The following is a 144179-nucleotide window of genomic DNA, read 5'->3' as shown; positions in this document are numbered from 1 at the left end:
AAATATTAGCGATTATTTGTTTTTATTATTTAGCATTTCTCTTTGGGGATGTCACTAATATACATGCGGCTATGCTCTATCTGTGTCCCTGCTGTGCTCAGTTTTAGAATATGTGTGCTCCCATAAACAATCCGAAATAAAAAAAAAAAAAACATGGAAATAAATTGCTGCAGGTTCTTTTAAATGTAAAGTCTTTGGTTTATGCATTTCCTACTCACTGACATTTTGAAGGCGAGCAAATAGGGATGATTAATGTTTTTATTTCAAGCCCTTTGATCCTGCTGTCTCCTGTACTTTGTGTTCTGTTTCATTATGTTAAAGTCGAAGAGTCTGGATTTTCCCTTGATCTGTGCTCTCTTAGATCTTTGCCTTTAGTACTTATTATCTCCAATTTATGAGTTCAATTAACATAAATAACGAAACAACTGCTGGTTATCATTCCTTCCCCTTAAGCCTCCCCTCTGATTTATGTGCTGAGCCCGAAGGAATAGGATGCATTGCCCCTCTAAATATTCGGGGGGCCTTTTCACAAGGGCATTTTGGATTACGTAAAGTAGTACCTCAGTAGAACTCTTTGCCAAACTCTTACATCCCTTTGTGAATTGGACACAATACATCTAAAGTTGGACTAAAATGGGAATTGCATATAAATTAGAGCAAACATAAGGAACTCTGCCCTCTTTGCACTTTTACTAATTGGGATCTGGTCATTTCAGGTCCAGGTCATAAGGCATGCAAGAGTACATAAAAGAGAGCTCCAATGGAAACACTTTCAGAACGCATAAAAACTTTTTTGAATCAGCGCCACAATCTCTATTCACCACCTGAATTTAGATATTTTAAAAATGGCAGCTATTTTACAATGTGCTACGCAGTTGGAACTACGAGTTACAGATTTCTTTGATAATTGAAAAACATCTAATGAAAAACTAGATTGGGTGAGTAGTAACATATTTTACTGTATTGAATGGCACACTTTAGAAAATAACCATTGTTTCTCTCCTAACCAATAAGCCAACAAATGCAATGAAGATCTGCACAGAATAAATTCAGGGGTCATGTCGTGAACAATGTCTGTGCCTACCAGGTTGCCATACCAAACTGCTCTGGAAGTAAGACTGACACAAAATTAAGTACTTGTGAACATGTCCAGTTCGCATTCTATACAAACAAATGTGTTTATGATTTTGAACAAAACAAGAAAATATTTGAAAACCTCCTAACTTTGATATCTTTTTTACTCGGAGACGCTTTCGGAGCCTATAATAGGGCAAACCCTGTCTTGCAGCTCCCTTTGTGAGAACAAAACTTTTTTTCTGCGAGATTGCATAATTGATGCACACATATTACAAAGCACTTCAATTTTGTGATGTCAATAAAGATTCTATTTGCCTTTCCTAACAAGCTAGTTAACATCCCATGTGCCCCGCCAGGGTTGCTAATCTAAGAATCTTGTCAAAACTCAACCAAGATCCCGGCTCATTTCCTACAGTGTCAGGCCTCTTGCAAGCCCACGCAAACCAAGTCATGCATAACGCGGTAGAATAGTTCGATATTCTCATGCACTTTTAAAATCACGCATGCAAAAGAACATCACAATATGGCAATTAAGCTGTCAGTAATCTCTCCATTCTGCTTATTTGCTAGAACAAATACTGTGGTGACGTTTTTCATAATAGCATTGTTTTTAAGTCTTCGCCCTAATGTTGTGTAAAGGTGAGTTTACATGTTATTTTTCGAAACTATAATGCACGATTTCAGCAATGACTAAAGTGCCAATTATCTTTTTGAGAGCATGAAGTACTGGGTTTTTCAGAACCCAGCGGTGCCAGGGAACACACCCTAAGACTTCGAGTCCTTCCTGTTTCAGACTACAGAAACACAGAGTCTTCTTGGTGAAGTCAAAGATCTTGTTTATTGGCTGCAGCCAGCAACAGGTATCCTAGAAGTACAACACGGTGTATATTCTCAGGAGACTGCTTCCCTTGCAAAGCTAACCTTCTCTTTTATACAAAATATTATGCTTTAGGCAAACATTCCTTATTTTACAGTTGACCATTCACATATTTTCACTACAAAGAAATAGCAGGTTTATGATGACAAGCCCATATTTCAGTTTGTCCAGCCCTCAATCAATTACCCGGAAAGGCTTAGTACTTTCATCAGATATCGACGGACCCCCAATAAAAACGGGCACCTCCTCCTTGTAAAGCAAGTCATAAAGAAAGAAACAGAGACAGGTGTGTGTAAGATTAGGCATGGTTTGTGTGTGATGAAAGGTTTATGATGTGTTGTGCCTTGATACTAATCTCATTCGGCCACTGGGAAAGAAACTGGCCGAACAGGTTTGGCTTCAGGCAGTGGAGTCAGCTTGCCCAGGTCACAGAGGAGTCAGTAAAGGTGTACGTGTCCTTCAGACTCGTTTTCAGCATTAGACATTGGCCTATGTGAGGGCAATCACAAAATGGCTGTCGTTTAAATGGAACACGAGGGTTCAGGACGAAAACACTGATATTCGGGTGATTTCGTTACCCGAATATGAATACAATGCTTGTGCATACTATTCTAATCATTCTCGGTTTGCTGATACCAAAATCGTTGTGATACGACGATGTTTATAACACAGGTCCAGAATTTTCAGTACCACAGACCCTCCTTTTTCCCTTACATAGGCAATAACCTATACTCACGCTAATCTGAGTCCAGGTCTATATTCAGAAAGTCGTTGAGATGTTGCTGTAGCATCATCCTATTACTTAGCTCGTCCCTTGATACAGGTTTCCTTACACACGATGTAGCACAGAGGCCACATATTGCAGGAGCACACTGTACATACAGACAGGACAGGAAAAGAATGGCTAAGATCATCCCAATGACTACCAGAGTCTTCCATCCCCAGGCGGATATCAGCTCCCAGAACCACCCCATCAATGACCAATCTCCTTTATCCACGTGAATAGACTCGGAGATCTTATGCAGTTTGGAAATGGCCTGGTAGACTGTCAGAGCGTTATCTGGGATGAAAACACAGCAACTTGATTGGATCACTTTACATATCCCACCTCGGTCTGCAAGTATGACGTCTAATGCGACCCTGTTCTGAAGAGTCATAAGGCGATCCGACTGGAGCTCAGCAGTCAAATTACCAAGGGCACCGGCGGTTTCAACTACCGTGGATTCAACCACCCTTGTCAATTGCCCTATGTTCCTGCTGTTAACCATAGGGCCCCAAAACGGCAGAAAACCCTTTACGAAATCTCCAAATTCTTGTCCTGCAGTGTCTTCTTTACTTATGACACCTCTAACTATCCTTGTCTTATGGTAATCTGCCGCGGCCGTGTAGGTGGGAGGTAACAGGAACGAAACAAAACATGTGCCTGAGAAGTCAGGAGGCAACCATGTATAGGCTCTATTATGGCAGATGAAATAGGTACCCTTAGCTGCTAAGAACGAAGGAGAAGTCTGAGACGCAAAAACATATGTTTCAGTGCAGATACTTTTCCCTAACTGAGCTCTGGGATTCTTGCCATTACCTTGCAGACATAGGTGACCCTGATGGGGTACAATCCAAATCGGGGAGGATCTATTTGCTCGCTGGTTCCCACTCAGAGTAACTCCATATCCTGTTATGTTCCATCCAATATATGCTAGTGTCTCATCTCTCGGGATAGTCTCATAGGAAATATCTTCCCTAATCATATCTACTATACCCTTAGCTAGAGCACTATTCTTAGGATTATCTTTCACAGAACGTAGGGGGTTGGCTTCATACGCGTATATGAACACAGTTCTATATGCCCATACAGAACCATTATGGCTGAAAGGTAGGACCAGATAAGGGATACCTTTATCAGTAGTATGAGGCATAAGACCACACACCCAACAGTTAGTTGTGTTCACTACTAATTGGTGTTGGTGTAGAAGCTGAATGAATGAATTGTTGACAAATTCTAATCTTCTGGCAGACTCGTGTTCAGGCAGGGGGTGAAAAGAATGCGAGGAAACAGTAGAAGGAGGTATGGGCTGTGTAATGGGTGCAAATGTCACTTGAAAAGAGAATAAAACATATCCTATTAAAAACGTCATTACACTAAGCAACATGAAAATACATAATATCAAAAATAGTTTCTTTGTCATTATTATACACATTCTGGCTTTAAAGTCCATCTGTCTGGCAGGTCTCTCATTCTTGAAAAACTCCATCCTCTCTAATTGCTGCTCGTGGTGGTAGGGTGTTCTATGCTAGGGAATGCTTCTGTCAGTCCAGGGCAACTCCCTTAGACCGACCAGAACTGTCGACCTAACGTCTTCAGCTGCACTCCAAAGACTTGGGCAACCACGACCCTACAGCTGAACCCGGATGGCGGTTCGAAAAGTAAAAAACAAAAATAAGAAAGTTTCTCAGATGAGAGAGGCGCACTTTAAAAAAAAATAGCAAAGGAACGGGAAAAAATTATTTGTCCTTAGTTCTTGGTCTCAAATTATAACGGCTTTTTCCAGGTACTGTCTGGTTCTGGAACAAGAGTTCAGGCTCTGTAGTGTTCAATCGAATTGACGGTGGCACAGCTTCTTGCAAATTATTGTCACTTTCTCGTTCAGAAATTGTTCCTTTTACACGTGCATCGCTAAATGGCAAAAAACGAGGCACAGTCTCAGTCTCAGAGTCAGCGATCCCCTCCTGGACCCACCGGTTGTACGGTAGAGGAAAAGGGACCCTCTTGCAGTGTACGCCGTGGATCCAGTTCTTTTTCCCTTCCACTCGAACAGCTGATCTTGTTGAGAGAAGGACGAGGTGGGGGCGGGTCCAACGGGGCTGGTCATTCTTTGTCCGCTGGAAGTTCTTGACCAGCACCCATGATCCAGGATCGATAAGATGTCCTGGAGCTTCAGAGACCTGAGGCAGAGTATCGTGAACCTGTTGGTGTAGAACACGCAATTTAGCCGTCAATTCATACAAATAATCAAGCAGTACAGGGTGTTCGATCTCACTGAATTTTGTTGGTCTTGGCACTCCCCATATGTTGGCCGGGCGGCCAAGCACAATTTCATAGGGACTAAGTCCCACTCGCGAATGCACAGTCATTCTTGTTGATAGGAGTGCTAGAGGCAGAGCGTCAGGCCATTTAAGACCAGAGCTCGCTTGTATCTTTGCCAACTTCAGTTTTAGCGTGCCATTATAGCACTCTACTAGTCCAGCTGATTGGGGGTGATTTGCAGCGTGGAATTTTTGCTGGATACCTAGCCCTTCACATACTTTTTTCATCACTCGACCCACAAATTCACTCCCATTATCACTCCAGACCATTCTCGGCATTCCAAACCTAGGGAAGAATTCTTTGGCAAGGGCTTTAGCTGTGGAAAAGGCAGTGTTGTCTTTTAGGGGATATGCTTCTACCCATCTTGAAAAAGCACAAACAACAACGAGTACGTATTTCAGATTGTTGCACCTTTCCATGTGGATGAAATCTAGCTGCAAAACCTCGAACGGATACGTTGGAGGTGCAAAATGACCAGCTGGAGCTGGGGTTCCCCTACCAGGATTGTATTTCAGACACACCATGCAATTCTTGACCACATTCTCTGCACATTTAGGGATTCCAGCATTTTGCCATACTGGAGCCAACAACTTACAAATCCCTTTCACACTGATATGGGCCATTCCATGAGCCATTGTCACCACTGCAAGCACATACGCATCGGGTAACAACCATCGCTGATGTTCTGACAAGTCAACCCAACAACCATTTTCATCCAATTTACCCGTACTCTCTTTCCACACGCTCAATTCTTTCTCTGAAGCTTCAGCTTGAATAGACTTCACACCCTCTATTGTATTTTCACATATTCCAACGTCACCAACCCATCTTGCGGGGCCTGCAACATACATTCGATTCATCACATCTTTTGCTGTTTCTTTTGCGATTTCGTCAGCAAATGCATTGCCACGACCGACATCATCAGTAACTTTCTTGTGTGCACTGCATTTCACAATCGCAACTTGTAATGGCAAGGTCAGTGACTCAAGAAGCTCATTCACCAACTGACCATGCTGAATTTTAGCTCCATGCGAAGTCAGGAACCCACGTTCTTTCCACAATCGTCCAAAACTATGGGCCACACCAAACGCATACTGGCTGTCGGTATATATGGTCACTTTCATTCCTTTCGATAACACACACGCTCTCGTAAGTGCAATCAGCTCTGCTGCTTGAGCTGAATTATGTGGTATACGTGCAGCTTCAACAATCGTATGCAAAGTTGTGACAGCATATGCTGCAGTCGTATCACCATTCGGAAGCTTGAAGCATGAACCATCCACCCATAAGGTACCATCACACTTTACAAGAGGAGTATCTTTAAGATCTACTCTCCCTTTCGTTTCTTCTTCTGTCCTAAGAAAACAATCATGTTGTTCAACATCATTTGTTTCTACTGAAATTGGCAATAACATGGCTGGATTCAACGTATTGCACCTCTTTATGTGCACATGACAGGTACAGATGGAGCAGGTAGCGAAGTCGGCGGCCCTTGAAGGGGCTGCGCCATAGTAGTAGGAGCCAACTGAAAAGGAGCTGGTGGCTGTGGAAGAACCTGAGGCACAATAACCGGAGGTTGAACAGCTAAAGGTTGCGGAGGTGCTGTAGCATTCTGCGCATAAGGGGGTGGCGACCTCAACAAGTGCGACATTAAAGTACCTTTCTCAAGTTCTTTTGCTGCATCTTGCTGAAGAAGCGGAAGAACTGGATAACATTTATCGGTCACCAATTTACGTTGCCTGTGCAACTGCTCATTCATCTGTTCTTCTTCATCATCTTTAAACTGCATGACAGCTTGCATTATCGAGATACCCTCTTCCCTCTTATTTCTCTTTGCTAATTTAATTTCCTTCTGTTTGGCTTCCTTACGCCATAGGCGGAAAGAGTCAAACATCGCCGGCCGGGCTTTCTTCTTGAAAAGTTTAACCTCCAGATTATTCAGAATCTCTGTGTCAAAACTACCATATTGGGGCCATTTTAAAACACCATCTTTCCTGGTGTATCGGATCCATACTTCATTATATATGATGGGGCCTATACCATGTTTCACATATAGTTCATAGGTTGGAGTTCCAATCGGAGGAACCGGACACAAGTCCTCCAATCGGGAATCCCTATTATAACCAAGACAAAACAAATTTCCATATCTGCTAAGACCAGGCATCTTCGCTCTCTAGTCTAGCTTCAAACTTCAAAAGATTATCGAATACGATAGTCTCGTGAATACACGAATCCCTCGGCTTTGGTACTTGCAAGTTCCAAATCAAAGATCCCAAGGGGATACCAAACTAAGAACCAAACTAAGGACTGGGAGACGCTCCACTTATACTTAACTGAGGTATCGATGACGTCACCAGAAGACTCGTTTATCGTTTCGCTCTACCAAATCATCAAGGGTCCAAAACAGGGCGATAGTCAGGGCAGCAGTCCTTCGTAGCCGTCGGAAAGCGGGGAACCTCGCAGCAAAGACTTTCGGACCACGTCGACATACAGGGGTCGATGAAGTGGCGGCCTTCCACCAGAATTTTCACACGAAGCTCCTCACGAACCTCTGGCTTGGACTGGTACTGCTGAAATTGCCCCACGTTGGGCGCCAACTGAAGTACTGGGTTTTTCAGAACCCAGCGGTGCCAGGGAACACACCCTAAGACTTCGAGTCCTTCCTGTTTCAGACTACAGAAACACAGAGTCTTCTTGGTGAAGTCAAAGATCTTGTTCATTGGCTGCAGCCAGCAACAGGTATCCTAGAAGTACAACACGGTGTATATTCTCAGGAGACTGCTTCCCTTGCAAAGCTAACCTTCTCTTTTATACAAAATATTATGCTTTAGGCAAACATTCCTTATTTTACAGTTGACCATTCACATATTTTCACTACAAAGAAATAGCAGGTTTATGATGACAAGCCCATATTTCAGTTTGTCCAGCCCTCAATCAATTACCCGGAAAGGCTTAGTACTTTCATCAGATATCGACGGACCCCCAATAAAAACGGGCACCTCCTCCTTGTAAAGCAAGTCATAAAGAAAGAAACAGAGACAGGTGTGTGTAAGATTAGGCATGGTTTGTGTGTGATGAAAGGTTTATGATGTGTTGTGCCTTGATACTAATCTCATTCGGCCACTGGGAAAGAAACTGGCCGAACAGGTTTGGCTTCAGGCAGTGGAGTCAGCTTGCCCAGGTCACAGAGGAGTCAGCAAAGGTGTACGTGTCCTTCAGACTCGTTTTCAGCATTAGACATTGGCCTATGTGAGGGCAATCACAAAATGGCTGTCGTTTAAATGGAACACGAGGGTTCAGGACGAAAACACTGATATTCGGGTGATTTCGTTACCCGAATATGAATACAATGCTTTTGCATACTATTCTAATCATTCTCGGTCTGCTGATACCAAAATCGTTGTGATACGACGATGTTTATAACACAGGTCCAGAATTTTCAGTACCACAAGCAGATGACGATGGCAGCAATTAATTTGGATCTCAAGTGTTTATATAATAAACATCCCTAGAAAGGTACATGAATGTGCCACTGAATGAGGAAGGCAGATGAACTCAATGGCACAGCAGATGTGGGTTTTCATAGCAATGTTTGCTGCTGTTGATTTCCCCACTGGCAGTGCATGCTCTTAGCGTGTTTGCCGAATCAACAGAAAAAACAGATGTATGCAATTGAATGGACATATTATTGTAACATGCGTATTGCAAAACAAAAGTGAAAAGCATATTTTAAGAATCTTGTTCCTGATGTACGAAAAACAGATTTACTGATTCCTAAATTTACATTTAATCACAATTTAAGAAAGGGTGAAGTTTATTTCCATGCATTTACTCTATGCAAAAGTTATTCAGTGCCATTCAGAATTGCCAAAATACTGAATTGTAAATAGTATTTGGTATGAATCGCAATTTGCAACTCTCACACGGGGAGCTATTTAGGATCATGGTCCCATTTAGGAGGCCTGTGGCGCCGTGTGGTGCAGCAGGTGCTTTGCTGTGCCACTAAGCCCCACCCTGTGCACAAGGAAAGGGCTGAATTGTGCTGTATCTACCCAATACAGTGCATTTCTTGCCTCTCCCCTGCACTGGCACATACATTGCTGTTTGGTGCCAACACAGGGACCCTTGGCCCATGGTGCAAGGGTGCCTGTCTTGAGGGGATGATTGTTTTGAAGGGACACATTTCTGCACAAAAACAATCACAAGAGGTGTTTTTCCTCTTTCTATGTGTGGCGCAAAATGCAGCACACGTAGAAAGTGGAAATATTGGGGAGAAATAAAGATATTTGTCCCTGTTGCATCAATTTTACCCCACCCCTGTGGTGGCATAGGAATCTGACGCATTCCCAGACTTGCAAATATGGGAATGCATCAGATTCTTTCGGGTTCCATGGGTGTTCCATGGAAACACCCCAAGCAACACCCATAGATTGCCCCGTTCACTTAATGTTATGCGTGATAGGAGTGCATATTTACAAGGCCATGAAAAGCCATGCAAGGCAGCATTGCCTTGCCTTTTAATATGGTGGGCACACTGTGCCACCTTAGCGTCAAAACAAATGACACTCCAGTTGCGCAGTGTGCCACTATAGCCTCGTAAATCAGCCCTCCAGTTTTTGAAGTGTGTTTACCTAGAGCATCAGAGTAGAATAAGAGTTTGCCTCCCAGCCTAGCAGTTTTTCCTCTCAAGATGTCTGATAACTTAGTTGGAGTGTAGTTTTATAATCAAAATTAACATAAAATGTTTGTGAATTAATGCATAATGATGCCACATAAAAAATGTATTAATGTGCTTGTACTAAACGTGTGTTTAAAATGTGCCCACGGGGAGTGGCCACCAACGTATACGATGATAGATGAAATTGACTAACAATGAAATATTAATGTACTAATGTATGATTTTGTATTATTATTAAGAGTTATATGTTAAGGTTTTGCTAATTAATCATTAGGCCTTACTTAGCATGAGTCTGGGCCTAACTGCCCGGTTTCATATTAAATGCATTTTTCTAACATGCAAAGTGCTGACTTGCTGAAGGACATGTAGTCGTACTTTTCCAGAAGCTAGAGGGTGTGTGTAACCGTAGTAAATTCTTTCTCATGAGAACCCGACTTGCTCAAGGAGACATTCTTGTGGAGTGCAACAGTGTAATTCGCAACAGGTACAAGTACATTTAGACTAGGGAAGACAATGGGACTACTGACTTGAGTAACAAATGTCACTTATTCCTCCCCTGACATTCTACCCATTGGAGGCGTCAAACCCAGGAACCAATGAGCTGCGTGAGAACTGTCAAAAGTGGAAAGCTCTAATGGGGTGACCATTAGACTACTGGATGGAGATAATGATGCACCAAATATTGCCCAATTAGAAATTAGAGACTTGTTCGACAATTTTAATATAACTGCATGACTCGAGGAGAAATCAGCCATTCTTAGCCATCCTTCACCATTCCTTGCCATTCCACCGACCTATTATTAGTCATTACTCTGTCTTAAGCTATACTTTGCCGTTATTCTTTGAGTCTTTGCCGTCTATTCTTCTAATACTTTAACCATCCTCAGCTCGTTCCTTACCTGATACTTACTCTTTCCTCCTTATGAGGCAAGTGTCCCTTATTGCCTGTCTTGCTGAACTTTGCTGTGTTCCTGGCTGATGGCAAATCAACTGATGTCCTGAGGATGAAGACTGACTCTGTATGCTAACTCATTACGGAGGGTAACTACATGATGATGAAATTGTAATTGTCTGTTTGCCTTTTCTTTCTAGGTACCAACTGCTTCTTTTGATAGAGACCATAGTTAGATGTTTTCTATATTTGTGTTGCATGAAGCCCAACATGCTGATGCTAATTTGAGGTTTGTTAAGGAATCCACTAAATGGACGCAAATAGACAAATGACTGAATCTATGCTTTGTTGAATAATGCGCTAATGATACTCTGCTGAAAATAACTCATGTTGATGTCGTGCTTTGTTCTAATGTTTATAATTTTTGCTTTGATTAAATCTTATTCGAGTGGTCATGTTATAACAGTGTTGATGAGTTTTCTGGTTTTGAGACTAATGAACTTGCTATTAGAGTGTAACCAATAGGGAATAAATATCATAAATCTTACTAAATTCAGTATGGTTATTCATGGCTGAAAGGTCACGGTGTGTTCCGATTCTTATTAATGTCATTAACTAATTTGATTGATTTGTTATTGTGAATATTGATGAGGTTATTGATTTATTGATTGACATGTTGATTAGTTATCTCGTCTTAAGGAGACTTCAATCAGGGTCAAAAGATTCATCGGCCTAAAACGAGTCCCTGAGTGAATAAATTATCTAGATTGGGACGCGTTATCAGTTCCAAGTTGCCTACCAATGAAGAGAGATTTCTATATTAGGGACCAAGGGCCACGTGTACGAACAATTGAAACTGGGAGTTCCTAATTGCGATTCCAAGCAGATCGCAATTAGGAAATTACAATTTCAGATGTATGAAACTCTACCGAGTTTCATTTGTGATTCCCAGTGGATTGCATATAAACCTACCTCATTAATATTCATGAGGTAGGTCTTACTTTGTGACCCATAGGGAATCACAAAAATCACAGGGATGGTGGCCTGCAGGGGTCAGCAGACCACCATGTCTGTGATCATTTTAAAATAAAGCAATTTTTTTTAAATGCAACCTATTTTCCTTAAAGGAAAACGGGCTGCATTTAATAAAGAAAAATACAAAAATATATATTTTTTAATTTTTAAGAGTAGGCAGTAGTCTGTGAGGCCACTGCCTGCTCTTAAAAATGCTTTTTCAAACATTCACAAAGGGGAAGGGGTCAATTGGGGACCCATTCCCATGTGTCAGTTGGTTACCACCAAATTGAAATTGGTGGTAAGCTGCACGTTTTTGTCTGCATTTTGGTTGCAAATGATTCATACATACCTCAGCAATTCAGTATTAGGAAGGGATACCCTATACACGGCCCTTCCTAATAACAAATCGAAAAGCCGAATCTCGATTCGGAACCAAGATACCGAATCACAATTTGGCCTTGGTACATACCAAAATGCTTTTTATTGGTCACAAAGTGGCTAATTCTGTGAATCAGACCATTTGTGACATCTAAAAAGCTTTGTACATCTGGCCCCAAATAACCATTTTGCCAATAAATCTTTTTTTTAAAATAAATTACAGGTCCAAAACGTCTGGTATTTTTTATACTCTGTAGATTTAAGAATGACCACCATTATGCCAGGCCTGGGCTCTCTATTGCCAACAACATTTAGAGTATCCAAATAATAACTAGCATGGTACTACCAGTGGGCTTTGTCATGACAAGGTTGTGCACATGTTCAGAATTAACACCATTATTCCAGTGCCAACATTATGCCTTTATGCATAGGCTTAATAATGCTAAAAATGCTATGCCTAAAAACGGTGGCCTTTATACCAGCACCATCATTATGCCAGGCATGGTTATCATCATGCTTATAAAGATCATAATTTTCCAGTATTAGGCAGTAATATTGCATGGGGAAGCCACATCACGACACAACTACCTTCAATAAGTAACAAATACGTGTCATTATTTCAGAGCCTGAATTAAGTGAAGGACTGCCACCATTATTCAAAGGGTGCTCAGAATATGGTAAGGATATCCACCTTCATGCCAAGTCATTACTCTGCCCTGCAATAGATGGCAGAGGCATGTTATATGTGGCCAAAAGATGCATTGGTTGGTTTGATAAGCCAAAGGCCAGGTGACCATGAGCAAGGATCTCTGCAAGCCTGAAGAGTCACCACATCAGCTCCATATGCACGCACACGCACACGCACACGCACATACGTTCATAAACTGCACTCAAGCTCCCTATACCTGCCATAAAAACTTATGGAGGACACGATTCACAAGAAAAAGTTAAACCAAAAGTCTAACTTTACTGCTTTTCGGCATCCACCAAGGTAATGTTAGACCAAAAGTCTAACTTATATCAAAAGTCTAAATTTACTACTTTTCAGTATTCACAAAGGTAAAACTAGATCAAAAGTTCAACTTAGATAAAGAGTTTAACTTAGACCAAAAGTCTAACTTCATTGCTAGACTTTGGTAACTGTGGTAAAGTTAGACTTTTGGCCTAAGTTAGACTTTTGGTCTAATGTCACTGCTGTCCTAGCCTTTCTATTTACAGACTGCCTATGCACTTCAGAATTAGTCCCACATAACAGGCACTGCACTATACACATATTATAATAGGCAGAGCAAGGCCACTAACATGACTAATAATAATGCTGTGGTAGATACTCGATGTTAAGTAACGTTGCATACACTGCAGTGTCAATCAGCGTGAGGCAAGCACCTAGATCCTTTAAGGCAAGTGGAATCTTTGTCAGGTTTGAAGTTATAAAAGCAGTGGTCCTATGTGAGCTTTCTGTTGTATTTACATGTGGTTAGAGCCTTGGGGCGGGTGGAATGTGTGTAGGTAATAGATAGGAGAATGTTGCGGAGTTCAGAGAAGGAGTTGGGTAGAAAGGGGCATGAAGAGAAGATACTTGTGGCTGCTTTTATGTGAATAAAACTTACCTGTATATTATTCATCCTGCTGGAGAAGCGTCATTAAATATTAGCGATGAGCGGGAGTTGGAGCAGCCACAACATTATTCGTGCCAGCTACAACATATTTTGACTGTGAAATTGGGTGTCAGGCTACGCTGATCTGGGAAAGATGAATGGTGGACACATTCATTGTGGGATAATTATCATATTGTTGGTGAGCTGGCTGAATGTGAGATTGTTGGTGAAGCACCTATTCTGAGTGACATTTGAAGAAATGAGGGTTGGAGCAGGCTGGCCAAGGCTCGAGCGTTGGAGCAGGCCTTTGGTTAAGGGGGTGGCATTTCAAGGCTCGAGTGTAGCTGCAGGCCAGTAACAGCACGGCTCATGCATTGACACACGCAGTGTCATGTGTACAAACTGGACAAGTAAGGCTGATCAGATATACTTAGTACACAGAGGGCATCACTGAAGCGCCATCTTCAGTGAGGCACGTAGAGGCACGTACTGTAGGCACATATTGAGTGCGAGTTCCACACATTTAATTACGTGTACTGCCGGTGACGCACACACCAGTTATTCATCATATTGCCTAAATTGTGCAGATATTTATTTATATCTATATATATAGGTGATGCACACACCAGTTTAATCTAAACACAACATCTCAGACTAAACTATTTGTGCAACAAGCGGGATACACACACACCTATTAATTTGTCTACTAGATGTCACACTCTAATAAAATCAGACAATTTCATTATTAAGCTTTGAAGTGTGTCCACAGTGCAGTTGTCACTTAACTCTAATTAGCCGGTTTAGCTCCAGCATGGCCCCACCACTGTTATTTTTATAATATAAAGGTGATCCACTGTTAGAAAGGGATTTGTGGTTTCCCATGTTTCTAGCCTACATCGAAGTTTTGGGAGGGGAGAAATGTAATCCGCAAAGAAAATTAACTCTATTAAAGAATACATCAGGTGGAATGGGACTTAAAGAATTAAAAAAATTACCTCTTGTGAAAAATCGATGCGACATAGATGTATTTGAATATACGGTGAAACAATTCTCAGATAGGTACGGATTTTTTTTTAATACTGTTATGGAAAGGTTTAAATATTATTTTAGAGAACAAAAAGAAGAAAGAATATTGAAGAACATAGATCAGCACTTAGAGCTTTGTCATCCTCATGCGAATTTGAAACCAAAATGTATGATCAATTTTTGAGGGAGCAGGTTATGATGAAAACTAAAAGCAAGAAAGACTCTGGGTAGAAACAGAATGCTATTGAATGCCACTACTAGTATTGCTAAGAGCATTGAACAGTCTGAGAAATTTGTACAAGAAATCAGAGGGTGTAATGGGAATAGAAATGGAGAGATGGTAAAATGCACAAATCTGGCACAAGTGTCAATGCCATTAAAGGTGACAAAAAAAAATAAAAAAAAATTATACAAGTAAAAACAAAAACAAAAAGAACTCTCCACGTTGCTACAGGTGTCGTAGCAGTTTTCATTCAGGAAATTTCAAAGGATGCCCTGCAATTGGCAAGTCTTGTAATTGCTGTAGGAAAAAGGGGCATTGTGGGGAAGTATGCAAAGGCAAACCTAAAAATAATGTCAATTGTATGAGGAATGAGAACGATGACGAGGAATTAAATCCAAATTCCATATTGTGTGTAAGGGATGGAGGAGTAAAAGGTTTCCCTAAATGTGTAGTTAATATATATGGGAGAAATGTCCAAGTCATGTTACGTTCATGCGCTTGGTATAGCATTATTAGCAGAGCTTTATGGCAATCCAGTTGGAAGAATGAGAAGTTGGAGGTGCCGGATGTGCGTCCTGATGGTTATACTGCTCACAGAATAGATTTCCTTGGGTTTTTCAGGGCCAGTATATGTTTTAAAGAAAGGAAAACTTGAGGAAAGATGTATGTAGCAGCCAAAGGTGACTCCAATTTAGGATGGCCTCATCAGCAAGAGTTAAACATGAAACTGGATCCTAATGCTGTTCAATCCGTTCATACAGTAGGTAATCAAAAAGTCGATGTAATGGGTGAGCTGAGTATAAATGATGTAAGATCTGAATTTCCAGATGTTTTTTGTGATAAGTTGGGAAAGTTTGTTGGGTTCAAAGGCAACATAGTTGTGTTAGACAATGCTGTGCAAACCAGACATAAGGTTCAAAATGTTCCTATCATATACCTAGTAAAGTTAAAAGAGATGTTACAACCATTCAAATCCTCACCATACGAATCTCCATGAGTTATCGCATTGAAACACTCAGGGAATCTCAGGTTATGCGTGGATCTCAGAAGTCTCTACAATGAGATATGGATTGACAGACATCTGCCATTGAATTTACATGAGTTAGTTTCTACATTGGCAAGAGTAACGGTTTTCTCCACATTAAACCTGGCCAGTACATGAGGAATTATGCCATTTGACTGCGTTTGTTGTACCAGAGGGACTCTTCCAGTTTTCCTGGATGGCTTTCAGATTGGCCAGCACAGCATCCATATTTCAGCGACTTATGAAAGAAACCGTGGAGGTTAACCGTGGAGCCATAGCTTTTCAGGATGGCATTCTGGTGTATGGTAGGAATGAGGAAGAACATTTAGTGAACCTTAGGAATGCTTTTCAATGTTTAAGTCAAAAGGGTCTGACTTTGAAAGAATTCAAATGTAGGTTGAGATGCGAAAAAGTTAATTATCTAGGACATTGTATCTTGAGAAATTGTATTAAACTCAAAACAAAGGAGCAATTGCTATCATTTTTGGGCCTTACAGAATTTTACTCTAGATTTATTGACAACTATGCCGCCATAGTGGAATGTTTATGAAAATTGTTGAGAAAAAACTGTGATTTTTTGTGAGGAATCTTAAAAAAGAGATGTCAGTGCTCCGTTCCTGAGTTTGTTTTAGATAGGAAGAGAATGCATTGTTGCTGGAGATGCCAGCAGTTATGGTTTGGGAGCCACTTTGCTGCATAGAGTAAAATCTGAAGAGTATGTTGTATTGTATGCTTCTCATATACTGAAAGAGTCAGAAAGGAACTACTCAGTAATAGAGAAAGAGTTATTAGCATGTACTTGCGCAGCAGACCATATCAGACAGTTCTTGTGGGGAACAAGATTTATTTTAAAAACAGACCATAAACTATTAGTTTACGTTTTTTCCCCAGGAGAAGCAGAAATGTAACTGCTAGACTGCTACAATTAGCAGCTAAGATGCAATCCTATCAATATAACATTGAGCATGTACCTGGAAAGATTGAATGTTCATGTGGACTTCCTTTCACGATTGTCTTTAGAAGTAGAATCAGTTAATATTCATAGAGGAGATGATTGTGCAGTGGCATATACCATGAAGGACGTCAATGTGTGGGATCACTTGAATGAAGAAATGGAAGCGTTTTCAAAAAAGATCTGGGAAGAACAATTTAGTAAAGATAATTAAATTTATCTTGTATTGTGAATACATGAAAAAGGGTTTTGCCAGAAAAGTGGAAGTTGAGTGGGAAAGCAGCTACCTTTTTCAAAATACATAATGAATTGATGTATGATGGGATTTATTGGTGTTGTGGGGATAAAGTTGTTCCACCTCTGGGCTTGAGGAAGAAGATTTTCCAGATGGGACATGAAGGACACATAGGTATGTCCGCCACTAAAAGGGTCATTCAGGAACTTTCTCGGTGGCCTGGAATGGATGGCATGGTGGAAGAGTTGATAAGAGAAAATAGTCTTTGTGCTAACAGTGATAAGAGCGTGAAACAGTATGTCACTGAATTGTCCTCTGTTGAATGTGCCTCAGATTCATGGAGAAAGTTAGAGGTGGACATTTTAGGTCCGTTTCGTACTATTCCTTGAAACAAAGCATTTTCCATAGTTTTAATCCATTACTTTTCAAAATGGCTGGAAGTGTAAATGACTTAGGAAGTAACATATGAAGTTTTTATTGAGTTTTTGGAGGATGTGTTCTGCAGGGAGGGACTTCCAGTGGAGCTGGTCTTCGACAATAGACCACAATTTGTTATTAAGACTTGAAAGATGTCTGCATGATATAGATATTTTGGAAAGCAAAATCTTGCATTAATGCAGTGAATTAATCAGTTGCACATACTGGAGTGATACGGTGTAAATAAGTGCAATACATCAACTCTACAGCCCGTGGGTAGTACCCACTTGAGTGATAGCCTTTATTAAAACGGAGTGAGGGAAACCTGCGGAGGTGGAGTGGGCCTGAGATACACTGTGCCCACACTTGGTGGTCCAATAATATTACTACTATAATAATATCAAGATGTCCTCCTCTTTGGTATGTGAGGAGGCATTTTGTATTCAAGTATATAATCTTTTTGGACTTCAGTTTGTGTTTGAGCGTTCTTCGAAATATTTTTGGGAGAAAAGTGTTGGAATGTTTGTGAAGAGCCAGTTCCACGCTCGGACCACCACCGTTATAGTAGCCTTGGGTGTCTGGCACTCGGAAGCTATTGTTTATCTTTTCTGAGGCTCCTGCAAGTTTATATTCCCTTCGATTGAAATCACCATTGCGAAGATTCAGGGATTCGACTGTGGAGTTATGCAGGAGTTTTGCTTTCCATCTATGAATTTATACATGTGCAATTCGTGAGTGTGGTCGGCATTTTCGTTTTGCCGAAAGGAAGGATTGAACGAGTTTAGCACATTCTTCTGTCTCTACCCGCGCTGAGTGTGAATTATCAATAACACGCAGTCTTGCAGGTCGGACTGTGGAAGTTTGGATTAGTGCTACTTTCTGCTTTTGAAGCCACACAAAACTAAATAAATTGATTTACGATCACTGCTGGCACTTTTTCGGTACATGCAGAAAGGATCGAACGGGCTTACTGTATTCCTGTTATACATGTGTGCAATGTAAATCAGGATTAGAACGTTGGGATATGCTTGAAGGACAGCTTGTTTTCATCATATAAATCTCGATAACAGAGTAGGGCATTGGCCACTACAGGCAAATGAAAACACCAACGTGTAAGTACTGCATGTTAAGAATAAGTACATTTCTTTCAATTAATTGAACTGTATAAACTGCAAGTAACTGTACCACACGCTTATGGAAGGATAGTAATTATTGTACCACAACGTAATTTGATTTATCTTCCGGGACTGAGACCTGTTGAAGTTGGAGCATTGGTGACTATATCCATTTAGTGGAAGTATAATATTGTGAGGAATCAGTATTTAAATGTGTGGTAAAATATCACTATCGAAAGTTGTTTTGCAGTATGAAAGATGTCTGCATGACATAGATATTTTGGAGAGCAACACCTTGCATTAATGCAGTGAATGAATCAATTGCACATACTGGAGTGATACTGTGTAAATAAGTGCAATACATCAACTCTAGAGCCAGTGGGTAGTACTGCTTGAGTGATAGCCTTTATGAAAACGGAGTGAGGGAAACCTGCGGAGGTGGAGTGGGCCTGAGATATACTGTGCCCACACTTGGTGGTCCAATAATATTACTACTATAATAATATCTAGATGTCCTGCTCTTTGGTATGTGAGGAGACAAAGTATATAGGGGGTCATTACGACCTTGGTGGGAAAAGGCGCTAACCGCCGTGCAGAAGACCGCCAATACACCACCGCGACGGCGGGAGACCGCCACAGCTATTATGAGACACATTACGGAATACGCCGAAATTCAGACACCCACACAATACCGCCACACCAAAGGTCAGCGATAAACATGCGGAAACAAATCCTCCACGCCAACAGAAACACGCCCATGCTATTATAACACACGAATCCACGCGGCGGTCTTTCAACCGCGGTATTCCATTGGCGGTACACACCGCCGCGCTCAAAATACACACACATCTCCAAAACACAGCCACATTGGACAATTCCAAATACACACACCTGATACACATACAAACAACACTCCCACACACCCAACACAATATAAAACACACACCCACATCACCCACAAACCCCTATGACCAAAAATTAGAGACGAAGGCCAGAGAGAGACAGCACAGAATAGAGAACCCCATCACACAGAGGCACACTACACCATCACCCACACAACATCCACGCACAAAACACCACATACCACTACACTCACCACACTCATCAACACATACACCGCCCCACACATCACACACACCACCCCATGTCACGCCAAAGACACCCCTGCTTCTCAGAGGAGGAGCTCAGGGTCATGGTGGAGGAAATCGTACGGGTAGAGCCACAGCTATTTGGCTCACAGGTACAGTACACATCCATAGCCAGGAAGATGGAGCTATGGCAAAGAATAGTCGACAGGGTCAAAGCTGTGGGACAGCACCCAAGAAATAGGGAGGACATCAGGAAGAGTGGAACGACCTACGGGGGAAGGTGCGTTCCACGGTATCCAGGCACCACATCGTGGTACAGCGGACTGGCGGCGGACCCCCACCTCCTCCCCCACAACTAACAACATGGGAGGAGCAAGTCTTGTCCATCTTGCATCCTGAGGGCCTCGCAGGAGTCGTTGGAGGGACGGACACTGGTAAGTCAAATCTCAACTATCATATCCCCCCATACCTGCATGCTATCACACACCCCCACCCTCACACCCTCCACTAACACCCTAACTCTTCACTAATGTACCATAACACCAACCACCCATCCCAACCCCAAGACCTGTATGACACAACTAAGCATGGATACCCATCACTAAAGCATGCCCACTGCACAGACCCAGAACACCCCCCAACCATCACCACACAAGCTCCCACACAGAAATGCTAGCACTGGGGTACACGCACACCCAACCATTGCACACCATGAAACATACACATGCAATAATCCTGTACTCATACCCCCGCAGGAACCCGAAGGAACGTCACCACACCAGAGGGTCCAGACAACACCACTCCACCCCCAGAAGAGGCCCACAGTGACGACAGCAGCCCTGCCCTACTGGATCTTGATGACCAGCCCGGACCATCGTGAGCCTCAGGACAGTCGGTTCCCCTTGCCCAGCCACAGCCCAACACCGAGCTTACACCCTCTGGTAACACCAGAAAAGCACCCACCCAGCGGGCCCATACCTCCCTACCCAGGACAGGTCAATCAGCGGTGTGTACACCACTACAGGGCACCCAGGCTAACCCAACACCCCAACAACAACAGGGACCTGGGGGCAGTGGTAGTGGGCACACGGTCCAGGGGACGGAGGCACAGGAACATAGGGGAACTGGGAGGGCTGCTGTGCGACAGAGGGAGGACAGGCCAAGGGAACCTACTCTCAACGAGGCCCTCTCCTCCATCATCGGAGCATACCACCACTCCCAGGAGACGATGGCAACGGTCCAGGACAAGTTGCAGGAGACCCTGCGTCTGCAGGAGGAGCAGTATTTGGGGTTCAGGGAGGAGCTCAGGACCATAGGCTCCGCCCTGGGCACCATCGTAGGGTTGCTGACGGACATTCAAAAGACCTTGAGGGACACCGTGGCACTCCAAGGGGCCCCTGACAATAGCCAGGACGACGAACTGCCCACCACCTCCGCCGGCGCTAGTGGACAGAACGCCCCACCACAGGACCAACACACCAGCACCCCATCCCCTGCAGATGGAGAACCACCACAAAAGCGGTCCCTGAGATCCAGGAACAGGACAGAGCAAGATGGCAAGACCCCCGCCAGGAAATAAGACTACCCTGATTGTCCCCCCACTGTCCCACTTTGTTACCCTGTCCACATTGGAACTGCCCCAGCTCCACTTTCAATGGCCAAATGTGCAATGTACCTGTGAGACTAATAGACTGGACTCTGCCATGGATATTCTTCCACCATGACCTATCCCCATTTCACAACCCCCCTACATTTTTATGCACTTAAATAAACACCCTTGAAACCTTAATAATATTGGAGTCAGTCAATGATTGTGAGCTTTGTATTGTCAATTACAGTGTTAAAAAAGGTTACCCATTGGAAGGCCAACATACCAATGTCACACATCACAAGCCTTTCAAGGGTGCAAGCTGTTGACACGTAGGTTACCACATTACTGAAACTGAAATGGAAGGGGACAACTCAGTTAACAAATAGGGAGTGAAATGTAGCTACAGGATAGAGGTAGACGTGTGAAATTTAATATTATGTGAAACATGAAAATGTACTCACCTGTGTCTCACTGAAAATATTGCTGTATGACTGACTCCCTGTTGTCGTTTTTATCTTCATCAGCTTCATCCTCATCACTGTCCACAGGCTCCACAGACTCATCCACTGCAACAACACCGTCATCTGGATCATCCTCCTGCAGAAAAGGCACCTGGCGTCGCAATGCCAAGTTATTGAGCATGGAGCAGGCGATGATGATGTCGCACACCTTCTTTGGTGAGTAGAATAGGGACCCACCTGTCATATGGAGGCACCTGAACCTGGCCTTCAGGAGGCCGAAGGTCCGCTCGATCAATCTCCTAGTCCGCCCATGGGCCTCATTGTACCGTTCCTCTGCCCTGGTCCTGGGATTCCTCACTGGGGTCAGTAGCCATGACAGGTTGGGGTAACCAGAGTCCCCCAATAGCCATACACGGTGCCTCTGGAGTTCACCCATCATATCAGGGATGCTGCTATTCCGCAGAATGTAGGCGTCATGCACTGAGCCAGGGAACAATGCATTTACCTGCAAGATGTACTGGTCTGCCAAACAGACCATCTGGACATTCATCGAATGATAACTCTTCCTGTTCCTGTACACCTGTTCATTCCTGCGGGGGGGGACCAGAGCTACATGGGTTCCATCAATGGCACCTATGACGTTGGGGATATGTCCAAGGGCATAGAAGTCACCTTTCACTGTAGGCAAATCCGCCACCTCAGGGAAAATGATGTATCTCCTTACGTGTTTCAGCAGGGCAGACAACACTCTGGACAACACGTTGGAAACAAAGGCTGGGACATCCCTGATGCCATGGCCACTGTTGTCTGAAAAGACCCACTTGCAAGAAAATGGAGCACTGACAGCACCTGCACGTCAGGGGGGATTCCAGTCGGATGGCGGATTGGTGACTTCAGGTCTGGCTCCAACTGGGTACATAGTTCCTGGATTGTGGCACGGTCAAACCGGTAGGTCACGATGACATGCCGCTCTTCCATTGTCAACAGTTCCACCAGCGGTCGGCACACCGGCGGATTCCGCCATCTTCCAATATGTCCCAACTGACGGTGCCTAAGAAGGACAACAGCGAAGAAACTGTCAGCATTCCTCCAGGTATGTACCCACAGTCACACACAAGACTACACCAGACAATTAGCCCATCCGGGAAAGGTTTTGAGTGTAGGCCTCGGTATGTGTGACGCAGTAGTAATTGAAGCCATGTGGGCCCCTGAAATGGCAGCTGCCTGACCTCTAAACTGGGACAATGGAATTGTGGGGTAACTGCGCTGGCGTTGGACACCGTCGCGGTAGGCAGTCGTTGCACGCGGCGCAATGAGGCATTGGTTAACATTGGACACTATGGGTCCCAGGAGCCAATGAACAGGTGCGCTGGCGGTGATGATGCGCACCGCCACGGATGTCACAGCCGCGGACGTCACCACTATTTTCTATCTCTTCAATCACTAGATACCTGACCTTCGACAGGAGAGGACCTACACTGCTAGTGCTGCTGTGACCTCGGTCTGGAAGCGACGATGGCTGCTGCGTCTGGGGAAAGGGCCACTGCCTTCACTGCATAGGAGTTGGAGAAACTTGTGGATGGGTTCCTCCCCCAGTATACGCTACTCTACGGTCCTCCAGACCAACAGGTTAGTACACAGGGAGCACGTTGTATGGGCTAGGCCTGGGTGGAGAGGGCTGGGTGGATGAGGGAAGGGGGCAGAGTACAAAGAACAGTCATGCATGGGGATGAATGGGCAACAGGGATAGAGTTGGGAGGGGGCCAATTACAACGACGGTGCAGTAGGTAATGACTGTTCCTCTTTCCTTGTGCATGTCATGTAGGTCAGCGCCCACCAGAAGAGGGACATTTGGCGTGCCATTGCCAAGGAAGTCCGGACCCTGGGGGCCCACCAGAGACAGGGCACCCACTGCCGGAAGAGATGGGAGGACATTCGCCGCTGCAGCAAGAAGACGGCGGAGGCTCAGCTGGGGATGGCCTCCCAACGTGGGAGGGGTGCTCGTCGCACCATGACCCCCCTGATGTTCCGGATCCTGGCGGTGGCCTACCCGGAGTTGGATGGGCGCTTAAGGACATCACAGCAGACACAAGGGGGTGAGTACAACCTCATCCTATGGACTTTGCATGCAGTGGAGCTGTCTGGGTGGGGGTGGTGGGCTGTGGGTGTCCCTAGGCGAGGGCGAGTTAGGTAGGCAAGGCCCCTCCGTTATGTAGGCCATGTGGCACTCTACCCCAGCTAAAAAAAAAGGCAAATTGATGTATAGTTGCCCCTTTGCCATCCATGTGGGCAGATTTCTACCATTGCCATGTAGGCCATATCCCAGAAATAGCATATGCAGAGGGCAGGAGCACGGCGTAATGCATGGGGCTGCTGCGTCTGTCTTGTCCACCAACGGTAGCGGTATGCCATGCACTAAAACTCTCTTTCGTCTGTCTCCCCCCTTTTTCTGCTCTCCCTGTCCTTCTGTACATCAGCATCAACAGGCGGAGGTACAGTGGCACCGGAGCACGAGGGAGCTTCATCCCACATGGCCATGGAGGGCCACACCACAGACTCTGAATTCACCAGTGGGACGGAGGGCGAGGGGAGCTTCACGTCGGACACAGGATCACCAACCAGTGACACGGACTCGTCCGCCGATGGGAGCTCCCCTGTGGTGGCGGCACCATCTGTGCGCCCCACTTCTACAGGTACAACCGCCACTTCCCCTACCAGCACCGCCCTCCCAGCAGCCCCTCAGCGTTCGCCCCATGCCTGCTCACCCAGGAGGGTGGGCATCACCTTTGCCCCAGGCACCTCAGGCCCTGCCCCAGTCACCCCTGCTGCCCTCAGTGAGGAGGCCATTGACCTCCTCAGGTCACTCACTGTTGGGCAGTCTACCATTGTGAATGCCATCCAGGGTGTAGAACGAGAGTTGAAACACGGTAATGCATTCCTGGAAGGCATTCATTCTGGTCAGGCTGTCCTTCAGCGAACCCTGCAATCTCTGGCCTCAGCACTGATGGCAGCCATTGTCCCTGTGTCCAGCCTCCCCCCTCCAACTTCCTCCACCCAGACCCAATCCCCTGTACCCCAGCCCATCCCAAGCACACCTACAGACCAGCATGCACACAAGTCAACACACATAAGTAGCTCAAGCAAACATAGGCACCACACACACTACAGACACTCACACAAGCATCACACCCATACAGATACAGCAACATCCACTGTCTCCACTGTGTCCCCCTCCTCCTCTTCTCCCTCCTCCCTCCCAGTGTCGTCTACACACACACCTGCATGCACTACATCTACAGGCACTAGGACTCGCACCAGGACACCCAGCACCACAAGCCGCTCACCTGCACTCACCACCTCCACTGCCATATACACGTCCCCTGTGTCCTCTCCCAGTGTGTCTGTGATGCCCCCTCCCAAAGTACCCAAACGCCGGCAATCACTCACCCAACATCCATCCACCTCACGACAGCCTCCAGTACCTGCACCTGCACCCAAAACAGCTAAAGTGACACCTCCTACAACCACCTCCTCTTCCTCCACTCCCAGAGCCCCTCCAGCTACCCATCCCAGTGTACGTCAGAAACTGTCCCTATGTCAAATTGACCTTTTTGCCCCCACCCCCCTCCAATTCATCAGTCCCGTCGTAGCGCCTCAGCCAAAAAGCCTCCAGTGGTGCGTGTTCCAGGTTTTTGGAGTGCCCTGTCCACCAGGGCAGGCAGTAGGACCCGAGCCAAGGCACTGTCAGCCCACCCCTTGTAAAGGCTCTGAAATTGGAGAGTGGACGACGGGACCGTGTCAAGACTCCTGGTGGGACAAAAAGTGAAATGGGATCCAAGGCGATTGGTGAGTCAGCTGTAACTCCAAAGAAGGTGGGGAAGGTCCCGAGGAAGTCTCCCCAACCTGTTGTGAGTGTCACGGCGGAGAAGTGCGCCATCATTTCCGGCGGTCCTGACACAACTGCCAGCACTGTCGTTACTGGTCCAGAGACCACTGGCAGAGCCACAGCCCAGGAGGGCCCAAGTATCGTCACTGGTCAGGAGACCACCGCCGGAGTCATTGCCCAGGAGGGCCCAAGTATCGTCACTGGTCAGGAGACCACCGCCGGACTCATTGCCCAGGAGGGCTCAAGTATCATTACTGGTCCAGAGACCACCGCCAGAGTCATTGCCCAGGAGGGCCCAAGTATCATCACTGGTCCAGAGACCACTGCCAGAGTCACAGCCCAGGAGGGCCCAAGTATCGTCACTGGTCCAGAGACCACCGCCAGAGTCACAGCCCAGGCGGGCCCAAGTATCGTCACTGGTCCAGAGACCACCGCCAGAGTCACAGCCCATGAGGGCCCAAGTATCGTCACTGGTCCAGAGACCACCGCCAGAGTCACAGCCCAGGAGGGCTCAAGTATCGTCACTGGTCCAGAGACCACCGCCAGAGTTCAGCCCAGGAGGGCTCAAGTATCGTTACTGGTCCAGAGACCTCCGCCAGAGTCACAGCACAGGAGGATCCAGGATCCCACAGCCCCACTGAGCAATGATGGAACGTCAAGCCACACACCAACGTCCAGTGTGGAGTTCGTCATGCCACACACCAATGTCCAGTGTGGAGATCGTCATGCCACACACCAATGTCCAGTGTGGAGTTTGTCATGCCACACACCAATGTCCAGTGTGGAGTTCGTCATGCCACACACCAATGTCCAGTGTGGAGTTTGTCATGCCACACACCAATGTCCAGTGTGGAGTTTGTCATGCCACACACCAATGTCCAGTGTGGAGATCGTCATGCCACACACCAATGTCCAGTGTGGAGTTCGTCATGCCACACACCAATAACCGTACCAGAACCGCCATGGCAAAGCACCGCTGAACAGGCCAAAGACTGCCATGGTGAAGACCGCTGAACAGAGCAAAGACTGCCATGGTGAAGACCACTGAACAGAGCAAAGACCGCCATGGTGAAGACCGCTAAACAGGGCAAAGACCGCCATGGCAAAGCACCGCTAAACAGGCCAAAGACTGCCATGGTGAAGACCGCTGAACAGAGCAAAGACCGCCAGGGTGAAGACCGCTGAACAGAGCAAAGACCGCCATGGTGAAGACCGCTGAACAGAGCAAAGACCGCCATGGTGAAGACCGCTGAACAGGGCAATGACCGCCATGGCAAAGCACCGCTGAACAGGCCAAAGACTGCCATGGTGAAGACCGCTGAACAGAGCCAAGACTGCCATGGTGAAGACCGCTGAACAGAGCAAAAACCGCCATGGTGAAGACCGCTGAACAGGGCAAAGACCGCCATGGCAAAGCACCGCTGAGCAGACCAAAGACTGCCATGGTGAAGACCGCTGAACAGGCCAAAGACTGCCATGGTGAAGACCGCTGAACAGAGCAAAGATCGCCATGGTGAAGACCGCTGAACAGGGCAAAGACCGTGTGGGTATGAATAGTCCGGCACATCAGGCATTGTTCTCCCATGTGCAGCTGGGACAGTGACAGGACATGTACTTTCACGGGGAGACTCATCCAGTCTGGGAACCACTCCCACCCAGTACCAGTAGAGAACTGCATCTACTTGCGAAGATGTGTCTTTGCACTCCCCAGGATGGCTCAGTGGGCAAACCACCCACTGTAGAGACTTGAGAGACTGTGGCTTTGCACTCCCCAGGATTGAACAATGGGCAAGCCACCCACTGTAGAGACTTGAGAGACTGTGGCTTTGCACTCCCCAGGATTGAACAGTGGGCAACCCACCCACTGTATAGACTTGTGAGACTGTGGCTTTGCACTCCCCAGGATGGTACAGTGGGCAAGCCACCCACTGTAGAGACTTTAGAGACTGTGGCTTTGCACTCCCCAGGATGGCATACATGGGCATGTGGCCCCGTTGTGGATCTGGCTTCGCATTCATCTAGCTGTGGTGCCCCCCCTTCCCTTCCCCCTGAGGTGCCTGCATTGTTTCTATCTGATGGCCCGGCAGTGTTCTCTCAGATTTTGTTCAGGTATCTATTGTGGGCCTCGCCCATGCATTTTTGGACTGTTTGTGCACGGACATTGTTGTGTACATATCTGCACTACTTCTTGTATTGTATATTTAATTTTGACAGATTTTGTGATATATATCAGTATATTTTTGTATGAGTAGTATATTGGCACAATACAAAGTTTGACCGCAATTCGCTTTGTCTTTGCATTCTTCCGGGGGGACTGTGGGTTGTTACTGTGATTTTTGTGACTGCATTGGTGTGTATATTGTCTAATGCGAGGGTGGGGATGGGGGTGTTTGGTGGGTGTCCCCCTAACTTTTGCCTCCCCCCCTCCCCCGTGTCGTAGGTGCAGTACTCACCGGTATCTTCTGCGCCTACGTCGCTGTTGGTCGTAGATGAGCAGGAATACAAGGGCAGGGAGTATTTGTAGTTCCGACTCCATGGTGTCCTCGTTCCTCGTGGGATGTGTTGAGGTGAGCGTTTTCCCATAGCAAAAGCTGTTTCCGCCGTGTTTTTATCCACGGTGTATCCGCCCCGGAAAAGGTGGCGGATTGGTGTGTTGTGATAGTGTGGGCGGTACATTGTCTCCCGCCTGTCTGTTGGCGGTGTCCGCCGCGCTGTTTGTCTGTACCGCCGTGGCGGGGGGGTGTTAAAGTGGCTGTCTTAGTTGGCGGTTTCCGCCAGGGTCGTAATTCCCTTTTTTTGTCCGCCGGCCTATTTGAGGTATTACCGCACCTTTAACACCGTCCGCCAGGGTTGGAATGACCACCATAATCTTTTTGGACTTCAGTTTGTGTTTGAGTGTTCTTCAAAATATTTTTGGGAGAAAAGTGTTGGAATGTTTGTGGAGAGCCAGATCCAAGTCGGACCGCCACCGTTATAGTAACAACAAACAGCTGTCAGAGCACTCACAAGAGTAAAGTTTTAAGAGTATGGTGATGTAATAAATCCTCTGTGTGAAAGGCAATCACGCCAGGCTCTGGTTCAGGATAAATTTATTTCTTGAAGTAGTTCAATCATAATAGGGAAATGTCCTTGAAATCATGTACAATTAGCCTCCACAGCCAACACGTGTTTCGTCCAATGAGAGATCCCTCTCACGGACTTCATCAGGGCTTAAAGTCAGGTACGGCCTGTGTTCAACGGTACTATTATCGTGATCTAGGAAATCTCGTGTGATGAACGCAGTTAATTATCACATCCCAGTTTAATACTGCAGGAATCCTAATATGTAATCTTAATCAAATATGCTAGTACCTTTATGGGAACATCGTAGCCGTGGTCAGATCATTGCACGGCGTTCCCTGTGACCGAGATCTATCATCGTAAAAACGCCACCGTTATAGTAGCCTCGGGTGTCTGGCACTCGGAAGCTATATATATATATAAATATATATGTACGCAATGTTTTTATTAGTACATTGAATTTTTTGTTAAAGGGGAAAGATGCATTGTATTTACATTTGGTCAGTATTTTAGGGCAGGGCGTGGGTGGAATGTGTGTAGGTAATAGATAAGGGAATGTTGCGGAGTTCTTTGAAGAAGTTGGGAAGAAAGGGACCTGAATGGAAGACGCTTCTGGCTGCTTTTACATTAATAAAACTTGCCTGTATATTATTCATCTGGCTGGAGAAGTGCCATTACACTTTCCATTGACCTTATTATTTTAGTATTTCATACTGGAAGAGTATCCTTCCAGTACAAAATACTATACTTAGACACACTTTAAAACTTTTCCTACTTTCTTTGCATATTGCACAGTGCAGCACACGTGCAAAGTCAAAAAAAAAAGGAGAAATGAAAACGTTTCTTCTTTTATTGCCTGCTTTCAAATGGTGTTAACTTTTGGTGCAAAACCCTGTCTATTATTGTTTTTAGATAGGTTTTTGTATCAAAAGGCATGGGTGGTTGCATGGGATCACCCATGTACCACCGATGTAACAACATCTTGGTTCTAAGCATTGTAAAGCAGTGGTTTGTGCTGTTTTGCGTTACTTTTATGGTACTTTCCAGTGCAAAGCAAGTTCTGCACTGGAAAGCAAAATAGGAAAAAACATTTTTGTGCTGGTTGGCATCACTTTTGTGACGCTAACCCAACGCAAAATGTTTGCATATCTCCTCCTATAGGTTATTTGGCAGACATGACACATATGATTCAGGAAGCATGGCAATGCCACATCAAATGACTTTGCATCACTTTAGTTTATCAGACTTTGCATTATATGCTATGGTTGATTACTCCACCCTCTTCCTGTCATTTCCAACTTGAATAGATTACCAGCTACTCGACACAATGCTGTTTTAGCGACTTTGGGGTTGCATTACTGTCAGCTTTCGCCACAAAACTCATTTGTGCACAAAAGTAGATTAATGCTGTTGGTTCGTCCACATTTTGTCACATAATGCTATTTTCATCACACAATCACCCAAGCTAAAGTTTAGTACATATAGACCATAAGCTTCTAGGTGACATCTGCCTTGGCAAACCTTATTTTCAATACTGTTGATGCAGCATACATCAGAGAGTGTAGTAAGATACAGTGAGAACATATTTTAATTCTATGTCAGGACCGGAGGCTCCAATTATGCTTCTCTTTCTATGCTTCATTTTTTCCTGTAGCCAATAATAGTAAAGTGAACAGTAAACATATTAGTCACCTGATCAACCATAGAGGTGACCCCGCATACATACTCCTGCCTGACATAGCTTGTCCTCTTTCTTTGCTACTCCACAACGTTAAGTACTTCCTCATTACACACTTCATAGAATGATATTACGATATGCATATGTGGATTTAATAAAACTGTTAAGCTGTTCTCCAATACGTTTTAAACTGAGAGCGCAAGTGACGGCAAGTGTGATTCCACCATGTGCGGAACATTTTCTTTACAGACCGGTGGAGGCGGTTGTTCCCCTCTGAGTGGGGCTCTTGCCATCTACACTTTTTATTAAGTGGAGAGGGAATATTGGGAGCCAGGGCAATGTGATGTTTGATTGTGTTGTTCTCTTTCCATTGCCTACATTAAGATTGGATCACTCATGCACGACCCGGATCCCAGTCATCATGGCTCTTTTTTTAATGCGGAGATGATAGCTTTATTGTATCAAAAGGCATGGGTGGTTGCATGGGAACACCCATGTCCCACCCAGATAGCACCGCAGTCAACACGCTCCTGAAGGGGCCCTGCCTAGATGGAGTTCTGCAGAGTTGTAAAATAATTTGGAGGTCTTGCCCTGAGCTTTACTAAGGCCATTTTTACCTCCACTTCCTGCTCTTCACTTTGATCTGGCCTAAAATTGCGGTATTAAGAAAAGTTTACTTTTCTGTTTCCATGCCCCCCTGACTACCCCTCTTGGGGCCTGAATATTCTAATAAAAAAAAAAACAATTATACTGGTGATTCAATATATTTTCTCTTTTGATAATAACTAGACCTCTAAAAATGCTTGATGAATATCAAGAAGGGAATGGCAATTATTACTATGCGGATGACCCCTCAGGGTCTTTTGAGCAAAAATCTGGTCCACACTGGATGCAGGAGTATGGCAAACTGTGAATGATGCGTTAGGAAAGCCACTGCACCCTTAAAACACCATCTCTATGGTTTCACACAACAGCACGGATGGCTTCCCCCTCCTCCCTCTGATGCTCCAAAATAACCAGGTTAAAAGTAAAAAAAAAAAAAAAAAGAGACCACTTTCAGTGGCCTTTTTGGCAGCGTCTCTGGCAACTGACCACACCTATAGCCCTCCTTCTAGCTTCTGTGATGACAGGGACAAAGATGACTCCCACTCCACAGCATCTCAGAGCTCGGATCAAGAAGGCAACCTGGGATTGGGTAAGGAAAGAACAAGACAGGCCATCTAGATTACTGTAAGCAACCCAATGTTATTACTTTTGAGCCTGGGGATATCATACACGCCAGATCCACTACTTGGGTTCCCCCACAAGAGGTGGCAGATTACTTTTGAGCCCATATTCACCAAGACTTTGACAAAGGGATGCAAGCATGACTACGGTTAGAATGCCCCAGACCTGACCTACCGTACAGGGTGACAGAAAACCCACAGGTAGACCCCACAGTACCCTTAAGAAATTCACCAAGGATCCAAAGAAGGGGCTAGATTGGGCATGGAAATCATGTCCAGACAAGCTATTAGACATGTCAAGTCTGTTGACCAAGATCTTAGAAATGGCCTCCCCTTCCAAGGAACCAAAAATACGTATTGATGCAGTGATTTTGGTGGGATGGGCCAACAGGCCATATGTAGCTGGGAAACGCAAACTGCGCTATTTGTAGTGAACACCGCAGAACAATTCTGATGAAATTGGACCCTAAGCTGACTGATCTAGCCTCCTCGGGTGGGACCTTCAACACACAGTCTCGTCTTTTCTTAAAGAACTCTCAAGTTCATTGGGACCTACTCCAAACTGGCCAAAGCTCAGGGATCCATTAAGAAAGTCCTCTGCCCACTTTTTAACAGGGCCAGATGCTTTGAAAAGGTGATCGTTTGGCCAAGGATATCAACAAGGCCTGCAGAGAGATTACTATCAAAGAGGTAGAGGTGGTTACAAGATCAATCCACCACCTTGTATCCTTCCGGAACCCACAACTCCAGAGGCTGTTTCCAAAAAAGGGCTGTTCCGGGGCAGCCAAGGCTCCTTCCAAGACCCTGGTACCACAGGTAAGAATAATTTATTTATCAGAGGTATCTCTGGGGGGTAGAGCACAGCTGTTTATTCACAACTGGTGCAAAATATCTCATGACCCATGGGTTCTGGAGACTGTGCAGTGTTTCAAACTGGAGTTCTACGAGATATCAGTGCAGCTCATTCCACCTCACACAATGTATTTTTCCCATCATGAACAGAGCTTTATAAACTCAGACATTCAGGGGCATATTTATACTCTGTTTGCACCGAATTAGTGTCATTTTTTTTAACTCTAATTCGGTGCAAAACTAACTCCATATTCATACTTTGGTGCTAGACCCCTCTAGCGCCAAATTTATGGAGTTAAAGTCATTTTTTGAAAGTGGAGACCTACCTTGCCTTAATAAGATGCAAGGTAGGCGTTCCCGTGCGAAAAATGACTCTATGGCCTTAACGCCATATTTAGGGGCATATTTATACTCTGCGGCATATTTATACTCTGTTTGCACCGAATTAGCGTCTTTTTTTTTAACTCTAATACGGTGCAAATCTAACTCCATATTTATACTTTGGTGCTAGACCCGTCTAGCACCAAGGCCCTGATTTATACTTTTTTTGTGCTGCATTAATGGCATTTTGGGCGCAAAAGTGGAGCAAACTTACAAAATATTGGCCCTTATTTATACTTTTTGCTGCAAAACTGCACTAACTCAGTTTTGCACCAAAAAGCTTAGCACCGGCTTGCACCATTTCTTTGCACCAGCCGGGCACCATATTTACAGAATGGTGCAAGCCGGTGCAAAGGGTAGGCTAGAGTAAAAAAAAAATGACTTTAGTCAGGTGGGGCTGGCAGTATAGAAGAAGAGGGTTTAGCACCAAAAAATGACTTTAGGCAGGTTAGAGTAAAAAAAAATGACTCTAACCAGATTAGCGTCATTTTATGGTGCTAAACCTACCCTGCCACATGACTCCTGCCTTAGAAAAGGCAGGAGTCATGCCCACCACCCCAATGGCCAACACAGAGGACAGGGGTCACCTGGGAATGGCCATTGCACCCTGTGCCATGTATGGGGGCACATTTCAGGGCCCCCATGGCACTTTAAAAAAAATATTAAATGCAATCTTACCTGTACTTACCTGGGATAGGGTCCCCCATCCTCCGCAGTCCCTCTGATGTGGGAGGGGGTGTCCCTGGGGCCTGGGGAGGGCACCTGTGGGCTTATTCCATGGTGTTCCACCAGGGAAATAGGCCCACAGGTCCCCTAATGCCTGCCCTGACCCAGGCTTTAAAAAATGGGGCAAAGCAGGCTTAGCCCCATTTTTTGACCCCTCCTCCCTCCCTTGCACCATTTTTGCATGGGAGTATAAATATGGCGTTAAGGCCAAAGGGTCATTTGTTGCACGGGAACGTCTACCTTGCATCTCATTAAGGCAAGGTAGGTTTCCACTTCCAAAAAATTACTTTAACTCCATAAATTTGGCGCTAGACAGGTCTAGCACCAAAGTATAAATATGGAGTTAGTTTCGCACTGAGTTAGAGTAAAAAAAGAAAATGACTCTAATTCAGTGCAAACAGAGTATAAATATGCCCCTTAGCTTCAAAAAATGATGCTAATCTGGTCAGAATCATTTATTTTGATACAAACCTGCCTAATGTCATTTTTATTTAAGCTAGCCTACCCTTTGCACCGGCTTGCACCATTCCATAAATATGGTGCCCAGCTGGTGCTAAAAAATGGTGCAAGCTGGTGCAAAACTTTTTGGTGCAAAACTGCGTTAGTGCGGTTTTGCACCAAAAAGTATAAATAACGCCCTCAGACACTTAAACAAAAAAGATGCCATATATCATGTGGTTTTACCATCTGCATTTTCCTAGTTCAAAAGAAGGTATGAGGATCAAGATGGGTCCTCAACTTTTGAGATTTCAATCACTGGTAATTTACCATCATGTCAAGATGGAAGGTATCCACCTTTTAAGAGCCATCCTCCAAGAAGGAGATTGGATGATTTGTTTAGATCTAAAAGATGATTACCTGACCATACCTATTTTTCCTCCACATTGTCATTTCCTCCAGTTTTTGTGGAACAATGTGTGTTATGAATTCAAGGTCCTTCACTTTGGACTCTCCTCTGCATCATGGTGCTTTACAAAGGTTATGAAGCCGGTGATAGAGTCTCTGAGATGTCAAGGGGTTCGCCTTATCATTTACCTGAACAACATTCTCATCATGTCCCAGTGCCCTCAGAGGATCATAACTTGCCTGGAATGAATGATTATTGACCTCCAGAATTTAGGATTTATTATCAATGACCAGAAATTGGACATCATCCAATCCCAAAGCCTGGTCTTTCTGGGTTTCCAGATAGATTCTCGATCCACTCACATGATTCTCCCACCACACAAGGTGAAGAATATCAAGAAGGAGTTGAAATCAGTTTTGTCACATCCTTGAGGTCCATAGCCCGAATAGTGGGTCTTCTGGCATCGTCAATACAAGCAATATTTTCCCAGGGCCCCTACACTACGGGACCTTCAGCACCTGAAGATTCAACACCTGAACAACGAAGGGCCTTTCCTATTCCAAACAGGTCTCTCTTTTGGAGGATGCCAGGATAGAGATCTCTTGTGGCTAGACCCATGGATGATTGGAATGGCAGGGCCACTCCAGAGATGATTATAGAATCAGATGCCAGCCAACTGGGCTAGGAGCCTCCTGTAGACAAATCTCCAGGGGAGGTCTGTGGTCCTCAACAGAGTTGGACCATCAGATCAACTGCCTGGAGATGTTGGTAGGTTCATTTGCAATTTGGAGTTTGATGGCCGGGAAAGTAAATTGTTGCCTCTTGCTCCACATGGACAACTTTTCAGTGGTCCGCTATGTGACCAAACTGGGTGGGACCAAGTCCAAACGTCTCTCAGAGATAGCTAAAGAGTTTTGCCATTTTTGGCGCAGAATCGCATTTCTGTGACAGTAAAGTATCTGCAGGGTCAACGCAATGTAATAGCAGATTGGCAATCTCACCACCTTCTGGATTCAGTGACTGGAGTCTTCATCCGAGAGCCTTTTGTGCACTGATCTGCAAATGGGATCCCTGTGAGGTAGACCTATTTGCGTCTCGCCTGAACTGCCAACTGCCAATATTCTTCAGCTGGCGCCCAGACCAGAAGCTCAGGCCATGGACACCTTTCTCTAGGACTGGAATCCACCCCAGACCTATACCTTTCCACTATTATTGATGATTCCCAGAGTATTGGCTTAGCTGAAGCGTCAGGGAGAGGAGATGATTTTAGTGGCTCCACAATGGAGAGCTCAACCCTGGTTCCCAAATGTGCCAGAGCTAACGTGTGCCCCTCTGGCTCTTTTGTAATGGCATTGGAACCTTTTGTTGGATCCGGCAGGTCTTCCTCATCCATTGATCTAGACAGATCAACTGCCCTTGGTAGCCTGGCAGGATTCTGGAAATTGTGGAACATCTCAGGCCTTTTCAAGAGAGGCTCAAAAGTTAATTAGTCATGCGTACGCTTCTGCGTGGAGATGTTGTTTTCATTAGTGCAATTCATGCTAGAGCAGATTGCATTATGATTGTGAATTTTCTTTCTTTCTTAGCTTATGCCAGATAGTTTATCAGTCGGTGAACAACTTACCATTGGGCATTTCAGCTGGGCATTCCTTTATAGATGGGAATCCTGTTGGCCAACTACCCATTGCATGTAAGTTACTCAGGGGTATACGATTGTTCAACCCTCCTCAGCCAAAGTATTCAGTCTTATGGGATGTGAATATAGTCCTCAGGTTTTTGGATTCTTGGCCAATCAATAAATACCTATCTCAAAAACAATTGTTAGCCAAATTGACCATGTTACTGTGCCTCATCTATTGCAAGAGAGTGTCCAATGTGAGGGCCTTAGACCTAGCAGGTAGGCATTATTCCCTGGAAGGGGTCTCCTTTATAATCTCTAGGAGAACAAAGAGCAATTCCAGGTTGGTATCATATCCTGCGTTCCCAGATAACCCTACACTATGTGTAGTCTAATGTCTAAAGGCACATTAGATGAGTACAGCGGAATTCAGGACTGACATGAAGAGTCAATTGTTGATTGCGCTACAAAAGCCTTTTCGCCCAATGACAGCAGCTATGCTAGCAAGATGGATGAAATAGCTTCTTGCTGAGGTAGAGATTGATACTTTAAATTTGACTCTGATTCAACGAGGGGTGCTCTGGCTTCTAAATCCTTTTTTTAGGGTCACGTTTAGAGGACATTCTGAAAGCCGCTCATTGGTCTTCTGAATTTAATTTTAATAAATGTTACTACAAACAAATTCTAGATGTTCCATCAGTTGTAATGGGTCAGCTTTCAACAAACATAATCGGAGCCTCCGGTCCTGACACAGAATAACACATTTTGTAACATTCACAACAAAGAATTTTCAATTCTATTAGTGGCACTGAGGTGAGCATTATCCCACCCAGTTATGTTTTTTAAAAACAAGGATCTCTGTTTTTTACTGAAATGTATAATGTGTCATCATTTATATGTTACATATGTTATCCTCCCTAATTATTAGGATAAGGTTTAACAATGATTTTCTGCACGGAATGTAAAACAAGATTTATGGCTCCATGTGCACCTTCATTCTAGGACAGGATGACAAATGATCAGTCCATCTTCTACTTCCCGGATGTCTACAAGTCGTTGGAGAACTTGGTGAACAGAGTTTTTCTTTGAAGTAGGAACAATTCTGCTATCCTGTATCCGTTGTCCGCAATCTCCAAGTTGAAGTGAAGTTGTTTTTCCCTGCGTCAAGTTTTTAGACTTGTTGGGAAGTTCGATTGTTACTGTCTCTCGCATGGCGCAAAGAAAGATGGTTGATCATGTGACTGATATGTTTATGTTAACTTTACCCTTATTGGCTTCAGGAATAAATATAGCATAAAAATAGAAGCATAATCATTGCCTTTGTGTCCTTATAGAATTGAAAATTCTTTATCACGAATGCTAGATTTCTTTTTTTTATTATTCATGCTAACAGAAGCTGACTTCAATGATGTTATCTAAAACATACATCTAATTTAAGCTATTGATTACCATGGCACCGGAGGTGAATATGTCGAAAGGCAGGCAACAATAGTAGTACCTAGTAAAAGTCTATGTGCAGAAAAGAAAAACACTAAAACATCAGTTTTCATGAGTTGAAAACGTTATGAGGTGTGAGAAGTAGACAAGTGCAGGTGAATGGCGAAAATCTTGCAACGTGATAAACGGAATAAAAGAGAACATGTACCCATCCTGATAGATGCTCTTGCATGATTGGTCATTTACGCTGTAATCTGTTGTTAATGTACACAATATCTAATGGCAGGAATTATATTAAACATACTCGAACACAGTCTTGCTATTTATCATAGGCACATTTTTCACTTCAATCTTTTATTCCGTAGTTCCCCAAAACCGAGGACTTCACCAATGTGTGTGTCACAGGCCTTAGCTGGAAACGAGGAACGAGTAGATATATATTGAGAAGATGACCATCAATGTCAATTGATCTTAAATAGCAATTAGTATTGTAATCATGGGTGTAGTAGGCATAGAAATGCCTAAGAAATCTGTAATTTCACATATCGTTTCCCCTCTAGTCTATGTCACTTTCTGGTATTGTCATTACAACCTCCCCAGCCACGTCATCAGTTACAGCAGTTTCAGGATTGTTTGTTAAAAATACTACAAATGTATCTTTGTATGTAACTCTCACCAAGAGACAAGATGCCCAACATGCTATGTGATAATCCTTCTAACACCTAAAACACAACTTTAGTCATTTTCTGTATTTTTTATTTCTATGGATATTTACCTTCCTTGAAGCAATAAACAGTTTTAGTCCTACTACTTTCCTATGCCTTTCATACAACCCAGTGTGATAGCCTCCTCGGGAGATGGATTACCTTCAAAAATATGTCTTTTTAGTCTGAAAATAATACGCTTGGGAATTAATTGGTCTGTAATATGCTCTTCAAAAGCTAGTTCGAATCTGATAGTGGAGGAACGCGCGCTCAGAATCATTATGTGATTTGCAACAGTTTCCTCTGCTTTGGGCATACTCTGCCACAAGAATAACTTTCTATGACTACGCTCAGCTTGAAATTATAATGAAGTGCTAATTACTCAATACATCCCCCATTCTGATGGTTTCTCCTCCAAACCTCCAGACAATAAAACTGCAGAGCTGTATTTCTACGGACATTAAGGTTCAGCCCACACATAGCCGCTAGATAGTAGGTATAGCGAAGATTGAACGAGGTGCCCCGTTCATATTTATTTAGGCCCATATTTATACTTTTTGACGCAAAACTGCGCTAACGCAGTTTTGCGCCAAAAAAATTAGCGCCGGCTAACGCCATTCTGAAGCGCCATGCGGGCGCCGTATTTATTGAATGGCGTTAGCCGGCGTCTATAAATGGGGCAAGTCAGGCTGAGGCAAAAAAATCGTCTTAACCCGATTTGCGCCATTTTTTACGACGCCCATCCCCCATTGAAATGACTCCTGTCTTAGCAAAGACAGGAGTCATGCCCCCTTGCCCAATGGCCATGCCCAGGGGACTTCTGTCCCCTGGGCATGGTCATTGGGCATAGTGGCATGTAGGGGGGCACAAATCAGGCCCACCTATGCCACAAAAAAAATTACAAAAAATACTTACCTGGACTTACCTTAATGTCCCTGGGGTGGGTCCCTCCATCCTTGGGTGTCCTCCTGGGGTGGGCAAGGGTGGCAGGGGGTGTCCCTGGGGGCAGGGGAGGGCACCTCTGGGCTCATTCTGAGCCCACAGGTCCCTTAACGCCTGCCCTGACCCAGGCGCTAAAATCCGGCGCAAATGCGGGTTTTTTAGACCCGCCCACTCCTGGGCGTCATTTTTGCCCGGGAGTATAAATCCGACGCAATAGCATCGGAGTCATTTTTTAAGACGGGAACGCCTACCTTGCATATCATTAACGCAAGGAAGGTGTTCACGCAAAAAAATGACGCTAATTCCAGGAACTTTGGCGCTAGACGCGTCTAACGGCAAAGTATAAATATGGAGTTAGTTTTGCGTCGAATTTGCGTTGAAAAAAACGATGCAAATTCGGCGCAAACGGAGTATAAATATGCCCCTTAATCTTTCTAAGGTTAGCCTTCCTTCACTTAAGCTCAGTACTAAAGGGACTTGGATCCTTATTTCTGGAGACATAATTTTAGATTTCAACACAACTTGAAGGCCTCCGAAGCGGGTACTCCACCTGCCCTTTGACCCGCTGTGGCAATTTCGGCTAAGATGACATGTTTTAAATTATCTATGGTAGGTGATCGATCCTTCTTTGTAGTCATCACCACACAGTAGAACCGGCTACTCATTCAGTTAAGGGCCTTGAAAATGATCTGGATTTTAGGAAAACACATAAAATGTCTCTTTTCAACATACAATCAACATACACATTAATAGGGTGACTGGCTGCAGTATTCATGCTTAGCGACAGGATATCTTTGAGGTATTTGTCACGCTCTATCAAAATGTTTAGTATGACAAAACCTATATACAATTATAGCAACTACGAAGAGCTGTTTCCTTTATGCACCTCTGCTAATAGGGAGCTGGACATTTCACGGCCAAGTCACTAAGGGATGTAAAAGTACAAAAAAGAGGAATCCTATAGTGCTATTTCCTGTACTCATAAATGCTTTTGTGAGGTAGCCCTAGTCTATTCAATATTCAGTAGAAATGTCCTTTTCCCCACACCCCTCTAAGACAGCTATATGCTTGAGCATGTGAATATAGATAAGCTTGTCGTCGAGGGTTGTTTGCAGGTTGGATGGATTTACTACCTTGCCCCAGTCCAAGATTTTACCTTTTATCTTTTTTGGAAGTTAAAATCCTCAAATGGGCCATGCTGCAAGCCATAGCCAGACAGGACTCCTCCAAGGTTTTGTGCGAATTCCTGCTGAAACATTTTTCATCATGGCAAAAACGTTTAAATATGACAAACTTGGCTTCCTTGCCCAGCTTTGGGTGAAACCTTGACGTACAAGCCTCAACACCTTCTCAGGGTCCTCTGGAGGTGGAAATATGATTAAGGGCCTGATTACGACCTTGGCGGAGGGGATTACTTAATCACAATGTGACAGATATACCGCCAGCCATATTACAAGTTCCATCATAAAGTATGGCACTTGCAATACGGTGAACGGGATATACGCCATGTGTGTGACAAAGAAATCCCCTCTGTGAAGATTATAATCAGGCCCAAAGTCTCACTTCTTTTTCTATGGTGGAAAATTGCTTTATGCGCCAGTTAGTTGGTGTACCAGTTAGCACTTTGTTGTTACCACTTAAGATGGACCTTGGGCTGAGACCACTGTCTGAGAGGATAAGCCTTTGCCCTCTTCTCTACTGGAGGAGGATCTGGGTTACCCCAGAGCTCCACTGCTATAAGGAGGGCCTGGGGGTAGGTCGCACCCCCTGCCGCTGCAGCTCCACCAGCCCAGGCTCCTGAAACCTCCCAGCAAGTCCTGCTAAAAAACAGTAAGTACTCCCCCCGCCCAGCCCCTCGCCACTCACCTCTTCTCCTGTACCACTGTCTTCTGCCTTCCGCTCTCCCCTCCTACCTCTCTCTGCACCTCCGTTGTCCTTCTTCCCTTCGCTCTCTGCTCCTCTTCTGCAGCCCTCTTGCTGCGTGTTCTGCTCTTCCTCGGCCCCGCTCCTCTTCCTCACCGCGTTCTCTTCCTGCTTCTTTCTTCATCTGTGGTCTTCATCTGTGTCCTTCTTCTGTGTTCTTCATCTGTGTTCTTCATCTATGTTTCTTCTTTCTCCTCTGCACCGCGACCTGCGTGTGCTTTCTTCTTCTGTGTCCTTCTTCTGTGTTCTTCATCTGTGTTCTTCTTCTGTGTTCTTCTTCTGTGTTCTTCATCTGTGTTCTTCATCTGTGTACTTCATCTGTGTTTCTTCTTTCTCCTCTGCACCGCGACCTGCGTGTGCTTTCTTCTTTCTTCATCTGTGTTTCTTCTTTCTCCTCTGCACCCCGTCCTGCGTGTTCTCTCTTCTTCTGTCCTTCTTCTGTGTTCTTCATCTGTGTACTTCATCTGTGTTTCTTATTTCCCCTCTGCACCGCGACCTGCGTGTGCTTTCTTCTTTCTTCATCTGTGTTGTTCTTTCTTCCCTGCACCCCGTCCTGCGTGTTCTCTCTTCTTCTTTGTCCTTCTTCTGTGTTCTTCATCTGTGTTCTTCGTATCCTCTGCTTCTCAGGTCTCTCCTCTTCTGCCTGACTCCTCTTCCTTGACTCTTCTCTCCTCCTCTTCTTTACCCTTCTTCTTGGCTCTTCTCTCTTCTGTTCTTCTGTTCTTGACTCCTCTCTCCTCTTCTTCTTTACCCTTCTTCTTGGCTCTTCTGTTCTTCTGTTCTTCTGTTCTTGACTCTTCTCTCTTCTGTTCTTCTGTTCTTGACTCTTCTCTCCTCTGTTCTTCTGTTCCTGACTCTTCTCTCTGTCCTTCCTTACTCCCCTCCACCTTTAACCCCTCCTCCCCTATCTTTCTTCCTTACTCCCCTCCACCTTTAACCCCCCTCCCCTATCTTTTCTCCTCTCCCCTCTACCTGACCCCCCACCCTCCGCTTTCCCGCCGCAACCTCCTGCTCGCCAACCTCGCCAACCTCGGTCTCAAGCAACTGGTGAACACCCCCACCCACATCGCCGGACACACGCTCGACCCCATCTTCTCCGCCAGCAACCACGTATCCTTCAGCCACTCCTCCGCTATACATTGGACCGACCACAGATGTGTCCACTTCACCTTCCGACGCAAGACTCGCCACCTCCGCACACAACCCATCCCATGCCGACACTGGAACAAAATCCCAGCGGAACAGCTTCTCTCCACTCTCAGCGACAACCAACCCACCTTCTCCACCGACCCCAGCGACGCAGCCCTCAGCCTCACGCATTGGATCACCAACTACGCAGACAACCTCGCTCCCCTCAGACGCCTCCCAAGACAGACCAACACCAAAAAACCTCTCTGGTTCACAGACACCCTCAAGGAATCTAAAAAAAACTGCTGCACCCTCGAGAAAGCCTGGCGCAAGGACCACACCGCAGATAACATGGCTGCCCTCAAGAACGCTACCCGCGAACACCACCAACTGATCCGCGCCACCAAAAGAAATTCCTTCACAGACAGACTGGACAAGAACACTCACAACAGCAAAGAACTCTTCAACATTTTCAAAGAGCTCTCCAACCCTAACGCCAACGCCATCACGCCATCACGCCCTCACAAGACCTCTGCAACTCCCTCGCCACCTTCTTCCATCGTAAGATCACCGACCTACACAACAGCTTCGGACACCAGACCCAGCCAACCACCACAGAACCTACAACCCAAGCCATCACCCTCAACGCCTGGACTCACATCAACACGGAAGAGACCAAAGCCACCATGAACTCCATCCACTCCGGTGCCCCCTCAGAACCCTGCCCACACTTCATCTTCAACAAAGCCGACGACATCATCGCCCTGCATCTCCAGACCTTCATCAACAGCTCGTTTGCTTCTGCCACCTTCCCCGAGAGCTGGAAACACGCAGAAGTCAACGCCCTACTGAAGAAACCTACGGCGGACCCCAGCGACCGGAAGAACTTCCGCCCCATCTCGCTCCTCCCCTTCCCTGCCAAAGTCATAGAGAAGACCGTCAACAAGCAACTTACCAACTTCCTTGAAGACAACAACCTACTCGACCCCTCTCAGTCCGGATTACGAGCCAATGACAGCACAGAAATCGCCCTCATCTCAGTCACAGACGACATCAGAACTCTGATGGACAACGGAGAAACAGTCGCCCTCATCCTCCTCGACCTCTCGGCTGCCTTCGACACCGTCTGCCACCGAACCCTAATATCCCGCCTCCGCTCCACCGGGATCCAAGGACAGGCCCTGGATTGGATCACCTCCTTCCTCTCCAACCGCTCCCAAAGAGTCTACCTTCCACCTTTCCGCTCAGACCCCACCGAGATCATCTGCGGAGTCCCACAAGGCTCCTCGCTCAGCCCGACTCTCTTCAATGTCTACATGAGCCCCCTCGCCGACATCGTACGCAAACACAACATCAACATCACCTCCTACGCTGACGACACTCAGCTGATATTTTCCCTCACCAAAGACCCCACCAGCGCCAAGACCAACCTGCAAGATGGAATGAAAGATGTCGCAGAATGGATGAAACTCAGCCGTCTGAAACTGAACTCAGACAAAACGGAAGTCCTCATCCTCGGATACACCCCGACCACCTGGGATGATTCCTGGTGGCCCACGGCCCTTGGCACCGCACCAACCCCCTCAGACCACGCACGCAACCTCGGTTTCATCCTGGACCCACTTCTCACCATGACCAAACAAGTCAACGCCGTATCATCCTCCTGCTTCCTCACCCTCCGCATGCTCTGAAAGATCTTCTGTTGGATCCCCGCCGACACCAGAAAGACCGTGACCCACGCCTTCGTCACGAGCTGCCTGGACTACGGCAACACCCTATACGCAGGAACCACCGCTAAACTCCAGAAACATCTGCAACAAATTCAAAGTGCCTCCGCCCGCCTCATCCTCGACATACCCCGCAACAGCCACATCTCTGCCCACCTGAGACACCTGCACTGGCTTCCCATCAACAAAAGGATCACCTTACGACTCCTCACCCACGCGCACAAAGCCCTCCACAACAAGGGACCCGAATACCTCAACCGCCGCCTCAGTTTCTACACACCCACCCGTCAACTTCGCTCCACCAACCTCACTCTCGCCGCCGTCCCCCGCATCCGCCACACCACGGCAGGTGGGAAATCCTTCTCCTACCTGGCGGCCAAGACATGGAATTCCCTCCCCACCAACCTCAGGACCACCCAGGACCACCTCGCATTCCGGAGGCAACTCAAGACCTGGCTCTTCGAGCAGCAGTAACCCCATCCCCCTAGCGCCTTGAGACCCGCACGGGTGAGTAGCGCGCTTTATAAATGTTTATGATTGATTGATTGATTGAGGAAATCCTTTGTCTAAATGGCTCTGGCAACACAGCCTGGATCAAATATTTGAAAACCACCCTTACAGAGATAGGGCTGGCAAACTTGTGGAGCACTCCAGGTGAGGCAGGGGATTGTGCTTAAGATCAGCTCAAAGCTGCCTTTTGCATTTTAGAGACTCACATCTACATTCATTCTCAGATAGGCCGAGGGTCACTTACCAATGTTTTCCTTTTAGTAAAAGAGACTTACATTCAGGAGGATTCCTTGAAAGAGAATGAGCCACCCTTAGCTAGGCGTCTTTCCATGCAATTTTGTTACGGGACCCTACCTCTCCAAATCTTTATTGCTAAGTGGGAACGAGGGCAGTGTATTAGTGATCATTGATGTCTAGTGTAGGAAGCTGGTCTTGTGTGTGGTGGGTACGCAAGGTACTTACAACTTATATCAGCTCCTGGTGTCCCCTATTAGTGTAGTGTAGGCAGTGTCTAGAAGCCAGGCTCTCTAGAGGTAGCTGTGGATGAGAAGCCTAGGCTTATCTAGGAGACATGCAAAGTTCATGCAATACCATTGTAGTCACACAGCACTTACACACATTGTATTGTATTGTATTGTATTGTAATAGTATTTATATAGCGCTTACTGCCCCTGACAAGGCATCAAAGCGCTTTTCAGTGAGTAGCATGCTACTCTGGAACCCAAAAGGAATTAGTGGAGGATTAGTATAGAGAAATATGAGGACAGTTTTAGTATTATTATGAGTTAATTTGAGCTGTGGAAATGTGAGTGTTAGTTGGATTGATTGGGGTAAAAAAGGGGTGGAGGAGGGAAGGATCCAGAAGTGTTAACTGGGAGTTTATGGCAATAGGATTTGGGTGTGGGATGAGTAGAGGGGAGATGGAGGAGGGAAGAGTCTTTGGAAAGGGTTAGGGAGATGATAATAGCAGAAGGGGTTTTGGATGAGTTAAAGATTAGATAAATTAGGGAGAATTTAGTAAGGTTGTTTGAGAGACAATGGTAGTAAAGTGAGGTTTGGGTGAGATAGATGTGGAAGAGGAGGGAAGTGCTTAGGCAGGGTTATTTAGGAGTTGAAATTAGTAGAATGGATTTGGGATGAGTCAGAGTGAGAATGGACGATAGATTGATAGAGACATGACATATGGTGATGGGTAGACAAAGTGTGATTTAAAATGAGAGCAGGGGATCATAGGTATCTAATATAACAACTTATATAGGAGCTATGCAATGACCTATGAACATGTTAAGCACAGAATAACATATATATATATATGTGTGTGTATATATATATATATATATGTATGTATATATATATATGTATGTATATATACATATATATATATGTATATATATGTATGTATATATATATATATATATATATATATACACACACACACAAATATACATTCATAAACACATTAATACACACACATATGCACATATATATGTACATACGTACACTTATTTAACCCATGAGAAAATATACATTAGTTAAACAGGTTTAAAGAGTATGTGTGTAGTTTATTGTTATGACATAGTAGCGATACATATTTTCTAAATAACTGTATATAACTAGAATATACACATAATCCAATAAAAGTATGTATCAACATAGGCATATGCAGTCTATAGCTGTTTGAATATGGTGGTTATGAAGGAAAGAGCCAACTCTTGAGTAGTTTTCTGAAGACAAGATAGTTATCTGTGGCTCTTATAGTTGGGGGTAATGAATTCCATAGTTTAGCTGCTTAAACGGAGAAGGATGTACCACCTATAGTCTTTTTCTTGTCTGGTGGTGTTCTAAGGCAGGGTGCCAATCTTGAGCGGAGGTTTCTTTGTTGAATGTATTTGGTTATTTTGTTTCTGATAAAAAGCGGTCCTGTTCCACATATAGCTTTGTGGGTGATACAAAGCAGCTTGATGGTGCCTCTTCTGGCAATGAGTTACCAGTGTAGTGCTTTCAAGGCATGGGAGATGTGGGCTTTTGGCTTTACATATAATAGTAGCCTGGCTGCAGAGTTCTGAATATGTTGTAGTTTTTTCATAATAGATAGAGATGATCCATGGTAGAGGCCATTGGCATAATCCAGTTTGGATAGTACAAGCGAGATAGTAGCTTGCACCTTATGTGGAAATCCGAGGTGGGGGAACATGTGTCATAGAGTCTTCAAGGTGATGAAGCTTGTTAGTGCTAATTTGTCCACTTAGGCATTCATAGTTAACTTGGAGTCCATGGTGAATCTAAGGTTCTTAACTTCTTTGGATACTTGAGGAGATGGTCCGAGATCATCAGGCCAGGAGCACAGAAGGTCATAATTTTTCCAGTCACCACATATGAGTATTTCTGTTTTGGAGCCATTTAGTTTGAGACGGCTCCAAGTCATCCACTGATTAACAGCTCAGAGGCAACTGAAGATTAGTGAGTTTTCAATGTTTTTTGGGCGTTCTAATTTAAGTAGTATTTATGTGTCATCTGCATAGTTGTAGCATGTGAGATGAAAATCATTGATCAGTTCTGGTAATGATATCATAGATAGAAAAGCCAAGGTTAGATGACTGATTATTGGGGGACCCCTGCTTTTGTGAGGTAGGGTTTGGACGAGAAGGGGGGAGAATAGGTGATATTAGTTCTTTTTTGAAGTTAGGATGTAATCAGGTCGAGAGAAGTCCCTTCTATGCCGGCTTCGTGGAGTCTTTGAATTAGGGTGGCATGGTCAACTGTATCAAAGGCAGCTGAGAGGTCCAAGAGAAGTAGTGCAGCAACTCCATTGAGGTCGACTGTGTTTTTAAGGTCATCCCAGGTTGCTATGAGTGTTGATTCAGTGCCTCTTCCCGGGTGGAATCCATATTGGAAGTCTGAAAGTATAGAATTGTCTTCAATGAAGTGTGACATCTGAGTGAATGCTGCTCTTTCTATCAGTTGCCAAGGAAAGGTCCATTTGTGATTGGTCTGTAGTTGTTGGGGTCTTGCGGGTCTAGGTTTGTTTTCTTTAATAACGGTCGTATGTATGCTTTTTTCAAGTCTACAGGAAAAGTTCCTGTAGTTAAAGAGTTGTTGATGATTCTTCTTGCAGGTGTGGCAGCAGAAGCAGATAAAAGAATGTTCTTGAAGATGTGTGGTGGGCAAGGGTCAGAAGGGCACCCGGAAGGTCTGCTTGCTTTGACCAAATCCATAAATTCATAAATTGTTGATTTGTATATTTGTTAAGTTTGTGTAGCTGCAGTTTGTCTTGACTGTTGTTTGTTTTGAGCCGCTTCCGCTGCAACTTTCTGATGTATTGCTTTATCTTTTTAAGTTCTGTCTTTCTTCAAGGTGTAGGTTTTCTTTTGTCCTGTTTAGTTTTTCTGAGTGGTATTAGGATATCAAAAGCTTCCTGTAGCCACTCATAATTTTTGGAGCATAATTAATTGTATCTAGATCTGTGTTGGCTGTTAGTTGTGTTTCTAAGTCCTTAAATTGAGCGTGCTCCAAGGTCGATAGGTGCATGTATGTAAGTAGTTGTGGGGTGTGTTGATTTGTGGTGTTTTAAGTCGGAAAGTTATCAAATGGTAGTTTGACCATGTGATTGGCGTGATGCTATGAACTGTAACCAGTTCAGGCTTAGCAAAAATGACATCTAGGATGTGTCCAGCGATGTGTGTGGGATTGTGTACAATCTGATGTAGGTGTAATGTGATTAGGCCAGTGGTGATAGCTTTTGGATGGGGCATATTGGGTTTGTCAAACCAAATGTTTAGGTTCCCAAGAATGCATAGGCTTGAGTATAATGCAATAAGGTTTGACGCTGTATCTAGCAAAGTGTCTTGGAATGAAGAGTTGTTAGGTGGAGGTCTGTAAACAAGGAGAAGTTACAGGAAGAAGTTGGAGTAGGGTGGCATCTGGTGAGGAGGGCTTCACAACCTTGTATGGAAATGTTGTCTGTTTTATTGAGATTTATTGCCTGTTTGAATATAGTAGCTAGTCCACCTCCTCTCTTGCCTATACGGTTTTGTGTGATGGTTTGATAGTCCGGAGGAAGGGCTTCATGCAACACTGGGGCCATGTCATCTCCCAACCATGATTCTGTTATGAATAGTAAGACAGGCTGTGTGTCTGTGAGCAGGTCTTAGATGTGGTGCTTGTTTTTTGAGAGTTACCGAGCATTTATGAGCTGGCAGTTCAGAAAAAGTGTGTTAGTGGCAGTGTTGTTTTGTTTAGGAGAAGGGTGAGCAGTATATTTTGACCTTGTAGCAGATGTGTTGTTAGTTGTGATAACTGTGTGAGGGTCACAATAGTCCTATTTTTCAATATAGTGTTCCTCTTCCAGAAGTATGGATGCATTTTGTTGGGTCTGTGGTGGACTTGGTGGCGGAGAGAGACATGAAGACTGTACTGTTGGTTGAAGGGTAGCCTTAATATGTAATAAACAAGGGGATGCGAAGTTGTTAAGAGTGGCATGTTGTTTATTTTGTTTGAGTCTGTTTAGTGTGGATGGAGTATGGGTTAGGGGTGGTGGAGGAGCACGTGGATCATGATGTAAGGCTCTAAATTGTGCAATGGATGAGAGGTGGGTGAATGAATGCTGCGGTGTTGGGGTGCTTGATTGGACGGGATTTGCATTATTTGTGCAGTCTTGTATTATTTTTGTGGAATAGTGAGAGGGGATATTGATGTAGTGGTTTTCTGTGAGGGAATTATATGTGAGTTAGTGCTGGTGAGTGGAATTAGAGTATTACAGGGGGTGTTGATGTGTTTTTGAGGTGGGTGAAGGAATGTTGCAGTGTTGAGGTGTGTAAGAGGGGATGTATATGTGTCAGGGGAGCTTGTGTTAGTTGTGATGACTGGAAGAGGTAATATGTGTAGTGGAGTGAAGTATGAGGATTGTATGGTTGAGTGTAATTAGTGAAGAGAGGGGAAGGTTGTTTGTAGATGGTGTGTTGGAAGGCTGGGGCTAGGAATTGTCATGAAGAAAGGTGGTCTGTGTGGAGCAAATAGAGGATAGTGTTGTTGGTTTGTATGAACAGGGAGTGTATATCTAAAAGGAAGAAAGTCATCTATAGTGTGGTTTTGTGTTGTGTGGGTGATGGCAGGTTGTGTTAGTGGGAGTGGACAGAGTAGTGTTTGCTGTGAGAATGAAGGTGTTTTACTGTTGTAGTTGTGGTGGATATGTGTATAGGTGTTGTATATGGGGTATTGTGTTGGAAGATAGGGCATTGCAATCTGTATGCGGTCAGTTTGTGATGCAGTAGTTGGATGTCTTTGCACATAATGTGTTTGTATGTTGATAGATGTGTAGGGAGTAAGTTCCTTTCTAATATATGCAATATTGGGCAGCATTTCTAGCCCTAGGCCCTACTAGTCCCGAACAGGCCCAAACAAGCAGCTGACTTTGTCCTCTCTGCCCTTAGCCACGACGCCCGGGCTGAGACATTCTGAGCCCTAGGCTTAAATAGCCCTACTGGCCAATAGAAACCTAGTCCTAACCCTAACCAATCAGGTTTGTAACCCTAAATCGCACAACCAATGGGAGACCCAGCCCTAATCACCAATCATACCCCTAATCCTGACAACCAATCACAACCTCAACCCTAGAACCAGGAACCAATAGGAATCTCAGCCCTAATACCAATCACAAGCCCAGCCCTAGAACCAGGAACCAATCAGAATCTCAGCCCTACACCCAAACACATGAAAGAAAACACGATGTGTACTTTATTTTAGTGCCACAATTACCAAAAAGTGCTAGATAGGCAACCCTCCAATAGGAGGTAAGTAAGACACTAGGGCCCATATTTAACTTTTTTAGCGCCACATTTGCGCCGCTTTTTGATGCAAAAGTAGCGCAAACTTACAAATTACAATTGTATTTTGTAAGTTTGTGCCGCTTTTGCGTCAAAAAGTGGCGCAAATGCGGCACTAAAAGTATAAATATGGGCCTAGATATGTACTCCAGGAATCAGAAATAGGAATAAAAAGCAGTAAAAAACAGTGCAAATAGCATTAGACAATAGTGACCCTGGGGAAGCCCAAACCATATATTTAAAAAATGGAATACGAATACAGGACCCCCACCTAGGTAAGTTGAATCTGTAGAGGGGAGCTGGAGGAACTAGGAAACCCAAAAGGTAATTACCACATTGCCCCCCAGCGACCAGGAAGGAAGGAGTAGGTTACTGGATTTTCCCCAAACCACCAAAAGTACTAGAAAGAAGAATTCAACACCCAGACAAGACTGCAAGAAACCAGCAGTGGATTCCTGAAGAGGAAGACCTGAAAAAGAAGGGGACCAAGTCCAGAAGTTGCAGAATTGTCTGGTGGTGACAGGAGAAACTACCCACCCGTCTGTGGTTGCAGGAGTTGGACGACGGTAAGACAAAGACGGTCATCAATGCAGCCCTGGAGTTGATGAAGAAGTCCTGGGGGATGTAGTTGATGTTCCACTTCGGGTGAAGGATTGCAGTCAGTCTGTGGTGTGGAAAAGCCACCAATAAGCCTTGGCAAAGGCAAGAGTCACGGTAGAAGAAAAGTGGATCTGCGATTTGCCAGGGACCAGCAAGGTCCAGGAGGACTCAACCGATGGGGGGAGTTTCGAGGTACCCGCAGCAAGGCAGAGAGTCCACAGAAAAAAAGCAGCCCTCACAGGAGACCCACGTGAAGAGGACTCAGGAGTCACAGAGTAGCCCACTCAGCACAAGTAAAGAAGGGTCCCACGATGCAGGAGAAGCATGTAGAGAGATTGCGTCACAGGGAAGAGTGCTGGGGCTACACGGAGCCTAAAGACCCCTTGGAGGAGATGCCAAGAAGCCTTGGTAGCTGCAAAAAACGCGGTGCACAGGGGTACTGCCCTGCGTGGGGGAAGGCAAGGGCTTACCTTCACCAAAGTTGGACAGCTGGCAGAGAGGACCAAGACCACCACCCGTGATTCAGGATCCATGCAGCTCAGGATGAGAGGAGGTTCACACAGCCAGTCGTCATTGCAGTTGGTGCCTGCAGATGCAGGGAAGTGAATTCTTCACTCCAAGGGAGATTCCTTCTTCCTTATCATGCAAACTGAAGAATTGCCGCCCTCAGAGGATGCACAGCTGGTGAAATATTGCAGAAGCTTGAAGGAGCCATGGAAACAATGTTGCAAGCAGAGTCTTTGTTGTGTATGCAGATTGTTGGTTCCTGGAGGGTCCAGTCACGGTTCCAGTGGCCAGAAGTCGAAGTAGAGGTTGCAGAGCAGCCCTGCTGGAATCTTGCAAGCTAAATCTAAGGACCCACCGAAGAGGGAGATCCTAAATAGCCTTGGAAGGATGATTGTCCACCTAGCCAGGTGGCCACCTATCAGGGGGGGCGGCCCTGATGTCACCTGCCTGACCTGGCCACTCAGATGCTCCCACAGGCCTGTGTCCACCTTGGTTTGGGGAGGCTACCCCTCCCAAGCTATGTAACAGCTATTTCCTTCATCCGGAGGAAATAATTTTTTCTGCCTTCCTGGGCTTGAGCTGATCAAGTAGCAGGAGGGCAGAAACCCATCTGGTGGATGGCAGCAGCTTGGGCTGTCCGGTAAACCCCATAAATCTAGAAAAAGCAATGCTGGAGGTCCTCTAAGGAGTTCCAGGATGCATGGAATCATACTTCTAATACTGGCAACAGTATTTCGCTATGATTCCGACATGTTTGGTACCAAACCTGCCTAGGTTCGAAGTTACCATTATGTAGCTGGACATAGGTAGTGATCTATGTCCAGTACATCCATATAATGACATCATCGCACTCACGAAGTCCATGAAAATGGAGCTTTAGTTCATGGGGTCACCTCTCCTCAGGGGTGCCCTCACACACAAGTACCTCAACCCTGCCCTCTGGGCTAGGAGGGCCGACCATAGGGGTGACTTACAGTGACCTAGTGCAGCGACCTGTAGTGAAAAGAGTGTATGCGCCCTTTCATGCAGGCTGCAATGGCAGACCTGCAGATACACTTTGCATGGGCTCCCAATGGGTGGCATAATACATGCTGCAGTCTCCAATGCCCTGGCTACCTAAGTACCATATTCTAGAGACTTATATGGGGGCACCAGTATGCCAATTGTGGGGAGAGTGTGGTACAAGAACCAAGTTTAAAGGGAGCGATCAGAGTCACTGGGGTCCTGGTTAACAGGATCCCAGTGAAAACAGTCAGAACATACTGACAACAGACAAAAAGTGGGGTAACCATGAAAGAAAGAGGGTACTTTCCAAAATCCAGCATGTGATGTCAGCAATGAAACTGTGGAGCATGTTATGTTCTTCTGTTTGCCTTATTTACCCTGCAGGAGATGGTGGATAATCTTGCTCTACTGGTCACTACGTGCAATGAGGCCCTTAAAATTCTGTGGTATGATAACGACAAAGTGTTATCTAGATTCCTGTCGGGAATGTGGAAGATGAGGGGAAAATTGCATTTGGCATACAACAACACAGCAATTTGAGCGTTTATTAGCGTGTACGCTTACAGTAAGTTCAGTCAGTATAAGCATATTATAATCTGACCACTGTTGCCTCCAGTCATCACAGTACCAAGCTCTACACTGTCATGTTTGCTCATGGGCATAGGTGTAAGTAACCAGCATGTGGCTCACCTCTTATCATAAGGACTTAGGCCTAGGTGTGTAATATTTTTTATGACTCCAATTGTCTCCTTATTTTATAACACTTGAACTCGTCCACATTTGTGGCTCTTATGTTGTTCTTAGGGTGTTTTAAAATATTTATTTCAGGAGAAAAGAACATGAATTCTAATTACATAATGTGACAAGCCTTTATCTACTTTTTTATTGCATGACTGATGTGATATTTATGTGCTTTTATGGCCTAGAACCAAAACAATGATTTGACTGACTGACTATTCGACTTTTTTGCTTATGCAGGGTCATCCCCAATCTTTTTGCCTCCTGCCTCCTATTTTCTTCTGACCTGCTGCTGTTGGTTTTTGAACTCTGACCACTTTACCACAGCTAACCAGTGCTAAAGTGCATATGCTCTCTGTGTAAATTGTATTGTTGATTGGTTTATCCATGATTGGCATATTTGATTTACTAGTAAGTCCCTAGTAAAGTGCACTGGAGGTGCCAGGGCCTGTAAATCAAATGCTATTAGTGGGCCTGAAGCACTGGTTGTGCCACCCACATGAGTAGCTCTGTAATCATGTCTCAGACCTACCATTGCAGTGTCTGTGTGTGCAGTTTTAACTGTAAGTTCGACTTGGCAAGTGTACCCACTTGTCAGGCCTAAACCTTCCCTTTTCTTACATGTAAGACACCACTAAGGTAGGCCCTATGTAGCCCCAAGGGCAGGGTGCAGTGTATGGTTAAGGTAGGACATATAGTAATGTGTTATATATGTCCTGACAGTGAAATATTGCTAAATTCGTTTTTCACTGTTGCAAGGCCTGTCCCTCTCATAGGTGAACATGGGGGCTAACTTTAAATGCGATTAAAGTGTAGATTCCCTTTGGGAGCGGATGGACATGTGGAGTTTGGGGTCTCTGAGCTCACAATTTAAAAATACATCTTTTAGTAAAGTTGATTTTAAGATTGTGTGTTTGAAAATGCCACTTTTAGAAAGTGAGCATTTTCTTGTTTATATCATTTCTGTGACTCTGCCTGTTTGTGGATTCCCTGTCTGGGTCAGTTTGACAGTTGGGCTGGTTGCACCTCACACTAGACAGTGACACAAAGGGAGCTGGGGCGTAGTCTGCATTTGCTGATGAGCCATCTGCGCTAGGAGGAAGGGGAGAAGTGGTCACTTACACCTGAAAGGGCTGTGCCTGTCCTCACACAATGCGGTCTCCGACCCCGTGGTGAGTGTCTGGCACCTGGCCTGGGAAAGGCAGGATTTTACATTCAAAAGAGACTTTACATTGAAGTAGGCCTACTTCAAAGATGAAATTGGGTATAAGAAGGGCACCCAAAACCACAGACTTTAGATCACTTCTGGACATCAAGAGGAACCTCTCTCTGGAGAAGAGCTGGAGAGCTGAGGAGAAGTGCTGCCCTGCCTGTGACTGTGCTTTGTGGAGCTATCCTGCAGTTGCTGCTTCTGCCAGAGTAAGAGGGCAAAGACTGCCTTCCATCTTGTGAAGAAATCTCCAAGGGCTTGATTTAGAGCTTGCCTCCTGTTGTTTGAAGTCTCAGGGATAGCAAAGACTTCTCTCTGCCAGCACCTGGAGTCTCTGGACAGACTCCTGCTCTAACAAGTGGTGCCCTGTCCAGTCCCTGGGCCCTTGAAAGGAAAGGTGGTGGAAATCCAAGGAAAGTGACTTCGGGCGACTTCGGACCGACGCCGCTGCTGAATCTGGTGATGCCGCCTACAACCAACTCCGTGATCTTTGCTGCAACGCGACGACCTTCGCAGGCCTGACGCCACTGCAACCCCGCTATAGTCCATGACTCCGTGGAAGACGCCGCGCCACGTCGTGACCGACGCCGCTCGAAGTGCGCAGATTCAACGTTTCACACAGATGCCGCGATCCCAGACTTCGCACATCGACTTGTTTTTACTCTTCACCAAAGGTACTGTATTTGGGGGTCTACTCAATTCCGTGTCTGGTGTCGCTGGTGTCGTCTTGTTGGAAACGACTCCGTCACAATGCTGTGTTAACACCTCATCGAAGCATTTTGTGTTTCTAAGCGCTATTTTTTAGTTTAATATTTAAAAATTCATTACATGACTTGTGTATGTCTGATTTTTGTCGTTTTGGTCTTGTTTTGTTTAGATAAACATTTCCTACTTCTCTAAACTGGTGTCATTTTGTAGTGTTTTCATTAAGTTACTGTGTGTGTTGGTACAAATACTTTACACCTAGCACTCTGAAGTTAAGCCTACTGCTCTGCCAAGCTACCAAGCTACCAAGGAAGTAAGCAGGGGCTAGCTGAGGGTGATTCTCTTTTACCCTGACTAGAGTGAGGGTCCTTGCTTGAACAGGGGGTAACCTGACTGTCAACCAAAGACCCCATTTCTAACACTGACTGATTCTCAACTTTTCTCAAGTGCTGGAAATGTTCATTCTGGTCGGTCCTGTGGCTGTTACCTCCTCAGTGCAGACTTCTAGGCACCTAGCGTGGCCCTTTTACAGTCAAGATTACTTTGCATTTTGTGTCCCTGAAGAGAAAACAGGATGTCAGCCACTTGCCACTTAAAGAGCACACCCAATCCATGGATGCCAGCAGGAGCTAGGAGTCCTTGTTTGATCCCTCTTCTTCAAGAAGGAGTCCGGAGTATTTTTCCAGCAGAGACTTCTTCTGATGGAATCTTCCCAAGTCCAGAATGGTCTAAGTAGGTGGTGGTGGAGGTAACAGATGTATCCTGTGCACTGTGTTTTGCAGTACTTACTCTTTGCCTTACTGTAAAATTACCCAGGAGCCCATGTTTGAAGATAGCAGAAAGCAACAGCCAAATCGGTGACCTGTCTTCAGCATCTTATGCACTCCAATATTCAGTTGAACTCTTCCCTCATCAGACATGGTTAAAGCAGGTTTTCTCCCCCATGGTGACTGGAGCCAGGGTGTCTGGCTGGTCCCCATGAATTAATAAGAGAAACCCTTCTTGGCATCTCCAAGTTAACAATGGTAGTTCTAAAGCTGCCTATAGTTCTGTCAATTTTGTTTCGTCCACCCCGAAGGGCTAATAACTTTTGAAGTGGTCAGCAGGTAATGGCCATTTGGTCTTCCTGTGCTCAGAGGCAGACAGATGCCCTTAGAGCCAGGGTTGTTACCTCTCCCAGTCAGAAATGTGTATTCTAGTTCTGGAGGAGTGAAGAGTGTCAGAATTGGTTTTATGCCAAGCTCAAGCAGCCTAAGATTCATTTTTCTCAAAGTTATTTTTTGATTTAAGTTAAGCAAAATTCCAGTTTCACTACTAATTGAACCTTTGGAATCCAAGCAGGGAATAACTTTGAATCATGTATCTTCCATGTTCCCCAGTGAAGATAGTAAATAAAGATTTTAGTCACAGGTAGGCTAGTTCAGAGAAAGATCTAGCAAGGCCAGAGAAATAGCTTTGGTTTAGAGTTCACAGTTAGGGCACACTAACTCCAATATGTATTACTCCCTGTGTTGACCTAAGGCTTATGTGGCGCACTTTATGGGTGACTAAGAGTATATAAAAATTGTATTTTTGTACATGGTAATGTACCTTTCCCTGTCTATGTGCTGCTTCAGTAGAATAAAACTACAGCCCAGTCAAGCCCAACAGTGGTTCTGGTAGACATATGTTTTTGTCATATACAAGTGTGTGATGTAAACACATACTGCAGCTGACCTACAAAGCAGACTCTTTCATACGGCATGTGCATTTTAGGGACCATTACCAACAGGCTTTTAGAGAAATTAATTAAGACAGTCATATCAATCATGTATTAATCCAATGTATAACACATGATATAAGGAGGGAATGCAGGTTTTTTACTACTGTTTATTTGAGTGCTAATGTCAGCAAAATCAGACTTCAACACATTGTATGACACCAACTAAAATTGAGTAATTTCTCACAGTTTTGTTTTGCTTTTATTTTATAAACATATCTTTTCCTATTGTAAAACATTTATTGCATTCTTATTTTTGGTTTGTAATTCTTTTGCATTGCAAATGTGGATATCTTCTCGTATAAATCTCACTCTTTATCTATTTCTCTTTGTCTTTCTCAATCTTTCATGTTCTCTTCTGTTCTCTCTTATTCACACTTCATTACTCTCTGTACAGTTCATAGATGCTATCACTGTTGCCACAGACACATACACAGTCCCCTTTATTTACAAAGGTTACAATGAAATATTCAAGAAATATAGGGGGTGATTCTAACCTTGGCGGGCGGCGGCGGGAACCGACAAGCGGCCGCCATGCGGCCGCAATAACGCGGCCCCCATTCCAACATTCCCGCTAGGCCGGCGGGCGCTAACTATGTTAACGCCCGCCGGCCCAGCGGGAATGAGGCCGCAACACAGGAGTCGGCTCCTAATGGAGCCAGCGGTGTTGCGGCCGTGCGACGGGTTCAGTTGCACCCGTCGCGCTTTTCACTGTCTGCCATGCAGACAGTGAAAAGCAGGCCGGGGCCCTGTTAGGGGGCCCCGGCACTGCCCATGCCCCAGGACACCCCTTACCGCCAGCCTCTTCCTGGCGGTGTAAACCGCCAGAAACAGGCTGGCGGTAAGCGCTGCCCTGGCGGACTATCACCGCCGGGGGAAAATCGTCGGGAAACCGCCGGCCCCGGCGGTGCGACCGCGGAATAGGGAAAGAAGCACCGCCAGCCTGTTGGCGGTGCTTCCGTCATTCTTGCCCTGGCGGGCCAAGACCGCCAGGGTCAGAATGACCCCCATAGTGTTAGACCTGACATGCCTTAGGGTGCCCACCCCTAACTTTCTGCCTGCCTCCCTCCTTTTTGGACTCTGTTTTTGCTGGCTTTTAGACTCTGCGCACTTTACCACTGCTAACCAGTGCAAAAGTGCCTATGCTCTCTCCCTTTAAACATGGTAACTTTGGATCATACCCAATTGGACTATTTAATCTACTTATAAGTCCCTAGTAATGTGCACTGTATGTGCCTAGGGCCTGTAGATTAAATGCTACTAGTGGGCCTGCAGCACTGGTTCTGCCACCCACTCAAGTAGCCCCTTTACCTTGTCCCAGGCCTGCCATTCCAAGGCCTGTGTGTGCAGTTTCACTGCCAATTCGACTTGCCATTTAAAAGTACTTGCCAAGCCTAAAAGTCCCCTTTTTCTACACATAAGTCACCTCTAATGTGTGCCCTAGGTAGCCCCTAGGGCAGGGTGCTGTGTGGGTGAAAGGCAGTACATGTACCTGTGTAGTTTACATGTCCTGGTAGTGTAAAACTCCTAATTTTGTTTTTACACTACTGTGAGGCCTTCTCCCTTCATAGGCTAACATTGGGGCTGCCCTCATACATTATTGAAGTGGTAGCTGCTGATCTGAAAGGAGCAGGAAGGTCATATTTAGGATGGCCAGAATGGTAATACAAAATCCTGCTGACTGGTGAAGTTGGATTTAATATTACTATTCTAGAAATGCCACTTTTAGAAAGTGAGCATTTCTTTGCACTTAAATCTTTCTGTGCCTTACAATCCACGTCTGACTGGGTTTAGTTGACAGCTCCTTGTGCATTCACTCAGACACATCCCAAACACAGGGTACTCAGCCTCACTTGCATACATCTGCATTTTGAATGGGTCTTCCTGGGCTGGGAGGGTGGAGGGCCTGGTCTGACACAAAGGACTGCCACACCCCTTACTGGGACCCTGGCAGACAGTATTGAATTGAAAGGGGACCTGGTGCACTTCTAAGCCACTCTTTGAAGTCTCACCCACTTCAAAGGCACATTTGGGTATAAAACAGGGCCTCTGCCCTACCACCACCGACACTTGCTGGAGAAGAAACCTGACCCAGAAACTGTATCCTGCCAAGAAAAACTGCATGGCTGCTCAAAGGACTCACCTGACTGCTTTCTACAATGGACTGCTGCCTTGCTGTTGGCCCGCTGCCTTGCTGAACTCTTGTCGTGCTGCAAAAGTGCTCTCCAAGGGCTTGGATAGAGCCTGCCTCCTGTTCCCTGAAGTCTCAAGACCAAAAAGACTTCTCTTTTTCAACTGGACTCCTTGTGCACCAAAAAATTAAACGCACAGCTCGCTCCGTGGTGAAAAATTCACTGCACGCTGATCCGGAAAGAAGCCGCTCGACGCGACGCCTGCGGTGCAACCGGAACTTCGACGCACGGCCCACCTGGACAACGCCGCCCGACTTCCAGAGGAGAAATCGACGCGATGCCTGCTGTGAGGAAGAAAATTCCACACACACCCCACCGGAACGACGCACAGCCGGATAACAAGCCTAGGATTCCACGCACAGGCCCTGGGACATCTGGTAATCCCACGACCCACAGAAGGAGACGGTCCGCGTGCCAGAAAACAACGCACATCTTCCCTGCGTGGAAAATAACAACGCAAGTCTATGTGTGAAGGGGAGAAACCGACGCACACACCATTTTTCCACACATCTCCTCCTCTGTGGCCCTCTGCAGAGATTTTCCACTCCAAACCAGGTACTTTGTGCTTGAAAGAGACTTTGTTTGCTTTTTAAAGACTTAAGACACTTTGAGGGTCATTCTGACCCTGGCGGCCACCGACCACGGGAGCACCGCTAACAGGCTGGCGGTGCTCCAACGAGCATTCTGACCGCGGCGGTTCAGCCGCGGTCAGAAGCGGAAAGTCAGCGGCCTCCCGCCGACTTTCCGCTGCTCGTGTGAATCCTCCATGGCTGCGGAGCGCGCTCCGCAGCCATGAGGATTCCGACCCCCCCTACCGCCATCCTGTTCATGGCGGGAAAGCCGCCATGAACAGGATGGCGGTAGGGGGGGTCGCGGGGCCCCTGGGGGCCCCTGCCGTGCCCATGCCAATGGCATGGGCACGGCAGGGGCCCCCGTAAGAGGGCCCCACAAAGTATTTCAGTGTCTGCCTTGCAGACACTGAAATACGCGACGGGTGCCACTGCACCCGTCGCACCTTCCCACTCCGCCGGCTCGATTACGAGCCGGCATCCACGTGGGAAGGTCGTTTTCCCCTGAGCTGGCGGGCGGTTTTTCAGCAACCGCCCGCCAGCCCAGGGGAAAACTTGTAATACCCGCCGCGGTCTTTTGACCGCGGCGTGGTATCTCCGCCGCCCGCCAACATTGGAATGACCCCCTTTATATCACTTTTCAGTGATATCTCTACAATTTCATATTGCATCTTTTATCGTTTTGACCTGCAAATACCCAGATAAATATTATTAATTTTTCTAAACATTGTGTGGCGTATTTTTGTGGTGCTATATTGTGTTATTGTATGATTTATTGCACAGATACTTTACACATTGCCTTCTAAGTTAAGCCTGACTGCTCAGTGACAAGCTACCAGAGGGTGGGCACAGGATAATTTGGATTGTGTGTGACTTACCCTGACTAGAGTGAGGGTCCTTGCTTGGACAGGGGGTAACCTGTCTGCCAAAGAAAGACCCCATTTCTAACATATAGTTATCAGTCCAGAGTGGCATCCTGATTCACAGATTCATGATGGGTGCAATTATCAATTATTGTTGGAATATCTGCCTTTGCAAGCTTACAGTTATAGCCAGGTTGTTAGACCTGTCAGTTGTAGAGTGGTTGTTGGAAGGTGTGCCATTAGTTGTGCAGCCTGCAAAAGTAATGGGTCTGCACTTGACCACCACTGGGAATCAAACACCCCATTGTAGCACTTGACTCTCATAGGGTAGCAATGCAAAGAAGTCCAAGGCTTCCTCACAATAGGTGCTGTGGGATAGTAATCATCATTTACAAGTACACAAGAACAATACTCAATAAATGATTGTCCAGTCTGCGCTTTTTCTTTTGAAAACGAAGACGTCAATTTATTAAACACATACTACTCAATACTATGCAACAATTCACAAATATACACAAGATGATGGAATTACTTTTGGGTGACGTTGCAAAATCATTCTTGACTCTCCCAGAGGGAGATGTAGACCAACAACCCACATGACAAAACATTAATTTGTATTCCAATGCAATATCTGACTGTAACTTGGAGAGAGAGCACCTAATACTGGCAAGAAAGTACATCTACTTTGACCATTGGTAGCTGTCAATCTCATCACTCAGATAAAGCATTAATAAGAATCATGTATAGGTATTTTGGAGTGATTTGTGCTGTTACGATTACTCTCAATATGATACACGCAGTCTAAACAAACCCCTAAAGGTTGTTGGTAAAGTGTCATCATATTCCGCATTGAAGCGGTCAACATAACAATGATGCACAGTTGACATCGTCCCTAAATGACATCATTTGCTTGTTCACAGTTACATAATACAATCTCCCCTAGAGGTTTCCATTTCACATGACCATTCACATGGCACATCGTTGGCCACAACACTGTAGCCATTCATTTTTAATCACATTCAGCATAAAATGCTGCGCTTTAACCGTAGTCCCTAAAGGACTCAATTTTTGTAACTGCCCTTCACCCCTAGAGAATGCCCACCATTATGGTCTACAGCCAGGATCTTCACCCCTAGAGGGTGCAGTTCCACCACCCTGAAACAAAAGTTCCATCTGGGACAGAGCTTGAGAACACTTTTGTTCCATGGAGAGTTAATCCTTTTCAGGTAACCTAAAACTGAGGGTGGGAATATATGTTACCATTTTGGGGGGAGGGTGTGCTCCTCCTACAGCTCCCCCCACACTTGGTGATCATATTGGTGATGACCCCGCTCTCCTGGGGTCACCACAATGCCAAAATGTGTATCTTTGCTGGGCAAATGCTGAGCCTCGCAAGGCATTATGGGGTGCTGCTCCGGGAGTGTGCCTATGTAATGAGCGCCTCTCCCGCTGCTTCGGGGAGAGATCCCACCTTGGTTCCTTCTTTTGCAGCGTCATGCACAATTTCATCTCCTTTTGGGGTGTCCAGTCCCACACAGACACTCCATGTGCTGGTTTTTGTTTGGGAGAGGTTCTGGGAGCCCAGGTTTGGGTGCTCCAGCCAGCGCCCCGCAGAGCTAGCACCTTGGTCTGCTACTATGGGAGCCAGCTCCTCCTTCTGGTCTGCCCGCTCTTGCCATGCTGGTGATCCCACCTTCCTCCACTTCTGGTCCGCCCCTGGGCAGATGAGCTGGATGATGTGGCCTCCTGGGCTGTTTAGGGGCGTGCAATTGCACTCCCACCCTCCTTTCAATTGTTGCTGGGGCCCCAGGAATGGGGTCTCAAAGACCCCCGGGCATCTTCACAGGGATTGCAGTGCTTCTCCCTAAGCTATCTTTGTGGTTGAGGCCCAGGTATTGCGGTCCTGCGCCCCTCCTCTCTTGCATTGCTCACTCACTTTGCCGGAAGAAGCGTGATGGTGTTCCCCAGCAGGGTTCTCTTCTTGAGTCAGTACCCAGTCCTGGCCCACCCAGGGGGCAAAGCTGAAATTGGTGGCCGAGACTCCACGCGCTTTGTCGCTAGTCACCAACCTTTACACAGGGCTATCTGATGCCCCCTTGGGCCAATCTGAGCGATATTGGTCTGTTTTTGCCACCTGGTGCACATTCTTCAGGCCTTTTGGCTTTGAAGATCTCCAACTTGGTAGGGAGCCAGTTTCACTGACTCCCTGTGCCAGCAATTCACTTAGGTATCTCTCTGGGCTGGTCACCCTACTTGTGCAGAAGCCCAGTCTTCCTCTCGGCTGGTCCTCAGGGAAGTAAGTGGACCTGTTTACCTACTCCTGGAGTGTGCCCCATTGGGTCTGGGATCAATCAAGAGCAGAGACCTTGCTCTAGTGGGCAGTCAAGAGGTTCTTCCTTCCAATTGTCCATCATGGCCCTCTTCAGCCCAGTGTTCTGCAGAAAAGCCCATCCAAGAGAGAGAGTTCTTTCCCCTGTGGAATACCTTTCAAGTGGGGGTGGAAGTGTCCAGCAGGGTCTATCCTGATGGGCTATATCACCCCCCCGCCCCAACCTTCTTGCATAGTCTTCTGGGATAGCTCAAACTGGCCTCGCCCAGGAGTCAGTTACTACCTGCCACTGTATAGAACAGTAATTAATCCAGTCCAGCAGAGTCACAAAGGCCTGGGCCCTGATCCTGAGCTGAGTCAGAGAAAGATGACATTCCTTGATGACCCATAAGCTGTACAGATATGCTTTTGTAACCTATTGCAGTGTTCTTTTCATACAGGTTATAGTGTACATTCGTGCAACTCTGGAGTCTCTGGATCATAGGGAACTGGAATTGCACCCTAGGGCAGCCTTTGCCATTGGCATATAATGGGGTGTCACTACAGTCAAGAGAGTAAAGCACACTGACTATCCCTCACTAGTGTACAGCCACATCATAAGGCCTATTTCAGGTCACTACCCACTGTGCATTGTCCCTTCTGTACCAGGCTACCTAGGGGCAGTTCTTGGGCTATGCACACAAAGAGTCCTCCCCATGCAACCCACACATGAGTGAACATGTGTGTGCACATGTGATAACATGTAACCACGGGCCTCCTAACATTCAGGTATCAGAGCAGCCTTTTTTAACAAGGCAGCACCAGCGATAAACACGTGCAGTCCATTTTACCATACATTTAATGTGGGTGAGCTCCAGAGTATGAGGCTCCCTCACCTTAAAAAGTTGAAAACAGGGTGATCCAAAAGCAAAAAATCTGGGTGGACTAGATAGTCAGACCCGCCCTCTCAGAGTGGTTTTTCTGCAAACTTTTTGCCCATTTGCCTCACTTTTGCTAATGTGTTTTTGTTATCCTTAGGACTTTGGGCAGTTTACCACTACTACCCAGTGCTAAAGTGCATGTGCTCACTCCCCTAAAACATGATAACATTGGTATATCCACAATTGCAACATTTTATTTACTAATAAGTCCCTAGTAAAGTGCACTATTTGAGCCCAAGGCCTGTAAATGAAATGCTTCTAGTGGGCTTGCAGCACTAATTGTGCCTCCCACTTAAGTAGTGCTTTAAAAATGTCTCAGGCCTGCCACTGCATAGTCCGTGTGTGCAGTTTGACTGCTAAGTCGATTTGACATTTATAATCCCTTGCCAATGCTTAAACTCCCCTTTTATAATATATAGGGGATTCCCAATGTAGGCCCTAGGCATTTGTGCTATAAATTAAAAGGTAGGGCACATACTTTCAAGTTTTACATGTCCTGGTAGTGAAAAACTCCCAAATTCATTTTCACTACTGTGAGGCCTACCCTCTTGTAGCTTAACATAGGGTATATCCCTTATTACATTTAATAAAGTGAAAGTCCAGATTGAGAAGGTGTAGACCTGCCATGTTTAGTACCTATGTGTAGGATAGTGCTTTTTTTATGGTTACCTCACATTTTTTGCTCTAGATGCTGGTGGTTATGCCTCTGAACGTGCAGTGAAGCCTGCTAAACAGGCCTGTGCTCTCTCCCTTAATTGGTAACTGTGAATTGTTATCCCCAATAGCCAAGCACTTTAATACCCTTATAAGTCCCTAGTATATGGTACCAGTGGTACCCAGGGGATGGTTGTTAAAGGAGTCACCAGGGACTAAGCTCTATTTTGCCACCCTGAGTGACCTGAGCAAACTACTGATAGCAGAAGCAGTGCACACTGCTCAAGTTTGAATGTGCCCGTGCTATGTGGGGAACATCCCCAGCACTGCCATTAATGTATGTAAGTCACTCCTAAGGTAGGCCTGGAGTCTAGGAGGCAGAGTGTATTATATTAAAGGCATGGACATATAAGTGCAACCTATGTAACCCTCACATTGGCTAGCACCTGGGCAGTCACCAGCATCATTATAGTACCACCAAAGTGGGTCGTGTTTGGAAGCTTGGTACCAAACAATGTGCCTTTCACCCCTGTCATGAATCTTGTATTGAGGGCCAGGTGGTGTGGGCCCAGAAATCAACCTTAGAGGTTGCTCACCAAGTTACCCAATTTCCTGTGCTGTGCTGTGCTTGCCACCTCAAAGCTGCTGCCACCAAGACAGGATTCTGACCCCTTGGAAAGAGGTGCAAACACTCAAAGTAGTCAGGACAGTGGCCTGAATGGTAAGGAGGTCACAACTCCTTCTCTTTCAGGAAGGCTAGTAATGGGCAGACCATCTCTGATTTTCAGGCAGGTTGTCTCCAAGTGGAGGACAAAGGCGTGCCCCTGCCCCAGGCACATTTGCAGCCGGACAGGTTATAAAATTAGTTAATCAGAAGGCGTACACCCCCGATGGCTATTCACACCTCCAGGGTGGGCAGCATGGTCTGTAGAGTGAATGAAGACTTCTGCCATCTAGGAAAGAGGCAAACTAGTGGGGTTCTGGGAAAAAAAAGATGCAGCACAACCCACAGGATGTGCTCACCTATGGGGCGGATTAGCTACTGGGGCTAGTAGCCTATTGGCCATTCACACCTACACCGCTAATGCCCTGAAATGTAGGATTTAATGGGGATCCCTGGACACAAGAACCTCAGATCTGCAAGAGGACAAAAAATACCCACATTGATGACAACAGGGACCTGCACTAACAAAAGGTGTGATACCTTGAACCTGTAGCAACCCCCTTGAAATGCTTGACTGTGGCTCATCCTGGACCAAATACTGCTTATCCCAGCAAAAGGAAGCCCTTTGTGAGCCAAAGGCAAGGACAACTCTTGGACTAGTGGCAGTAGTCCCCTGCCCACTGCAGGTAAAAAGCACACACTGGCTCCAAAGAGCGCTGGCCATTGGGTTTTTCTGAGGCATTGCCCAAAGACAGGTAGTCCACTGCATTTTGGGAAGTGTAGTCCTGCTGCCTGCCAAGTTACAGCCAGCTACTTTTTTCCACTGGACCTCTGGAAGGGGATATAGCTTCTCCTCCACCTTACCACTGCCAAGGTTTATTGGTGGTCAGTCCGGTCAAGGCTGCCACTTCAACGCACACTGCAACACCTTCCGCCAGTGTCACCTGTGGCTCTGTTGTCAAGTTTTTGCATTTGTTTCTTCACCCTCACTGTCTCAGTGTTAAAACCAGCAACTGCAGCTCCTGTTCAGCACCAAGAATAGCCAACCACACCTCTGCACCCAAGATGCAGAGACTAGTTGGACTTCTTCTGCATGGTGAATCCTGGCCCAAGGGCTCACACAGGCTTAACCCCTAGTGGGCTCCCACGGATTCAACTTGCAAGTAACCAGGTGTCATCAGTACCATTTTTCAGCACCCATGGCTCCTGTATTCAACACCAAGGACAGCCAATACACCTTTACACTAAGACCCCATAAGGCAGGAAAATTGGTCTGACTGTCAAAGCTTGGGCTTGGGGCCTGCACAGCCTTAACTACCTGTGGGTTCTCTGAACTAACCCTGCTAGTGACAGAGTGTCACTAACAACATTTCCCATTGACTGCAATGGTAACATTTGACAGTTTGTAAATGCACTGTATTTATTTTTGCTTCAAAATCCATAACTTCATTTATACATAACTGATCTGCTTTGTTTAATGTCTATATTTATATAAAAATATGCTCTATTTTTATAAATTGGTCCCTGATTTCTTTCAAGTCTTGTCAATTACTTACTGTCCATGTTGGTACTCTGAAATACTTAACTCATGTTCTTCTAGGAAAGCCTCACTGCTCTTTGCCACACTACGAGGACTAACAATTTATTATTGTGAATCTGACGGACAATCTTTGGGGTATTATGAGAGTATTACATTGTAATGCAGTCTCACTGCATAACACCCCACTGTCCTACACTATAGAGTAGTAATGATAAATCCTCTTTAATGGTAAAGTGGGATTTACTATAACATTTTTGAAAATGAAAAAGGTGGCATTTTACTGCTCTTAGACCTGTGTGCCTGCAGCCTGTCTCCAGTACATGTATGGACTGGGTTGAGAGCTGATTTCTTACATTCCCGCTAGACAGGATCACACAGTGGAAGGGTAGGTGTGTCTACGTGATCATCTGCATGTTGATGCTCATCCTGGGCATAATGGAAGGGGAGAGCAGACAGTTACACCTGAATAAATGACCACTTACCCCCCTTTAGTGAGCTTGGAACCAGGGCAGATCTTGCCACGGCAATTGGTGCCAATCCAGTCCTGGGCCCTTGGAAGTGGCTATGAAGTGCTGCAATTACCAAAATCTACACATCGCCAACATGGTGCTGGTTGGAACTAACACATCTTCGACACCAACCCATTGCCACTTCAGGAGACATTGCATTGCCAGATCCGTGGCTCGATGATGATGCATCGCCTACACCCAAGGGTTTCGACAGCTACACATCCCTGACCTAAATTGCCAGGATCAATGACAAAGCATTGACTTAGCTGCTCCTCACATCCCTCCTGACATCCTCCCTCGACGGAAGCCCAAACCAAGGCACAAACCTCAATGGACAAGCTTGGTTTTTGTATCCCACCCATGCTCAATCACGTTTGACCTAAAGTTTCTGATTTGAACCAGTCAAGAGTTGCCAGATAGCCATGGTTGGCACTTTATATTTCTAAGTGATATACCTGCAGATTTTCTATAAACATTAGTATCTTGACTTCTACATAGTGGATTTTTGTCTGTTTGGTCTTGTTATGTTCATTAAAATGATCTCTATTTTTCTAACCAAGTATGCTATCTTTTTTGTGGTAACTTTAAACTTTGACCCTTAAATTAAGGTGCCTGTTCTGTGCCAAACTACCTTAGGTTAGGTGGACACAGGTTAATTTATGGTGTGTATCTGACTTATCCTGACTAGGATTGTGGTTCCTCTAGTACAGGGTGCATACCCCTGCCATGCAGAAACCCAATTTGTAACACAGGTTTGCAGACATCCCACTGGATTACTCTGAAAATTAAAGTGGAAATCATCAAACCTATGTAGTTGTGAGCATTCACAAATAATTTATAGGTCATTTCCAGCATTGGCGATACACACATATTTGGGGCCCAATTCACTAAGGTAAACTTAGACCAAAAGACTAAGTTTAGACCAAACTTCTAAGCTTAGGCCAAACGTCTAACTGTACTCCCAGTAAAGTTAGATTTTTGGTCTAAGTTTAGACTTTTGGTCTAATTTTAAACTTTAAAGTCTTTACTAAACCTAAAACAAAAGTCTAAAGTTAGACCAAAAGTCTAAATTTAGTACGAGTAAAGATAGACTTTAAGTCTAAACTTAGACTTTTGGCCTAAATTTACCCTGGTGAATCAGGCCCATAGTTCAGTGATAGACATGTTTGGTACGTTGTTTAGACTTTGGTGATAGCAAAAATGCCTCAATTTCTGAAGGAAATGCTATTCCCAGAGCAGATTCTGTTAGTGCAATTTCCTCTGGCATTTGGATACTTTGGTGGACGAAATGCAGGCATCAGATTGTCCTCTGAATTTATCTCCAAGTATAAAGCTGCCACTAATAGGCTGAGGATGAGTGTCTCAACTATCAACATAACTGTAAATAGATGGGATCATTGGCCAGAGGCACAGATATAACTACATATTCTGCTTTTTTTATAGACATCATGGGCCACATGTACAAAAATCAGGTTTTGCGCTCGCAAATTGCGAGTCAGAGCGACTCGCAAATTGTGAGTCGCAAAACCTGATGTACAACAGTGTCAATGACACTGTTTGCGATTCCCAATGGTGTCGCAAATGACCTACCTCATGAATATTCACGGGGTAGGGAGCAATTTGTGACCCCTTTGTGAATGGCCACCCTCACAGGGATGATGGCCTGCTTGAGACAGCAGACCACCATGTCTGTGACTGCTTTTAAATAAAGCTGTTTTTTTTATTTTTTTTAATGCAGCCTGTTTCCTTAAAGGAAAATGAGATGCATTTCAAAATCAAAAATTAAAAGGTTTCTTTTCATTTTTTCAGAGCAGGCAGTGCTGCCTGCTCTGAACAAATATTAGTGCTACCATTCACAAAGGGTCCCGTTTGCGAATGGGTAAGCACCAGTTTGAACTGGTGCTAACTGCGATTGTTTTGCGACCACATTCGTGGTCACCATACAATCATACATACCATATGGATTCGGTATTAGGAAGGGACGCCCTTGTCACGCCCCTTTCTAATTTTGAAGCGCAAAACCCAAACTGCGATTCGGTAACAAGTTACCGAATCGCAGTTTGGGCATTGTACATCCCAAATAGCATTTTTCAAGTGGCAAACAGACCAATTCGCAGTTTGCGACTTGAAAACTGCTTCGTGCATCTGGCCCCATGTTGTTGATGGCAGCTAACTGCTAGTCTGGAGTTGAAAAACCCACAAAATTTAGAATTTACCTGCACTGTGGCAGGGATTTCATTCCAAAGGAGACTCACTTTAGAATAGGAAAATAGTGCCAACACAGGTAATAAATAATGCAGTTACCAGAGCCAAGTGAAGGTACTTAAATGTACCTCAAACTGGGTGTACACTGTCTGTACCTACTCGTCTAGCTTCCCTCGTATTCTCTAGTGTGTCTCCAACCATGTTTAGGACCATAATTACCTGTTGTGAAAATAAGGACTATTGTCATGGCAAAAAATCAGACATAAATCCTCTTGATACGGGAGTGGACCATTCGCTCATACTTGCTCCAGCAACATTTCTAGAGCAATATTCCTAGGGCCATATTTATACTCCATTTGCACCGAATGTGCGTCAAAAATTTTGACGCACTTTCAGCGCAAACGTTGCCCCATATTTAAACCCTGATGCCCGATCCGGCGCACCAGGAAAATGGCACTATGTGCGCCAGTTTTTGGAAGCGGCACCCCGCCCTGCGTTAATGACATGCAGGGTAGGCGTTCCCGTCCAAAAACAGACGCACATAGCGGTGCGTGGTATTTATGCTCCAGGGAAAAAATCACTCCCGCGCGGCAGGCGGCGCAAAAAAATGGCGCAAAGCACGAATAGCGTGAAATTTTAACGCCTGGGTCAGGGCAGGCGTTAAAATGGGGCAAACACACCTGTACTTAATCAGAACACACAGAACAAACAACAGAGCAGCAGAGCAGCAGAGCAGCAACAGGGAGACATGGAGGTGCTTTTTCTTCAACGTGCATGTAGACGCAGAGCCCTGCAGCAACAACAGCAGCCACAACAACAACAGCAGGGACCCCAAAGACAGCGCAGAAGGCAGGAGAGGATATTCCGCCCAAGAACAACCCTGCATGGCCTCAGGGAACGAGACATCATCCAGAGGTACCGGTTGAACTGGCAGGCCATTCAGCAGCTGCTGACAAATATTGAACAGCAATTGGCCCCCACTTTAGTGACTCCACGCACTATCCCAACCGAAACAAAGCTGCTTGCCGTACTACACCTGCTGGCAAGTGGCTCGTTTCAGACAACTGGTGCCCTGGTTGGTGGAATCTCACAACCATCCTTCTCCGCATTCCTGCCTAAAGTACTGGATGCCATCATTGGACTGACACCCCGCCACATCTGCTTCCCTAACACAGTGCAGAAGCAGCAGGAAACAAAACAGGGGTTCTACGCCATCAGTGGCTTTCCGCACGTCCTTGGTGCAATCGACTGCACACAAGTACGCCTTGTGCCACCTGCTGCGAGTGAACACCTCTACCGCAACAGGAAGCACACACATTCCATCAACGTGCAGGCCATAGTCGATCACCAAGGACTGATCAGCAACATTGTGGCTAAATATCCTGGGAGTGTACATGACGCATTCATCTTCCGTCACTCCACCATCAACCAACACTTCCAGGATGGACGGTATGGCAATGGACTACTTGTTGGTAAGGACAAAAATCTACTTATATACTCACTGCACAGAAACCCTCTAGGATAAACAACACATACACCACAATAGCAACACCTAGACAGGAACACACTGAGGTACTCACATCACTAGCCATGTGTCACAAGTCACCATTGAACCTCTCACACATTTGAATTTACTCCACAGCTTAGTGTGAAGACATTCATGACTGTGGTTGCCTAAATGTCACCTTGCAAATTGGAAGTCTCACAATAACCTGTACACTAATACAATGCATAACTTTTAAGGGATGGGATGGCCTGGGTATGTTCATATGAACGTTTCTAATACCCTTTCATGTTTCAACTCTGCATGGAACTATCATCACACCCCCAGTGAGGACACACGGACACCTGTGTCACAAGTCACAATGCAAGGGAGGGCACACTGTACTTGAGAAACCAATACATCCTGCTGACAAACAGTTAGACAACAAACACTTGCTCAGCCAAGGAAAAAAAACAATGCCAAAGTTTCCACCAACAACCATAGGTTGTCACATTAGTACACAAAATAGTCACAGACAACACAACACAACTACTGCCATCAAAGATACGTACAACAGTGCCTCCTACATCTAATTGATACCATTCTGTGTTTCTCTTTCAGCTGATCAGGGGTATGGCATCCAGCCTTGGCTAATGACACCATATGGGAACCCAAATACTGCTGCTGAGCGGGCATACAATGACGCCCACAAGAGGACACGCAGCATTGTGGAGAGGACCTTTGGGATCCTAAAGTCAAGGTTCCGCTGCCTTGACATCACTGGCGGAAGCCTACTATACTCCCCAGAGATGGTCTGCAAGATCATACTCACTTGTGCCATATTACACAATATTTGTGTAAAAAGGAACATTCCCCTCCTTGAACCGGACCCAGACATGCCTGAGGATGATGATGAGGAGGATGCTGGCCTGCAACAGGAGGGGGAACAACCTAACACGGCAGCAGGAGTGCGTAGGCGCCAACAGCTTGTGAACAATTTTTTTACTTAAGTTATTATAATCACTTGTATTCCACACTTGTAAATAAACACAGATAACAAACACCACATCATGCTTTGGCCTATTCATTTCTGACCACCTTTAGTTTGAAATAGCTGAAGATGAATGTCGTCTCATTGATCAAGAATGCCATTAAAATTCATCACACCAAAAATAAACATCACAACTGTATGCACAGAGGGTAGGATGTGACATGTTACATTACCATACACAGAGCCCAACAAGAGTACAAATGTGACAATTACACATGCCGGATCCAAACAACTGAAACAGTCTCTCATCCAGCCCAAAATTGGAGATCATTTGAAAGTCACATCACACGTGTTCAGAGACAGGGTGGGACCATCCATGTGTACGTGAACATGTCATCAATGGCTTCTCTCAAGTGTATGATGTGAGCAATACACAATTGCAACAACATCAGCTGCCACTAACTCAGGAGGAGACCTTGAAGTTACAGTGACAACATACACACAGACAGGTCATACTGGATCCACATTCCCACACACATGTACACATATGTCATACAACCAACCTAATATTTGAAAGTAGACCATCACAGTTGTGTCCCAGTTTGAACCTAGCAGGAAGATTGTAACATGACATTAAACCAGTTTATGCAGAAAGGGACACAGACAAGCAAAACAATCTTCGCATTATCACATCGTGAACGCTGAGAGTCTTGCAAACTTAGTCATATGAAAATGGTATGCAACTTAGCTCAAAATCATCATTACTGCAAACGTCAAATGGGCTAATGAGATGAATGAATGGTCAACAGTCATTCATACCATATGGCCTTACATTCGCCCGCTGCTGCAGGTTTGCCATGATATGATAAAAATACTCCATGGATACAGTAGCTATTCTGGATGGTCAAATCCTAGGGTGCTGGGGGCCTAACTCCACCTCTACCACCCCCAAAACATACAAGAATCATGTACTTGTGAACTAAACACATGCATAAGGCACATGTGTGGCCTCCATGTCACAAGTCCTACACAAATATGAAACACAAAATCATAATGGGACATGGTCAGGCCCATAAAAACTGAAAGTGACTCTCCCACTCCCTGTTAGGACTACAGATAAAAGCATCCCCATCATAAAGGTGGGCACATTTTGGAGACGGAATACATAATGGTATCAAAAACATCATTTCAAAATAGCCATCAGCAATTACACCAAATATGTTGTCAAATATGGTCAATACATTAGTTTACGTATCCCAAACATCACAGTGTGAAGGCCGTCTATACATAAAAGTACGGACATTTGTCATATACAAACACAAATGTGTCTCACATCGCACCGTTTGACCATGACAAATCACCTTTCCAAAGCTAAACACATGAAGACATTTGGATAAATTTGCTCCATATTCTACGCATACAGCATGGCCGTCATAATTTGTTCACGTACATGAGTGCACACAATGCAGAGTCAGATACAAATGTATCCAAAAGTGTCTTGATCTTTCGCCTTCAAAATATTATTTACATCCACAATATTTTTGACTCTGCATCATGTGCACTACTGTACGTGTAAAAAAAAACACGCCCATGATGTATGCGTGGTGAAATTGACGCTACATGCACAATATGTTGGTCATTTCATGTACAGTATTAATTATTAATATTCATATCATATTTTTTCACTCCGCATCATGTGCACCACTGTACGTGTAAAAAAAACGACGCCCATGATGTATGCGTGGTGAAATTGACGCTACATGCACAATATGTTGGTCATTTCATGTACAGTATTAATTATTAATATTCATATCATATTTTTTCACTCCGCATCATGTGCACTGTAATGCGTCATAAAAAATTGACGCACAACTGTGTATGCGTGAAAATATGACGCATAACGGGAAAATAAAAACGTTGGCCATTTTATGCAGGAAGTGATGTAATAGGATATCCTGTTTACAAAATCTGTACTGGGAGGTAACTTTCACTTTCACTTTGCAGTCTCAGATTTCTCTAGACTGTGTGGTTGTGTGAAAGGTGTTGTCGTGTGTTTTACTGCTCTAGTGTCCTGTGTGCCTTGTATTTTGTCTTAGTGTCAATCTATTATTGTTGTATCACATTGTCTCAGTCTGTTTAGTGTTATTTTGTCTATACCTGTGATAGTTTGTATTGTCTGTGGGAGTCTGTTGTGGGTAGCATAGTTTGGGGGGTTAGTTGGGCTATTTTTCTACTTCTCCTTTTTCTTTCACACCTCTACCTTTCCCCATTTCCCCCTTTATATTTTATATTTTGTTGGTACATTCTTATATGTCAGGTAGGCCTCGCCTGTCCAGGATGGGGGAAGACGAATTGGGGGGGTTCATATGGCTCGTAAGCCATTTCCTCCCACTAATGCTGGAAGCTGGGGGCCGTGTGATACAGGGGTATCACACGGAGGCCAGGAAAATCCGCTGGGAGAAGGTGCGCCATCACCTGGTCCGGGTCTATGGGAGTCTCAGGAATGTATACCAACTCAAGCACCGCTGGGCAGATCTGATCACCAGGGAACAGGACCTGCTGGACCACCTGGGACTCCAGATTGGTGGCCATGTTGGTGAGTAAAAAACAATTACATGGGAATGACAGAAATCGGTGTGTGAACATGTGATGATTGTTAGCGAATCTGCAAAATAAGTAGCTGAGTGTGTGTAATGCCAGGGAAACCTAGGCCCATGGTTATACACATTAATCCCCATTCTTGCAACACATGTACACGCAATGACAGCTTTATAAATTCAACATCTATTTGTATTATGCTAAGTCGCCCCCTCTCTGCGTCCCAAAATGTTTCAAATGCTGCGCTACAAAGGTATACATATGTGTCCTAATGTGTATTTGTTGCAGAATGTGTATGAAGACCTATGCTACCAGTCCGATGGATCATTTTTGCAACACATACCAGATGCCTGTAGCTGCATGTAATGTAGTGTTGCCTTTGTGTCAGAAAAGCAACACGTGAACGGCTCCATTTGTACTCCACTGGTCATAATGGCCAGTGAGTACGTCATGTAGAAACAACATACCTACATATGCAGACGCCATAGCTAGACAGAAAATTGGAAACACATGATGATGCTATACATGTGTGTTGCCGTCACGTCACATGAAGTTAGTCATGTTGTTCACACATATGTCACATGTGTGTCTGTTTGCTGTCTGTTGACCCTGTCCAAATAGCCTGTTTAATTGTGAGTGGTCATGCAGTCCTCATGGAACCAGTTTTGGAATATCTCTCGGGGATGCACATGCTGAGATGTATGGATAACATTATTGTTGGGGCATACTAATGGAGGATTAACTTGGACGACACCTGACTGTCCTGACCACTGCATGAGTGTAGTAGGGTGTGACACTGGAGCAGGAGACTCATCCAATGTTAATGTTGAATACAAAGTGATCCATGCAGGATGAGCATGTGTGAAAGTCTATCATTACCATGTCATTTTCCCACAGTGTCATTGTAACAGAAATCTTTTGTCCGTTCACCCAGTCTGAGTATAATCTTTGTTTCATGCTTTACAGGTGGACCAGCCCCGTACACCGTGGGAGAGGTGGCCCATTTTGACGACCCCGATACCTACAGTGAGTGTCGCCTGAGTGCTATTTACATTGTTTGGTAATGACGCATGATGGATTACTGTGTGTTCAAGAGAATTCATGATTTGATGTGCTGGCCGTTCATTGGCTTTGTTCTTTTAGTTTGATATCAAATTAGAATTATGTTTCTGCAAAGCAATACGTAGTCATCTCTCAGATTGAGGGGCTGTAGCCCATTCAATTATGGCGGCAATTGGGAATGGTATGAGTCATTTCGAATAGACTGGTCAATGTTAGACTTGGTCAGGGACTTGCCATGAACTGAGTCTGCATATCAGACTGACAGTCTCCCAGATAGCTTAGGCACATGGCATTGATGACAAGTGCTTCTTCCTAGTTGAGGATGGACTGTGTACACTGTAGGTTGGATCTTCCATGGGCATGTACTTCCACAAGGTGAACTCGAAGTGTGTGTGACTTGAGTGCAATGCCCTAGGTGTTCAGTTGAATCATGTGAATGGGTGTACTACCTCCCCTGTGTGTGTTGTTAAACATGCCTCACTAATAGTATGTTATGTTGGGCTAAGTCATAACATTTTGACATGTGTGGACCTGGGATGTGACAAGGTTGGGCAGACTACAACGTGTTGCTAGCCCTTCATAGGTGTTGTGTGTGAAGGCACATAATTGTAGCACTTTCTGTACACTCCTGGGTGTGCATTGAACATGGGATTGTTGGTTGTTCTTCCCACACCACCCACAAAGACTGGGATGTTACTGTGAAACAGGGTACCTAGGACTGTAGCAACCAGTATGTTACACGTACTTAACACCTTTTGTGACTTGAGTTAGTACCTTGGGCCAGAGTGAGAAAAATGTCTACACGTTGCAAATGGCATAAATATCTGTGTGGGATTTGCAAACGTCTGTTTCCTAATCCAAAATGTCCTTGGTGGTCATGTACATATGAGTAAAATGCTTTTCAAAATTGATATAATGAAGGGTTTTACCAGACCTACTTGCAAATAACAGTGGTAGGCAATCCCATTTGCAACCGAGTACGTGGTTGCAAAGTGAGTAGCTGTTATCATCCACTTGAAGTGGATGGTAACCACCTTGCTGACTGGAAGGGGTCCTCATTGTAAAGCTTCAGCCTTTGTGAGTGGACTAAAAAAATCCTGCGCAAAAAAGCCAGTGGTCTAAGGGACCAATAATTACCGTGAAAATTTCCAAGTACAATTGTTGTGATTTAAAAATAATTGCAGCTCATTTTTCTTTCCGGTAAACGGCCTACACTTGGGGAGAAATAACTTGCTTAATTTAAAAACAGTCACGCCTATGGAGTTCTGCTGGTCCCAGCAGGCCACCATCCCCGTGAGTGCCCATGTTGCTAAGGTGGGGCAACTTGGAACCCACATCATTGATGTTCATGAGGTGGGTTTTAGGGACCCCATAGCGACTCGCAGACGGTGTCAGAGACACCGTTCTGCTTTGCAATTTGCTAGTTGATTTTCCTAAATTCCTACATCTGACACCTAGTGTGGACACATGATTCTGGGCCAGGGGTTCAATCTTAGCACACAACTAATTTAAAATGCTATTGAGTGAGGAGTGTGAGTGTAATCACATAGAATGACACATGTACTGAAGTCAGTATGCGGAAGAGCTCGTGCCATAATGTCAAATGCCTTAGGTATGATTTGGATGAGTAGTTTAGGGTGATGTCATCCATCATGTAGAGACATGGATATGCTAGGTGTGATATGACCTTAGGGATGCATGATTCACATGTACTTCCTCTGAGCATTTCCGTGAACTATGTTGTAACAATTGCTGCATACAATATATTTCTAGTAATGGACAAATGAGCCAGTGTGGGATTCAACCCACTGTAAATTCAATGCTCAATATTTCCCTTTTCTCTTCACAGCTGCAAACCTGAGTGCCGCAGAGCGCAACCATTTTGAGCACAGGGCAATGAGGTACAGGCACATCCTGCAGGTGCAGTGTGGGTATCGGAGGATGGCCCGCAGATACAATTCCGATCGGGCCTCCGGGGCGTGGTATGCCACACCACAGGCTCCACCAACGGTGCCACCTACAACCACCAGGTCTGCCCAAGGGGACCCAGCGACGGACCAGCCATCTTCCTCAAGACCTGGACCCAGCCGTGTGTTGGGAGCAGGGCTGTCCCGTGGCCACTCCACTCCAGCGACAATCTCCACCTCCACCGGCACGCAGACCAGCAGTGACCCTCCAATTGACCCTGCAGCCTTCCAGGCATTGTCTAGGAAACTGGACAGGTTAATTCAAAAGGTGGACAACCTGACGGAGGACATGGCGGAGGTTAAAAAGAAGGTGCGCTCCATCCGGCGCACACTTCAGAGGGCAAATCTTTAGTTATTTTGCCCTCCTGAACTTTTACCCCTCCCCTCTCCCCTCTTTCCTCTTTTCATACTGTTAGTTGGGTTTGGGGGGTTAGTTATAGGATAAGTATAGGTAATTAGCTTAGTTAGTGTTAGGTAAGAGGGTGGGGGGTCCTTATACTTTCTATCTAATATTTTTGTGTGGGTGGGTGGGTGGGGGGCAATGTTGGGATTCCTGTTTAATAAAAAAAAAAAAAAAAAAAAAAAAAATATATATATATATATATATATGTTTGTTTAGGATAGTATAGTATGTGTGTAGGTTAGTAAGTGTTGTCCTGCATGTGTCTTGTCTCTTAATGGTGGGTGGGGGGTTGATGTTTAGATCGTTTCGTTACATGTGTAGAGTAAGTTTAGCTTAGGTTAGTTAGGGACAGTTGTGGGTTAGTAGTAGTCAGGTTAGATTAGTGTAGGTTTACCTTTCCCTTAGTTGCCTCTTTTATTACTACTTTTAAATAAAAATTTTGTTAACCCTTTACCTGATGCGTTAGGTGCTACCTTTTCATGGCCTTGACATCAGTGTAGCAGAAATGTTAAGTATGACATTTGTGTTCCATGCTCCCTATCCCCAGGCTTATGAGGTTTAACATGCCAGCTACCCGTGTGCTAACTTGGTAAGTATCCACCATGTTGGAGAGCCACCATTGGTAGTGTGCATTGATCATCAAGGTTTGAGGTTGGTATGTATCCTACTTCACAAAGAGTGCTTCCAGACTTGTTATTGTAGGTAAATAGATAGGTCGGACAGCATTGTGAAGTTCAGGGAGAGCTTTATAGATGATGATTTGTTCACACTCTTGTCTTGTTGCTATCATTGCTGACCTACATCATGTGTGTACTGATTCAGCATGACTTTCCTTCATGGAAGTATACGCCGTAAGGGTGATTGATGCAGTGTAATTTGTTTATCATTCCTTTCATTCTACAGCATAATTTCAAATTTTAGTATTGCATGGTGCCTACATTTCTCAGCCACCATTAGTTGTGTAGAATAGCTATAGATGGTGCATCATTCTGTCCAACACAGCATGATTGTGTGTGCTTAGTCCCTTCATCAGTTATTTTCCTCAGTATAGTAAAGCTATGATGCAATCCTGGCCACTGCACAGATGATTCAGTATACATGAAATCAGGACAGTAGTATAGAGAATCGACATGGTTTCCACACAGCCACTTTGGAGTTATCTACTGCACAGTTGAATTTTGAAATGACACAGAGACACAATAGGTGTGCAAGTGATATTTATTTATAAGTGGTATTGTGCAAAATGTCCATTCACCATGTTTGCTGACTCCTTTCTGGTGCATTATTACATGGTGATCCTACAGAAGGGGTGTGGATGATGCTCCTGACATGCTGGGGTGATGTCACAAACAGTGCAGAGGAACATGAAATGCCAAATGGTAGGAGAGAAACATTCACTGGCAAGGTGGACAAGTCAGACAGTGGATTGCCGAACAGTCATTGAGGTTAGTTGTAGTGAGACTGGCATGTGTCAAAACGTAGGACCTTGGTCAGAGTAGGGCATGGTGCAGGGACTAGGGCTTCCGGGTACTCTTGCGTGTGAATGTTATCTGTTCCATGTCTTCTTCTTCTGATGTGTGTGTTGCCTGGTGTGTCCTTGTTGTTGTTGGTTGTGAAGGGGCAACACACACCTCAGTGTTAGTAGACATGGAGGCAGACATCCCGGGGCTGATCCCTGTTGAGTAAGGAAGGGCAGTACTGCAGCAAGGAGGGCCTGCTGGTTTTTCAGAATGGCAGCCACATCCCGATGGTAGGCAGCCAGGTCGGCCCTGAGGGGTTCTATGTTGCATTCGTGCACACGTTGAGTGGCTTGCAGTTTGAGTTGTTGTGTCAACTGGAGGACAGCTGTGCCAATTTCCTTCAGTGTTTTTGAAATGTCCTCCAAGAGAAAATTTCTGGCTTGCATTGCAGCTGCCTGATCAGCAGTTGACATCATGCACAAACGCACCCCCTCAAGGCTGGCTGCCATATTTTGCATCCCCACCCGCACCTCCTTGGCCAGCTCCCGCTGGACCCCAACAACAGTTCTTTCGAAGCTGGTGCCAGTGTCGTCAGAGTCCTCAGCTGTGTTGGAGCTGGCAGGTCTTACAATTGGGGTGGCGGGTGGTTCTACTGTGGTGGCTGCTTCTTCTGTGCTCCTCCTTGTGACTGAAGGTGGGGTTTGGAGGCTTTCAAGGACCATGTCAATGGTCTCTTGTGGGAGGTTGATGGTGTCGTCATCCATGTCATCAGGGAACTCATGGACAGGCAGATCAGCAGGAGATCCGTGTTCCTCTGCAATGAAACAGGGTACAATTAGTGTGTCTGTGTTGTGACAATTTTGCAGTAAGATACAAGCCTTTGGATGCCTTAACATTGTACTCTGTGTTTGTCTAGGTATCTGCTGTCCGTCATAGGGCATTGTTGTAGGCCTATGGCCCACCTGTGTGTCACATGTTTGATATGGATCTTTCAGACATGTCTGCCAGGTCGCCTCTAGGTGTTGCTTTGTAATTATTTAGGAATAGGTGTTTTTTTCTCCTACTCCTCACTCGGTGTTTCACTATTGTTATGGAGGGACATTTTGTAGGGTGGGCTCTCATTATCCAACATGTGATTCTTGGCTTTCTAGGCAGCAGGATAGCTAATGGTGTGGGGGACTAAGTTTGACCCACTTGTAAATAACTCTGTCACCCAGATATTCAATTTAGCTAAGACTAACTAGCAGTGCCTCTGGTCTCCCACATCAAAGGAATGTTTACACATCCGAGCGCATGACATCTTTGGAACTTCTCAGGGAAGTGGTGGTCACTCAGGTCCTACACATTTGTATCTTTTCCGGTAGGTTCCCATACACAAATGACATAGACAGTATTAGTTTGATATGAAGTTTCATTGTACAACTGACTTGTAGGAATTTAGGTGTGAGCCCCATTTACACAAACAATACACACTGTTAGAATTGAAATAGTCCGCAGGAGAGTAATACATTAGTACACAGCTTTCATGGTGCCTAACTGTTTCTACTCTCCCCCTGCATGTTCTATGTATAGCACAGCTTGTTAAGTTTGGAGGTTGCCTGTCAGAATCACAGGGGAGACATCATCCCTCATATCAGTGGAATGGGCTAGGATCTGGTTGTGCATCAGCAGCAAGGCAGGCAGCATCTAGTTGTTATTTTCTGTTTGGAAACTCCCCCATGCGTGTCTTGGGACAAGGGAGTGAATGTAAAAGACATATGTCATGGTGATGACAAAGTTTCCCTAAGCAGGAATGCCAAACCTTGACCCCTACCACATCTATCAGCAACGTACCAGACGGTATCCTTGACTGGGGCACAGAGTGAATATGTTCTGGCAAACTCCAGTGCAGAAGTAGGCAAAACAGTGTGATTTGACTAATTGACAACCGCTTAGGACTGACTATTTGCTACATTAACTGATAGGAAGGGCAATGAGAATCATTTAGTGCAAATTGCTCTGAGTCACTTAGATGTGAGCAAATGAGTATAAGTACATTCAGGGTAAGATGCACAAAGGCCTCCAGCCTGAGGCTAATGCGCAAAGTATACGTTTCACTTGCCACACTACACTTTGACTGACTGTGGGTGTTGTGACTGCCCTGCCAGCACACTTGCCTCTCAGGCCCTGCCCCATACACTTTTTATTCACATTGCATGATCTGTACATGTAACGTGGCATTACCTATGCATGTCAATGTTAGGATGTGGTATGGATGTAAACATTCTTGATGTTTTGAGATGATGTTGGGTGATGTGTTTTGAATTGGATTGGCCTGTTTATCGTATGAAGGTCCTATTTGTTTGTCCGACTTTGCAGGTGTGTTTCAGTGACCAGTTGCCTGTGTCCCCTCCTCAGTGTTGTTGTCTGAGCAGTATGACATTAGTGATGTAGCCTTGTTAGCCAGGCACGTGAGGGACCCTGACGTATGCAGCATGTGTGTATCGTTAGTGCTGTGTGGCTCCTATTGCTGTTTACTTAGGCTTATGTATGTGTCAGTTATGGACATTCGGCATTTGAGTGTACTGGTACCTTTGTCTTATTTCTAGGAGTAATTGCAGATGTCACCCTCACCCCCTAATTTAGGTATGTATGTTCCAGGGTGGGGTTTCTGCCATTTGGTACTATAGCTGCACAGAGATGAGAGGTGTTATTGTCAACTGTGTTTGCAGTTAAGTTACAGTTGTTGTATTTGCTACTGCATTACAGATAGGGACCTAGTTGATGTAGAATAGATTTTGCAATACAAGTGCCTGGATGTGGATTTGAGGTAGTGTCCTTCCCACCTGTCACTGCTTTCCCTTGGCTCTCTTGTTGTAATTACAGGATGTCCCCGTGGGACTGTTGTGGTTGCTGTATTTTGTCGTGCCCCAGCTTCGGTCAGTACTGGGCATGCCCCCCTGCCGTGCCCCTTTCCCCATGCCACTTCATATATGTGCTGACTTACATGCATTGTGTAGTAGGTATCCCCCCCTGCTTACAGTCCCCATTATTGTATTAGGATTCCCCATGCGACTTATCCTGCATGTGCGTAGTGTCGTGGTAGTCTGCGCTGTCCAGTCCTTGAATCCCTGTGACGATCTCCTCCGGGATGACGGCTGCGACCATCTCCTCCATGTGGTCCAGGGCCTCCTGTTGTGCTGGACTCCCCCCTCCAGTCTGCATTGCTGCCTTCCTGTTCCTGGCCATTTTCTCTTTGGTCCTACCTTTGCAGTCATGCCAGCGTTTCTTACACTCGGTGACTGTCCGGCGTTCTTCAGCCACACTGTTAATCTTGTCCACAATTTGTTTCCAGATGGCCTCTCTCCTACTGAGTGGCAATTTGGAGGTGATGAAAAGTTGGTGCTGGTGTTCCGTCACCTCTTTCACCAGGATTTCCTGCTCCTCTGCACTGAAGCAACACTTTCTTTTTTTTTTTTAAATGTCCTGGTTCCTGTATGCTTCCTCCTGGCTGGTTCCTGGTCTGCTCTCATCCTCCTGGGGTATGTTGGGGCATCTAGGATCCATTTTGGGTCTCCTCTCCTGAAAGGGCAGTTTTCGCGCAAAAATGTGACGCAATTGCGTGAAAAAAAACGGCTTTTTCACGATTGCGCTGTCGTAAATCGACCCACAGTGATGTGCGTCGCATTTACGTTGGTTTCCTTTACGACAGACGGACGCTGTCTGCGTCACGAAATAATGACTCCCACCTGTTGGTTGCGCCGCCGTACGTCAAAGTATAAATTTGACGCCCGCATGGCGCATCCAAATGGCGTTAGACAGCGCAAATTTTTTTGACGCAAAATTGTGTTAGCGCAATTTTGCGTCAAAAAGTATAAATATGGCCCCTAGTACTTTGGAGTGTAGGATTTGTGCCATCTGCAACAGAATGATAGAGAGTTCGCATCTTTCGGCACGTGTTAAGCTATTCTGATCTTTCGTTGGTGGAGTATAAATTATTGCTCTCCTCAGAATCAGGTAAAACTGTCTTAACAAAGTAGGTTAAGAATGGGGGCTGCCCTGTGTTGACTGCTACATACAGAACAGAGGGAAGTTATTTTGGGGTAAAAAATCACCTACGCAAATTGATATTTTAGTATAGTATAGCAGAGTCATGAATAAGTCTCTACCTGGTTGGAATTCCACGTTCATAAAATTGTGTACTTTGTAATCTATTTGCAAATCTACGAATCTCAGCATTTTTTCTACTTCTTCTACGTGTTTACTTTTTAACCACAAAAGAAAGTGTAAATATACTCCAAACATATGAGTAACCGATATAGTTAATTTTCTTTTTCACTACGTTTTTTTTATTTACTCCAAAAAAAGAGGTACACAGATGTACTCTTAGATAAGGTCCAGCGTTAGATTGTTAGGCTTTGGCTTGAATACAAAAAACAGCCAAACGCTAACCCTCAATAGTCAACTTTTAATTTTTGTTTAAATTATCTTCCCTTTGAATAAATATTTTGTATGTCTGAAAAACGCTAACAAGGAGCACTCGTTAATTTTGATGATTTGTTTGTGTGCAGTAGTTTAAATGAATGCATTATGAGATGCTACATGTCATACAATACAGAAGAGTGTCTTGCAAAACAATCGAACTGGGTGTCCAGCATCAAATGTTTAGCAATGTGGTGTGGGGCAAGTAGACGAAATTGTGATGGCAGGGAGATTGAGTTTAAAATTAATATTGCCCCGGCACAGAAAAACATCCATTAATCCCTTACTAAAAATGCACGTAAAAACCGTCATTTCACTCATTGCATGGGTAAACAGAAAAAATAAGGTCCATTTGTCTGCACTTTCTAAGTCAGGCTTGATAGCACAACTGTATTTATGCTCAATGTGATCAACAGAGAAAGAGCTTTAGGAAGCTACTCCCACATGTTGACTCAAATTAGAGCAGCATCTGGCTGGGCAGAGGTTGAGTGCTTCCACTGAAAAAATAGTTCTTCTATTTCACTTTTTGCATTTTAAGAAAGCTTATTTTCAATATTGCAGGACAGATTTGATTCTGGTGAAGTATATAGTCCTTATCAGTCAATTATGAAAAGTATGCCAAATGTAGTAGGCCTGGCATATTTTGGTGAAATGCATGTTAAAGTCAATAGGCATTTAAGGGTGAATTGTTACTGCACTGTGGTTAAGCTCATAAAGTGAAATGTTCTTACATGGAGTCTCACAGATTACCACAGTAGGCAAGGGTTTTGTGGTTGGTTACTCCCTCTGCCCCAACCTAAGGTCAAAGGGGGGGGGGGGTCACTTTTAATATCCTTGTTCACCCCTTGTTTTGACAACTACATTTTTTAATACATTTTTATGATGGTGTACAGCATGGTTGCCTTGTACAACGCATGTGCTTAACACAGAAAGCTTGAGCTGGGCATGGTGATAGGCCATTAAAAAAGTTAGAAGGTCTTTATGGTTCTCCAAGAAAAGTTATGTCTGATGCCATAGATTTACTCTGTTTACTATGCAAAATTATGTGATTGACCATAGGTCTAATCTATGTATAATGAAAGGGTGCAAAATGTCAGTAGACCTGGCTTATTTATTGTGAAAGCATGGAACATTTTTATTATATTTGCACCATGCAAAATATTGTTAATAGGCATTTTATTACAAAGAATCCCAAATGCTACACTATTTGGCAAGGTGTTTGGTAGCCCTCTCTGACAGAGCGTAGGGAAATATGATTTGTACTGTAAGCACCCTAGTTAGGCCCTCTCTAGAGAGTCTTATTTTGTTTGGTTAACAGTAGATCATTTTAATTTTATTATTGTGTTCCAGATGATTGTCTTGCCCAAAACGTGGATGCTCAATACTGTAGATCTGAATTGTTTATGGTGTCAAAGCAATGGTAAAGAATGTAGCCTGAACTATTTTATCAGCAACGATAGGTCTGAGCTGGTTAACATGAAAGATTAGAACAGGGGCGCTTCAGGTGACTTATCTATTTTGAAAAAAAAGGTTTATTTTCAATGTGCTAAAGTCTGTAGATAAAGATTTTGTTACATAGAATATTACTGATTACCATATTCTGAAAGTGTGTTGGTGACTCCCTTATCAAATCTTGAGAGAAAAAGATGTGCACTTTTAGAATTCCAATTAGGCACACAGACTCTTTCGACAACTGTAATTTTCTACATATATTTCTGCTTACGATTGTGTGACTGATAATTGCCTTGGGTAAAATCTTATGCACAATAATAGAGCACAGAGTTGATTATGTTGACAGGCATATTTTAAAGGTGGTAGGACAGATTAGATTTTGGCAAAAGTCATGCAAAATATCTGATTTGTTTATTATGAAATGTTGCAGAAAGGAAGGAAATCTGACCTATTTATTCTGAAAAGACGTATGTTAAGACCAATAGATCTTTAAGTGTGGACTAATTTTACATCATATTATTATTATTAAATCTATAGATAGGTATTTTGTCACATGGAATCTTACAAATTTCTTTAATAGGCACGGGTTTTGGTGGGAGGGCCTGGCAGGTTCAGCTGTCTCTCTTGTTCTTCAAATGAAAACATTTAAGAAAATATACACACACACACACACCCACATATGCATCTGTTACCATCCTTGTGGCGACTATGGCCCTCATTATGACCCTAGCAGTGAGTGATAAAGTGGTGGTAATACCACCAACAGGCTGGCGGTAACTACTGTCAATTTATGACCATGGCAGTGATAACTCCCATAGGTAGCCAATGTACCACACCAACTGCCAGGGTGGACCCAACACTCGCCACAGCGGTAGCCAACAACAGCCAGGCGGAAGACACAGTACCACCCACTATATTTTGAGCCTGCAATCTGCCACCTTTTCCAGAGCGGTAGCAGCACCATTAAAAGCCAGGTGGAAACGCATCACAGAAGAGAAAGGACTCACCATCGGAGACACGGGGAAGAACCACGCCGCCATGGAACCTGAACTGCAACTTTTCCAGATAATCTTCTACGTTATGCTCCACCTGGAATACCAGCGCTGACAAAGACAAAAACGGAGAGTACAGCCACCTAGCACACAAGGGAGGGAGGAAAATGAGAGTGACACACACACACGACACACACCCGACACACACACACACCATACACACAACCAGCTGCACACTAAAAACTATTTATCCCCGAAAAACGGCAGAATAATGCAAGGACAAGAGGAATAGATGAAAGTGATTGTAATCAAATCAACGTCTAAGTAACTAATTTGATTTGTCAATGAAACAGATATGTACACATGTACACAAACGGACACTGCCCTGTCTAATGTTCAAAGGGCCCAGATGGCTACAGGACACATTCTAAGGCCCAACTCGAATCCTGACCACATCTGGAAAGTACTCTTCAGGGCATTAATTTGCAAATGGGCAGGCACCTCAGGAGGAGGGGGTACCTCAGCCGGATGAGGGAACAAGCCCACTGGTTCTGGATGGGGCAACATGCCCATTACTCTGTCCTGGGGAGTGCAAGGCCACAGTCTCTGGAGTGGGTGACTTTCCCACTGGTTCTAGATGGGGCTCCATACCCATTGCTCTGTCCTGGGGAGTGCAGGGCCACAGTTTCTCAGGTGGGTGACTTTCCCACTGGTTCTGGAGGGGCAACATGCCCATTGCTCTGTCCTAGGGAGTGCAAGGCCACAGTCTCTCAGGTGGGTGACTTTCCCACTGGTCCTGGAGGGGGCAACTCATACAACAGTCCCTGGAGGGTGGCCTACATGGTTTCCGCTCGCGGTGACGGCTGCAGTGCGCTGGTGGATGGAGGTGCCTGCCTGTACAGCCTCTGAAGTTTCTGATGGCTGCAGTGTGGTGGTGGATGGAGGAGCCTCCTGGGCAGCCTTTGCTCTTGCTGATGGCTGCAGTGGGTGGTTGATGGGGGAGCCTCCTGGGCAGCCTCTGCAGTTGCTGATGGCTGCAGTGTGGTGGTGGATGGAGGAGCCTCCTGGGCAGCCTCTGCACTTGCTGATGGCGGCAATTCATCAGCTGGCGGTGGGGGCCCGTGACAGCTGGTGGTGGTGGAGGTGTCACCCTGACAGCCTCCACTGGAGTAGAGGGCTTCGTCTCCTCCATTACATGGGGCATGGATCCCTTACCCTTCCTGGCAGGGGTGGATGGGCTCCCCCCCCCTTCCTGGATGGAGGTGCAGGCTCCTTCCTCATCCTGCCTGGTGGTGCGGGCTCCTTCCCCTTCTTACCTGGTGGTGCAGGCTCCTTCCCCTCCTTGCCTGGCATTGCAGGCTCCTTCCCCTTCTTGCCAGGAGGTGCAGCCTCCTTCCCCTTCTTCAATGGAGGTGTGGTATCCTTACCACCACAAGTAGGTGGTGCTATCACGGTCCCCGTGGACTGTTTGGCTGAGGTTCTGGGCTGTGTCTTTGGTACCCTGCTCATATTGGCAGGACGGGGAAAGTGGGAGGGAAGAGGTCAAGTTGGGAAAGGAAAAGCTTTTTAGGGACGGTGGGGTGGGAGGAGGGAGGAGTAATAAGAGTGGATGTAGGAGGTGTATGTCTGCTGGATTTGGGTACAGGTGCATGGGTTGTATGCTCATGTGAGGTGGATGGCTTTTGGGTGTGTGAGTGCTTGCGTTTGTGTCCTTTAGGAGGAGGAGCAGACACAGTGGGAGGAGACAGAGGGTATGAGTGCATGGCTGTTGTGGAGATGTGTGCCAGTGAGGTGTGTGTTCTGCTTGGTGTGGTGATGCTGGTAGTGGATGTTGATGTAGTGAACACAGGTGTGAGTGTGGACGTGACTGAAAGGGAGGTAGAGGAGGAGGAGGAGGGGGAGACAGTGGAAGCAGTGGATGTTGTTGTGTCTGCAACTATATGGTGTTTGGGTGAGTGCTTGTGGGATGAGGTATGGTGTTTGTGTTTGACTGTGCCACTCTTGGGTGTTGTATTGTGTGCATATTCGTCTGTATGTGTGCCTGGGATGGGTTGGGGTTGAGGAGAATAAGACTGGGAAGTGGAAGTTGGATGGGGGACGGTAGAAACAGGGACAATGGCTGCCATCAGAGAGGAGGCCAGAGCCTGATTCGATCTCTGTTAGGCGGCCAATCCACCGTGGATGCCCTCCAGCAATGCATTGCAATGCTGCATCTGGGATGCCAGCCCCTGGATGACATTCACAATGGTTGATCACCCTTCAGAGATGCATCTTAGGAGGTCAATAGCCTCCTCACTCAGGCCAGCAGGGCTCAATGGTGCAGGGCCTGAGGTGCCTGGGGTGAAGGAGATGCCCACCCTCCTGGGTGAGAGCATACGGACAACTTGCTGAGTGGCTGCTTGGAGGGCGGTGTTGGTACGGGGTGTGGTGGCTGTACCTGCAGCTGGGGTGGTCACAGAGGTGCCCGCCACCACCAAGGAGCTCCCATCAGAGGAGGTATCTGAATCTGTGTTGTCTCCTCCAGTCTCTGCCATGGTGCTCCCCTCGACCTCCATCCCACTGGTTCCCTCGGCGTCGTTGGACTCTGCCTCCTGGGTCCTGGGGATACAGCTCTCTCTGTCACCAGTGCCCCTGCTCCTCCGCCAGATGATGCTAATGCACACAAGGACAGGATGACAAAACAAGAAAAGTGGGGAGAGAGACAAAGGATATACTGGGTCAATGACTGCACCAACACCACTATTGGCATACACATCACCGTCACACACAGGGAACAGGCTTGTGCACTATGCATTGCACCACCAGTGATATGGCTAGTCACTAAGGCAAGATGAGGAGCACGCACCACCAACTGCAGCCCTTCTGGGACCCACAATGCCCTGGATGAAAAGGACTGCTAACAAGCTAGGTTACCTGTATTTGCCATACACCCATTACCTTTCAGATGACCAATGCTGCAATGTCTGGCCTGGCCTTAGGGGCACCAACTAATACACATCCACCACCCAGATACCACCCAACCAGCCAAATTATGTAATGATACCCATGTACTCACCCCCTTGTGGCTGCTGTGAATCCCTGAAGTGCTCATCCAGCTCAGGATAGGCCACCGCCAGTATGCGGGCCATCAAGGGGGGTCAGGGTCCAACGGGCACCCCTTCCTTGTTGGGAGGCCATCCCCAGATGGGCCTCTGTGGTCTTCTGTGCCCAGCGTCTCAGGTCCTCCCACTGTTTCCGGCAGTGGGTGGTCCACATGCCTTAGACCCCCAGGGTCCGCACATCTTTGGTGATGGCACACTATATTCCCTTCTTTTGATGCGCACTGAACTGCAGAAGCAATACAGACAGGAGAACACCATTAAACATACATTCCAGTCTGTCACAGAAATGGCCCACCATATTTGTTTACATCACCATTGGCACACACATAGCCCAGCGCACAACATGTACACTGCCTTAAGACATTTTCCCACCCCCACCCCGATGACACGATGCTTGCACACACATCTCCATGCACCCTTCCCACATGCATTATGCCCAAAGTGTACTCACCTGTTGGTCTGGAGGCCCATACAGCTGTCCGTACTGGGGTAGGACCCCATACACCAGTTGCTCCAACTCCTCCGAAGTAAAGGCTAAGGCCCTTTCCCCGGTCACACGGGCAATGGTAGCTTCCAGACACAGGTCACAGCAGCACACGAAGTGTAGGTGTTCTCCTGTTGAAGGTCAGGAAACAAGTGAGGAATCAGATAGAAAATGGCAGTCAAGTCTGCGGCGGTGCACACCGTCACTGCCGGCGTAGATCCCCATTGGCCACTATACTCTATAGAGCCCCATATTATCCAATGATTAATTGCACGGTGGTGCAAGACTGCCTTCAGCCACGACGCCCAACATTGACAGAGTTCCCTCACTTCCACCTGTCCCTACATACAGGACAAGCGGGCACCATTTCAAGGGGGGGTAACAGGCATATTGACAATTACTGTGTCACAGATTAGATTGGCACATACTTCACCATTATCACTGTCCCAATACATAAGTGCACCATGTGGACTGCAGTTGTGGTTTTGTTGTTCCAATTGTGACAGCCTACTCACTATTGTGTCCCTTAGATACCTACCACTGCGGATGAATAGGAGGTGGAGACATACCCCTGTGTACAGACACCTGGTGGTTATCCATCAGTACTTCCAATGACACACAGGTGAGACAGTGCAACTGCACATTTCTATGACTATTGGTGCATCCTGTGTGGCTGTGGCGTGATAACATTCATTTCATTTGACCTCTGCTTACTGTCACCTATGGTTTGTCATTTAATAGATGTTGGTGCTATGACAACTGTTTACTGATGTGTTGACTACAGACAGCTACAGGTCATTATTTCTATGCTGTCACAATGTACAGTTCATTTGAAATGGATGTAAATGTTTCCTTAAATACACATTTTCAACACATGACATACAAGAAGTCAAGTTGTGGTTACGGGTGTTTATTGTAGTGCTAAGAAATTTAGAGGAAGGTGCAGTGGAATGGGGTGATGATGGAGGAAAGTCCAGGGTATTGTTCCAGTCTGTTTGTAGCACAGGTCCAGTGTCCAAGGGGCCATAGAAAGGAGAGCAATGGCAGTTCAAGGTGGACAAGGTGACTGAGTGGGACATAATGGGGACAATCAGGGGAGTCTCATTTCCTGGCGGTGGTCTTGGCAAGTGTCTTTGGCTTCTGTCTGGGTCTTAGGGAATGTTTGCTGGGTGGTTCACCTTCTGCAGGGGGAGAGTTGCTGGTGGCCTGTGGGTCCTGTGACGAGGCCTCCTGCCCACTAGCGGCAGCAGAGGTGGAGGGCTGATCAATGGACTGGCTAGTGGTAGGGGCCCACTGGTGTGCTGTTGCCTCCCTCATGATATTGGTCATGTCTGCCAGCACCCCCACTATAGAGATAAGGGTGGTGTTAATGGCCTATAAGTCCTTTCTGATCCCTGGTACTGTCTCTCCTACAGCCTCCTGTCCTCCTGCACGTTGTCAAGGACCTGGTCCATCGTGTCCTACGAATGTTGGTAGGCTCCCAGGTTCTTGGAGAGTGCTTCGTGGACAGTCGGTTCCCTGGACCTGTCTGCCCCCTGGCGCACAGCAGTCCTCTCAATGTCCCTGTTGGCCTGTGCCCCTGTCCCCTTAATGGTGTGCCCACTGCCACTGACCCAGGTCCCTGATTGTCTTGGGGGTGAGGTGTGGCCTGGGGTCCCTGTACAGGTGGGCACAATCCTGATTGATGTGTCCTGGGGACAGAGGTGTGGGTATGCTGGGTGGGTGCTGTGGTGTTGGATACTGAGGGGGAAGGCTCTGTGGTGGTCTGTGAGTGGGCTTGGGTGACCGGCTGTCCAGTGGTCCCTGATGGGCCAGGTTGTTGGTCCAGATCCTGAAGTCCAGAGTTGCTGTTATCACTGGAGGCATTTTCTGTTGAGGGACTGGATAGTTGTTGCACCTCCTCTCCACTGACATTGGCTGGGGTCTATGTGGAGATTTAAGTGACATATTATGCTTCATCTGTGTGAAATATTGTACATCCCTGGCTTTCCCTCTATCATTGGTGTTGCCCTGCCACCTTTGCTTGTGATGTATTGTGGGATTGTTAGTTCACCTATGCTGTGCATGCTTTATAGATGGTTGTCTATGCAGGGGTAGGAGGGCTGTCCATGCATTGGTATTGCATGCAGGGATGGGCATTGGGATTAGTCGTATGTGTAGGAGGAGTGTGTGGGATGGAGTGGAGTGATGGGAGTGAGGGTGAGGGGGTGCGATGGCATGCAGGTATGGGGGCTGATTAGTGTTAAATATTGACTTACCAGTGTCCAGTCCTCCGGCTACTCCAGCGAGTCCCTTAGGATGCAGTATTTCCTACTGATGCAGGATGCAGACTTGCTCCTCTCATGCTGTGAGCTGTGGGGGAGGGGGTGGGTGGGGGTCCACTGCCAGTTCTCTGTATGGTGAGCTGGTACTTTGCTGCTATTGAGTGTACCTTCCCCCGTGGGTCATTCCACCTCTTTCTGATGACATCCCTTGTTCTTGGATGCTGTCTCACGGTGTTCACCCTGTCCACAATTCTCCACCATAGCTCCATCTTCCTTACAATGGATATTTGCTGTACCTGTGCTCCAAACAGGTCCTTCACCATGACCCTATGCACCTCCTCAGTGTAACGGGGGTGTCTTTGTTGTGACATGGGTGTTGTGTGCTGTGTGTTAGTGAGAGTGTGTTGAGTATTGTGGTGGGGTGTGTAATGTGGGGTACGTGAGGGATGTATGGGTGTAAGTGGTGTGTGTCTAGTTGTCTAGGTGGTCTTGGTGTCAGCTGGTGGCAATTATTTGTAATCGTAAAGGGTTGTGGGTAACATGGACGTGTGTTTTATAGTGGGATAGGTGGGTGTGGTTGGTGTGCGTATCGGTGTCAGGTGTGTGTTTTTCATATTGGCTAATGTGGTGTTGTTTTATATGTGGGTGTCCATTCTGTGTGCGGGGCTATGTACAGCCAATGGTATACTGCCGTTGAATGTCTGCCGTGGTGATCCATGATTCATAATGTGGTGGGTGTTGTTCTGATGGCAGAACGGTATGGGGGGACCACCACTTTCGCACTGACCTTTGGGCTGGCGGATTTTTGCATGTGGCAGTATTCTGTCAGATTGGTATGTGTGTGTCATAATATGGTGAATGGCTATTCGCCACCACGGTGGTATGTTGCCGTTCGTCAGCGTGGCGGTAACCGGCATTTACCGCCAATTCTATAATGAGAGCCAATGCTCTTAAAAGATAATAATTACAGAAAAATGTTAAGGAAAACTCCTGATGGAGGATCCTGCATCAGATTTCAAAATATAGCTTTGCTTAATCATGTGCAGAGAACCATACTTATGGGGACTTGAACATATGTTACTAACCTTGTGAGGACTTACCGCAGAACTGTCATTTGTGACTGAATACATTCATGAATAAATTATTAAATGTTATATTTCAGTGCGATACCTACATTAGATGACAGTTTAGTTGTATATGAATAAGTACTTGTGTCCTATGGGACACAGAAAATAGATTTTGATTATAATTAATTTCTCAGCAGAAACCCATATCATATCATGTCCATGGAAAGGGATTCACAGATATTTAGCCTGTTGCTGAGAGCTCACAAAGGTAAAGGGATAAGAACACAACACATAGCTAAATTAATTTGGAAGCCATAGATCCTCTAATGTGTTGAGAAGGGGAAAACCATGTTGAGATTACTTGCTTCTTTTTCATGAATTCCATCTCTAGGCATCATCTTCCACTAAGACTGTGCTGTTATTGTCACCAAAACCTTGGCATGTGATTATAGTAATGTTCTAAAGCTGACAGAGTATGTAATGGAAGACATGTGCAAGGCATTCCAGAGAAAGTGGTTGTGTGTTTTAGGGCCATATGTACAAACACATTTTCCCATTGACACAGAATGGGAAAAACCCTTTGATACATCTGGCCCTTAGTCACATTCAAATCCCACAAGAGATAGTGTCTGATTGTAGTCATACCCAAGTCAACACTGTTTGGTCATAGCCACCTTCCAAGCCCCGTGGAGATAGTGTACATTGATAGTCATACTGAATTGAATGTAGAAATAATGTGTTACTATAGAAACGCAAAGTCCCCACAGAGATGGTGTGATTATACTCATGTTCAAGCCACCCCGAGATTGTGTGTGACTATATTCATGTTCAAGTCCCCACAGAGACAGTGTGTGAGTATATTCATGTTCAAGTCCCCACAGAGATAGTGTGTGAATATATTTATGTTCAAGTCCCCATAGAGATAGTGTGTGAGTATATTCATGTTCAAATCTCCACAGAGATAGTGCGTGATGAAAGTAATTTTCAAGACCCCATAGAGATAGTAGACAATGAAAGTCATGCTGAAACTCAAGCAGAAATAATGCTTTATTATAGTTATTCCCAGGTTCCCACGGATACAACATTTAATTGTAGTCACTCTCAAGTCCCTGCACAGATAATGTGTGGTTATGGTGATGTCCAGATTTCCTCCAAGATTGTGTGTGAGTATAGTCATATTCAAGTGCCTACATAGACAATGTTATGACAGTGATGTTCAAGTTTCTTGAGAGATAGTATATTATAAAAGTTCTATTTGGATTCCTGCAGAGATAATGTGTGATAATTGGGATGACAAGGTCCCCAAAGAGTTAGTGTGAGGTTGTATGGAGATCCAGATCCCACAAAGATAGCGATTATAGTACTGTAGCGAAAGTGTTTGATGATAGTCATGTTCAAATCCCCACAAAAATGATTTGCAACTATATCGATATCCATGTCATCACAGAAATAGTGTGTGATTAAAGACATACTCAGGTCCCCACAGAAATAGTGCATGATTATATGGATGCCCAAATTGATACTGTAGGCTTATAGTCACGTTCTAATCACAACAGAGATAGTATGTGATTATATTCATGTTAAAGTCCCCGAAAAGATAGTGTTCAACTGCGCATAGAAATAGTGTGTGATGATAGTTATGGTGAAATCTTTTGAGAGAGTGTGTTGTTCGAGTGATGCCCAAGTTGCCACACAGATAGTGTGTGTTTTAGTCATATTCAACTGATATAATGTTTGATTGTAGTCATTTTCAAAAGCCCATAGATATCATCATATTGGATTTAATGCAGAAATAAAATGTTTTTATGATAACATCCAGGTCCAGAGAAATGTACAATGATACCCATACCGAATTCCATGTCAAAGTAATGTTTATTACAAAAACGCCCTGGTTCCCACAGAGATAGTGTGTGATTTTACTCATGTTCAAGTCCCAGCAGACATAGTGTGTGATAATAGTAATACTCAAATCCCCATAGAGGTAGTGTACAATGATAGTCATGCTGAAGTTCATGCAGAAATAGTGTTTTATTATGGTAATGACCAGGTCCCCCGGATACATTTCCTTATATTCACTCTCAAGTTCCTGCAAAGATAGTGTGTGCTCATAATGAAGTTCAAATTTCCACAAAGTTACTGTGTGATTATAGTCACATTCAGGTCACCATATAGAGAGTGTTATGATAGCTGTTCAAGTACCTGGAGAGACAGTGTGTATTATATTAGACAAGCTCAGGTTCCTGCAGATATATTGTGTGGTCATAGTGATGCCCAGTCCCCACAGAGACGGTGTGTGATTGTAGTGATGGTCAGATCCACATAGCAATGGCGATTATACAGTAGAACTTTAGAAAAAGTGTGACAACTGTCGTGTTCAAGCCCCTAAAGTCTTTTAGGTTGATGACCTGTTGAAGTCCCTGTAGAGGTAGTGTATGATGGTAATTCTATTCAAATCCTCACAAGGAAAATGTGTGCTTCTATTGAGGTCCCCACAGGAATAACGTGTGGTTAAAGCTATGCACAGAGATAGTGTGTGATCATAGGGATGCCTAGGTCCCCACAGAAAAGGTGTGTGATCATAGAGATGCCCAGGCCTCCAAAGAGATAGTGTATGTTTATCATCACGTTCAAGTCCCCATAGAAATACTGTCTGAAGATAGAGATGTTCACCTCCCACAGTGATATATAGACATGTTGACCTCCACAGTGATGTGTGTGGTTAAACTTATGATGAAAAATGCAAGCAGATAGTATTATTCTGATGGCTTAATGATCTAGTGTATTCACCTAAGGAATCAGTGTTAGACCTCTTAGTTAGGTTTCAATCCTGGTGCTTACTCTTTCATCCTTCAAGGATTGATTAAATAAGTACTAGTAAGTTGAGTAGCAATAAACATCTGTTATTTAGCACCAACATACCACGAGGTTTTAATGAGCACTTTATAAACACACATTTGATGATGCAATGTGATAATTGTGATATCCATATTATGATCCCATAGTAGCCTATGGGGATCGTAATACAGCAGACAGGATATCCGTCATGTTTGTGAAGGAGTATTCCTTTTGTCAGTATCTAAATCAGGCCCTTAATCTGTGTTCATCAATGAAGGGCCACACTTTCTTAATAATCTAAGTATCTGACTTCTCATTGTATTTATAGTCACCATCTTATCTACTAGTCTCCATAAGGATGATAAAACTGTATTTCTGAATGCAACAATTGCAACAGATCCTCTTGATGTATTACTTTGGAGAAGATCTAGCACTTCTTTATTATTTTAGCTCTAGAATTTGAGAAAGTAATAGGTCTCTCCTCCCAATGCTCTTCCTAATTTCCTACCTACTCTCACTTCACTTTTCTCGCTACCTAGACTCACGCATACATTTATAAACCTTGTTTAACAAAGTTAAAACATGTTCTGAGGTTGGAAGCACACATTCTGAAAATGGTACATGCACATGGATTTCCTGAATGGAGCTAGCCAATACTTTGTACAAGAGCAGAAACAACGCTGTCTGTGTAGCAGCAACCTTTTAATGAGAAAACTCATGTTCTCAAAACATGCTAATGTTAAATAAGTGAAACTTTCACAAAGTTGGAAAATACATTTGGGGACCAACAATTATGTTTGGGGTATAAAATAGGAATTCTTGAACAGGGCTTGTGGTTTCCTTTTGTACAAAAGCCAAACGGTAGTTTGGCAGTGGTATAATGGCCTTTTTCATGGAAAAGGCCCATTCTCCAAATGTGCCCATGTTGATCACAAGAGTGTTTGACAATGTAAAAGATTCAGTTGTTTGAAGGGCAAATCTTATACATGAGCCCTGAAAACTGAGTTCCTGAACTGAGCTGGTAGGCTCATTGTATAAAAAAAGAGAAAATCACTTTAGATGACACACAACTACCTTTTGATGGAAATAAACACCTCAACATTTGCCGCATTTTACATATAGGTGTCACTCACCACTTTTAAAAGAAAAAAGAGGTACCCAAATGTAACTCAATCCACGTGGGATACAGATTTCGATTTGTTTAAAGGGGCTGGGGAATCCTTTGTTCAGAAATGGACAGTCAGATGATAGTTGTGGAACAGGTTTTTCTTCGGAAATAAAACCTTAAAATGTACCCCTCTTAAAGACAAAAGTCCTCCCTTCACAAAGTTGAAAAACACTTTTTTTCATGGTTGGGTATTTTTTTAATAGAGCATCAAACACTATTTTCTAAATGGGGATAGTGTTCCCTTAATGATTGAGGAGAGAAAATCACTGACAGATGTGTAAAAATACATTTTTCATGAAAAAATAACGTTCTCAAAATGGACATGTGTTAAATATAAACCTTTGGCAGTTTTGCAGCCAAGACTTTCAGTCCATCTTGGCATGGGTGTACCAGGTGGATGGAAACCGTCTTTGTCCATGTACAGCCAGATTCTCTCCAGTTCTGGAACCTTGCCCTTTTATGGGTTCATTGGGTGGACTGTAAGCTTCTTTCCCCAGGTAGGTCATAGTTCGGCCAACTCTGGGACCTTGCCCTGATACGATTCTTTGGAACAGAACCTTGCTCTTGCACAGATGAGCCTCAAGTAGAGGGAGCATGACTTAGGGCCTCATTTCGAGTTTAGCGGTCAGACTGGTGGACCGCCAGGCTGGTGGTATTTAAAATGGTGCCAGGTTGGCAGTCCCCTGACAGCCAGATTACGAGTTCCCCACAGGGCAGGCATAACTGATGGGGGAGGCAGGGGGCAGTGTAATGGAGCTACTGCCAGCCATGCATCAGCATGACGGCCAGACTATGCCCATGCACCAAGTCATGCATGGGACACAGTGCACCCCTGAACTCCAAATGTTCCGGGGATCACATGTGTCCCTGCCTCACCCACAATGGTGACGTACCACTGGATCCCCCCATTTTGGGACCCTTACACCTGCCTGGCCACTGATCTTTCCATGGCGGTAGGGTCGCCATTGAAAGCTTGGCGGTCCTGCAGGTCGTGATCGGCATGGTGATCCCAATGTCAGGATCTCTAACATTGGCTGTTGTGGCCAGGACAACTGTGATCACTGTGCAATGACTATGGCAGTGCTGGCGGTCCGCAGGCAGGCGTCTGGCCTCTGGCGATCTGACTGCCAAACTCTTAATCAGGTAATCTGACTGCCAGAATTGTGAGGGTCAGACCACCACCGCTACCATGGCGGTCCATGGACTGCCAGACTTGTAATGAAGCCCTATGTTTGTGTATGTGGTGAGCAGTAACTACCTTGGTCAGCATGCAGCATGGCCCCTTCAAGATCGGAATCTTGCCTTGGTGTGTGTGTACCATGTGGGTAGTAGCTTGGAAGTAACTGCCTTTGCTCTTGCATAGAGGGGCCTCTCATTTATGTGAAGCTTACCCTGATGCAGATGTACAGGGTGAGCAGTAACTTGGTTGCAACTGCCCTTGCAAGGGCGGAGCCTGGTTTTCTCCGGTCCAGGAAGCTTGCCTTAATGTGGGTCTACCTCATGGGTGGTAGCTAGCTAGTAACTGCCTTGCTGTGGTTGTAATGAGTGGCTAGTAGTTGTTTACATCCACACAAGGTTTAGTCCTTCATCCTATGAAGTTTTTCTTGACATTAGTGTACCAGGTGGGCGAAGCTTGCAGATACTGCTGAGCTGTATCTTGTTCGTGATACCAGGTGGCCTATCTGGGAGCATCGAAAAATCTGTGAGTGCTGGGGTGAAATATATATTTTTTCCCATGTTGATTTAGGCCCTTGACATAGGTGTGGGGATGATGGTGTATTCATCTTCTCCAGTTATTTGCCTTTCCAATTTATTTTCCAGTACTCAAGGATGAGTGCCTGAGTCCTGTATTCCTGGCCACAATATTTTCTTCCAGTATTGCAGAAGTCAATCAGATATTTTTAGGTCATCAAATTCACTTTTGATCCATGGATCTGAAAATACAAATGGAGACGAGGCTCCCTTGGCAATAGGTTTTTTAATTATTCAAATGTTTGGATTTCAAGGCCCAATGTAGCAAGCCATTTAGCATTTGTTAATGGTCCAAAACACTACTGTATTACGGGCTGTTAGGGAATGCTAAATGTGCTTTTCAGACATACAAAGTCCATCAGGGAATCGCAAAATGTGATTTCTACCCAGTAGAAATTGCCTTTTGCACTGCAAAGGTCTAAGTACGAGGGGGATATAGCCCTGCCAAACATTCAGTGGTAATATGAGGTGGCACAATTAAGCATAGTAAATCACTGGGCTTTTGCTCCAGGGAGCGACCCAGCATTTCGAGGAAACAGGAAGCTGATGCACAAATATAGTTGCTTACATTGGCTATACGGTGATAAATTGAACCCTGGATTTAGCACAGCACCAACAACGGTTATAGAAATATGGAAAAGACTCACTAGGGAAATGGGATGGGCCACAAGTCTGACCCAAGGACACCTCTGTGGGAAGGGTCTAGATTCCCTAAGATAAATACTTTATAGGGATATAGGGCTGGGACAACATTGGGATAACATATTTAGCTGAAATATGGGACACAAACGGGGTATCACCTTTTTCATACCTTAAACAAGAATATCAAATGTCAGACACATAAAGGGTTACACTATGCCCACCTATGGGCAGCCCTGAAACATAGTTTCCCCACAGAAGAGGAAACACAAGAAGCTGCCCCATTGGAAGAAAGACTCCTAGAGGGTGAGATACAAAGGAAACTAATATCACTGACCTATGGAGCAATTATGAGAAACACACAACCCTCACTATCTAATCTATGGGAGGGATGGAAAAGAGACTCTAAGGAGCTGGAGGAGGCAGATTGGGAAGAGGTGCTTACGTTCACAGCTGAGGTAGCCATTCCAGCATTGCTCAAACTAATACAAATTAAAATACTGCACAGGATATACTATACAAGATCCTTGCTTTATAGGATAGGCAGGGAAACTAACGCTGAATGTCTATGGGGATGTGGGGACATTGGCACATTCTACCACGTATTATGGAGTTGCCCCTGGATCGCCAGATATTGGAAGGAAGTAGGGAAGGCCCTAGAAAACGCAACTGGGAGAACTATAGAAATGACACCAGAAACAGTGCTTCTGGGGATATGGGGCCAAACCGACCACACAAGGTATCAAAAACTACTGATTAATCTAGGCCGTATGATCACACAAAGGGACATAGCCAGACGGTGGGGTTCAGGGACGGCACCAGGTCATAAAGAGTCATGGGAGAGCATGGACAGATGTATACTTGAAAGAGAAATATACAGAGATAAGGGGAAAGAAAAGAAGTATGAGAAGATATAGGAGAGGTGATAGACGGGATAGGCATACACTGCACTCTAGGGAAAACCAAGGCCCTGGGGCATATGGTCAGTAAAGGAACGAGAGTTCAGAGCCAGGACAACACAGCAGAGTTATACAAAGGGTTCCTGGAAAGAGGAGGGTGCAGGAACGGAACACCATGTATTGTTACACCGCCACAGGAAAGGGGGGGTAAACCCTATGCTGAGAAACGTACCGAAGGGGGGTGGGATGGGGAGTTTTAGTTATTATTACACAAACCTAGGTAACTTTTGTGTTACTAGAGGTGTATGCAAAGTACTGTTACAGCCTGATGTATAACACAAAAATGATAGTAAAATGTGTTTAAAAAATAAATAAATAATAAATAAATTGCCTTTTGCAATCCCCAAATAGGAAACCACAAATAGGGATTTCCTGGTTGCAATTTCCAAAGCACATGTACAAAGCATTTCCTATAGGTGAATTGGGTATTTAGGAAATGCAATTACCATCAATTCCAAGTTGATGGTATCCATGTGCAATTTTAAAAAAGCACCCCAAATTTTTTTTTGGCATAGTTCAAAAAAGCACACAATTGCCTTTATGGTATATGTGTGCTCTACTTGTGCACCATCATTTTTGTGGTGCATCATGGGGGCCTATTACCCATAGCAAACCTTGGTTTTGAATTTCCCAAATAGTGGGTTCTTAATATGAAATGCAAAACTGGCCCATTGGAACAAATGCAATGGGGTTTCCTAATTGCAATTTCCTCACTGCGAGTCCTATTCTAGTAATCGCTATGAGGAAATCTGGAAATTCATACATATCATTTTGCATTTTGTAAATAGTGAGTTCTATGGAGTCGCTATTTAGGAAATGTAAAATTGCATTTTGATACATCTGCCCCTAAATATATACATCAAATTAAATGGTGCAGATATCAATAACTTTTTTAATTTCACTACCTTCATGCCCAGCGCAAGGCTAATTTTAAAGGCTCATTTCTCTAAACCTAGTGATCACATTTACACCAAACCAAGTAAAGAAACCTATTTGAGTAAAGTTCTACATTCATTCAAATTTTGATGTAATGCCAGTCAAATGATTTTATGGCATTCGAGAGCAAATCTTCCTATTAAAATTAAAATGGGAAATTGTACTTTTTTGAGCTCCCTTTTCTTTATCTCCTCTTAAACTCACAAAATTAACCATGAAGGAGCCAAAGTGGTTGATCTTTATTTGTTTTTAAATGTTTGTGCAGATTTGTCAAACACTGACAAAATTATTAGGAAAACAAAAAAGTATTTCATTTGAGATGTCATCAGTGATGTCATTTAACATTAAATGAGTGAGCTAATATATGAAGCAGTGCATAACAGGTGCAAAAGGTCTAGTTATCTGACTTGATTATAACTGACAAATTACAGTGAAGGTTGGCTTTTCAATCATTGGTTGTTGTCTACGTCTGTCACCTAACTATGATGGTACTGTAACCTTTGTTTTTCCAGTGGATTTCTATTTTTTTTTTTTTTATGTAAACTAAGATCTGATTAGCATCCCTAACTAAAATGGCTGTATATATCTATATAGTTTACCTGCCAAATTATAAATTATCATAAATTGCATTGCAGGGCTCACTCTATCTATTCAGCAGTTTGCTGCCTTGAGGTTGAGAAAATACCCCTGCGTTTGGCACTCTGGATTGGAGATTTTTTTTAAATAAGGATTATATTGTTCAGGTGATTGATTATTTTTTGTACTTTAACTTTGTATTTTATAGTTTGGTTATTTACTTGAAGCGGATAAAATGGCCCAGATTTGACACCTTTGATGAGTGATCTTATAAAAATAAGGACACTCAGGAATGGGTACCAGACAACCAAGGGGTAGGAGAGATAATAATTCATTCTAAAATTTGGCAACATTCTGTCAGGGAGAGATACTATCTTTTCACTTTACATTGCTGTATTTGCGCTAGCCACCAGTGTGAATTAACTTGTCAGGTAATTGTTTTTGTCTTTTATGGCTATTTTCTTATTTTTTTATTCGTATATGTACATGTATTTATTTATGGATGGAAAATGTATTTAAAATTATGTGTTTATTTTACAATGGGAAGTTTGTTTTCTCAAATCAGCATTAATATAAAATTTACTTATTTACATCAAATGCTTTGTTGCCTGCCAGCATTGGCTCTACATACCACACACACAGTTACATTCTTCTATTTCAGACTTTTCTTTTTGAGTTTCAAGGAGCTCCTCATTTTAACCTGGTTACATGGCCCTATAAGTGCCCCACAATGTTTAGCCTCGGTTCTCTTTTTCTTTCCCTTTATGACATATCTTTTTGTGATATCCTCTCATCTGTTGGCTCCTATCATCTTTTTGAAGATGTTACCCAAACCTTACTCTCATTACCTAGCTTTACCCCCCCACCTTCAATTATTGCTTTTGGATTGCTCCACTGCCATTCACAAAAAGATGCTCTCTGCTGAAGTTATCTTGAAGAGAAACATTTCACCTTGATAACTGCTTGTCTTCCTAACACTATCTCTACCCCTGTTCCATCAGCTGTAAGTTATGGTATATATCTAAGTCCCACTGTGAGCTCTGAACCTTTCACAGCTACTACAGCTACACAAATCAGGTACTAAATTCTAAGCATATGCAAACATTTTCCAACCAATCTCTTCCACACAACCAAGACATTATTAGTAGTATTAATGTTAAGCAATATGACTCTTCCGGTAGGTCTCTTCCAATATTACTTTACCTTATCTTATAAGGAGCTAAATTTCACCTTCGTAATTTTTTCTGAAGCTCACTGTTTCATTACTCTGTAGCCCTCTGATTGGCTGTTTATTGGCCAAACGCAGAGCCCTGCTAAATCTATTATTCCTAGTCTTCAAAGTAATCAGCAGTTCTTCCCCATGCTGCATCTCTTAAATCTGCAGTCATTTTGTCCCTATTAAATTCTTAACTTCAACTGCCCAGAACCTTCTAGTCAAACAAAATCTCCTTGTATGGCACAGAGATTCTTGTCCTTTAGTCTACTGGGAGAACAAAATATCAACTAGAAATAACTTCCATTGCACTGTTTTTAGCTTTTCATCACCCTTCCCATTACCTGATACTGTGGTGCTTGCCCCCATACCCATTTATTCCTATGCTGAGTGCCTCTGTTTGAGATATTCCCATTATTGATCTTACGTTGTTTTCCTTTTGGCCAGATGAATTGGTTAATGCCACCAATACACAAGGCATGTACTTTAATTTGTTTATGTCATTCATCATTGTGACACATTAAATATTTGATTGCCACATTGACTATCTCCTTTAAGCCTTTGATTGACTGTACAATTTTCTGAAATGAGACAGTCAATTATAAAGGAGAAAAAAGTCTTGATATGATCCCTTCTCAAAGAAGATGTGCAGCTGTTTGCAATGATATTCATAGGGCCCGAAGGATGAAACATTTTATTGATTGCAAAAGCTCATATTCCACATTTCACAATAATTAAAATGCTTTTTGCTACATACTAATTCCATTTTAGGTGTCAGAAACAGTTTTTAAACTCCTTAAATGTGATTCTGAATAACTACTGTTTTGGTGGGTGGAAGGGGCAGCACACAGTAGGCAACCAAATCTGTTGTAATGTTTTGTGACCAGAATGTCATTGCAAAACATATACATTTTTTGGACCCCCAAGTTGGGGTTGTAACCAATTTGTAAAAGGAAAGGGTTCTCTTTAAACACCTTTCCCTTAATGAATTGAAAAGTGTGTTTGGGTGCAGGCAGTGGTCCACAGAAATACTGCCAACTCTAAAAAAGCAACATAAAAAAACGCAATGTTTTTTTTTAAAATTCATCCAAATTGTTTTTTTGGACAACGGAATGCATGCCACCTACCTTACTCATACTAATGAGTAAGGTCGGATTGTGATCCACTTCAATTCTAAATTTTCGGGACTAGCCTATTTGTACATTGGTCATTTTGAAAAAAATAGTTATTGGTCATTAAATTACTGCCTTGTTTCTTGTTCAATTTTTCCTAATCCTATAAACAGCATATTTCTGAAGACAACCTACCAATGATGTTATGTATTAACATTTCCCTTCATTATAAAGCTTCTTGGACATATAAGCTGTCATTTTCCGGCATGAGCACAGTTGTGCCAAAGAATGGGCACCAGGACTTGGCTACACCAACATATTCTGTGATCCTATGACACTCCAGCTGCTCCAAAGCCAAGAACAGCCAAGAGACCTGATGAACAACTACATCAAGCAAATGGAGAATGTGGAAAACTCTGGCGGATGCATGGTACTTGTATGTGGTCAACCTAGGGAGAATGGAATACAGTGAGCCTGATAAATGCCACCCCTCCACCCACCCCAGTGCTCACCTTGTGCTGTATTCTGTGTTTAGGTACACAAGGTGGAAGTAGGTCTGAATCTGCACTACCTGTAAAGGCCTGATGATGTGAAGAAATGCCTGTATTTTGCCAAGCTAATGCCAGAGTAAACAGCTGTACTGTCCTGTCTTGGGGCTGTCTCCATCTTCAAACAGAGGCTGTGGAATCCACTTTGTAAAAAGCCTGGGTTGTGACGGTATCAGTGAGTGTGAGATAAAAAGGTACAGCTTTTCATTATGGTCTTGAGGCAGCACACAAGAAGTAAAGCAATTACAAGGCCAGGAATAGGGACTGTTTGCCAGCAAATAGCCGAGGACTCACTGAAATATGAAATGGTCCCAAGTGCCTAGGGTGAAAAAGCTGAGCCTGTGACAATACAGCTCCTTAACAATCACCTTTGACAGAGACTACTCACAGTCTTTATGTACAGAGGTCACCTATGAATGAATATGGAGGACAGAGTCTATCCCTAGAAAGGCATGTTTATGTGTCGCCCTAACATTCATAACGATGCGGCACAACCCATCAAAGTCTTAATCTTGACCTCTGATCACAGGTAGCAGGAGGCCTGGCAGTTTGGGCAGGACTGTTCCCATGAAGAACAGGATCAAGAAAGATTTGCATGTGGGGTACAAACTGAGGTGGCAAGGTGGGTGAAAAATTAGGGGTTGGATGATTGCTAGTGGCTGAAATTAATTCAAGCTTTCCATCCATCACCTTGTTGTTTTTGCCTCTGATCACACCTGGTACCAGTCTCTCTCTGACCGAGGCTAACTGTGAATATTTATTGCAAAGGCCTTTCCTCTGCCAACACCTAAAGTGACACAGAATGCATCACATTAATCTTAATAAATCCACTCTGATTTCCTCCTAGACTACGGACCATCTCACTCTGGGGCACATCACCCTCAGTGGATAGGCCAGGACTGAAAGGGCACCATTAGGACTTAATTGACTCCATCCAGATGTGCACTGAAGGCACCAATCACCTCATGAGGACCTCAAGTCTCAGTGGTTCTCTCACCAGCTCGCCAGCTTTAAACTCACAGAAGTTCAAAGAGGCACTGAGTTTGCAGTCTGTAATATGTACACATGTTCATAGGAATCTCCTGAATGTATGTGAATATAAAGCACAAACCCACACAGAGGACAGCAGCAGAGCACTGTGCAAGCCTACAGTGAAAGAGCGACAGAAGAGGCTGCTGGATTCCAGCAAACCTGTACTGCTACTGCATTTTAATGGAGACATTGTCAACTCTTTATTAATTTGGAATAAGCGTGGGGTGGTCCTGAGTGAATACTGAGATATTGTTCTCAACCAAGGGCTTAAAGTTGGAAAATTCCTGTTCACTTGTTTTTTCAATATTACACTCCTTCAACTCCAGTCTGAAGGTGGGCCGGTTTTGGGTGTGCTGAGAACAACAATAGATGATGAGCTTGTCTGAAAGTTAAGAAGTCATGCTGGACATGGAGACATTATAATTGCTGCAGCTGATTTTGAAGATTGTGCAGGTCAGCAAATTGAGCCAATTGAGTTTCATCAGGAGAGGGGTGTGGTGTAATGATATTTCCTTAGGCCCTGGATAGGGCATGCTGGGCAAAAGAATGTCTGTAAGGCATGCCACAGGAATCTGGTAGGAAATGGGTTAGTGTGTTACCACCATCCAGATGCAAGAGTACAAGGACTTAAATAGCAGTGTTTGTCTCTTTCTGCAAAACAAGTCTATAGAAGAGAGAGCTGACAAATGGCTGTCTTTGCTTTTTTTTGGCAGTGTTTCTTGAAGTTGATATTGGTATCCAAGGTGAATCTAAGTGACTTTAAAAGTCATGATTTGTGTCATTGAGCTAGGTTTATACTATTTCCTGCTTGTTGTTCTTGACAAATAGCAGAAACTCTGTCTTGGACAGGATGAGCTCTAGTTTAACACTGGACATCCAGGTCTGGAAAAGGTGCAGGCAGCGTTTGAGGCATGATATGTCTGAAGAAGCAAAAACTTCCTGAGGGAGAGTCATTCAATCACCTATCACGTGTTTCACGCATCTTTTATTTCCCTTGTAGAAACAAAATTAAAACTCATTCAGGACTGATATTTTATTTGCTTCTGGCACTTTTATTCTTGTTTGGTGACGTCTCAAAATGAAAAGAACACGATAGGGAATGAGCTGTTGTAATGTAAATTAAGGCAACTTGAGGTCCCTGTTCACCCTCATTGACATTAAAATGGAACAAAGTGCCAGCATTTGAAGCACCTATCTGTTTTGCCTTTGTTGGTTGGTGTGTCAGAACCCCTTTTAGAATGCCACGGGCCAAGCACTGAAGCAGGTGTTGTGGGACAACTGTGAGGGTTCTGGCACTTTATTGCAACTATGCTGGTGACTGACCTACTATGGTTCTTGAGCAAGGGGGCCAAGTACTACTTACCACTTCAGCACTTGACTCTCAATAGTAGCGTGTATCAAGCAGTACAAGGATTTTCAGGGGAAGGGTAGGTGCAAGGCATACACATGTGCAGGACTCAAAATAAAAATAGTGACTGCAACAAGCTGATTGTCCAGTTAAATATTTGCTTTTGTAGTAAAAGTAATATTTAAATGACAGCACACAAAGTATAGAAGCAATTAAATTATTCTTCACAGCCTCTTCAGGCTGGCACACTAGCATTGAACTACGTTGTGTCCTATGTCCCTCCTTCTCTTCTAGTGGGGCTGCTTTTTCTTCATTTGATAATGGAGGCAACCTTCAGATGTGGCCCATGCTAGTCAGCACACAGTCTTGTTCTGTCCTTAAGAGTCAACTTCATTAGAGCTATGTGCTAAGTTCCTCTAAGTTCCAGGAAGACACGACTGACTAGAACAGTCTCACCTAATCAGGGATAGCTGGTGAGTGCAGGAGGACTACAGCATGTCTTTGTGGGCTGGATGCTAGAGGACCGCAGCATCATGTGATCTCTTTAGACGCTGCCTCAGTCTCAGTAATACCTGCAGCAACATCAGACCTCTTCTCCTTGTCTCCCTCAATGGTCAGTAAGTTCAACCGTGGATGTCGTATCCAGTGCAGGTCCCTCTTCATGTATCATTCAGCAAGGATCCTCTTGGCACAGCATTCCAGGGTGAGCTCTTTATTCTCCATGTTGGCCCCCACCTGGCATACAGGGGTTGCAGGCTTACACAACAAGGGCCACAGCCCTAACTTCACTGTTGCCCCTACCTGGTATACATGGGTCACTGTCTTTTTATGAGAGGGCGGACGGGCACACCACTCACCTGGATCCACTCTACAAAATCTCCCTCCAGAGTCTTGCCTCCTTTTTAAAGGGCCCGCTTGTCTTGCTAAGCAGGGAGGCAGCTGCTGGCTCAGTACAATTGGTCTAGACTTACTGGATGATGGCCCCTTACCGAGCAGGGATACTAGCAGATCTTGTCCAACAGTCCTGGTTACAGCAGCTTGAAGTCTTGGTAATCTTGCTTCCAAGCTGATGAACAGCGCTGATAAACAACTTATGGGACTTCCACTCCCACTTTAATAGTCACAATCTAAAAAAATATGTGATTTAGTGTCTGGTCCTTTGTACATCATGTTGTGGGTGTCGACTCCTTTGAAGTGGTATTTCCTCTTCCCTGCCCTTTGTCAAAGGGACAGTCTGCCACAACATGGATGTCTGCAGTTCCAAATGGCCTACAACACAGCCCAAGGGAGTAACCAGGGATCAGACATGGCTGTCAGCCTCTACTGAAATATGCCTCACAAAAGGTTAATTGCCTAAGCCCTTTATTCTATTATTTTTCCTGATGCTACTCTGCCAACCTTAACAGTCTCAGCATCTTGCTTGGCAATGAGCTCACGTCCTACTGACCAGTAACTCTTCCGGATTAAGAGAGACCTTAGATGTTCACAGAGGATGCTCTTCTCCCCTTCTTCCAGTGCTTGTGTTCTCAAGCTAACCCTCAGGAATGTTAGCTGTCAACATATCCAGTTCCTGAGTTGCAATACTCATCGCCAACTAGCCTTTCCAAGCTCTGGACTTCCAAAATATAACTCATAGGCCTTGATGTTGTGTACATGCACAGGCACACATACATCCCAGCATGTGCATACATGCATTATATGATGTATAATGCTACATACAGTCATCATCTAGGCCATGCGTGAGTTAAGTACACTGCAGTGGAACTTTACATGAGTGAGCCAATTGGCACCACTCTAGAGGCACAGGTAACCAGGCCTGTTCACACTACTGTATATTACTAATCACAAAATGAGTATGTGCCACTTAATTCCTGGCAAGGGTGCTCCTCTCCCAATCTAAGAAGACTGCATTACCATGCATGATCCATGTTTGCGCATAACCAAAAGTCAGTCCCAGGGGGTACAAATAGACATGTGGCATTCAGAGCAGGTTTGCATGTCTGTCACCATGCAGTGGACTTTTCTATTCCATTACTGTGCCAACATTTAGTGTTACATTTATGTTGTGGCTAACATTGTTTTGGGTTTTGAAAATCTGGTCAGCCTATTAATATCTCTTATGAACTAATACAGCATTTGCCCTCATACCCACAGTTATGACTATGCTGTTAATGAGGTTTTTTTGCATCTTAGCTGGCATTTTACCTGCAGCCATAGAAGATATATGTCACATCTGCTCTTAAATGTCCAGCAACTGTTAAGACAGCTCAATAGATGAATGTGCCTGCTGCAGAGACATGCATTTATGTAACCTTAGTTCACGGATTTAGTCACCTGTAGGATCAACATAGTTCTACATCTTTCAGTCAATTATATCATCACAATTAAATTTGATAATAGCTTAGAATATTCATGCACCTACAGGCAACTGAATTTGTGAGGGTGTGCTATCTAATTGGTCAATATTTGAAGAATTTGGAAATGATTAACAAAAAAGTAGGAAATCTACTAGCGGAAATATAAACATTCACCTTAATGCACTTCTTATACTTATGCTTTGAAAGTTGCACCAAAGCACACATTTCCAGGTGTAGCTCAGAAAAGGTCAGATGATATTTGCAATGGGATCCTATTCCGTCAGTGGGAAGTTCTCAATAGCAAGGAAGTCAGCACAAGGGGAATCAGATCACTACCCTAATACACCCCTTTTCCTTCTCTGGAAAAATATTTGTCCTTTTGGAGAAATCACTTGTTCTATATCCCAGCAAAACTGTGGATGATCATGTTTCCTTTATACCTTAAAAAGGGACTTACACCAGCTTTTCTCTGAAGTAAATTTAAGACCTTCCAAGGTAGAAAGAGTAAGAAGTGCAGTTTGGATATGTCCAAAAGCATACAACTTTGTGAGCATTCCCAAACTTTCAAGCCAAACCACACCTGGAATGCACAATTCTAACTGCTGAGTGGGATTAACAGATGTAGAGATCTCCACACTTGTGTTGAAGATCTCCTTCCTCACAAATGGGTTAGTCAGGGATCCCGCTGTGATTTCGTAGCAGGCATAAAAAGGTCATTTTAGCCATAAATGTATGTTGGTGACTATATTTACGTTTTTTAATAGGTCCTCTTGTCCTCTCCAACAAGAGCCATTTAATCAAAGACATACCAAATTACCATAAACTCACTCTGCTAACCTTTTACTAGATTGTAGTATTGTAAAATGGCTCTGATAATGTAGAACCACTTTGTAAAATAAAGTATTTCATTCAAGGAAACACTGCTGTGTGTGAGAGTTTGGTGGGAATTTCTCTGGTAGTTTTGCATAGAGAACTGTAAAACCACCATGGAAGCAACATTCTTATCTATGAATTAGCTCTGACCTGTAGGTCAAGTACTGTTCAGCCATTTGAAATATATTCCCATTTTAGAGAAACTGGCTTGTTAGGTTATGTCGACACAGAGGTAACTCTTAGGGGTTCCTTGGTTCACCTTTGACAGGCACTCCAGTTTTCAGAGAAAATGCATCAGAAGGCACTTGTCAGCGCTTATGAAAAAGTCAGACCTATGTGTTTTTTCAGTGCTTACTTTTCCGGTTTATACTTCTGTCATAAAGCAGAATGACAGAGTGTCTTTCAGCTACTAGGTCAGCCTATCTGGAATAGCAATGGGTGTTTCAAGCAGCTGACTTACAATTCATTTTAAAAAGGTTTACATGGGTTTGCATACAAAGGCCAGGCCTCAAGTGCTGGAGGCGCTACAGTCAAAAACATTTATATTAGCTAGGAAGGAGAAAATACAAAAAACCCATTACAGACAGGCATCTGTAGGTGGTACATTCAGAAGCAGCAATCATGTTCTAAAAAATAAAATATCAATGACATTTTAAAAATATAGAGGTCATTGGCAGATTGATAATTTTAAGAAATAAAGCCCTCCTCACTTATATGTAAAAAGACACAAAGGCCCTGACAGCAATGATTTGAAATGTTCACCAAGACATACAACTTAGATGCTACTGAATATTTAACCTGTTTTAGCTTTGTCAAATGAAGCCCTCCTGAATGTAAACGGATGTGCTGCTCTAGCTGATAGTGAACTACAATTTTAGATTATGCATTGGCAATATTAAATCACGAAAACACCCTGGACATTGTCCTTATTTTCTTAAAAAATATACAGGCATCTTAGCGATAATGTTTCTAGACGCTTCTTAAAATGTTACACTTTTCACATGTTTCCTTTTAATTCTGGCTGCTGTTAAAGTTTCAGGACAGTCTCACATTTTGCCGAAGCTCCGTCTTAAAATGTGTGTATTCTTTTGGAGCACTGCCCATTCCCCAGTGTGTGACTGTCAAGCTTTATGGGTGTTTCAGACCTGCGAGTTAACTAGCCCACTGTCATGCAAGCTTGGTGACCAAGGAAACACCTTGACTCTCCTTTTCCTTCTCTTTGATTTAAAACAGTAGGCTGAGCCTTCCCGAACCTTTCTACAAAAACCAGTGCATTCTAAACTAAATCGTAGTTCGCCGCGAAGAACAGAAATAGCATGGCCCATATTTATACTTTTTGACGCAAAACTGCGGCGACGCAGTTTTGCGTCAAAAATATTACCGCCGGATAACGTCATTTCTGTGTGCCGTGCGAGCATCAAATTTATACTTTGACGCACGGTGGCGCAAATCACAGGTGGGAGCCATTTTCTTTGACGCACATCACAGCGTCATGTCGTAAAGAAAAACGGCGCTAACACAGTGGAAATGACTGTGAGCCGATTTACGACACCGCAAACCGGATATGCAGCGTTTTTTGACACAATCGCAAAATGGATCCCAGATGCATGCACAGACCCCAGGAAGATGACAACAGATCAGGAACCAGCCAGGAGGACCCACACAAGACCCAGGACAGGGAGAAGAAGAAAAGAAAGTGTTGCTTCAGTGCAGAGGAACAGGAAATTCTGGTTAAAGAGGTAACGGAACACCAGCACCAACTGTTTGTCACCTCAAAGTTGCCAATCAGTAGGAGAGAGGCAATATAGCAACAAATTGTTGACAAGATTAACAGTGTGGCATAAGTACGCAGAACAGTCATAGAGTGCAAGAAACACTGGCATGACTGCAAGCGCAGGACCAAGGAAAAGATGGCCAGGAACAGGAAGGCAGCACTGCAGACTGGAGGTGGGAGTCCAGCACCACAGGAGCCCCTGGACCACATGGAGGAGATGGTCGCAGCCGTCATCCCTAAGGAGATCGTCACAGGGATTCAAGGACAGGACAACGCAGACTACCAGGAGACAACGCACATGCAGAGTAAGTCGCATGGGGAATTACAATGCACTAATGTGAACTGCCTAGAATAGAATACCTACTACAGAATGCATGTACGTCATCATATTCAGGGAGTAGCATGGGTAAAGGGTCACAGCACCGGGCCATGGCCCGTTCAGAGGAAACCTGGGGCACACCACTACACAACACCAACAACCTTCGCATGGGTGTATGCTGCCATGCCAACTATGTTGCAAAGGTAAAGCCAGGCCAGGAGGGAAGGACACAACGTCAAACTGGCATCCCGTAACACGTCAGCCACTATACTCCCTACATTAACTAGGGCCCAATTAACAACCTCTAGCCATACCGACAACTGGAATGTAACATTGACAATAGTAGCTAATGGCAGGAACGTCCCCATGGATCAAACACACCCAAATTAGAGGGTTCAGGATGACAACATCAACAATCCCCTGAAACAAGACAAATGTTCCAGTCCTGTCAAATGTGAATGTCCATAGTAGCCACAAACATCAGCCAATGTCATGGACATTAGGAGGTACACAGCACTAATGTCATACCCATGCTGCATATGTCAGGGTCCATCCTGTGCCTGGGTCACAATGCAACATCCCAAATGTCACACTGCTCAGACAACAGAATTGAGGGGGAGGACACATGTAACTGTTCACAGAAATACACCTGCACAGTCAGAGGAGGAAATAGGACACTGCTACGACTATCAGGGCAATCCAATGTACCACACATTCCCCAACATGAGCAGTACACAGTACCAATGCTGACATCCATATTGTGCCATTACAATGTTATACATAGTATACGCTACATTGCTACTACATATAGGTGGATGTGAAAGATCAGAGACTGGGGCAGGTCCAGATTGTTAAGTGTGCTGCTAGTGCCATCAGAACACCCACAGCCATTGATAGGCCTCTCCATGAGAATGAAAGTAGACAGAGGGTTGAGTAGGACAAGATGGTGGCAAATCACTATTTGGCCAGAACCAACACCTAGAGGAGATGATACTGACAAGTCCACAAACTGACCACAATACATGTGACATGCAGGTGGGGCATAGGCCTGGTAGAATGACCATCTGAAAGACAGGAGCAATAAACAGGAACCAAGATCACAATGTGTAAATCATCACAAGGCAGGCATGTCACATTACAAAGCCCACAACACTGACACACTAATTGTACCGTATTTCATTGCAGAGGAAGATGGATCTCCTGCGGATATGCCTGTCCAGGACTACCCTGATGACATGGATGACGAGCTGACAAACATCAGCCAGCAGACCCTCCAAGAGGTCCTTGAAACCCTCCAGACCCCACCTTCAGTCACAAGGAGGAGCACAGATACAGCAGCCATCACAGAGGACCCACCCACCTCCCCAATTGTACGACCTGCCAGCTCCAATACAGCTGAAAACTCTGACGACACTGGCACCAGCTTTGTGAGAACTGTAGTCGGAGTACAGCGGGAGCTGGCCAAGGAGGTGTGGGTGGGGATGCAAACTATGGCAGCCAGCCTTGAGGGGATACATTCGCGCATGATGTCAACTCAAGAACATGCACCAGCTATGCAAGGGCGAACAACTATCTTGCAGGAAGTAGAAAAGAGGCTGAAGGAAATCAACAAAGCTGTAATACAGTTGACCCAACACCTACAACAGCAATCCTGTCAACACGTGCACAAATGCAACATTGAACCCCTCAGGGCCGACCTGGCTGCCTACAATCATGATGTGGCTGCTATTCTTAAGAACCAGCAGATCCTCCTTGCAGCAGTACTGCCCTTAAGACCCCCACAGGAAGCAGCGACTGGGATGTCTGACTCCACGTCTACACACACTGAGGTGTGTGTTGCCCCTTCACAACCACCACCACCAAGGGCAGAGGAGGTAACACACACAAAAGAAGATGAAGACCAGGAACAGATCACCTTCACACGTAAGAGTACCCGGTAGCACTAGTCCCTGCCACATGGCCACCTATTACCAAAGTCCTGCGCTTTGTAACATGCCAGTCTTGCAACAACTGTACTCAAGCACTGTTCTGCAAACCACGGTTTATCTTGTCAGCCTTCCCTGTAATTGTCTCTCGCTAACTCTTCGGCAAGTCCTGTCCCTCTGCACTGTCTGACACTTCAACCCAGTATGTCCAATGACATGTCCTTTTGCACTTGTGTAGGATCACAATGGAAGATGTCACTATAATGGACTCACAATCATGGACAATGTACATATAGCACTACAGCACTTTTCAATAAATAGCACTTACATAACCACTTTGTCTCTGTGTAATGTGACACATAACTGTGCAGTAGATCAGTGAATTTTGCCTCCTGTCAATTATCATAGATTGTCAATACAACTGTCCTGAAATAATGTGGGCTGATAACTATGCACACTGGCCTGGATTCTACCATACTCTGCCCTTCCTGAGGGTTATTTCTGAGGAAAAGAGAAACTATACACCATAATGCTGTGTTGGACAGAATAACGCTTCCTCAAGTGATGTCAAAACCAGAAAATAGTGCCTTCAAATTGTTGCTTCAATGCAAAACTAACGTATGTGACATTTCCCACAAATTTAAGCTAACACACACCAAACTGCATGAATGGAGGTGTATGAGTTAACATCCAAATAAGTAATCATGCGGAACAGTGTAACAAATGATCTATGTGAGTTATGTACCCTATACTACAAGAGAGCTTACTACCACTGACCTTTTAAGGATTTCCTTGGATATCAGACTGCAGTCATACTTAACACAGTGTCCCCAATATTAAATCTGGAAGCACAATATGTGACATTGAAAACATACATCATGAAAAAAAAAACACTTTGGGATCCATAGTAACCGTGATTGGTGGTTGCAATGAATGGCCGAATCTTAGCCAAGTAGCTTTGAGGTAGCTGCCAATGTTAAAGCTCAGTTGGGATTTGTTTGCAGCACAGGACACAAAATCTAATACAAAAGAGACACTGTACACTAATGCCAAGGCCCTGATCTACAAGCATTTGACACATACTGTAAAGTGTTACCTAGATATTTATTAAACAGTAAAAACAGAAGTGAAAACTTGGGGAAAGACCTTACCTACTCTAATCTACTCTAATTACTCATTACCCACAACTGTCCCCAACTAACCGAAGCTAAACTTACTTATCACATTTAACGAAACGTTCTAAACATCAACCTTCCACCCCCCTTATGAGACAGGACACATGGAGGACAACAGGTACTAACCTAAGCACATACTATCCTATACTAAACAAATATATATATATATTTATTTTAAATTTTTTATATATATATATATATATATATATTTTAAAACACAAGAATCCCAACATTGCCCAACACAAAAAAATAAACTGTATAAATATTCAGGAACCCCCACCCTCTAACACTAACTAAACTAACAGCCTATACTAACCTAACACTAGGCCCCCTAAACCCACAAAGTAATAGAACCAGGAAAGAGGAGGGAGGGGAGGGAATCATGTCCGTCAACATGTCTGTAGGTTGGCCCTCTGGAGGGTCTTTTTGATGGAACGTACCCGCCGGTTGACCTGTCGCACCTCCTGCTGCAGTCTGCTCATCTTTCTAAGGACACAGCCCAATTTCCGTTGCATTTGTGAAAAAGCAGCAGGGTCAATGGCTGCAGCAGGGGTGGCCTGTAATGTGTCAATGGTTGTAGGCTGCCCTGCAGGTGGTGGTGTGCTTGGTCCAGGAGCAGTTGCTGTGGTCCTGCAAAGGTCCCAGCTGCTGGTGGTGCCACTTGGGTGGTAGTGGTGGTGGTGCTGGTGGTGGTTGTGGTAGGCAAAGAAGGGCCGCCGTGTGGAAATGCCCTGCAGGCTCCAGAGGCTCATTCATGGCGATATCTGCGGGCCATGTTGCGGTACCCATACTCGACATCTAGTATGTGGCGGTATCTCATTGCCCGCCATTGAAACTCCCTAACCTGGATGGGAGTCATATTTGTAGCTGTTCAGACAAATAGAAAACCTAACATTAGGTACTGCATTGTGTGAAATGGCACAAGAAGTACATCAGACTATACATCTATTGTACTTGTAACAGCCCATATCATCATACAGATCATTGATTGTCCCTGAGGAAGTACCTGGCAAGCCAGCCTACAAAGGTCCTATCACAAATAGCACATCCAAACCCTCCAAGATGGGTTACAACTGGCATAATTTTGGCATCATAGTTCTGCAATGTTGGAAAATGGGTTGGAAATGTTGACCTTTGTCCACATCATTTACTACCAGTGAGCCATGACTTACAACAAACAGAGAGATGCAAGAACACCTCTGGCCATGAGTTGCATGCACACCTAGGCCATTGCACTCAAGTGCCACATACTCTTAGCACTACATGTGGAGCTACATGCTGCTAGGAAGTTTAACATACAGTTCAATAAGTACATTAGTGAATCGGGAAGCAGAAGTCTGTGGGTAATCATTTGGCATCCCTATTCTGGGAGATTTCGGGTCTGACTGGCTGACTAATTCAATAATATGGTCCAGTGCAACTTTTTCTGAATCAAGTTTTATCCACATGACTCATTCCTATTCACATTGCCATGCCTACAGGACTGACCTAAAATACCAAAATATGACAATACGATAAGGATTGGCCAACTCAAAGATGGTGATAAAATGATATTCCACTCATGGAACAAAACAAATGATTGGCCAGCGCATCACACCTTGCTATGTGTCCAACACACAGGAGTCCATTACACATCACCAGCAAACACAACATATAACAGACATATCAACACTTACTGGAGTTTTCTTAGTCCTCGAATCGAGCCACCTCGCCTACAGTGTAGGGTGCCGGTCCACCTGTAAGGCATGGAAGGAAGAAATGTGCTCAATGTCTGTGCACTGTACAACAATTCCAAAGACAAATACCATGTGTAAGATTACATCAGAAGGTAAAGCCTCTCAGACATGATGATACTGCATCCTACATACCACGCCAAACATTTACAGACCCAGGGACTCCAGTGAGTGATACACACATATCTGCACACATGCAGTGGCCCTAACTATCATGTGGTGGCAAACGTGCTCCTTCATTAGAAAGCAGACAAAATTATGGAGTGTATTCGTCTCCTCATGTGTACCCATGTGAGACAGCCAAAGACACTTTCCATGAGGACTGCATTACCAGTCAACCAGCCATTGTGACTATGAAAAATTTATGACACACAGGTACAATGTTCAGAGGGCCAGGGACAGTTGTTAGTCCTCATTTTGTTACAGTTTCTTCATTTGATTTGGCACAGCTATGATGAGTTGCACCAACCATAGAGATATGTACCCATGTGCATATCTTTGGCCAGCCATCCCTAATTGAAATGTGGCACTACAAACTCCAAATACCAGTCTAAGGTGTTAGCTGAGCGCAGCTAGAACTTGTTACCTATGTGTCCAAATCCAGATCAGACATGTATCCGAAATGAAGGAGGGGCGCAATAATCCCTAAGATTTTCGGACGTTCCATGATCGGTTTCCTTACACAATCACCACACACATGAGACATATGTTTGTGCCACATTGCTATCATCAATTGACGTGAAGCCTGCACTAATTTTCACCCTCCTGTTGTGTTTAGAAAGTCAGTCTAGCTGTTGTGTCAACAAATGACGGTAATGAATTGGAAAAATCTATATCTATACATAATTGGCTCCTGATTTGTATTGCTGTTTGACACAAAGGCGGCACTAACTTACATAATACAAATGTATTCAGTAAGTTTGCGGGGCTCGCAATTCTGGTCCTTAACAAAGTAGAAATATGACCCTGTCTGTTTCAGTAGCATTCCACACACTCAACAACATTGCCGGCAGATATTGTAAAAAACAGCTGATGTCACTACAGAGCATATAAACGTGCACATTAACATGATTTGTACTCACCAACAGGGCCACCAATCACAATCCCCATGTGGTCAAGCAGATCTTGCTCCCTGGAGACAAGGTCAGCTTAGAGGTGCTTCAGCTGGTGGTCGTTTCTCGGTGTGTTGTAAATCCTTTGCAGATGATGCAACACCTTTGCCCACCGGAGCCTCCGTGCCTCAGTGTGATACCCCTGTATCACACGCCCACCTGCCTCAATCATCAGGGGTAGGAAATGGCACACCAGCCAAATGAACCCACCCAGCTCCTCCTCTCCCATCCTGCCAAGACCAGCCTACCCAACATATTTGTACAAAAAAGAGAAATAGGGTATAAAGGGGAATAAAGGAGAATAGGGGGAAAGTAGGACAGGAAAAATTCAAATAAACAACTAACACAGCCCAACTATACCCAAACTAACACTACCCACAACAGACTCCCAACCAAACAAAGACAATAGTTTACAACACAAATGACCACAAAAACGCTCAGACAGGATATTACAACAAGTTTTAATCACAAAAAGACAATAAAAAGACCACACAGGAGACAAATTCACTAAATGCACAGAGACAAATTGAGACACAGCCACACAGTCAGGAAATATCACAGACTGCAAAGTGAAAGTGAAAGTACACCCACTGTACCTATTCTGTAAACGGGATATCCTATTACATCACTTCCTGCCTAAAATGGCGGGCGTTTTTATTGTCATGCGTCAAAATATTTTTACGCATACAGTCTATGCGTCATTTTTATCGACGCACAGGAGTAGTTTTTAGCCAGCATCCATATGTTTCTAAATTGTTTCAAACGTAACCAATTTTCGGAGGTACAGTGTGGAAGATACTGCTCGGGCCAATGGTTCTTTCAGGGCATTGTGTGTCGTTTTTCAGCCATAAGCGTCATTTTTAAACGCATGTGCGTCATTTTTTCACGCATGTGCGGCAAAATTTCAAGCATTAACTGGGTTTGGGTCATTTGGGTAATTTTACCATTTGAAAGGTATATTACAGTTGTGACAATACTGAGATAGGCTGATTGCACGCACTTTGGGCATGACGGTGTATGGGCACATGTGACACATCATACTTCTGCGGACCATGATATGCTACTTCATGTACAGGATTTTCACTCTTGACTGATGCAATAGATGGCTAAACGTGTGGCCTACATGTATGTATTAAACAAATTGGGCATGTTTGACATCAGGAGAGGATAGCAAGATGACGCACATAAGTACAATACCTCAATGCCTAGGGCTCAATGTGTGTGCTTTGGCTACCAATATTGTTGTTGACCCATTTGTGACCCTCACAAGATGCAAATATGCTTGTGTGCATGTGGAGTCAATGTGTCCAACCCTCAGATGCAAGTCAGTGTGGAAATGAGAGAGGACATGTGTTAGTCATACAAGTAGCAACAACTGCTGTGTGCACTTTCTAGTTTTTGGGTAACAAAAACACCACAAATTACAAAGCATGCACCAGATAGATAGCACACGGTTGTTCATGTCAATGGTCCAAAACTTGACCAACACATGTCCGGGAAATTTGGATACTGCTTCCTAGGCACTTGTTGGTGAACCCACCATGAGTCAGGCACATGTACATACTAAGTGGGTACCGTGTTTGTGACACGTAGAGCCAAAGATAAACCACATTTGTAATGTCACACCACAGTTGAGGTCATATAACTGAGCCACAACTCTCCTGTGGAAGTGGAGGACCAACAGACCAAGCAGCACGTGGCCACATATTTCCAGTGATCAATTGCACAGAGGTGTTTGGTTCATGTGTGTGATCCAATGTTTAGCCTGTATATTTTTAGGGGTCTACTGAGTATCCTTCGGAGATTAATGGAAGTAAAGCCAATGAGGATTTTAGAACCCACATGGGGATGGTCCTACCCTGTCACTGCAGACGTGTTATGAGACTGTCAACAGGGCAACATTGGTGTGCTGAGTAAGATAATATCTCAGGAATCTTGTACCGGCAGGTGTCATCACAACATTTGTACACAGGTTGGCCTCTAAAAATCCCACTGCATCTGGGAACATCATAGCCTCTGTTCTGATTATTCTCGCAGCTATTCACCACGCATGGCCCATCAATATGTTGTGAGCAATGTGAATCAGCATGTGAACTGTCAGGGTCCTAACATGTGTGGACTTTTCAGGCACATTATCTGATGTTGCTGGTTCTGCTGGAGTCACCATACCCAATACCTGCATACGGCCATGGTACACTGTCACAATTTCTCGCTCAGGCATACAAGAGACCCAGACAAGGGATAGGCAATGATCTGGGTATTTGGAGACAAATTCCCAACTATGGTACGATAAATAAGCAGATTATGCTATACAATGTATTGGTGTATGCATTGAAGAACCACCTGACAAAATACCCCAGGAGGTATGTGAGGGTTGGGAAAGCAACTATGATACATATGTAGCCACAAGGAACCTTTAGGGTAATGCACAGACAGGTGCCAGTCAGGCTAACAGGATGCAAGGTCAATCAAGATCCAGCAATTTTACAAGGTACATACTCAGTGGTCTGACTGAGACTGGTCGGAGGAGGAACAAGACAGTTGACATGGAAAACTGTGTTTGTCCTGTGTTTTGGAAGGTGACACATTAACCCAAGGGCTGTGTTAAAAAGCTGATTTTTATGACAATGCATAACAGTGCAATCGATAAAATGGCAGTTTATATGCTGTTCCAAGCATCTGCAAGGGCAGTGCATGTTCAAATGGCTGGTCTGCATGGAGGTGCTCACAGGTGTGTGCTGCATCAGTCTCTCACAAGTCATGTAGGTGAGATTCTAGTTCAAATGGGCAACAGTACCTTTCACATGGGAAGCAATCTACAGGTGATAACAGGGCTTAGAGACCACAAGCCAGTGCATTATTTAACCTGACGTCCATGCAGACAGATGTACAATGACTATGGCATACCATACTAAACGGTGAAGCACACTGGATTAAAATTGTTAGTCTGTGTGTGTGTAGAGGAGGGAATATCTGGGTACACATATTACCATTCCAGGGACCTCTTAAGATGGGTGGGGTGAGACTGAGAACATGGGTGTGTCAGGACTTAGGAAATGGGCTGACGTGAACATGGAATTTCATATGTGCAATGCTTGTCATAGGTGTGGCACTTGTGCTATCTAGGTTCTGCTTATATGGAATTCTAGTCAAACACAGTCCTTGCAAAGATAGGTGATGTAACAGTTACTGCTGTCAAGGGCGTGGCCATACATTACTGTTACTAATGCAATAGCACATCCACTGCCTCATGTATGAAGCTTTTTGTTCCATTATTGACTGATGATGTCTTAGTTGTGTGCCATGTGCTGCAAAAAATCACGTTGCCAACATGTATGTGTAAAATAGGTGTGGTCCTCTGCTATTGCCCTTCAAATGTGAAATGTACAGGATATATGTTATTTACAGTGTGTGTGAATGTTACTGTTGATTAATACGCATAACAATCGGTATATCAGCAATGCTCCATGAGGCTACACTCTTATTCTGATAGTTAGTGATTAAGGTGAGCAAAAATGATTATGCAGACCACGATATGGTGATTATTATAGGTGTTTATTTACATATGTAAATACAGTGGTGATGGTGAGTTGATTCAAAAGAAATTGTTGACAATATGTTGGCGCCGATGCAATCCTGCAGCTGTGTTTGGTTGGTCCCCCTAATGTTGATGGCCAGCATCCTCCTCTTCCTCCTCTTCAGGCATTTGTGGCTCTGGTTCTAATAGGGGAATGTTCTTTCGTGCACAAATGTTGTTCAGGATGGTACAGGTTAAAATGATCTTGCAGACCATTTCTGGTGAGTATAGGAGGCTGCCTCCAGTGATGTTGAGGCACCTGAATCTCAACTTCAGGATGCCAAAGGTCCTCTTGACTATGGTGCGTGTCCTCCTATGTGCCTCATTGTAGGCACGCTCTGCTGCAGTGCATGGGTTACCAAATGGGGTCATAATCCATGGCTGGATCCCATACACCTGATCAGCTGAAAGAGAAAACTATTGAGATCCTGTTGATGTAACTTGCCCCATCAATATCACCTTGCATGGCAGTAGTTCTCTTGTGTTGTCTGTGACTCATTTGTGTTTGTGTTATTGTGTCGATTCCTAGGCTTCTAGGATGTACCATCAGCATTGGGTTGTTTCCTTGGCTGAACGAGTGTTTGGCTGCTGACCGGTTGTCAGCAGTATATTTTGAGAGTTTCAGTACAGTGTGTACTCCCTTGCATTGTGACTTGTGACACAGGTGTCCCTGTGTCTTCACTGGGGGTGAGATGATAGTTCCATACAAATCAACAGTGGTGGTAACACGTTTGCATCTATGTAACCTGGACATCTCATACATTTTGACATATGCAATAGATTAATTTAACCATCACTGAGACTCTTACATTTAGCAAGGTGACAATTAGCCAAACTTCTCCATACATTGTGATCATTGACGTCTTAACATTTGATTGTACACTAATTTCACATGTGTGACAAGTTCACTGCAGACCTATTTCTCTGCCCTTGGCAAGTTGACTCAGGTTGCATCGTCTACCTAGACTTCTGCACATGGTCTAGTTCAGCTGGCTAACTTGATTGTGAGGTTGTCGTTTTGAGTTTCAGAAGGTCCGTATGGCCGTACATCTGTTGTGTGTGTGTTAATTTGTCACAATGCGTATGTGTAGGAATGTGCACTTTCCATATTGTCCCATCAAGATGTGTTCTTCGCACAGTCCACTTGCCTCTTGGTAGTGAGCAATGTGAGAGCAGGAGTGATGTGAGATATTGGAATGGCCTCAATGATTGCATGTTACCTTGATTGTAGTCATCATCATGCTTTGTGAGTCACGGTGTTTGACCTGCAGCAAATTACATTCCACACCCCTTGCACAGTACGTATTGGATGGAATGGTGTTTGATTGGGTGTTATTGATGTGTTATTGGAGTTTTATCTTCGCAGATGTAATGCCAGTTGGCACCATGTGTTTGTCATTGTGTTGTTTTACATTTTCCCCTTGTGTCTGTGGAGTGGCATCAGTTGTTATTTGGAACAGTCATTTGTCCCTAGGTGTGTCTCCCATTGGGTGAGGATATGAAACATGCCAACCTCAGTGTGTTCCTGTCCACATGTCGCTGTCGTGGTGTATGTCTTGTTTGTCCTAGAGGCTTGCTGTGCATTGTGTATATAAGTATGTTTCTGTACTTACCAACAAGTAGTCCATTTCCATATCGTCCATCCTGGAAGTGTTGATTGATGGTACAGTGATGGAAGATGAATGAATCATTAACACTCCCAGGATACTTTGCCACGATGTTGCTGATCAATCCCTGGTGATCCACAATGGCCTGCACATTGATGGAGTGTGTGTGCTTCCTGTTGCAGTATAGATGTTCAGTTGCAGCAGGTGGCACAAGGCGTACATGTGTGCAGTCAATGGCACAAAGGACGTGTGGAAATCCATTAATGAGGTAAAACCCCTGTTTGGTCTCCTGCTTCTTCTGCTGTGTGTTGGGCAAGCAGATGTGGTGGGGTGTGAGTGTGATGATGGCATCCAGTACCTTGGGCAGGAAGGTGGAGAATGATGGCTGTGAGACCCCAGCAACCAGGGTGCCAGTGGTTTGAAAGGAGGCACTTGCCAACATATGTAGTACAGCTAGCAGCTTGGTTTCTGGTGGGATGGTGCGGGGTGCCTGCAAGCTGGGTGCCAACTGTGGCTCAATGTTGCGCAGCAGCTTCTAAATGACTTGCCAGTTCAACCTGTACCTCTGGATGTTGTCATGTTCCCTGAGGCCAGGAAGGGTTGTCTTGGTGCGGAATATCCTCTCCTGCCTTCTGCGTTGCCTTTGGGGTCCCTGCTGGTGTTGTGGATGCTGCTGTTGCTGGTCCTGCGCTCTGCGTCTGCGTGCACACAGGATGAAAAGCACCTCCATGTCTTCCGTTTGAAGCACTTCTGTTGCTTCTGTGTGTTTTGATTAAATACAGGTATGTTTGCCCATTGTAACGCCTGCCGTGACCCAAATCGGGCTGTGCGTCATTTTACGACTTTGCCTCCCGGCCGTGTGGGATTTTTGCGCGGTAGCATAAATAAGGCGCACAGGTGTTTGTGTCATTTTTTGGACGGGAATGCCGACCTTGCATATCATTAATGCAAGGTGGTTTCCCGTATCCAGAAAATGATGCACACAGTGGGATTTTGACGTCCGCGGGCTTGGGCGTCAAAGTATAAATATGGTGCACGGTTTGCGCCGAATGTGCACCAAAATGTTTGACGCACATTTGGCCCAGACGGAGTATAAATATGCCCCTATATATTTAGTGGCATTGTGTCCACCAGCGCTTTATTTGTGCTTGTTGTTACTGGCGCGGAGTTATTTTTGTGGTCGGCACTTATTTTTCTGCCTCAAGCATTTATTGGAGCAAAGGACACATATTGGAAAGATTAAGGAAGAGAACAATGAAAAAGCGTCACAATTGGAGAAAGCAGAAAGCTGCTAGAGTGAGCTGAGTGGGCAGAAAGTGGTTGTAAATGCATTAACGAGACCCAAGGAGGCTTCCTGATTACGCTGCCTTAGTATCCTAGTTTTCCACATTCTAATTGCAGCAGCCGCATGTTTTAGAGGAGGGCTTTGGGCACCAGCACATTTTTATTCACAAATTAAGCACTGACTGTGTCAATTTCATGTAAGAGTTCTTGGCAGCATGGTTTGACATTTTTTAACCATTTTACATTATGATCAAATATAATGCTAACACAGTTTGCTCATTGTTAATGTGGCTTTTTTAACTGAAGGATGTCTTTGAATGAGTTGTGCCTACAACAGATATGGTTTCACCACCGTGCTCGGAAGTATTCTGTTTAGAAGATTTGGTGATTATTTCGCAAAGTTTATTTGTTCTGTTTCAGAGGATAACTTCCCCCACTACAATCATGACTTTTATTTGGGCAGCTGAGCTCTAATTGTTGCGCCCAAGTGTCCCAACTGGCTGGCTTGACAGAGCAGAGTCTGAGCTGATTCTTTTGCCAGTTGAGCCATTTTCTATATTAAAACAAACATTGCTTGTCGCAACCGCAAATCTATTCCGCCGTCCATACCTTGCACTAGTTAGCCATTTCTCTACCTTTGGAGCAAAGGTTCATGCATTGTGTTTAATTCTTAGCACATGATATTACTGCTTGGGTTGTGGACAGAAACCATACAAAAGCTCAGCTTGTTTCGTGCTTGAAAGTCTAAGATGACCTCCATCTGAGCCAGGATAGACATCACTTACCTCTAGTTTATGGTTAATTGTAAAGCTTGGGCTACCAGAGATTTTGAAAGGATCAGTCTCAGTAAAAACAATCAATCCTCAGAAAAATCAATTGATGTATTTCATGGACAATTGAGACCCTGTTCAAGCATTTGTGCCTTGCCAGACATAGCAGGTGAAAAAAGAGGTTAAGTCATTCAGTGGAGTTTATTTGATAAATTATGCAGTCCCTTACTTTTCTGATCAAGCTTGACTATAAGCAGAATTCTGGATGTGGCTGCACAGGGCTAGTGACTGAAATGTGTTTCATTGGTTGATGCCTCTAGATGGAAGATCATTCTGACACTTGCACATCTCTCTGGACAGCAACCAAGGCTGGCCCAGATGAGAAGGACAAGCCTGAGAAAATAGGCAACAAATAAGGTCACAAGTTAAAACGTGTCACAACTTTGGTGCTAAAGTACATCATGAGGAAAATTGCTTGGTAGAAGACCAAGGGACATATTTGTGGTCAAGTAGAGCAGCAAAATAAGTCACCTTGATGCACTGTGTCACAGAAAAAGGGCAGGAATGTGCAGTATTCATCGCTAATATGACTCATTCTTGTCCTTTCCCCTACACTGGTGCACAATGGGCTGCCTAACACCCACGCCAGTACCCTTGCACCATGGTTTAAGGGTGTATCCGTTGCATGTTGGATGGTTTTTGTGCAGGAAGGGGCACCTTCCTGCACAAAAACCATCCTCTAAGGCTTTTTCCTCTTCCTAAGTATGCTCCAAAATGCAGCACACATAAAAAGAAGTAAAAAACAAAGAGAAATAAAGATATTTCTCCCTGTTACGCCACACCTGGCATAGGTTTATGGTGCATTCCCAGGTCTGCCACTTCTGGTAAATCTAGTAATTTGTGCTGTATTGCATTACTCTGGATTTATCAAGCTGCTCAGGGGCACCCAAGTTGGCCATTCATGGCTTCAGAAATCCCATTTTGGGATTGTGCCGCTCTTGCACCACATTGCATGGTGGGAGAGTGATGCAACGAGGCCCATTAATATTTCACCTAGATTGTCAAAAACATATCAAGCTCAAACACTTTTCAAGGACATTTGTTTGGGTGGTCAGTCCAGAGGTGTGTAGTGGAAAGGGGTTCAGATTGTGCAGCCTGCCAAAAGTTGGCTGAAATAACAGCTGACAAGAGTGAGGTGGAGTCCTCTAATAGATAGTAGTTGTACTTCATTGGCAAGATCTGATGCATTCTGGCAAGATAACAATTGTCACCCTATGGTATCACGATTGGTAACTTTCAGAGGACAGAGGTTAATGACACAAGTATCCGTACACACCAGTACCTCAGCTAGGGTCAGTCACACATTAAAGGCCTATGACAAAATATTCTACACCTTCTGTGATGGAAGCCCACCCTGCTGGTATGCATGTTCACAGTTACGCATAGTGCAGTAGATCAACTGTTGCAGGTTGTGTTCTTTGTGGCTAAATTTGTGTGAACAGTCCTCCTGTGCTGCAAATCCACTGATGTGGGCGTGATTAGTGTGCACTTCTACATTGTCACAGTGACCTGGGCCACAGATTTCTGAATTAGTTCCCAATTAAACTTTCAGGTTATATTCCAACCCAATGCTCAGTTTCTAAAATAATGAGCAACTGTGCTCAAAGCTTCACTCAGAAGCCAATGTCCAGCTCTATTACATGTCATGCCCCAAATACCAAAGCTGCATAGTTTTGAATCTACCTCAGACCTCTCTAATCCGCTACCACACTCCTCCTGCTCCTTTATCTTTCTCTTGCAAGTTTCTGGTTTACCTGTTCGGAGTGGGTTTCCATCGCTCTCTTACTGCTTTCTTTCTCTTTGTTTGTTTTTCCCTCTCTTGCACAGCGAGTGTTGTGGTACTCCATCTGCAACCACTGGCTAAAATTAAGCTCTGCTCCAACCTTACCCTCAGCCATATAAGTGACTGTAGACGCTGGGTTCAGATTTATTTTGCTTGTGTGTGAGACTTTTCAGTGCACATGACAGCACTATTCAAATCTTGAGCGTTAAAAGTTTTTATACCACAGAAAGTTGAATTTTGCGTACCCCCAAACTGTATGCACTGTGAAGGACCACATCTTTGCTAATTCATACAAAGGGCCATATCTGGGCAAGCCTATGTAAAATTCCCAACTTTTGATGCAAAGGCAGATCAGTTGCAGTGGCCTACCTAGGCCTTACAAGAATACCGAACCCAGAGTGAAACCATATGCAAACAAGGCAAAAAAGAATTTGTGCACAATACTCATATGTTACATGGGTGCTTTGGGCAAAAGCACATATGTAGCATTGGGCCTGATTTAGAGGTCAGTGGAGGGGTTCCTTTATCACAGATCTGATGGATATCCCATCCATCATTTTACAAGTGCTATTGGATATAATGCACCTGTGATATGGAGGATGGGCTATCTATCATGGTTGAGACTAAGTAACCAGTCAGCCGAACTCGAAATAAGATCCATAATTTGCCCTGATTCAGCTGATTTTTCAAAAGAAATTGAACGTGATGATGTCACTTTCGTAAAAATCCAGTTCATTTGGTTAGATCAGTGCTATGATACAATGCTGTTCACAAAATATCGATATACAGTAGGGATAGATACATGTACCTTTTATATCCAAGTGGAAATATTAATTGATCACTGAACAAGATTTAATAATTTTAATCATAATACTTAATGTAAATTGATGTTGGTCTCCCTTTGTCTCACTCTGCTATTTCAGAAGAATATGATAAATTTACTGACTCGCAAATTTGTCAACAAACGTACACTTAACACAAAAAAATATAAAAAACATCTACATAAAAAATATATCTACACATCTCATCACAAAGTGCATAATAGCTTGATATATGCCACTTGGAACTAAGGCCTTCATTATGATATTGGTGGTAAAAACCGCCTACTGCCGCGGCGACGGATGCCAAAAGACCGTCGCCGCGGCTACCAGACGTCCACCATATTATGACCGCAGCCCAATATCTGCTACAAGAAGGGCAGAAATCTGGCTGTGGCCATACTGGCGGATGGCGGTAAGGTGGTGCTGCTACCACTAGCAGCGCCACACCAGTAGACCGCCACCAGCTGTATTATGACAAATAATATGGCCTGGCGGTGTTCTGCTGGCGGGCGCTGCTGGCAGTAGCTGCGCCCCGTCTCCTGCCAGAAGACCCCCTGGATCCAGATAAGTCGGGTCTCCGACAGCAGAGGGGGTGGGGGGGTGTCATGTGGGCGTGTGTGCATGTATGTGTGAGTGTGTGCGTGAATGCGGGTGTGTGTTTTGTGTTGATTGCGTATGGAAGTGTCAGTGCGTGTATGCATAGAAATCGGAATGCATGTCTGTGTGTATGTTTTGAAGTGTGTGCGATGTGTGTGTGGTTGGATGTGTGCATGAATTTATGTATGTATGAATGAGAGTGTGTTTGTGTGTGTGTGTGTGTGTGTGCATGGGGGTCGTGGTTGTAGGGGTGGGGTGGGGAGGTTTTTGGAGAGGTGGGATGGTGGGGGTGTTTGCAGAGGTAGGGGGGTGGTGGTAATCTATTAGTGACAGGGAAGGAATTCCCTCTCACTGGTAGGGCCTACTGCCATAAACCATGGTGGTAGGCGGGGTCATAATCCCGCAGGCAGGACAATGGTGGCCGCCGAGCTGAAGATGGTTATCTCGAGACCGGTGGCTGCTACCGCGATGGCGGTCGGAGTGGCACATTGGCGGGTTGGCTTCAGCCAACCCGCCAATGTCATAATTTGGCGCTAGGTACCGCCAGCCTGTTGGTAGTACTACCGTCACATTAACGCCGATTGCCGGGGTCGTAATGACCCCCTAAGTGCTCAAAAAAGTCTCTTGCACTAAAAGCTTCAAACTGGATTTTTTATATATATGCTGCTGAACCTTTTTCCAAGCAAACATTTTTCCAAACTGAGGTGGAAGTGATTAATACCGCCACTCCTAGGCAATTATCCCTGTTAGTTATTTGCAGTATAATCCCATACCATAGTCTCATAATTGGAAAATTCAGAGCCCTCCTCAGATTAGTAGTCAAAGCGTTTCAGCCCTCCAACTTCAGGCCTCATCAGGACACAGGAAGCTGTGCCTATGAGTACAAATTTAGAGATATTATTACTTTTTAGTCATAATTTAAATTACAACATTGTCATTCCCGCCAGGGCACCATGTTCACCATTATGTATAATCAGTACCTTATTCCCATCATTTCTAGAAACTAAGTCTCAATAGTACTAGTGTGAAATAAAAACCAATTTGTCAAACACAGTCAAGTAAATTATCTTTTCCATTAAGAGCCACATGCAGTGAAAAAGAAACAAAGTCTATGCCACCAGAAATTCAGATTGTTAAAGATTTGTTCTTGAGTGAACTTGACCAACTCAAGAATAAGAAAATCTTTTTCATGCACAATTGTACACATGAAGAAATTATGACTATCCACACATTGTCTCAGAATGACAATATGATTATTAAACCGGCAGACAAGGGAGGAGGCATTTTAGTATGGAACAAAAACAAGTATGTGACCGAAGTAATGTGACAACTTGATAAACAAGATCATTATCGATCCATTACAGAGGATCCTACGAAATGATTACATAGTGTTATTAAGGAAGTTACAGATGAGGCATTGAGGGAGGCTTGGATTTGTAACAAAGAGTATGACTTTCTGAATCGAGGTGAGACAAGCACACCATGTTTGTATATTCTCCCCAAAATTCATAAATATTTAAATAACCCACCAGGCAGATCCATAATTTCAGCATGCGGATCAATTCTTGAGCTACCTACCCAATATGTAGACACCATTCTTAAACCACTAGTGTGGGCTACCCAGGTATATGTACGGGATTCCATGCATATGATAAAAATGCTTGAGGGTACTGATTTCAATGAACAAACACAAATGCTTGTGACACTAGATATTGAAGCACTGTATACAAATATCACACAAGATGAAGCTCTGGAAGTAATGAGGACTTATTCAGAAAATAGAGATTTATTTTGTAAGTTTGCACTGCTTTTGCATCAAAAGCGGCACAAATGCGGCGCTAATAAAGTATAAATATGGGCCCAACTTTTTAGATCTGTGGATAGAGTCTTGAGAGGGTCACATTGAAGTGAATTTTTATACGAAACCTATAGACAGGAATATATTACTACATTTTTCTAATAATCATCCACGAACTTCAACGGAGAATCTACCATATGGTCAGTTTCTTCGTAACCGGATAAACTGTATTAACAAGGATGGTTAATTTACAAATGCTGAGAATTTGGTATCCTGACTGTTGGATAGAGGATACCTTAGGAAACTGGTTAAAGGAGCTTGTAAGAGAGCTTGGTATACCCCTAGAGAGTGTCTATTTACAGGACAAACTGTACAACCAGTAAAAGCACATATTTAACAGCACATGTCCAGCATTAAATGTAAGGTACGGGGTGCACCCTTGGTAGAACACACTATAGAAAAGACCTTAAAGAAGATGTATCGTGGTCTCTACTATATGTGGTGGGATCAAAACAGTCAGGCACCTGGGTGACATCCATTTGAGCTAAAATGGAGGCATGGTTTATCGAAAAATATGGCACAGCTAGATGAGTTTAAATGATCTTGATGAAATGTGGTCCTTAAGAAGATGCTATCAAAATGCTATTTACGTACACCGGGATACATATACATTGTGCTGCTAATACAGATAGTGGGTGTATGAGGCTGGCCTGGCTTATAGTGGGTACCTGATGGTTCTTACACATTGTGCCAGGTCCAGATATCCCTTATTAGTAGATTAGTAGTGTTCTAGCAGCTTAGGCTGATAAAGGTAGCTATAGCAGAGCAGCTTAGGCTGAACTAGGAGACATGCAAAGCTCCTACTATACCACTTATATCATATAGGTACTATATCATAAGAAACACAATACTCAGAGTTACTTAAAATAAATGTACTTTATTTTAGTGATAATCTGCCCAAACTATCTCAGAGGATATACTCCCTTAGGAGGTAAGTAAAATACACAAAATATACACACAAACCAAAATCAGGTATGTAAACAGTTAGAAAAGTAGTGCAAATACTGTAGAATACAATAGGATGCAATAGGCTTAGGGGCAACACAATATGGGGAACAGGGTCAAGACTGATTTGTATATGGCTGGGTCCAAACTGGGGTGACGTGGCAAGCAAAATAACGATGGATTAAACCCAGATCTGTGACTGGGGGTGAGTGTTTGAAAAGTTTCAACACTCCGTCCATCATTTTATTTTGTTTGTGATGTTGCTACCTAAGTATCATATACTAGGGAATTATAAGGGTGTTCCAGTGTGCCAATTAGAATTGGTGAAAATTAGTCACTAGCCTGCAGTGACAATTTTAAACGCAGAGATAGAATGAGCACTGAGGTTCTGATTAACAGAGCCTCAGTGACACAGTTAGGCACTACAAAGGGAACACACATTCAGGCCACAAGTATGAGCACTGGGGTCCTGGCTAGCAGGATCCCAGTGAGACAGGCAAAAACAAACTGACACACAAGTAAAAATGGGGGTAACATGCCAGGCAAGATGGACTTTCCTACAGTGGGCTCCTGGATAAATGTGTAGTACAATGTTGAGATAAGGGTAACCCTTAGCTCTCAGGTACCTAACGTTAATTCGTGATTTGTATTGATTCTTGGTATTTAGACAATATACTGAGAAACTTGTATTAGCCTTGCCCCTTACCTTCTAACACTTTAATATGTCCGCCAAACTATCTGCCAGACGTGGCTCACTTGAAGGGAGGAGTCTGACAAGAGCCCCTCAAAAAGGGTGGTGCTCAAGTGCGTGAGGTGATTTTGAAGCCTGGGAGCAGCACCTGCACTTTATTACCTTGAGGAACGTAAACACGCCAGTAGTTTTAGACAATGGCGGGCTATCCTCTCAGAATCTCGAACGCTAGAGAAAATAATGAAAGTCAAAAAAACGTAACAACGGGCGGTTTTAGAGACACAAAATTCTTTTCGAGCCATGGTGTTAATGAGTTTCCGAGGATGTTTCCAAAGAGCGTAGACAGAGGCATATGCAGCCTGATGTTGGTGAAATTTCATGTGGTCCCCCAGATTCTCTGAATGTCTCATTAATAAGAACATAGTTATTTGAGAACGCTATAAAGGTCAGCTAGTAGAAGTGTATGTGTATTTATCAAACAGCACTGATTGCACAAGGCATCTAGAAGATATAAGATTGGTGTGACACTTCGATGCATTGAGCCCTTTTTTAAATAAGGTGTGCCTAATGCCTGCAAGTACCACCTTGGGAGACACAGTAATTATCTTATCACTGCATGTGGCTCTCAATGGAATAGAGCATTTACATGACTGTGTTTGACAAATTAGTTTTTATTTCACACCAGCTCTATTGAGACTTGGTTTCTAGAAATGATGAAAATATTGATAATGTGCCGTTAATACATACTGGTAATCATGGTGCGATGTGCCCCTGGTGGGAACGACAATGTTATAATTTTAATTATGTTTAAAGAGAAATATATCTTTAAAATTGTACATATAGGTACCGCTTCCTATGTCCTGATGAGGCCTGAAGTTGGAGGGCCAAAACTCGTCAACTTCTAATCTGACGAGTGCTTTGAATTTTTGATTTATGACACTATGATATGAGATTATACCGCAAATAACTAACAGGAATAATTGCCTACGACTGGCGGTATTAATCACTACTACCTCAGTTTGGAAGCCTGCTTGCTTGGAAAAAGGGTCAACAGCCCATATATATAAACAATCCGGTTGGAAGCTTTTAGTGCAAGAGACTTTTTTAAGCTCTTAGTACTGAGTGGTATATATCAAGATATTACACAATTTGTGATGAGATGTGTAGATATATTTTGTATGTAGATGTTTTGTATATTTTATGTGTTAAGTGTATGTTTGTTGAGAAATTTGCGAATCAGTAAATTGATTATATTCTTCTGAAATAGTAGAGCGAGAGAAAGGGAAACGAACATTAATTTACATTAAGTATTATGATTAAAATTATGAAATCTTGTTCAGTGATCAATTAATGTTTTCACTTGGATATAAAAGGTACATGTATTTATCCCTACTGTATAGCAATATTTTGTAAATACTGGGCCCAGGTTCAATGCGGTTAAAAGGGCTACCTTTTGTGTATATAGACGGTCATTTGCATCTAGGAGATGCAGGGGTACAGTAGAAAATACACTACATAGACTTAAGGGTTTAGGTACTTGTTAAAAGTGTAGATAAAGGTCTGTCTCTCTTTCTCTAGCTCTATATTTGTAATTTTAGCTATGACAGAGCCATATACAGTGAGTTACATGGAAGCACAAATAAACTGATTATTGGAACATCCTTCCTTTAAAAGTGGTGAAAAATCGACACCAGTTCCTTCTAATGTAGACAAGGTTGAGAAATTAAAGCAACTAAAAAAAGAAAAACATTAGAACTCAGCTTCATGCACAAGTACCTTTAGATCATTTAAAAAACAATACCATTCCTGCAGGTCTCCAAGTCAAAATATACCAGTTATTTTTGTTTTGGATACAACATACCTATCACATATTTTAGTGGGGTGGGTACTAAATGTTCTCGGGATTGGTTGGCACTCTCTATAGAAACTGCTTTAGGAATAAGTGAATTAGAACTCACAGATATTGAGCCTTTAGAACTAGACATTGTACAGCACCAAACAATTCAAGATGTTAAACAACTATTACAGTCAGTAAATAAAATCATAGCTGACTTTAAGATACGCACAGTGAATCAAAAAACAACTAAGGTGGCAAGAGATATAAAAAAATAAAAAAATAGAGGAAGTATACCCCTATTTAAGGAAGATTTCCATATATTTAACAATCCTAGTAATCTGAATTTACAATTTCAAACTAGATCATGGTGAAGATTTATTACATTTTCAGACACTTCGTCCGATTCAGAACAAGATCCTTCAACAGTGTCGACTTCTAGTTCTAAATACCATGGAGCCCAACATATTTTCAATAGAGGTGGGCGCAGAGGAATAGGAGGTGGCCCTTTAGGGAGATGCCACTATCAAGATCAGGAAAGGGGCCAATACCTAGAAGAAAGGAGAGTTCCAAACAAGGAGAAGGACCTACAGATGATAAACAATAGGATCAATCAGGAGAATGATAGAGTACCTATTTATGACTTGTCTAATTATAACCTTTCAGAAATTGAATGCTAAATACTAAGTAAAGGACTCTCCTTTGTTTCTGCGAGGATACAGAATACAGTTGATACCAAGACTGAAATTCTACAATTCTTAGGTAAAGTTCGATTACGTGCGTTTTTCCTAAAGTGGCCTGAGCCCTGGGAAATTGCAATAGAATAAGAGGATTGTAGTGGGCTTAAATTAAAGTCCATCTTTTGCCCAGAAACTAATTCTTTGCCACCAGAAATTCAGATCTTTGAAGATTTGGTCTTGAAAGTACTTGACCAACTCAATAATAGGAAAAACTTTTTCAAGCACAATTATACATGTGAAGAAATGATGGCTATCCACACATTGTCTCAGAATGACAATATTATTATTAAACCAGCAGACAAGGGAGGAGGCATTGTTTGTAGTATGGGACAAAAACAAGTAAGACCGAAGTAATGCAACAACTTACTAATTAACATCATTATCAATCCACTACAAAGGATCCTACAAAGTGATTGGAAGGTGTTATTAAGTAAGCTATAGACGAGGCAATGAGGGATGGTTGGCTATTTAAAAAAGAGTATGACATTCTGAATCAAGGTGAGACATGCACACTGAGTGTGTATATTCTCCCCAAAATGTATAAAGATTTAAATATTCCACCAGAAAGACCCATGATTTCAGCATGCAAATCAATTCTTGAACCACTTGCCCAATATGTAGACATCTTTTCTTAACCACTAGTGCGGGCTACCCAGGCATATGTATGAAATTCCATGCATATGATAAACATGTTTGAGGGTACTAATTTCAATGAACAAACACAAATTCTTGTCATACTAGATATTGAAGCACTGTATACAAACATTCCACAGGACGAAGCTTTGGAAGTAATGAGGACTTATTTAGAAAATAGAGATTTACCACATCAGGTACCAACAGCATTTATAATGACGCTCACTAGGCTCTGCCCCAAAGGTAATTTTTTCACTTTAGGAAATGATAAGTATTTAAAAACAAAAGGTGTAGCCATGGGGTGTAGCTCCTCCCCAGAAATTGCTAATTTGGTGTTGGATTGCTTTGAAAAAAAGTGAATCAATGACATGAATCCTTTCCATAAACAGGTAAAATGATGGCTAAGGTATATCAATGACATTTTTATAATATGTTAAGGTGATAGAGATTCACTTTTACCCTTCTATGAATGCCTTGATCATCGGACCCCTGATTTAAAATTCACCTTGACCTCTGTTTCAGGACGTTTCAACTTTTTAGATCTGTGGATAGAGTCTCAAGAGGGTCACATTGAACTGAATGTATTTACAAACCCTACAGACAGGAATACATTACTACATTTTTCTAGAAATCATCCATGTACTCCAAAGGAGAATGTACCATGTGGTCAGTTTCTTCGTACCTGGAAAAACTGTACTAATAAGGATGATTACTTTACCAATGCTGAGAATTTGGTATCCTGACTGTTGGATAGAGGATACCCTAGGAAACTGGTTAAAGTAGCTTGTAAGAGAGTTTGGTATACCCCTGAAGAGGGTCTATTGACCCCAAAGAAAAAGAAAAGGGAAGTCCCTCTGACCTACTTCTGGACTTATAATCCCAAAGCCAATAGGATCAAAACCATTATTGAAAAAAACTGGAAAATATTAGCTCTATTAGCTACACAAAAACCTCTCTTTTCATTTTAAAGAGGCCGTAAACTACAAGATTCATTGGTTCATGCCTCTTTGTCCTCCTCTAAAAACAAAGATCTTAGAGAATTGCAGGATTTACCCCCATTAATTGGACATTGCAGATGTAATAACTTTATGGCTTGTAAGTATACTGAGAATACCAAAAACATTGAGGTGAATTGAAAAACACACCAACAGGTTACTTTTTCACACTGCAATATAAGAAATGTTATATACTGCACTAAATGCCCCAGTTCACTAATATATTTAGGACAAACTGTACAACCAGTAAAAGCACGTATTTTACATAACATGTCCAGAATTAGATGTAAGGTATGGGGTGCACCCTTAGTAGAACACTATGTAGAAAAAGACCATAAAGAAGAAGATATATGGTAGTCGGTACTATATGTGACGGAATGGTCAGTACTATATGTGGAGGAATCAAAACAATCAGGCACAAGGGTGACATCCATTTTAACTAAACTGGAGGCGAGGTTGATAGAAAAATATGGCACAACTAGACGAGGTTTAAATGATCATGACGAAATATGTTCCTTAATAAGATGCTAACAAAAATAATATTCAGTGGGATACAGTGCTATTTACGTACACCGGGATACATCTACATGGTGCTGCTAATACTGATAGTGGGCTCTTGGATAAATGTGTAGTACAATGTTGAGATAAGGGTAACCTTAGTCTTGTAAGTAGCTCTCAGGTTCCTAACGTTAATTTGGGATTTATATTGATTCTTGGTATTTAGACAATATACTGAGACGTTTGTATTAGCCTTGCCCCTTACATTCTAACACTTTAATGTGGCCCACCAAACTATCTGCCAGACGTGACTCGCTTGAAGGGAGGTGTCTGATGACAGCCTCTCAAAAAGAGTGGTGCTCACATGCGTGAGGTGATTTTGAAGCCTGGGAGGAGCACCTGCACTTTATTACTTTGAGGAACATAAACATGCCAGTAGTTTTGAATGGTAGTGGGCTATCTTCTCTGAATCCCGAAAGCTAGAGAAAATAATGTAAGTAAAAAAAACGTAACAACGGGCGGTTATGAGAGACACAAAATTATTTTCGAGCCATTGTATTAATGAGTTTCTGATGATGTTTCCAGGGAGCGTAGACAGAGGCATATGCAGCCTGATGATGGTGAAATTCCATATGGTCCCCCAGATTCTCCGAATGTCTTGTTAATAAGAACATGGTTATTTGAGAACGCTATAAAGGTCAGCTAGTATAAGTATATGTGTATTTATCAAACAGCACTGATTGCACATGGCATCTAGAAAATATAAGATTGGTGTGACACTTGGATACATTGAGCCCATTTTAAATAAGGTGTGTCTAATGCCTGCAAGTACCACCTTGGGAGGTAATTATCTTATCACTGCATGTGGCTCCTAATGGAATAGAGCATTTACATGACTGCGTTTGACAAATTAGGTTTTATTTCACACTAGCACTATTGAGGCCTGGTTCCCAGCAATGATGAGAATATTGATAATGTGCAGATTATACGTAATGGCGAACAGGGTGCGATGTGCCCCTGGAGGGAACGACAATGTTTTAATTTTATGTCCTGATGAGGCCTGATGTTGGAGGGCCAAAACGTGTCGACTACTAGTCTGACGAGAGCAGTGAATTTTTGATTTATGACACTATAATATGAGATTATACTGTAAATAACTAACAGGAATATTTGCCTAGCAGTGGCGGTATTAATTACTATCTCAGTTTGGAAGACTGCTTGCTTGGAAAAAGGTTCAGCAGCCCATATATATAAAAAATCCTGTGGGAACCTTTTAGTGCAAGAGACTTTTTTTAATCACTTAGGCCCATATTTATACTCCCTTGGAGCCAGATTAGCGTCATTTGTTTTTACGCTAATTCAGCTCAAATTTAACAGCATATTTATACTTTGAAGCTAGACCCGTCTAACATCAAAATATCCCAGTGTGCGTCATTTTCTGGATGCGTGAAACCGCCTTGCGTCAATGAGATGCAAGCTAGGTGTTCCTGTCTAAAAAATGACTTAAACACCCATGTGCCATATTTATCTGACCGAGCAAAAAAGGAGCACTAGGTCAGGGCTGGTGTTAAAATGGGGCAAACATGCCACTACTTGAGGAAAACTCACAGAAGCAACATCAGAGCTCAAAAAGGAAGACATGGAGGTGCTATTCATCCAGCATGCACGAAGACGTAGAGCACAGGAGCAACAGCAGCAGCTACCACCACACCAACAGGGACCCCAAAGGCAACGCAGAAGGCAGGAGAGGATATTCAGGACAAGTACAACCCTTCAGGGCCTCAGAGAACATGACATCATCCAGAGGTACAGACTAAACTGGCAAGCCATACAGCAGCTGCTGCGCCACATTACAGTAGGCACCCAGCTTGCAGACACCTCACATCATTCCACCGGAGACCAAGCTGCTAGCTGTCCTGCACATGTTGGCAAGTGCCTCTTTTCAAACCACTGGTGCCTTGGTTGCCGGGATCTCACAGCCCTCATTTTCTGCCTTCCTTCCCAAGGTACTTGATGCCATCATCTCCCTCACGCCCCGCTACATCAGCTTCCCCAACACATAGCAGAAGCAGCAGGAGATCAAACAGGGGTTCTATCAAATTAATGGCTTCCCACACATGCTTGGTGCCATCAACTGCACACATGTATGGATTGTGCCAACTGTTGCAACAGAGCATCTATACCGCAACAGGAAGCACACACACTCCATCAATGTGCAGGCCATTGTGGATCATTCACCAACATCATGGCAAAGTATCCTGGGAGTGTACATGTTTCATTCATCTTCCGCCACAGCACCATCAATCAGCACTTCCAGGATGGACGATATGGCAATGCCTACTTGTTGGTAAGTACAGAAACCTAGTTAATTACACACAGCACAGCAATCCTATAGGACACAAAACACATACACCACTACATTGACACGTGGCCAGGAAGACACAGAGACTGTGACACTGGTAGTCATGATATCCTGACCCAATGGGATACACACCTATGGACAAATGACAGATGCAAATAACAAGAGATGCCACTCCAGATCCACAGGGGACAAATTAAAACCACAATGTGACAATGACATAGCCTTAACTGGCGGTACAACTTGGAAGATGAACTGTTGCATTTCACCTGCAATTATATATGTCAAATTGGATGGGATGTTCAGGCCATATAGTGCAACCCTGTTACCACCACAGTGGAATCAATTGGGTTTATGGAAGTATCATGTCACCTCCAGTGAAGGCATACAGACACTTTTTTCACCTTACATAACGCATGGAATATACACACTGATCTGCAAGTTTCTAAATATACCACTGATATCAGGTCAATCAGCCAAACACCAGTTTTGATAGTTAAACAACCCAATGCAGAAAGAACATCACAGAAGCCTAGGATCCCACAAAATGCCACATACACTGATGAGTCACAGACAACACAAGATAACAACTGCCATGCTAAATGATGATCAAGGTGCAACCAACAACCAAATACTTACTCTCATTTTCTCTTTCAGCTGATCAGGGTTACGTGATCCAGCCATGGATCATAAACCCAATTGCCAACCCAAGTACAGCAGCAGAGCATGCCTATAATGAGGCACATCGTAGGACATGCACCATAGTTGAGAGGACTTTTGGCATCCTGAAGTACAGATTAAGGTGCCTGTACATCACCGAAGGCAGCCTCCTATATTCCCCTGAAATGGTCTGCAAGATCATTTTGACCTGTGCCATCCTGCACAAAATTTGTGTAAGGAGGAACATTCCCCTCTATGAACCAGACCCACAAATGCCTGAAGAGGAGTAAGAGGAGGATGCTGTCCATGAAAATGAGGGGGAACATCCAAACACAGCTGCAGGATTGCGTCAGACACAACACATCATACAAAACTTCTTCTAACTATAGTCACCATCACCACTTTGTTATCATATGTAATTAAACACCTCACTTCATCACTCAGTCATGCTCTGGGTAATGTTTTATGCATCACATGATCCCTATGAATCATAATCAGAGTTTAGCCTCATGGAGCATTGCAGAAATACAGATTAGGATACTGAAAAAGCCACATCACATTTGATGGGTATGAATGTACAGCCAACATCACACACAGTGTAAATGACATATATCCTGTCTATTTCACATTTGAAGGGCAATATCAGAGAACCACAGCTATGAGACACATCCATGTTGCCAACATAGTACATTCCAGCACATGAGACAACATCAATCATATGGTAAAAAAGTGTTTCCTACATGAGGCAGTGGATGTGCTATTGCATTGGTAACAGGAGTGTATGACCAGACCCTTGACAGCAGTAAGTGTGACATAAGATATCTTTGCAAGGAGCATGTTTGACAAGAAGTCCATCTAAGCAGAAAATGGATAGCACGAGTGCCCCAGGTATGACAAGCATTGCTCACAAGACATGCCCTGCGCAGTCCATCCCAGGTAATAAGTCCTGCCACTGCCATGTTTTCAGTCTCTGCCCACCCTTCTCTAGGGGGCCCTGTAAATGGACTATCTGTACCCTGAGAATCTTCACCTACACACACCCAGACTCCCATTCTGTCTCCTGTGTGCTTCCCTCTTCAGTATGGCATGCCATAGTCATAGTTCATCATTCTGCATGGACTTCAGGTCCGATAATGCACTGCCTGGTAGTCGGTAGGACCTGTGATCAGCTGTCCTTTGCTTCCCATGTGAAAGGCCCTTTGAACTTGATTCTCAACTCCAGGACTTGTGAGAGGCTGAAGCTGCACACACCTGTGAGCACTTCCATGCAGACCAGCCATTTGAACCTGCCCTGCCATTGCTGCTGCCTAGAACTGCTTAAAAGCTGCCATTTTCTGAATCTCCTTGTTGTGCATTGGTGTACAAATCACTTGTGTAACAGAGCCCTTGGGGGATTGTGTAATGTTGCAGACCACAGCACAAACAATTTTTAGTTCCCACAGTGTTGTTCCAGGTTTTCCCAGTCAGAGTCTGCTCACTGTGTATTTGCCTTGTTCATGTTTGTTCCTGAGAGAGCCTGCATCCTGTTAGCCTGACTGGTTCCTGTCTTTGTGTTAACCATAGAGGTTCCCTGTGGCTACATTTGTTCCATAGTTGCTTACCATGCCCTCTCTTTCCTCCTGGGCTATTGTGTCTGGTAGGTCTACAATGAATCCTCAAATAGATAGTATAGTTTAATCAGTTTACTTAGCGTATTCTGTTCTGGGACATGTATTCAAATTGCCTAATCCAGCCCCAATCCCTTGTCTGGTTTTGCATGTATTGATTAGTGTCAAACAGTGACAGTGTCTTATGGCTGTATGCATGGATTCGGTACGGTGCCTCCAGCATAACACACAAGGGTTGTAAATGTGTATGTAAGGACAAAACATGATCGTGCCCTGACGGTCCACACACAGATTCACATCTGCTGCCACCTTTTGATGGTGCTTGCGTGATGACTAGCTGTGACATTAATCAGCACAGAGGCCCTGATATTCCCTGTTGCAGTGGCAATTTTAGAGCCCACCCTGTGTACAAATGTTGGGATAAAAGCTGCCTGTTTCCTATTACTGATCCATAAGGTTTTTAAGCACACCAAGGTTGCCCTGTCGTCAGTCTTATTAAAGTTTTGCAGTGCCATAGCTGGACTACCATGTGTGTCCTTAGTTGATCTTTGGCTTTAGGTCAAATCTGCTTTGAAGGATACTCAAGTTCAGGGAATGGGTCCACAGACTCATGACTAGACCTGCACGTGACTGTGACAACATGGAGGCCAATACTGACACAGGGTACACATGGCCACACACTTGAACTGGGCACCTCTGTGCAATGAACCACTAGAAATATGTGAACACATGCAGCATGGTCTGCTGGTCCTCCACATCCACAGGAGAAACATAGATCATTTGCATGACTCAAACTGTGGTGTACATAACAATTTTAGGATTGGATTTTCGACTCGGTGTCACAAACACTGTACCTACCAGGCATGTTCGAATGCCTTACTCATTGGTAGGATACACAGGAGTGACCATGAGGTGGCATTCAACATTTCATTAAATGTGATGGATTACATTTCTGACATTATCAATCGTCCTCAATCTATCCTGTGTATAGTTCGTCATGGGAAATGTTTTGTCCCCCAAAGTCAAGGAAGTACACACAGCATAAGACGCAACAGATATAAAAAACACATATCAAGGCTGATGTACCTCAATGAATGGCATTTGATGGTTATACACAATTATAAAACATTCATACATGCACATTATGCAAAACTTTTCTTGTGACGTTCACACAGAGGCACAACAGCAATTTAAATGGCCAATTCGCAGACATAAACACACAGGCCATGAGTCTATTTGTTTAGTTGTGTAGCCTTGCTGTCCTCTATTGATGAAACACCTGCTCAAACTAGGGAAAAGTTTGTGTTGCTGTTGTGTCAGTTAAGAGAGCTAATCCGGCACAACTACATGAGTATTATGGTCCACAGTAGTGTGGTCTGCCACATGTACCCAAACACTAGAACACACACTACAGGTCATACCATTGTATCTTTGTATAATTATAGGCTGCATGTATGTTAACAAATGAAAAATGACACAAACACAGTCATAGACAGATTTTTTTGACGCAAAAGTGTCAAAAAAGACACATATGCGTAAAAATATGATGCTTTTGCATTGAAAAATGACACTCACACCCATAAAACATCGATTGGTCCCTAGCGTTAATTCCAACACTGCACCCCATGATATCAGTTATCCATAAAAAATGTATTGATTCTTGAATGTGGGGGAATTTTTATGCATATGCATCAAAAAATATTGACGCAAAGCCGGTAAGTGTCATAAAATTTCATGCAATACAATAAAAACGCCCCGCATTTGAGACAGGAAGTAATGTAATAGGATATCCTGTTTACAGAAATGGTACAGTGGGTGTACTTTCACTTTAACTTTGCAGTCTGTGATTATTCTACACTGTGTGGCTGTGTATTGAGTTGTGTCTGTGAATATTGTGCTTTTGTCTCCTGTGTGCTATTGCCATTGTATTCTGTTTTTTTGTAAGTGTCTGTGTTAATCAGTGTAAGTGTGTGTTTTTTGCGATTAGATTTGTCTTTGCACTGTTGGGAGTGTATTAGTGGGTATTGTTAGTTGGAGTATTGTTGGGTTGTTTGTGGGTTCTTTAAGTTTCCTTTCCATACCTCCTTTCCCTGTTTTTCCCTCTTTACCCTTTCTTAACCTTATTGTTGTTGAGATGTTGGGAAGGCCACATCTGGGGAGAATGGGTGAGGAGGAGCTGGGGGCTTTTGTGTGGCTGGTGTGCCACTTCCTCACCCTGATGTTGGAGGCTGGGGGCAGGGTGATACAGGGGTATCACACAGAGGCTAGGAGGCTCAGGTGGGCAAAGGTGCTGTTCCATCTAAGAAGACTCTTCAACAGCCAGCATAACAACCACCAATTAAAACACCGCTGGGCTGACCTGGTGGCCCGAGAGCAGGACCTGCTGGACCACCTGGGTGAGGTGATTGGTGGCCCTGTTGGTGAGTACAAATTAGACTAATGTGTACAGTACAATGCTCTGTAGTGACAGTAGCAGATTTTGTGACATGCTGCATGTAATGTTTGTTGACATGTGGAATGCA

Source organism: Pleurodeles waltl, chromosome 2_1, assembly GCF_031143425.1.
Source record: "Pleurodeles waltl isolate 20211129_DDA chromosome 2_1, aPleWal1.hap1.20221129, whole genome shotgun sequence".
Lineage (NCBI taxonomy): Eukaryota > Metazoa > Chordata > Amphibia > Caudata > Salamandridae > Pleurodeles > Pleurodeles waltl.
Note: the sequence above shows the minus strand (reverse complement) of the source record.